Source organism: Oncorhynchus tshawytscha, linkage group LG14, assembly GCF_018296145.1.
Source record: "Oncorhynchus tshawytscha isolate Ot180627B linkage group LG14, Otsh_v2.0, whole genome shotgun sequence".
NCBI lineage: Eukaryota > Metazoa > Chordata > Actinopteri > Salmoniformes > Salmonidae > Oncorhynchus > Oncorhynchus tshawytscha.
Window position 1 is genome coordinate 52881089 of NC_056442.1, and position 144179 is coordinate 53025267.

General features: G+C 43.7%; 6 protein-coding genes across 17 annotated transcripts in view; 3 read left to right on the top strand and 3 right to left on the bottom strand.

Annotated features, from left to right (window-relative positions):
• Window positions 1–16131, bottom strand: part of LOC121839169 (phytanoyl-CoA hydroxylase-interacting protein-like) — a 48645-nt gene extending 32514 nt beyond the window's left edge. Inside the window, exons 1-2 of the mRNA XM_042296574.1 lie at window positions 15936–16131; window positions 8897–9093 (exon numbers count right to left, since the gene is read on the bottom strand). Of these exons, the coding sequence (XP_042152508.1) occupies window positions 8897–9093; window positions 15936–16041 (303 nt within the window). The 5' untranslated portion in view covers window positions 16042–16131. The remainder of the gene's footprint in view (window positions 1–8896; window positions 9094–15935) is intronic.
• Window positions 16132–34307: 18176 nt separating this feature from the next.
• Window positions 34308–61053, top strand: zgc:171971 (uncharacterized protein LOC569690 homolog). 2 transcript variants are annotated; one of them, XM_042297657.1, is made up of 8 exons: window positions 34308–34705; window positions 37072–37118; window positions 37224–37369; window positions 37486–37610; window positions 53532–53634; window positions 59571–59902; window positions 60242–60391; window positions 60680–61053. In XM_042297657.1, the coding sequence occupies exons 1-8, from the start codon at window positions 34535–34537 to the stop codon at window positions 60818–60820; spliced, it is 1215 nt and encodes a 404-aa protein (XP_042153591.1). In that variant the 5' UTR covers window positions 34308–34534; the 3' UTR covers window positions 60821–61053. The 2 variants fall into 2 exon arrangements, with proteins under 2 accessions (XP_042153591.1, XP_042153592.1); XM_042297658.1 differs by lacking the exon at window positions 60242–60391.
• Window positions 37040–80263, bottom strand: tfam (transcription factor A, mitochondrial). 3 transcript variants are annotated; one of them, XM_042297660.1, is made up of 9 exons: window positions 80003–80262; window positions 79624–79674; window positions 71992–72119; window positions 71830–71900; window positions 70551–70700; window positions 68960–69055; window positions 67691–67747; window positions 61395–61644; window positions 37040–37345 (listed from the first exon to the last, which is right to left on the bottom strand). In XM_042297660.1, exons 1-8 carry the CDS (start codon window positions 80086–80088, stop codon window positions 61423–61425), a joined length of 861 nt encoding a protein of 286 aa, XP_042153594.1. In that variant the 5' UTR covers window positions 80089–80262; the 3' UTR covers window positions 37040–37345; window positions 61395–61422. The 3 variants fall into 3 exon arrangements, with proteins under 3 accessions (XP_042153594.1, XP_042153593.1, XP_042153595.1); XM_042297659.1 differs by lacking the exon at window positions 37040–37345 and having other exon boundaries at window positions 60848–61644; window positions 80003–80263; XM_042297661.1 differs by lacking the exons at window positions 37040–37345; window positions 79624–79674 and having other exon boundaries at window positions 60848–61644.
• Window positions 80264–82589: 2326 nt separating this feature from the next.
• Window positions 82590–96745, bottom strand: ube2d1b (ubiquitin-conjugating enzyme E2D 1b). Of its 3 annotated transcripts, none has more exons than XM_042297662.1 (7): window positions 96494–96745; window positions 85708–85771; window positions 84755–84786; window positions 84524–84601; window positions 84315–84420; window positions 83568–83661; window positions 82590–83359 (listed from the first exon to the last, which is right to left on the bottom strand). In XM_042297662.1, the coding sequence occupies exons 1-7, from the start codon at window positions 96590–96592 to the stop codon at window positions 83314–83316; spliced, it is 519 nt and encodes a 172-aa protein (XP_042153596.1). In that variant the 5' UTR covers window positions 96593–96745; the 3' UTR covers window positions 82590–83313. The 3 variants fall into 3 exon arrangements, with proteins under 3 accessions (XP_042153596.1, XP_042153597.1, XP_042153598.1); XM_042297663.1 differs by lacking the exon at window positions 96494–96745 and adding an exon at window positions 86734–86930; XM_042297664.1 differs by lacking the exon at window positions 96494–96745 and having other exon boundaries at window positions 85688–85771.
• On the top strand, window positions 90111–98010 carry chac2 (ChaC, cation transport regulator homolog 2 (E. coli)). Its single transcript, XM_024408725.2, has 4 exons — window positions 90111–90484; window positions 90698–90733; window positions 96880–97375; window positions 97804–98010. The coding sequence occupies exons 1-3, from the start codon at window positions 90350–90352 to the stop codon at window positions 97357–97359; spliced, it is 651 nt and encodes a 216-aa protein (XP_024264493.2). The 5' UTR covers window positions 90111–90349; the 3' UTR covers window positions 97360–97375; window positions 97804–98010.
• Window positions 98011–115664: 17654 nt separating this feature from the next.
• LOC112239481 (thrombospondin-2-like) overlaps window positions 115665–144179 on the top strand; it is a 52094-nt gene continuing 23579 nt past the window's right edge. For 2 of the 7 annotated variants that reach the window (XR_006078876.1, XR_006078877.1), the window contains exons 1-10: window positions 115999–116935; window positions 127156–127209; window positions 129763–129881; window positions 131339–131509; window positions 131607–131700; window positions 134326–134496; window positions 134892–135068; window positions 135148–135321; window positions 142313–142440; window positions 143080–143214. Coding sequence is in view for 5 of the 7 variants with exons in the window: in XM_042297666.1 (XP_042153600.1) it covers window positions 127158–127209; window positions 129763–129881; window positions 131339–131509; window positions 131607–131700; window positions 134326–134496; window positions 134892–135068; window positions 135148–135321; window positions 142313–142440; window positions 143080–143214 (1221 nt within the window). In the remaining 2 variants the exon portion in view is untranslated. Of the gene's footprint in view, window positions 115898–115998; window positions 116936–127155; window positions 127210–129762; window positions 129882–131338; window positions 131510–131606; window positions 131701–134309; window positions 134497–134891; window positions 135069–135147; window positions 135322–142312; window positions 142441–143079; window positions 143215–144179 lie in introns of those variants that run through there. The other 5 variants (XM_042297665.1, XM_042297667.1, XM_042297666.1 and 2 more) reach the window with 4 other exon arrangements.

Consider the following 144179-nt stretch of genomic DNA (forward strand, 5'->3'; position numbering starts at 1 on the left):
GAACTAACAACAAGCTTAGTGAGGACATCCTGAAACGAATGGACAGACATCTAGCTTAGAGGAGACATCCAGAAAAATGGAGACCAACAACCAGCTTCGTGGGAACATCCTTAAACACAGGGACAGAAAACCAATGTAATTGGGACGTCCTGAAACACAGAGACAGACAACCAGCTTAGTGGGGACATCCTGAAACACAGAGACAGACAACCAGCTTAGTGGGGACATCCTGAAACACAGAGACAGACAACCAGTGTAGTGGGGACATCCTGAAACACAGAGACAAACAACCAGTGTAGTGGGGACATCCTGAAACACAGAGACAGACAACCAGTGTAGTGGGGACATCCTGAAACACAGAAACAGACAACCAGTGTAGTGGGGACATCCTGAAACACAGAGACAAACAACCAGTTTAGTGGGGACATCCTGCAGTCCATCTTATAATCTCCACCCGGCACAGCCAGAAGAGGACTGGCCACCCCACATAGCCTGGTTCCTCTCTAGGTTTCTTCCCTGGTTTTGGCCTTTCTAGGGAGTTTTTCCTAGCCACCGTGCTTCTACACCTGCATTGCTTGCTGTTTGGGGTTTTAGGCTGGGTTTCTGTACAGCACTTTGAGATATCAGCTGATGTACGAAGGGCTTTATAAATAAATTTGATTTGATTTTTGATTTGATTTGATCCTGAAACACAGAGACAGACAACCAGCTTAGTGGGGACATCCTGAAACACAGAGACAGACAACCAGCTTAGTGGGGACATCCTGAAACACAGAGACAAACAACCAGCTTAGTGGGGACATCCTGAAACACAGAGACAGACAACCAGCTTAGTGGGGACATCCTGAAACACAGAGACAAACAACCAGCTTAGTGGGGACATCCTGAAACACAGAGACAGACAACCAGCTTAGTGGGGACATCCTGAAACACAGAGACAGACAACCAGCTTAGTGGGGACATCCTGAAACACAGAGACAGACAACCAGCTTAGTGGGGACATCCTGAAACACAGAGACAGACAACCAGCTTAGTGGGGACATCCTGAAACACAGAGACAGATAACCAGCTTAGTGGGGACATCCTGAAACACAGAGACAGACAACCAGCTTAGTGGGGACATCCTGAAACAGAAGCATACAACCAGCTTAGTGGGGACATCCTGAAACACAGGGAAAGACAACCAGCCAGCTAATTAGGAACATCCTGAAAAATTGATAGAGACACTCAGTTTAGTGGAGACATCTGGAAATACAGAGACAGACAACCAGCTTAGTGGAGACATCCTGAAACGCCAGAACCAGTCATCCACCGCAGGAGCCTCGTTCTGACTCTGATGCCAAGGAGCCAGAACCGGCTGATACCCCAATACACACTGGAAAGGAGAGAAGTTAGTGGAGGAGTGGCGAAGTGAGTTCTGGGCCATCTCTGCCCAGGGCACAAACGCTGCCCAGTTCCCCAGGCCGGTCCTGGCAATAAGACCTCAGAAACCTACCCACATCCTGGTTAACTCTCTCCACCTGCCCGTTTCTCTTGGGGTGAAAACCTGAGGTAAGGCTGACCGAGACCCCCAGACGTTCCATGAACGTCCTCCAGACTCTCAAAGTGAACTGGGGACCCTGATCAGACACTATATCCTCAGGCACCCCATAGTGCCGGAAGACGTGTGTAAACAGGGCCTCCGCAGTCTGTAGGGCCGTCAAAGGGAGGAGATGACAGTACTTAGAAAAATGATCCACAACGACCAGGATCGTGGTGTTACCCTGTGAAGGTGGAAGATCGGTTATGAAATCCACCGACAGGTGCGACCACGGCCGTTGTGGAATGGGTAAGGGTTGTAAACTTACCTCTGGGCAGGTGCCTAGGAGCCTTACGCTGGGCGCACACCGAGCAGGAGGAAACATAAACCCTCACATCTTTAGCCAAAGTGGGCCACCTGTACTTCCCACTAAGACAGCGCACCGTCCGACCAATCCCAGGTTGACCAGAGGAGGGTGACGTGTGGCCCCAATAGATCAGCCGGTCGCGGACAGCAGACACTCGACAGTACCAAGCAGATGGTCGACACTTCCGGCGCCGACAGAGATGGCCCCCTCGCTTCACGTTCCTAGGAAACTATGCAGTTTTTTGTTTTTTTACGTTTTATTTCTTACATTAGTACCCCAGGTCATCTTAGGTTTCATTACATACAGTCGAGAAGAACTACTGAACATAAGATCAGCGTCAACTCACCATCAGTACGACCAAGAATATGATTTTCACGAAGCGGATCCTGTGTTCTGCCTTTCAACCAGGACAACGGAATGGATCCTATGCGGCGACCCAAAAAAACGACTCCGTAAAAGAGGGAAACGAGGCGGTCTTCTGGTCAGACTCCGTAGACGGGCACATCGTGCACCACTCCCTAGCATTCTTCTCGCCAATGTCCAGTCTCTTGACAACAAGGTTGATGAAATCCGAGCAAGGGTAGCATTCCAGAGGGACATCAGAGACTGTAACGTTCTTTGCTTCACGGAAACATGGCTCACTGGAGAGACGCTATCGGAGCCGGTGCAGCCAGTGGGTTTCTCCACGCATCGCGCCGACAGAAGCAAACATCTTTCTGGTAAGAAGAGGGGCGGGGGTGTATGACTTATGGCTAACGAGACATGGTGTGATGAAAGAAACATACAGGGACTCAAATCCTTCTGTTCACCTGATTTAGAATTCCTCACAATCAAATGTCGACCACATTATCTACCAAGAGAATTCTCTTCGATTATAATCACAGCCGTATATATCCCCCCCCAAGCAGACACATCTATGGCTCTGAACGAACTTTATTTGACTCTTTGCAAACTGGAATCCATTTATCCGGAGGCTGCATTCATTGTAGCTGGGGATTTTAACAAGGCTAATCTGAAAACAAGACTCCCTAAATTTTATCAGCATATCGATTGCGCAACCAGGGGTGGAAAAACCTTGGATCATTGTTACTCTAATTTCCGCGACGCATATAAGGCCCTGCCCCGCCCTCCTTTCGGAAAAGCTGACCACGACTCCATTTTGTTGATCCCTGCCTACAGACAGAAACTAAAAAAAGAAGCTCCCACGCTGAGGTCTGTTCAACGCTGGTCTGACCAAGCTGACTCCACACTCCAAGACTGCTTCCATCACGTGGACTGGGAGATGTTTCGTATTGCGTCAGATAACAACATTGACAAATACGCTGATTCGGTGTGCGAGTTCATTAGAACGTGCGTTGAAGATGTCGTTCCCATAGCAACGATTAAAACATTCTCTAACCAGAAACCGTGGATTGATGGCCGGTGTGTTTACGGACGTATTCAATCAATCCCTATACCAGTCTGCTGTTCCCACATGCTTCAAGAGGGCCACCATTGTTCCTGTTCCCAAGAAAGCTAAGGTAACTGAGCTAAACGACTACCGCCCCGTAGCACTCACTTCCGTTATCATGAAGTTCTTTGAGAGACTAGTCAAGGACCATATCACCTCCACCCTACCTGACACCCTAGACCCACTCCAATTTGCTTACTGCCCAAATAGGTCCACAGACGATGCAATCTCAACCACACTGCACACTGCCCTAACCCATCTGGACAAGAGGAATACCTATGTGAGAATGCTGTTCATCGACTACAGCTCGGCATTCAACACCATAGTACCCTCCAAGCTCGTCATCAAGCTCGAGACCCTGGGTCTCGACCCCGCCCTGTGCAACTGGGTACTGGACTTCCTGATGGGCCGCCCCCAGGTGGTGAGGGTAGGCAACAACATCTCCACCCCGCTGATCCTCAACACTGGGGCCCCACAAGGGTGCGTTCTGAGCCCTCTCCTGTACTCCCTGTTCACCTACGACTGCGTGGCCACGCACGCCTCCAACTCAATCATCAAGTTTGACACAACAGTGGTAGGCTTGATTACCAACAACGACGAGACGGCCTACAGGGAGGAGGTGAGGGCCCTCGGAGTGTGGTGTCAGGAAAATAACCTCACACTCAACGTCAACAAAAATAAGGAGATGATTGTGGACTTCAGGAAACAGCAGAGGGAACACCCCCCTATCCACATCGATGGAACAGTAGTGGAGAGGGTAGCAAGTTTAAGTTCCTCGGCGTACACATCACAGACAAACTGAATTGGTCCACTCACACAGACAGCATCGTGAGCTCTTCAACCTCAGGAGGCTGAAGAAATTCGGCTTGTCACCAAAAGCACTCACAAACTTCTACAGATGCATAATCGAGAGCATCCTGGCGGGCTGCATCACCGCCTGGTACGGCAACTGCTCCGCCCACAACCGCTCGTGTAGTGGAGTATATCAGAATGTCATCGATATACACCACTACACCCTGCCCGTGCAGGTCCCTGAAAATCTTGTCTACAAAGGAAGACTGATGGCGCATTTATCAAATCATACGGCATGACGAGGTACTCAAAATGCCCTGAGGTGGTACTAAACACCATCTTCCACTCGTCTCCTTCCCGGGTGCGCACCAGGTGGTACGCGCTCCTGAGATCCAGTTTTGTGAAGAAGTGCGCCCCGTGAATTGACTCAATCGCAGTGACAATAAGAGATAGCGGGTAACTGAGCCTCACCGTGATATGTTTGAGACCACGGGCACAGACCTCCATCCTTCTTCTTCACAAAAAATAAACTTGAGGAGACGGGTGAAGTGGAGGACCAACTGTACCCCTGACGCAGGGATTTGGAGACATATGTCTCCATAGCCACCGTCACCGCTTGCGACAGGGGATACATGTGACTCCTGGGAAGTGCAGCGTCTACCAGGAGATTTATCGCACAATCCCCCCATCGATGGGGTGGTAATTGAGTCGCCTTCTTTTTACAGAAGGCGAGAGCCAAATCGGCATATTCGGGAAGGATGTCCACAGTGGAGACCTGGTCTGGACTTTCCACCGTAGTAGCATCATCGGAAACCCCTACACACCTCCATGAGCACTCTTGCGACCACCCTGTGAGAGCCCTCTGTTGCCATGAAATGGTGGGGTCATGATGAGCCAACCAGGGAAGGCCCAGTACCACGGGAAACGCAGGAGAGTCAATGAGAAAGACACTGATTCTCTCCTCATGACTCCCCTGCGTCACCATGGCCAGGGAGATAGTGGCTTCCCTGATTAGCCCGGACCGCAGTGGTCGACTATTGAGAGTGTGAACTGGGAAAGGTCTAACCACAGGAATAATGGGGATCGCTAAACTAAGAGCGAGCGCTCTGTCAATAAAATTCCCAGCTGCGCCTGAACCGACAAGCGCCTTATGCTGGGAATGCGGGGGGAAATCAGGTAAACAAACAGGTACAAACAGTTGGACAACAGAGGACTCTGGGTGAGAGTGGTGCAGACTCACCTGGGGTGACGCCAGAGTGCCCTGCCTGCTGCCTCGACCCCCAGAGGGACCAACCCGGCACCGACCGGCAGTGTGCCCTCTGCGGCCACAGATGTTGCACAAACTGGAACCCCCTCCGGTCTCCCTATGCACTGCCCCTCCCAGCTCCAAAGGTTCAGGAGAGGGGGTGTGAGGGGATGGAACCACCAGACCCCTATCTGAACGTCCGCGGGTAGCCAGCAGGTTGTCCAGCTGGATGGAAAGGTCCACCAGCTGATCCAATGTGAGGGTGGTGTCTCTGCAGGCCAACTCCTGACGGACGTCCTCGCGCAGACTGCAACGGTAGTGGTCGATCAGGGCCATATCGTTCCATCCCACACCGACAGCCAGGGTCCTAAACTCCAGAGCAAACTCCTGGGTGCTCCTCGTCTCCTGCCTCAGCTGGAAGAGGCGCTCACCCACCACTCTACCCTTGGGCTGGTGGTTGAAGACCGCCGGAAACGGCGGGTGAACTCTGTGAAGTCCTCCAACGCCGCTTCTCCTTCTCCCCACATGCCGTTGGCCCACTCCAGAGATCTCCCTGAGAGGCACGAGATGAGGGCGGACACCATCTCCCTTCCCGAGGGAGCCGGGTAAACGGTGCCCAGGTATAGGTCCAGCTGTAACAGGAAACCCTGGCACCGTGCCGCCGTCCCATCATACTCCCCGGGAAGGGCAAGACGCATCGCACTGGGACTAGTTGCAGGACTGAGTAGTAGAGGTTCGGATTGCGTTGTTGAAGGCGCTGGAGGACCTCCCTTTCTCTCCCAACGGTCCAGGGTCTGGATAACTTGATCCATGATGGCGCCGAGATGGTGGATTACTTTCGCTTGATCCTGGATGCGCTCCTCGACCCCTATACCAGGGGCACCTGTTCCTGCTGATTCCATAGTAGGTCGGGAATTCTGTAAGGGGTGCGTAACTGGTGGCAAGGAAGTCAAACGCAGGAGAGCAGAACTTGTTGAATAGCCGGAGCAGTTTAATATATAAAACTAACGGCATACAAAACAACAAACACATGGGTACAAAACCCGTAGCGCACCCGTCACATATAGCACAAGAACTTACAATAAACAATTCCTGACAAGGACATGGGGGAAACAGAGGGAACATAAACAACATGTAATTAGGGAATTGAAACCAGGTGTGTGTGAAAACAAGACAAAACAAATGGAACATGAAAAATGGATTGGCGATGGCTAGAAGACCGGTGACGTCGACAGACGAACACCACAAAAAACAAGGAGAGGAACCGACTTCGGTAGAAGTCGTGACAAGTCTTAGCTATTACCCACTATGCACTATCCACTAGCCACTACAGTCTTAGCTGTTACCCACTACGCACTATCCACTAGCCTCTACAGTCTTAGCTATTACCCACTGCGCACTATCCACTAGCCACTACAGTGTTAGCTATTACCCACTGCGCACTATCCACTAGCCACTACAGTGTTAGCTATTACCCACTACGCACTATCCACTAGCCTCTACAATCTTAGCTATTTCCCACTATCCACTAGCATCTACAGTCTTAGCGATTTCCCACTACACACTATCCACTAGCCTCTACCCTGTAGTCAGGCTCAGAAATGCCACTGGAGGCTTAAGGGATTAACAGATGATCTACCCCATCAAATCATTGAGAGCAGAACCCAAAGGTCAGAGTTCTATTAGGGATATATCAAATCAGTGAGAGCAGAACCCAAAGGTCAGAGTTCTATTAGGGATATATCAAATCAGTGATGGCAGAACCCAAAGGTCAGTGTTCTATTAGGGATAGTGTTACATACACATACAGCTGAAGACAGAAGTTTACATACACTTAGGTTGGAGTCATTAAAACTCGTTTTTCAACCACTCCACACGTTTCTTGTTAACAAACTATATTTTTGGCAAGTCGGTTAGGACATCTACTTTGTGCATGACACAAGCAATTTTTCCAACAATTGTTTACAGACAGATTATTTAACTTATAATTGATTGTATCACAATTCCAGTGAGTCAGAAGTTTACATACACTAAGTTGAATGTGCCTTTAAACAGCTTGGGAAATTCCAGAAAATTATGTCATGGCTTTAGAAGCTTCTGATAGGCTAATTGACATAATTTGAGTCAATTGGAGGTGTATTTGTGGATGTATTTCAAGGCCTACCTTCAAACTCAGTGCCTCTGCTTGACATCATGGGAAAATGTAAAGAAATCAGTCAAGACCACAGAAAAATAATTGTAGACCTCCACAAGTCTGGTTCATCCTTGGGAGTAATTTCCAAACGTCTGAAGGTACCATGTTCAACTGTACAAACGATAGTACGGAAGTATAAACAACATGGGACCACGCAGCCGTCATACCGCTCAGGGAGGAGACGCGTTCTGTCTCCTAGAGATGAGCGTACTTTGGTGCGAAAAGTGCAAATCAATCCCAGAACAACAGCAAAGGACCTTGTGAAGATGCTGGAGGAAACAGGTACAAAAGTATCTATATCTACAGTAAAATGAGTCCTATATCGACATAACCTGAAAGGACACTCAGCAAGGAAGAAGCCACTGCTCCAAAACCACCATAAAAAAGCCAGACTACGGTTTGCAACTGCACATGGGGACAAAGGTTGCACTTTTTGGAGAAATGTCCTCTCGTCTGATGAAACAAAAATATAACTGTTTGGCCATAATGACCATTGTAATGTTTGGAGGAAAAAGGGGGAGGCTTGCAAGCCGAAGAACACCATCCCAGCTGTGAAGCACGGGGGTGGCAGCATCATGTTGTGGGGGTACTTTGCTGCAGGAGGGACTGGTGCACTTCACAAAAATAGATGGCATCATGAGGTAGGAAAATTATGTGGATATATTGAAGCAACATCTCAAGACATCAGTCAGGAAGTTATAAAGCTTGGTCACAAATGGGTCTTCCAAATGGACAATGACCCCAAGCATACTTCCAAAATGGCCTAAGGACAACAAAGTCAAGGTATTGGAGTGGCCATCACAAAGCCCTGACCTCAATCCCATAGACAATTTGTGGGCAGAACTGAAAAAGCGTTTGCGAGCATGGAGGCCTACAAACCTGACTTGGTTACACCAGCTCTGTCAGGAGGAATGGGCCAAAATTCACACAACTTATTGTGGGAAGCTTGTGGAAGGCTACCTGAACCGTTTGACCCAAGTTAAACAATTTAAAGGAAATGCTACCAAATACTAATTGGGTGTATGTAAACCTATGACCCACTGGGAATGTGATGAAAGAAATAAAAGCTGAAATAAATCATTCTCTCTACTATCTGACATTTCACATTCTTAAAATAAAGTGGTGATCCTAACTGACCTAAGACAGGGAATGTTTTACTAGGATTCAATTGTGAAAAACTGAGTTTAAATGTATTTGGCTAAGGTGTTTGTAAACTTCCGACTTCAACTGTACATTACCGTACAGCCCTGAAGGATGTCTGAACAATGTACTGTATAATGTACTGTATCTAACCTTGTGTTTGAACTATATGATGGACTGTATCTAACCTTGTGTTTGAACTTGTTGGAGTTATTGTGCTCCTTCTTGTTGAGGTCTATGAAGTAGTTAGTGATGTGGTCCTTGGCTCTACAGTCCATGTCCCAGTTGATCTTGAAGGAGTCGCAGGTGATGTTGGTGATCTTGACGTTCTGAGGAACAGGAAGATCCTCCTTTTCCGCGATGCTGCTGTCCTGAGAGTTGTCTCCTGCCAACACAGGAAGTAGACAACACAGGCAACAAATAGTAAATAAATCAATAAAGGCATTAGAGAGAGTGAGAGGAGATCAACATGCTTACAGGTTGCAGCTGTTGGGGATCTGCTCTGCCTCCAGCACACCTGTCTCCACTGAGAGAGAGAGAGAGAGAGAGAGAGAGAGAGAGAGAGAGAGAGAGAGAGAGAGAGAGAGAGAGAGAGAGAGAGAGAGAGAGAGAGAGAGAGAGAGAGAGAGAGAGAGAGAGAGAGAGAGAGAGAGAGAGAGAGAGAGAGAGAGAGAGAGAGAGAGAGAGAGAGAGAGAGAGAGAGAGAGAGAGAGAGAGAGAGGAGAGAGAGAGAGAGAGAGAGAGAATGGTAGAGAGAGAGAGAGAGAGAGCCCTGGGGGAGTGGCGGCAGGATAGGGAAACACAGGATGAGAAGTAGAGGGCGTGGCAGGGGCAGATGTAACAATAGTAACAGAATGGTATGGGGTATAGCTCACTGTAAGTGGTATGTAGTAACAGAATGGTATGGGGTATAGCTCACTGTAAGTGGTATGTAGTAACAGAATGGTATAATATAGCAATTAAACACTGGAATGGTAGATGTGCAGAAGATGAATGTGCAAGTAGAGATACTGGGGTGTAAAGGAGTGTTTGCTATTCCCATGTGTAACTCTGTGTTGTCTGTTCACACTGCTTTAATTTATCTTGGCCAGGTCGCAGTTGTAAATGAGAACTTGTTCTCAACTAGCCTACCTGGTTAAATAAAGGTGAAATAAAAAATATAAAAAATAAACATTATCAAGCATTTCACACATGTTGTCCAGATACTGACTGTTAGCACTTGGTGGTCTATAGCAGTTTCCCACCAGAATGGTCTTTAGGTGAGGCAGATGAACCTGTAGCCATATTACTTCAACAGTATTTTACATGAGATCCTCTCTAAGCTTTACAGGTATGTGGTTCTGAATATAAATGACCACACCTCCACCTTTGGCATTTCTGTCTTTACTGTAGATCTTATAACCATGTATTGCTATCACTTTAACATCTACGTGAGTTTCAGAGATGGTCAGAATATGAATGTCATCTGTTACTAGCAAATTATTGATTTCATGAACCTTGTTTCTTAACTGGTTGCCTCACATCCAGATGTGATTAGGAGTCCCATCTGGCGGCGGGCAATTGGCCCTGCGTCGTCCGGGTTTGGCCGGAGTAGGCCGTCATTGTAAATAATCATTTGTTCTTAACTGACTTACCTAGTTAAATAAAAAATGTAAAAATGAAGCTACATATGTTAATGTGGGCTATGTTCAACACTTTTCTGGGATGCCTGATTGTTTTTATTGCTTTACTGGGAAGCTTAGCAGAGGTAGACATGCTCAGGTTATTTATGTTAGTGCAGGGTAAGCTGCACACAGTGGATTTCCTGCTAAAGCAAACCGCCTCAGTGCTAACAGTATAACTCTCGTCAAAGACGCATGATTACTTCATACAATAGTTGTAGGATCAGCAGAGGCATTCAGGGTAGTTAGACATAAATTAGGTTACTTACATTGTGTCTTCCAACGCCCCTGGGATAATGTACATTTACTGAAGCATTATGACAACTCAGCGACACAATGGTAGGGATTCAATGAGCTGGGCTTGGGTCATTGATAAGTCATTGTCTCAACGCATCCTTATAATGCTGTGAAAGGAACCCAAATGATTTGGGTGGATCCCATCCTCCTCATAATACAAGCTTTGTTTCCAGAAGGTATCAAAATTGTCAATAAATGTTCCACCCACAGAGCTGTAATAGTCTGGTAGCCAGTTATGGAAGTCTGCTGAACCGTTCAATGCCACCATTTAGGGAGGGCAGAGGACAGATATTATGGGGCGTTTGTTGGTGTCAAGTAGAGACCCAATCAGTTCTTTAAAATACATCTTCAGCTGTTCTGAACTGCCCTTCATAATCTCATTGAATCCCACATGAACTATGATAGACTCAATTTCCTGATGAGACACCTTGACTACCACTACTACTACTAAAGACGGCGCCAGAGAAGATGGCAGATGTTTTATATCCTAACTGATTGTGTTTTAAAAAAACGTATTTTGTACATAATGTTGCTACTGCCGCTTATGACCGAAAATAACTTCTGGACATCAGAACAGTGATTTCACGAGTCCGACAAGCCCGACGTGAACGACATACTTCTTTCCCGGGAACAGGCCCAAATCCCCGTCATTTGTGTGAAGAGACGAGGGAGAAAAAGAGGATGGAGGGCAGGCTGTCTTCTGAGGATTCGTAGGCGATCGAATAAACCCCCCTGCCATCCGTTCTACTAGCTAACGTGCAATCATTGGAAAATAAAATCGACGACTTACAAGGAAGATTAAACTACCAAGGGGACATTAAAAACTGTAATAATCTTATGCTTCATGGATTCATGGCTGAACGACGACATTATCAACATACAGCTGGCTGGTTATACGCTGTATGGGCAGGGTAGAACAGCGGCGTCTGGTAAGACAAGGGGTAGAGCACAATGCATATATGTAAACAACAGCTGGTGCACGATATCTAAGGAAGTCTTGAGGTTTTGCGCACCTGAGGTAGAGTATCTCATGATAAGCTGTAGATCACACTATCTACTGTACATAGATAGTTTTCATCTGTATTTTTCGTCTACATACCACAACAGACCAATGCTGGCACTAAGACTGGACTCAATGAGATGTATTGCGCCATAAGCAAACAGGAAAAATCTTATCCAGATGCCTCGGACTTTAATGCAGGGAAACTTAAATCTGTTTTACCAAATTTCTATCATGATGTTAAATGTGCAACCAGAGGGAAAAAACCTCAAGACTACCATTACTCCACACAGAGATGGGTACAAGCTCTCTCTCATCCTCCATTTGGCAAATCTGACCATAATTCTATCCTCCTGGTTCCTGTTTACAAGCAGAAATTCAAGCAGGAAGTACCAGTGACTCGGTCAATAAAAAAGTTGTCAGATGAAGCAGATGCTAAGCTACAGGAATTTTTGCTAGCACACTGGAATATGTTCCGGGATTCTTCCGATGGCATTGAGGAGTATACCAACTCAGTCATTGCCTTCATCTATAAGTGCATCGATGACGTTGTCCCCACAGTGACTGTACGTACATACCCCAACCAGAAGCCATGGATTACAGGCAACAATCGTACTGAGCAAAAGGCTAGAGCTGCCGTTATCAACGAGCGGGACTCTAATAAGGAAGCTTATAAGAAATCCCGCTATGCCCTCTGACAAACCATCAAACAGGCAAAGTGTGTTACGACTTCCGCCGAAGTTGGCTCCCCTGCCTGTTCGGGCGGTGCTCGTCGGTCGCCGTCACCGTGCTACTAGCCGCTACCGATCCCTTTTTCGTTTGTCTGTTGGTTTTGTCTTATTAGTTTCACCTGTGTGTATTTTAGTTGAATTAGCTTCCCTATATGTAGTAGGTTGTCCCGCCCTTGTTTTGTGCGGGATTGTTTTTGTTACTCTGTTGGACTGTTTGGTTCTGTGTTTGGGCTGGTCTGTTCTATGCGCCCTGTATGTTGGCGTGACCGTTTTTGGGCCGGAGAATAAATCACTATATACTGAACCCTGCTCTCTGCGCCTGATTCCAACCCACCACTCCTAGTATCCCGTGACAAAGTGTCAATACAGGACTAAGATCAAATTGTACTAAACCGGCTCCAACGCTCGTCGGATGTGGCAGGGCTTGCAAACCATTACAGACTACAAAGCGAAGCACAGCCGTGAGCTGCCCAATGACACGAGCCTACCAGGCGAGCTAAACTACTTCTATGCTCGCTTCGAGGCAAATAACACTGAAACATGCATGAGAGAACCAGCATCCTGACGGGATGCATCTCAGCCTGGTATGGAAACTACTCGGCCTCCAACCACAAGGCACTACAGAGGGTAGTGCATACGGCCCAGTACATCACCGGGGCTAAGCTTCCTGCCATCCTGGACCTCTATACCAGGCATTGTCAGAGGAAGGCCCTAAAAATTGTCAAAGACTCCAAGCCACCCTAGTCATAGACTGCTCTCTCTGCTACCGCACTGCAAGCGGTACCGGAGCACCAAGTCTAGGTAAAAGAGGCTTCTAAACAGCTTCTACCCCCAAGCCATAAGACTCATGAACAGCTAATCAAAATGGCTACCCAGACTAATGGCTACCCAACTATATACCCACGGTATATAGCCACGCTATTGTTATTTACTACTGCTCTTTAATTATTTGTTACTCTTATCTCTTACTTTTTGGGGGGTATTTTCTTAAAACTGCATTGTTGGTTAAGGGCTTGTAAGTAAGCATTTCACTGTACAATACCTATTGTATTCGGCGCATGTGACAAATACAATTTGATTTGATTTGTTCCGGACGACCATGTGACCACGCTCTCCGTAGCTGACGTGAATAAGACCTAGACTTATTACAGGTCAACATTTACAAGGCCACAGGGCCAGACGGATTACCAGGACGTGTACTCCGAGCATGCGCTGACCAACTGGCAAGTGTCTTCACTGACATTTTCAACCTCTCCCTGACCGAGTCTGTAATACCAACATGTTTCAAGCACACCACCATAGTCCCTGTGCCCAAGAACACAAAGGCAACCTGCCTAAATGACTACAGACACGTAGCACTCACGTCTGTAGCTTGAAGTGCTTTGAAAGGCTGGTCATGGCTCACATCAACACCATTATCCCAGAAACCCTAGACCCACTCTAATTTGCATACCGCCCTAAAATATCCACAGATGATGCAATCTCTATTGCACTCCACACTGCCCTTTCCCACCTGAACAAAAGGAACACCTACGTGAGAATGCTGTTCATTGACTACAGCTCAGCATTCAACACCATAGCGTCCTCAAAGCTCATCAATAAGCTAAGGACCCTGGGACTTAACACCTCCCTCTGCAACTGGATCCTAGACTTCCTGACAGGCCATCCCCAGGTGGTAAGGGTAGGTAACAACACATCTGCCACGCTGATCCTCAACACAGGGGCTCCTCATGGGTGCGTGCTCAGTCCCCTCCTGTACTCCCTGTTCACTCATGACTGCACGGCCAAGCACGACTCCAACACCATCATTAAGTTTGACGATGACACAACAGTGGTAGGTCTGATCACCGACAACGATGAGACAGCCTATAGGGAGATGGTCAGAGACCTGGCATGTGGTGCCAGGACAACAAACTCTTCCTCAACATGATCAAGACAAAGGAGATGATTGTGGACTACAGGAAAAGGAGGACCGAGCACGCCCCCATTCTCATCGAGGGGGCTGTAGTGGAGCAGGTTGAGAGTTTCAAGTTCCTTGGTGTCCACATCAACAACAAAGTAGAATGGTCCAAACTCACCAAGACAGTTGTGAAGAGGGCACAACAAAACCTAATCCCCCTCAGGAAACTGAAAAGATTTGACATTGGTCAAGGCTTCTAAACAGCTTCTACCCCCCCCCCCTCCCATTTATGCTACTCTCTCTCATTATCTGTGTATAGTCACTTTAATAACTCTACCTACATGTACATATTACCTCGACTAACCGGTGCCCCCGCACATTGACTCTGTACCAGTACCCCCTGTATATAGTCTCTCTATTTTTATTTTACTGCTGCTCTTTAAGTACTTGTTACTTTTATTTCTTATTCTTATTCGTATTTTTTAAACTGCATTGTTGGTTAGGGACTAGTAAGTAAGCATTACTCTGTACCGGTACCCCCTGTATATAGCCTCCACATTGACTCAGTACCGGTACCCCTTGTATATAGCCTCCACATTGACTCTGTACCGGTACCCCCCTGTATATAGCCTCAACATTGACTCTGTACCGGTACCCCCCCGTATATAGCCTCCAGATTGACTCAGTACCGGTGCACCCCGTATATAGCCTCCAGATTGACTCAGTACCGGTGCACCCTGTATATAGCCTCCACATTGACTCAGTACCGGTACCCCCATGTATATAGCCTCCAGATTGACTCAGTACCGGTGCACCCTGTATATAGCCTCCACATTGACTCAGTACCGGTACCCCCATGTATATAGCCTCCACATTGACTCTGTACCGGTACCCCCCGTATATAGTCTCCAGATTGACTCAGTACCGGTGCACCCTAGTATATAGCCTCCAGATTGACTCAGTACCGGTGCACCTGTATATAGCTGCCACATTGACTCAGTACCGGTACCCCCATGTATATAGCCTCCAGATTGACTCAGTACCGGTGCACCCTGTATATAGCCTCCACATTGACTCAGTACCGGTACCCCCATGTATATAGCCTCCACATTGACTCTGTACCGGTACCCCCCGTATATAGTCTCCAGATTGACTCAGTACCGGTGCACCCTAGTATATAGCCTCCAGATTGACTCAGTACCGGTGCACCCTGTATATAGCTGCCACATTGACTCAGTACCGGTACCCCCTATAGTATATAGCCTCCAGATTGACTCAGTACCGGTGCACCCTGTATATAGCCTCCACATTGACTCAGTACCGGTACCCCCTGTATATAGCCTCCACATTGACTCAGTACCGGTACCCCCAGTGTATATAGCCTCCACATTGACTCAGCCTCTCTAAGAGCCTCTAGCCTCTTATTGTTATGTTATTGTGTTATTTTTTTATTTAGTTTATTTGGTAAATATTTTCTTACCTCTTCTTGAACTGCACTGTTGGTTAAGGGCTTGTAAGTCAGCATTTCACGGTAAGGGCGGCAGGATCAAGTGACAAATAAAGTTTGATTTGACCAATGCAGGCTACACAGCGCTCCTTCAGCCGTGGCCCTGCTGCCCTCCGGGGTCCGGTACTTACCTTCCCTGTCACTCGGCTGTATCAAGTCCAGGTTCAGGTTCTTCATCATGTCGTCACAACGGCTGACAGGGCTGCTGGTGCTGTCGTCCACACGCGGAACCTCCATGGCCTTTACAACGTCTCCTACTGTTGTCTCTTCGTGGTGCTGATCTTCACCTTCAATACACAGTCCAGTCACTCGCTGTGCTCAGTGCTCCCCGCCCCTCCTCCCCTCCCTTCCTCCTCTGATCCCCTCCCCTGCTCCTCTCGGGTCCCCTTCCAGTGCTCAAGCAGCTTCAGCACAGCAGCATGGCACGGCACTACATGGACAAACGGTCCCCGCTGAGACGCAGTGGATAAACGGAAAGAAATGGAGAAAAAGGAGGGAACATGACATTATCTATTAGACACGTTATTTAATTATTAATGCGTTACTGATGTAACAGGCCAGCCACGTGTGTTTATTCAGCCTCAGGGCAGAGAACATAGAGCAGGGATTAGCAGAAAAAAATGAATTAAATGACGGTTGATGTAACCAGATTACTCTGCTGCGCCCTGTGTCGCAGCTCCTATGAAACCTATGTCGCCTTTTCATCACGTTCATCTCTATTTTCATCACAAATAAAGGACAAGGCCAGTAAATGCTTCATTTGAAATGTGACAATATGCTGCAGGCACCTACTTTCACCTCTGGTGGTAAACCATCAGATCTAATCAAATCAAATGTTATTTGTCACATGCTTCATAATCAACAGGTGTAGTAGACCTTAAACAGGTGTAGTAGACCTTTTCCAACGATGCAGATTCAAAGATATAGATAGATAGATAGATAGATAGATAGATAGATAGATAGATAGATAGATAGATAGATAGATAGATAGATAGATAGATAGATAGATAAAAAATTGAAATAGTCACGAGGAATAAATACACAGTGAATAACGAATAATGAGTAAAGATAGCATGGCTATATACAGGAAATACCAGTACTGAGTGGAGGTACCCCTGCACATCCACTCAGTTGTGGTACTCCCTGTATATAGCCATGTTATTACCTGGTACTTCCTGTATATAGCCATGTTATTACCTGGTACTCCCTGTATATAGCCATGTTATTACCTGGTACTTCCTGTATATAGCCATGTTATTACCTGGTACTTCCTGTACATAACCATGGTATTACCAGGTACTCCCTGTATATAACCATGGTATTACCTGGTACTCCCTGTATATAGCCATGTAATTACCTGGTACTTCCTGTATATAACCATGTTATTACCTGGTACTCCCTGTATATAGCCATGTTATTACCTGGTACTCCCTGTATATAACCATGGTATTACCTGGTACCCCTGCACATTGACTCAGTACTGGTACTCCCTGTATATAGCCATGGTATTACCTGGTACTTCCTGTATATAGCCATGTTATTACCTGGTACTTCCTGTATATAGTCATGGTATTACCTGGTACTTCCTGTATATAGTCATGTTATTACCTGGTACTCCCTGTATTTGGCCATGGTATTACCTGGTACTCCCTGTATATAACCATGTTATTACCTGGTACTCCCTGTATATAGCCATGTTATTACCTGGTACTCCCTGTATATAACCATGGTATTACATGGTACCCCTGCACATTGACTCAGTACTGGTACTCCCTGTATATAGCCATGGTATTACCTGGTACTTCCTGTATATAACCATGGTATTACCTGGTACTTCCTATATATAGCCATGTTATTACCTGGTACTCCTGTTTATAACCATGTTATTACCTGGTACTCCCTGTATATAACCATGGTATTACCTGGTACCCCTGCACATGGACTCAGTACTGGTACTCCCTGTATATAGCCATGATATTACCTGGTACTTCCTGTGTATAACCATGTTATTACCTGGTACTCCCTGTATATAACCATGGTATTACCTGGTACCCCTGCACATTGACTCAGTACTGGTACTCCCTGTATATAGCCATGGTATTACCTGGTACTCCCTGTATATAACCATGGTATTACCTGGTACTCCCTGTATATAGCCATGTTATTACCTGGTACTCCCTGTATATAACCATGGTATTACCTGGTACTCCCTGTATATAGCCATGTTATTACCTGGTACTCCCTGTATATAACCATGGTATTACCTGGTACTCCCTGTATATAGCCATGTTATTACCTGGTACTCCCTGTATATAGCCATGTTATTACCTGGTACTCCCTGTATATAACCATGGTATTACCTGGTACTCCCTGTATAAAGCCATGGTATTACCTGGTACTCCCTGTATATAGCCATGTTATTACCTGGTACTCCCTGTATATAGCCATGTTATTACTTGGTACTCCCTGTATATAACCATGGTATTACCTGGTACCCCTGCACATTGACTCAGTACTGGTACTCCCTGTATATAGCCATGGTATTACCTGGTACTTCCTGTATATAGCCATGTTATTACCAGGTACTTCCTGTAATTAGCCATGGTATTACCTGGTACTCCCTGTATATAACCATGTTATTACCTGGTACCTCCTGTATATAGCCATGTTGTTACCTGGTACTTCCTGTATATAGCCATGTTGTTACCTGGTACTTCCTGTATATAGCCATGTTGTTACCTGGTACTTCCTCTATATAGCCATGTTATTACCTGGTACTCCCTCTATATAGCCATGTTATTACCTGGTACTCCCTGTATATAGCCATGTTATTACCTGGTACTCCCTGTATATAGCCATGGTATTACCTGGTACTCCCTGTATATAGCCATGTTATTACCTGGTACTTCCTGTATATAACCATGTTATTACCTGGTACTCCCTGTATATAGCCATGTTATAAAAGTACTGGAAGTGCTGGACAGCTTTGTGACATCAAATGGACTTTGGTGGTCAAGATGTGTTGGCATCTCTACTGATGGCGCAAAAGCCATGACAGGGAGACATAGTGGAGTGGTAACGTGTGTGCAAGCAGCTGCTCCTGCCACCACTTGGGTACACTGCAACATCCACCGAGAGGCTCTTCCTGCCAAGGGAATGCCTGACAGTTTGAAATAGGTTTTGGACAATGCATTGAAAATGGTTAACTTTGTTAAAGCAAGGCCCCTGAACTCTTGTGTATTTTCTGCACTATGCAATGATATGGGCAGCGACCATGTAACGCTTTTACAGGGGCAAAATATTGACACATTTTCTTTTATTCACTTGTCTGACCAAATGCATGATGACGAGTTTCTCACACAACTGGCCTATCTGGGTGATGTTTTTTCTCGCCTGAATGATCTGAATCTAGGATTACTATATTCAATGTGCGGGACAAAATTGAGGCTATGATTAAGAAGTTGTAGCTCTTTTCTGTCTGTGTTGACAAGGACAATACACAGGTCTTTCCATCGTTGTATGATTTTTTTGTGTGCAAATTAACTCAAGCTTACGGACAATGTCAAATGTGATATAGCGAAGCACCTGAGTGAGCTGGGTGCGCAATTACGCAGGTACTTTCCCGAATTGGACGGCACAAATACCTGGATTCATTATCCCTATCATGCCCTACCTCCAGTCCACTTATCGATATCTGAACAAGAGAGCCTCATCGAAATTGAAACAAGTGGTTCTGTGAAAATTGAATTAAATCAGAAGCCACTGCCAGATTTCAGGATAGGGCTGCGCTCAGAGTTTCTTGCCTTAGCAAATCGCACTGTTAAGACACTGATGCCCTTTGCAACCACGTACCTATGTGAGAGTGAATTCTCGGCCCTTACTAGCATGAAAACTAAATACAAGCACAGACTGTGTGTGGAAAATGATTTAAGACTGACTCTCTCCAATACAACCCAACATTGCAGAGTTATGTTTATCCTTTCAAGCACACCCTTCTCATTAACTTGTGGTGAGTTATTCACCATTTTTGATGAACAAATAAGGTTTTATATGTAAGATGGCTAAATAAAGAGCAAAATTATTGATTATTATTATTTGTGCCTGTAGCGGTTCTCTTTAGTTGAAGGAGAGGCGGACCAAAATGCGGCGTGATGATGATTCATGTTTGTTTAATAAAGGAAAACTATACATGAATAAACTACAAAAACAATGAAATGTGAAAACTCAAAACAGCCCTATCTGGTGCAAAACACAGAGACAGGAACAATCACCCACAAACACACAGTGAAACCCAGGCTACCTAAGTATGATTCTCAATCAGAGACAACTAATGACACCTGCCTCTGATTGAGAACCATACTAGGCCGAAACATAGAAATACCCAAAACCTAGAAAAACAAACATAGACTGCCCACCCAACTCACGCCCTGACCATACTAAATAAATACAAAACAAAATAAATAAAGGTCAGAACGTGACAGTGCCCTGGTCCTATAAGAGCTCTTTGTCACTTCCTACGAGCCGGGTTGTGACAAACTCATTCTTCTGTTTAATAAATGTATTGTACAGTGTGTGTGTTCTAGTATTATATTTGATCAGATTGACAGACATAGTAGTAGTAGATGTAGTAATTAAAAAGGCACATTTAGGGAGCCTCCATAGAGGGAGAAAAATGTTCATCTCTACAGATAATTTACAGAACACCTGGAGATTATTATTCCCAACTACAAAATACTCATCCTTTTTTCACTAAGTAAGAAAAGTTATTCAAGAATTGACTACATTTTTATTTCCAAAAACACACAACAATTGACTGGAGACATTTATTTTTAAATAGTATCACTCAACAGTAGAAATAGAAAATACACTTAGCGAGTTTTGAGAATGAACAGAGTGGATTTTCTGGACCCAAAATGTATTAAATACGTAAACTAAAAATTAAAACCTTAGAGGATAGAGAAAAGCCAACCCCGATATAATTTGGGATGCTTTTAGGCGTACATTAGGGGGATGATAATCTCATACTCAGCTAAATGTAATGCGATTTAGAAATAAAAATGTAATTAAAATAAATCACCCACAAAAAATCTTTACAAGGTAAAGAAGAAAATTACATTTAGGAATTTAAGCAGGGATACTATCTTTTACTTCTGAAGAGTGCCAAAAACTACAGGTTAAACTCAAATAAAGGATACTACTTAATGGCAAATAAACCTGGTAAATATATTGCAGCTCTCACAAAACAAATACATGCTAAACCAGTTAGAATTTTAAAAAATAAACACAAAGTGTTAATTAGAAACAACAAGTTGATTAATTACAATTTTAAAAGCTTCTATGAAAATGTATATAAATCAGAATTAAACAACAGTTGAATGGACCCTATAGCCTTCTTAGACTCAACAACTCTGAAAGAATCACTAAAAACAGAGATCACCCAAGGAAAAATATTAGATACTGTTAAAAGTTTAGCAAGGAGAAAAGCCTCAGGAATGGATGGCTTTCCCATAGAATTTCATTCAACATTAAAGTAGCCCCCTTATCTACACAAATGACAACACAAATCACTCAATTCAGCACTTCCTAGTTTCATGTATCAAACGGTTATTTCAGTTATATTAAAACCAGGAAAATCTGGAGCATCCCCTGCTGATTATAGACCCATAAGTTTAATAAATTGTGACAAAAAAAGAATAACAAAGCTTATAAGCAATAGAATGGAAATCGTCTTACCAGACTTGATACATATCAATCAAACAGGGTTTACTAAAAATAGACACTTACAAACAAATACAAGAACATGTTTCCATTTAATAAAATACGTAAAAAAAACAAGATATAGATTCATCAATAATGGCTGTTGATGCTGAAAAGGCTTTTCACCATCTTGAATGGCCTTTTCTATAAGAAAATGTAGAAGCTTTTCATTTTCCAGATGAAATAATAAATGGAATACAAATATTGCTTAAATGTCCTATAGCAAAAATATACTCAAATAATACATTATCTGATGAAATTGCTTTAGAAAGGGGCACAAGACAAGGATGTCCTTTTCCACCCTCCTGTTTCCACTGGCAATTGTACCGCTTGCAGAAAGAATTAGACGGGACACAAATGTAAGAGGTATCAGTATTTGTAAACATGAATATAAACAAAATTTTATTTACAGATTATCTCCCGATATACTGGACCAAAATTGAAAACTCAATACCCCTTTGCTAAAAGTATTTTCAGAATACTCAAAAATCTGAGGTTATAAAATGTACTTGGAAAAAAACTAAATAATGGCAATAGGGGAAACAAAATCATGATCTAGAGCAATGCTTTTAGTGGACCACAAAAAAAAAATTAAATACTTAAGATGCTTAATAAATGACAACAAATATATAAAAATAACTATTCCATTACTCAACAATATGAAAGAAGATTTAACGTTTTACAGATAAGACTGAGGGTGGTTTTAACCTTCCAGAATTGTATCAACTCGCTACCCAAGGCTTTTACTTGCATCATATAGTTAAATGTCCTAAAGAGGAACATGCTCATCCTCAGATTCTTTTTACATGTCTATTTTCAAAGGATAAAGCTAAGAACATGAACAACTTCATAGTTAAGAACACTATAATAATATGGAAGAAAATGAAACATTCTACAAGAACCAATATCACTACCTAAAAACACAATCCTTGGATAGCTTTCCAGAATTCACCCAGAAATTGGTCCACATGGAAAACTAAAGTCATAGAAACTGTAAATTACTCGGTAACAGGAAATACATTTATTTCCATGACAGAATTAAAAAGTAATTTTGGACTGACCAATGTAGATAGTTTCAAATATATGTAACTTAAAAGTTACATATCACAAAATTTCAATTGGAAATATTTTGGACATCAGAGCAACCTTGAGGGAACATTATTTGAATGTGATAGATAAGATATACAAAACCTTCGCGAGAGCATATCCAACTGACAATCTCTTATAAATAAATATAAACCATTGGAGCCAAGACTTAAAAAGAACTGATGTTGGCATAAGATGGAGGGAAAGTTTCTCTGCTAGAGCATGAATTATAGTTAACAAAAATGTATGTTGAATCCAGTATTAACAAATGTATAGAATGTATGATACAAGATACGAAATTTATACATTCTACAACACAATGGCAGAGTCATGTCTTAAGTGTAAAACTAACAATGACTCAATAATCCATGCTTTCTGGGAATGTTATGATGTCATAAAGTATTACAATGTAAACTGACTTTTAATCCGTCTGTCTGCATATTTCAAGGCATATGGGGGTGTAGTGAGACAGCCAATGTGTTGGACGATTCTCTTCTCATCGCTCATCTTGAAAAAAAACTACATAAAAAACAAACTTGGAAATCAATTAATCTGCCATCATAAACACAATGGAAAAATATAATGAATTATTATTGAAATATTGACTTGTTATTTCACCTTTATTTAACCAGGTAGGCAAGTTGAGAACAAGTTCTCATTTACAACTGTGACCTGGCCAAGATAAAGCAAAGCAGTGCGACAGAAACAACAACACAGAGTTACACATGGGACAAACAAACGTACAGTCAATAATACAATAGAAAAAAAAAGATAAAAAAGATCTGTATACAGTGTGTGCAAATGAAGTAAGGAGGTAAGGCAATGAATATGCCAATAGTGGCGAAGTAATTACAATTTAGCCATTTACACTGGAGTGATATACAGTATATCACTAAAGTGAGTACACCCCTCACATTTTGTAAATATTTGAGTAATCTTTTCATGTGACAACACTGAAGAAATGACACTTTGCTACAATGTAAATTAGTGAGTGTACAGCTTGTATAACAGTGTAAATTTGCTGTCCCCTCAAAATAACTCAAGACACAGCATACAGGTCGCAGTGGTGGGTAGTATATTTGGTGACAAAAAGGATGGCACTGTGATAGACTGCATCCAATTTGCTAGAGTGTTGGAGGCTATTTTGTAAATGACATCGCCAAAGTCAAGGATCGGTGGGTTAGTCAGTTTTACGAGGGTATGTTTGGCAGCATGAGTGAAGGAGGCTTTGTTGTGAAATAGGAAGCCGATTCTAGATTTAAATTTGGATTGGAGATGCTTAATGTGAGTCTGGAAGGAGAGTATACAGTCTAGCCAGACACCTAAGTATTCATAGTTGTCCACATATTCTAAGTCATAACTGTCCAGAGTAGTGATGCTAGTCAGGTGGGTGGGTGCGGGCAGCGATCGGTTGAAGAGCATGCATTTAGTTTTACTAGCATTTAAGAGCAGTTGGAGGCCACAGAAGGAGTTTTGTATGGCATTGAAGCTCGTCTGGGGGTCTGTTAACACAGTGTCCAAAGACCAAATGTATACAGAATGGTGTCGTCTGCGTAGAGGTGGATCAAAGAATCACCAGCTGCAAGAGCGACATCATTGATATATACAGAGAAAGAGAAAAGAGCCGGCCTGAGAATTTAACCCTGTGGTACCCCCATAGCGACAAATAAAATTTGATTTGACAAATAAAATTTGATTTGATTTGATTTGATTTGCCAGAGGTCCGGCCAACAGGCTCTCCGATTTGATACACTGAACTTTATCTGAGATGTAGTTAGTGAACCAGGCGAGGCACTCATTAGAGAAACCAAGGGAAACCACTTCCTGGGTGATATTCTGGGGATCCTGGAACCTGCCGGGCGTTTCTTTCTCAGTGTTCCCTCATTTTTGAGCTGCAGCCATTTTTGTTCCCTTCGGATCGGTGGAAGATAGTGTATCTGATTATGCTAATGTCTGGAAGGGCGCTCTCCTAGGCGACGGCAGTTAGGGAGCAACAATCCGCTATTTGTCATCTGGAAGATTTCATGGCAGAGGTGAGGAAGGTGTTAGATTCTCCGGTATCCGGGAGAGAGGCGGGCCCGAAAACTACTTGAATTACGTCGTGTGACAGACTACGAAGTAGATTTTCGCCAGTTGGCCGCCGAGAGTGCCTACTAGAAAATATTCATATTCATGAAATCACAAGTGAAATATAGCGAAACACAGCTTAGCCTTTTGTTAATCACACTGTCGTCTCAGATTTCGAAATTATGCTTTACAGCGAAAGCAATACAAGCGTTTGTGTAAGTTTATTGATAGCCTAGCATAGCATTATGTACACTTAGCATCAGGAAGCTTGGTCACGAAAATCAGAAAAGCAATCAAATTAACCGTTAACCTTTGATGATCTTCGGATGTTTTCACTCACGAGACTCGCAGTTAGACAGCAAATGTTCCTTTTGTTCCATAAAGATATTATTTACATCCAAATACCTCCGTTAGTTTGGTGCGTTATGCCCAGGAATCCACCGGAAATAGCAGTCACGACAACGCAGACAAAAATTCAAAATTATAATGTCGACAGAAACATGGCAAACGTTTTTTATAATGAATCCTCAAGGTGTTTTTCAAATATCTATTCGATAATATATCAACCGGGACAGTTGGCTTTTCACTAGGACCGGGAGGAACAATGGAACAACTCCATCTTTTGCGCAAAAATCACTCTGAGAGCCCCCACCTGACCACTTACGTAATGTGGTCGTTCACGATCATTCTTCAAAATAAAGGCCTGAATCTGGTTGATATCCCTTTCAAATGGTCAATAGGGATGCATAGGAACACAGAACTTTCAAAATAAGAGTCACTTCCTGATTGGATTTTTCTCAGGCTTTCTCCTGCAATATCAGTTCTGTTATACTCACAGACAATATTTGTACAGTTTTGGAAACTTTAGAGTGTTTTATATCCTAAGAAATTACATGCATATTCTAGCATCTGGTCCTGAGAAATAGGCCGTTTACTTTGGGAACGTTATTTTTCCAAAAATAAAAATAGTGCCCCCTAGCTTCAAGAGGTTAAGATTGATGGGCGTCTACTGGAACGCAGGAGTGAGAAGAGGTCGGGTCTCGATCACACTTGTTCCTCTTCTGCTGCCTGCTCACCTCCGAAGAAGTCCGGAAGACCCCGACGTCTGCATTATCGAGAGGAGCCGAAGCCACCCGAGTTCCCTCGGGAATCATTAGTGACGGGTGACTCGTTTACTCTGGAGCCGATGCAACTGGGCAGAGCTAGATTATCACCTAAGGAACGTTCACGAAGGCTGAGCTCCAACTGTTGTCTGTATTGTGGTGCTCCAGGGCATTACATAGCCACCTGCCCTTTCAAAAGACCAGGCTCATCAGTGGGAACGAGTACGCTGGTGGGCCAGCCTTGGAGTTTTCTAACTCCCATTGCTCGTACTCCCTTTTTTGTTATCCTGCTGTGGGGTGACCGGTCTAAGTCTCTCCGGGTCGACTCTGGGGCAGATTGGTTTTATGGACGCTATCCTGGTATCTGAGCAAGATATCCCCACACAACTCATCTCCATTCCCATGGATGCCAGAGCACTGGACAGCCGCTCCATTGGCAGGGTCACGCACAGCACAGTTCCCATTAACCTGTGGGTATCAGGCAATCACAGTGAGTCAATACAGCTTCTCCTCATCGAATCTCCCTGACGGGCCGCCCCCAGGTGATAAGGGTAGGCAACAACACGTCACCCTGATCCTCAACACTGGGGCCCCTCAGGGGTGTGTAATTAGTCCCCTCCTGTACTCCCTGTTTAACCACGACTCCAACACCATCAAGTTTGCTGACGACACAACAGTGGTAGGCCTGATCACCAACAACAATGAGACAGCCTATAAGGGGGAGGTCAGAGAACTAGCAGTGTGGTGCCAGGACAACAACCTCTCCCTCAATGTGAGCAAGATAAAGGAGCTGATCATAGACTACAGGAAAAGGCGGGACGAGCAGGCCGCCATTAACATCGAAGGGGCTGTAGTGGAGCGGGTCGAGAGCTTCAAGTTCCTTGGTGTCCACATTACCAACACACTATCATGGTCCAAACACACCAAGACAGTCACGAAGAGGGCACGACAACACCTTTTCCCCCTCAGAGGAGACTGAAAAGATTTGGCATGGGTCCCCAGATCCTCAAAAAGTTCTACAGCTGCACCATCGAGAGCATCCTGAACGGTTGCATCACTGCCTAGTATGGAAACTGCTTGGCATCTGACCGTCTATATAATAGGCGGTGTCAGAGGAAAGCCCATAAAACTGTCAGAGACTCCAGTCACCCAAGTCATTGACTGTTTTCTCTGCTACCGCACGGTAAGCGGTACCGGAGCACCAAGTCTGGAACCAAAAGGCTCCTTAACAGCTTCTAACCTGCTGAACAATTCATCAAATGGCCACCAGACTATTTACACTGCTGTTCTGTACACACTGACCACTATCCCCTGTATATAGCCTCCACACTGACTCTGTACCGGTACCCCTGTATATAGCCTCCACACTGACTCTGTATCAGTACCCCTGTATATAGCCTCCACACTGACTCGGTACCAGTACCCCCTGTATATAGCCTCCACACTGACTCTGTATGGGTACCCCCTGTATATAGCCTCCACACTGACTCGATACCAGTACTCCCTGTATATAGCCTCCACACTGACTCTGTACCAGTACCCCCTGTATATAGCCTCCACACTGACTCTGTACCGGTACCCCCTGTAAATAGCCTCTACATTGACTCTGTACCAGTATCCCCTGTATATATCCTCCACACTGACTCTGGGACCAGTACCCCCTGTATATAGCCTCTACATTGACTCGGTACCAGTACCCCCTGTATATAGCCTCCACACTGACTTGGTACCAGTACCCCTGTATATAGCCTCCACACTGACTCGGTACCAGTATCCCCTGTATATAGCCTCCACACTGACTCGGTACCAGTATCCCCTGTATATAGCCTCCACACTGACTCGGTACCGGTACCCTCCACACTGACTCTGTACCGGTACCCCTGTATATAGCCTCCACACTGACTCTGTACCGGTACCCCTGTATATAGCCTCCACACTGACTCTGTACCAGTACCCCTGTATATAGCCTCCACACTGACTCTGTACAGTACCCCTGTATATATCCTCCACACTGACTCGGTACCAGTACCCCTGTATATATCCTCCACACTGACTCTGTATACCCCTGTATATAGCCTCCACACTGACTCAGGACCAGAACCCCTGTATATAGCCTCCACACTGACTCTGTACCAGTACCCCTGTATATAGCCTCCACACTGACTCTGTACCAGTACCCCCTGTAAATAGCCTCCACATGACTCTGTACCAGTACCCCTGTATATATCCTCCACACTGACTCTGGACCGGTACCCCTGTATATATCCTCCACACTGACTCTGTACCAGTACCCCTGTATATATCCTCCACACTGACTCGGTACCAGTACCCCCTGTTTATAGCCTCCACACTGACTCTGTACCAGTACCCCTGTATATATCCTCCACACTGACTCTGTACCAGTACCCCTGTATATAGCCTCCACACTGACTCTGTACCGGTACCCCTGTATATATCCTCCACACTGACTCTGTACCGGTACCCCTGTATATAGTCTCCACACTGACTCTGTACCAGTACCCCTGTATATATCCTCCACACTGACTCTGTACCAGTACCCCCTGTATATAGCCTCCACACACTGACTCTGTACCAGTACCCCTGTATATATCCTCCACACTGACTCGGTACCAGTACCCCTGTATATATCCTCCACACTGACTCTGTACCAGTACCCCTGTATATATCCTCCACACTGACTCTGTACCGGTACCCCTGTATATATCCTCCACACTGACTCTGTACCGGTACCCCCTGTATATATCCTCCACACTGACTCTGTACCGGTACCCCCTGTATATATCCTCCACACTGACTCTGTACCGGTACCCCTTGTATATAGCCTCCACATTGACTCTGTACCGGTACCCCTGTATATATCCTCCACACTGACTCTGTACCGGTACCCCCTGTATATAGTCTCCACATTGACTCTGTACCAGTACCCCCTGTATATATCCTCCACACTGACTCTGTACCAGTACCCCTGTATATATCCTCCACACTGACTCTGTACCAGTACCCCCTGTATATATCCTCCACACTGACTCTGTACCAGTACCCCCTGTATATATCCTCCACACTGACTCGGTACCGGTACCCCCTGTATATATCCTCCACACTGACTCTGTACCAGTACCCCCTGTATATATCCTCCACACTGACTCGGTACCGGTACCCCCTGTATATATCCTCGTTATTGTTATGTTGTGTTCCTTTTATATTGTTTTTTACTTAAGTTTGTGGTAAATATTTTCTTATCTCTTCTTGAACTGCACTGTTGGTTAAGGGCTTGTAAGTCATCATTTCACAGTAAAGTCTACACTTGTTGTATTCGGCGCATGTGACAAATAAAGTTTGATTTGGAATACGTATGTAAATGTGGTATTTCAGTTTTTTTTTTAATCAATTTGCAGAAATGTCTAAAAACCTGTTTTTGCTTTTTATTTATGGGGTATTATGTGTAGATTGATGAGGGGGGAAAAAACTTTTTCATCATTTTTAGAAATAGGTTGTAATGTAAAATGTTTTGTTTTCAACAGACCCGAAATTCCAAGATCTGACCTGGGACCCGAGCAGGCCCCGGTCCTAATCTCAGATCTGGGTCGGGTCTGATATAATACCCCAAAAACTTTGCAACATTAAAAGGTCACGGTTTCAGTGGCTGGGAGACTAGATAGCATGGAGGGAAAGATGAACGGAGCAAAGTGCAGAGAGATCCTTGATAAAAACCTGCTCCAGAGCACTCAGGACCTCAGACTGGGGTGAAGGTTCACCTTCCAACAGGACAACCACCCTAAGCACACAGCCAAGACAATGGAGGAGTGGCTTTGGGACAAGTCTCTTAATGTACTTGACAAATATCTGAATGTCCAGAGCTCGGACTTGAACCCGATTGAACATCTCTGGATAGACCTTAAAGTATCTGTGCAGCGACGCTCCCCACCAAACTGACAGAGCTTGAGAGGATCTGCAGAGAAGAATTGGAGAAACTCCCCAAATACAGGTGTGCCAAGCTTGTAGCGTCACACCCAAGAAAACCAAAGGTGGTTCAACAAAGTACTGAGTAAAGGGTCTGAATACTTATGTAAATGGGATATTTCAGTATTTTATTTTTAATCAATTTGCTAAAATGTCTAAACCTGACAACAAGAGAGACAACAGAACACCACATAAAGAGAGATCAAAGACGATAACATAGCATGGCTGTAACACATGACCACACAGCATGGTAGCAAAACAGCATGGCAGCAACATATGACCACACAGCATGGTAGCAACACATGACCACACAGCATGGTAGCAACACATGACCACATAGCATGGCTGCAACACATGACCACACAGCATGGTAGCAACACATGACCACATAGCATGGCTGCAACACATGACCACACAGCATGGTAGCAACACATGACCACACAGCATGGTAGCAACACATGACCACATAGCATGGCTGCAACACATGACCACACAGCATGGCAGCAACACAACACAGCATGGTAGCAATGGCAGCAACACATGACCACACAGCATGGCAACACATGCACACAGCAACACAACATGGTAGCAACACATGACCACACAGCATGGTAGCAACACATGACCACACAGCATGGTAGCAACACATGACCACACAGCATGGCAGCAACACATGACCACACAGCATGGCAGCAACACAACATGGTAGCAACACATGACCACACAGCATGGCAGCAACACAACATGGTAGCAACACATGACCACACAGCATGGTAGCAACATAACATGACAACAACATGGTAGCAACACAACATGGTAGCAACACATGACCACACAGCATGGCAGCAACACATGACCACACAGCGTGGTAGACAACAGCATGACCACATGAACACACAGCATGGCAGCAACACATGAACACACAGCAACACATGACCACACAGTAGCAACACAACATGACAACAACATGGTAGCAAAACAGCATGGCAGCAACACATGACCACACAGCATGGTAGCAACACTACATGGTAGCAACACAGCATGGCAGCAACACAACATGACAACAACACAACATGGCAGCAGCACAAAACATAGTACAAACATTATTGGGCCCAGACAACAGCACAAAGGGCAAGAAGGTAGAGACCATGATTGAGTCTTTGAATGAAAAGATGGAGATAAACTGTCCGGTTTGAGTGTTTGTTGCAGCTCGCTCCAGTTGCTAGATGTTGCAAACTGAAAAGAGGAGCGACCCAGGGATGTGTATGCTTTGGGGATCTTTAACCGAATGTGACTGGCAGAACGGGTGTTGTATGTGGAGGATGAGGGCTGCAAATCAAAATCAAATCAAATCAAATTTGATTTGTTACATACACATGGTTAGCAGATGTTAATGCGAGTGTAGCGAAATGCTTGTGCTTCTAGTTCCGACAATGCAGTAATAACCAACAAGTAATCTAACTAACAATTCCAAAACTACTGTCTTATACACAGTGTAAGGGGATAAAGAATATGTACATAAGGATATATGAATGAGTGATGGTACAGAGCAGCATAGGCAAGATACAGTAGCTGATAGAGTACAGTATATACATATGAGATGAGTATGTAAACAAAGTGGCATAGTTAAAGTGGCTAGTGATACATGTATTACATAAGGATGCAGTCGATGATATAGAGTACAGTATATACGTATGCATATGAGATGAATAATGTAGGGTAAGTAACATTATATAAGGTAGCATTGTTTATATATTTACATCATTTCCCATCAATTCCCATTATTAAAGTGGCTGGAGTTGAGTCAGTGTCATTGTCAGTGTGTTGGCAGCAGCCACTCAATGTTAGTGGTGGCTGTTTAACAGTCTGATGGCCTTGAGATAGAAGCTGTTTTTCAGTCTCTCGGTCCCAGCTTTGATGCACCTGTACTGACCTCGCCTTCTGGATGATAGCGGGGTGAACAGGCAGTGGCTCGGGTGGTTGATGTCCTTGATGATCTTTATGGCCTTCCTGTAACATCGGGTGGTGTAGGTGTCCTGGAGGGCAGGTAGTTTGCCCCCGGTGATGCGTTGTGCAGACCTCACTACCCTCTGGAGAGCCTTACGGTTGAGGGCGGAGCAGTTGCCGTACCAGGCGGTGATACAGCCCGCCAGGATGCTCTCGATTGTGCATCTGTAGAAGTTTGTGAGTGCTTTTGGTGACAAGCCGAATTTCTTCAGCCACCTGAGGTTGAAGAGGCGCTGCTGCGCCTTCTTCACGATGCTGTCTGTGTGAGTGGACCAATTCAGTTTGTCTGTGATGTGTATGCCGAGGAACTTAAAACTTGCTACCCTCTCCACTACTGTTCCATCGATGTGGATAGGGGGGTGTTCCCTCTGCTGTTTCCTGAAGTCCACAATCATCTCCTTAGTTTTGTTGACGTTGAGTGTGAGGTTATTTTCCTGACACCACACTCCGAGGGCCCTCACCTCCTCCCTGTAGGCCGTCTCGTCGTTGTTGGTAATCAAGCCTACCACTGTTGTGTCGTCCGCAAACTTGATGATTGAGTTGGAGGCGTGCGTGGCCACGCAGTCGTGGGTGAACAGGGAGTACAGGAGAGGGCTCAGAATGCACTCTTGTGGGGCCCCAGTGTTGAGGATCAGCGGGGTGTGGTAGGTGTCTCAGATAAGGGGGAGTGAGGCCTAAGATGATTTTGTAAATAAGCATCACATCTGTTGGTGCATTGTTGGTTCCATAGTTCCATCATCAGGACAAACTGGACCCATTCCAGTTGGATGAATACATTTGTACTTTATACCGTGCTTGCCAAATATCAGAACTCAGCATCAAACAGATCATACAAAATGCCCATTTTGGACCTTTTCTTAATTACTTTAAAATTCTACTTCACCAAAACCGTTGGACTGATCAACACCCAATTTGGTATGTAGCAGCTATCCACGGACATCTTTAAACACAGTATTTTCCAAGACTCTACATCAAACAACATGGCGCTACAAGCCAATGAACTTGCATGACATTCTTTCCTGTAAAACAGCACCACCATGTGCCGAACTGAACCATACTGTACAACTTAGCTGGACTGACATCCCTGCTGGTTAGAGCGCCACCGTGTGGTCAATATAAATGTGCTTACATATGTTGAGTTTTGACAGTGTACCAATTTGTCACAATACGAATATCCTCGTCTGATTTGTATGCATTTATGTGTGAGACCACGCCCACATGAATATTCATTGGGAAATAGCGGCCATGTTTTTGTTACTAGTATGGAAATGATTGTGTTGATAAACATTGGTCCACACATGCCACATGTCAAGTTTTGTGCAGATCTGTCAATCGGTGCGAGAGGAGTAGAGTTTCAAGTGAGTTTCACAAAATTCTAAATGGTGGAAAATCCATCATGGCAGACTCTATGGGTTCCTGAGGGAAATGTGTTCCTTGTGAGGACAGGGACCAATGGACCAAATTTCATGACTCTAGTTCACACGGGGTGCGGTCGCTGACCTTTCAAAGTGAGCAAATCCTATTGATTGTTGTAGCGCCACCATGTGGCCAATTGGCATAGTATTGCATGAGAGCGTGTGGCCTTTACCACGTTGCACAGTCCTGGGCCTTATCATCTCACAGGAATTTGTATATTTTTCCACCAAAATGTCAGAAAAAGAAACATAACAATAATGAATTGGAACAAATACAATTGGGGTTCTATTCTACTATTTCATCAGGTTACAACACCCATACAGGTTCAGTGATTAATTGCTATATTGTAATTACTTCGCCACCATGGCCTATTTATTACCTTACCTCTCTTATCCTACCTCATTTGCACATCCTGTATATATTTTTTTTCCTACTGTATTATTTGACTGTATGTTTGATTATTCTATGTGTAACTCTTTGATGTTGTTTGTGCCGAACTGCTATGCTTTATCTTGGCCAGGTCGCAGTTGTAAATGAGAACTTGTTCTCAACTGGCCTCCCTGGTAGGTGAAGGTGAAATAAACAAACAAAAACACAATACAGCTATTCTTCTGAGACCGAATAAACACTGCCACCTTGTGTTCAGATAATGGAATCCCGTGAAGACATAACAAAGCAGAATAAACGGTGCTGATGTGATTAACTCGGGGAACCGAATGAGCGATTACCGTCTATTGTGAAGTATCCTGTATTAGTAAGAACAAGCGCGTGGAATGTAGGTTGTGTTTACTGAAGAGTCGCTCAAGTGATCAGGTAGTAAGTTACTTTGTATCAAGGATGTAGCCAACTGCTTTTTACCAAGGCCTTGTACGCAACACCTACAATATTCTTTCCAGGACAGACCGTTGGATTTGGATTGTATAAGGCTGCTGTTCAGTCGCTGTTGTTGCTCAGATGTGCCCAGACATTACGGACAAGATGGACGCTACAGTTTCTGGAGGCTTACAGTACAATAACAGTGTTGTTTGAACACCGATATCCGTGTTTACGGAGGGGATACCTGCATTCTCTGACTTCACAGTAAGAAGGCCTATTGTTAATTCACATATCATATCTGTTTATTAGGCTATTGGACAGCGCGACGAAGAAGAAATAGGAATTCGGTTCAAATATTGTTTATTCCAAATCGGAGTTATGCTGCCATTTCATTTGTAGGCTTCCCCATCGAATAAAGGGTGTAGGTTTAGTATAGCCTTCAACCCCTTAATACTGTATTGTCACAAAGCCGTCCGTTCCAGCCAGTGATTAGCAGAATGACTGATCCAAGCAGCAACACGGACTCTATGGCTGGCTACTCCGGTATCACCAGACCAAATGTAGCTGGCAGTGTGTTACCTCATCGGACGGTGCTGAACTCTCCCCCTCCTCCAGGCAGACTGACGTCCCTGCGGTCCCGAGACCTGACTCTGGGCGGGTTCAAAAAGGTGATACCCAATGGAAACGCTCATACTGTATATCACAGACTACGTAGTCAACCCATAGAGATAGATAGAGGACTCATCTTTGTATCTGTGCCATTAGGGCCCTGCTCCAGGCACACGTAAAATAAGCGGTCTCAATTAGCCATGTGAGAAGAAAATACATTGAAATGATAAATTGTCTGGCTAGACTATCTAAACTAATCGTAGCCATTTTTTTTAAAGTCAGTGAAGAACAACATTTTATTTTCAATGACAGCCTTGTTCAGGGGAAGAATGACAGGTTTTTACCTTGTCAGCTGGGGATTTGATCTTGCAACCTTTCAGGTTACTAGTCCAACACCCTAACCACTAGGATACCAGCCGCCCCAGGTATACCGACCAGGCACGCAGGGCATATGCAGAACTACAGGAAATTAGCTGTAAAACTGCAACAACTAAAAATTACTCTGCCCCATGCAAAATGTGTAGAATTGCATGAAATGTGTTATAAAATTGAAAAAATGTATCTGCCCCATGCCAAAATGTGTAGAACTGCAGAAAACTTGCTTTAAAACTGCAACATTATCTTCACCCCATGGCAAAAGGTGTAGAATGCCAGGAAATGTACTTTAAAACATAAATATATTATCTCCACCATAAAGTGGGGGGCCACTAAAATGTAAATAACCTTTATTTAATTAGGCAAGTCAGCTAAGAACACATTCTTATTTACAATGACGGCCAACCAAAAGGCCTCCTGCAGGGATGGAGGCTGTGATTGAAAAAATAAATAAATAAATATATATATATATAAATATAACAAAAAACACACATCGTGACAAGAGAGACAACACTACATAAAGAGAGACCTAAGACAACATAGCAAGGCAGTAACACATAACACAGCATGGTAGCAACAGAACATGGTAGCAGCACAAAAAAAATGGTACAAACATTGGGCACAGAAAACAGCACAAAGGGAAAAAAGGTTGATCTTCTTTACGATTGGCTGAACCCTCCTGGACATGACTCCAATAGGATCAGCAGGAGGGATGAGCCAATGAAGTTGGAAGTCCCACCCAGTTGACCACATTAAAATGGTGGAAGCCCTCAATGGTTCTGCCCATGCTAATCCCATAGATAGAACGAGACAGATATTTCACCTGATGTGTAAATGTGAAGCATTCGCTTGGCGTTTCCACTTACTACCAAATATGGTAGTGAGAGGAGGCCCAGTGGCCGGCAGTGGGAAAAGATGGATTTTCGCTGACATTCTGCTAATTTTCTCATCGATGAAACATTTGATCTCAATACAATTTTCTGTTTCCAAAACAAGAATTAACATGTTTTGAACAGAGTGGACTAAGTTTTGAAGACGTTACCATTTTTCAACATGAACCATTTTTCAAAAATCAAGCTATGCGGGGAGAGGCTGCAGGGTGTCCCAGTTCCAAGACCAGTCAAGCGTCCAGCTAACCCTACGCCAATGACGTTGGTGGACCGCAAAAGGGAACTTGGATCCAGGTTAAGCAGCAATGATATAGCAGCAATGATATCATCCTTCGCCACCATTATCTTACGGACTAGTAACCGGAAGGTTGCAAGTTCAAACCCCTGAGCTGACAAGGTACAAATCTGTTGTTCTGCCCCTGAACAGGCAGTTAACCCACTGTTCCTAGGCCGTCATTGAAAATAAGAATTTGTTCTTAACAGACTTGCCTAGTTAAATAAAGGTTATTATTATTTTTTTTTTAAATAACTCAAACCAGTCATGACTGTTCAACAAAACAATACATAATTTAAGTTTCTTTCCAGCGAATTTCTTAGTTACATAATTGTATAACTAACTAGCAAATTGGTTTTGAATTTGAGGGTGCAGTATTTATGTTTGACAATGACGAACACGGCTAGTTTAGCCAGGGAAAACAAGCTAGAGACATGATATAGCTGGGCGCACATGCACACTAGGCTATTTCAGAACAGATTGTAGTTTTCATACCCTGATATCAGGAGCTGTCGGGGAAAAGTTTGATTAAACAATTCAGAGACAAAGGAATAACAGATGAGAAATATTTAAGGAGAGCGAATCGATATACTATGCCAAAATCAGCTGTAAATGTCAATCGTAAAAGCTTAAAACGATGTCTGCGTGAATCTGAATCTAGAAAATGAATGGTGAAGTCTCTTCTGGACACGGTAGACACATCGTCCTCACCACTCTATTGTAAGTACTACTAAATAACCAGCCTACAGTGTAAACGGAAACAGTGGGTGATGAACAAAAGCAAATATACAGCTGCCCAGTGTCCTGTCACAAGCATTAAACAAAACAGTCATGATATTCAGATGACAAAATAGTAGAAATTAATAAATTGATATTTTTATTACAGAAAACCTTCGTACCCAATGTCCATTCTCTGAGGAAGAGTAAAGATGAGTGAGTGTCGACTGTATTGCTTGAAGACACATTCCATTAGACTACCAAGGATCCAGTTTAGAAGAATACATGTTAACATTGAACTCCATTGAACTCCTTCCCCAGGTTAAAGGAAGAGGCCCATGTTGCACCAAAGACGGACAGAAGAGTGAGGGAGGAGAGGCACAGGGAGAGAAGAGAGCGCCCCCCTCAGATCATTCAGTCCCACTCCATCTTTGAACAGGGTCCTGCAGACACAGTAAAGAAACCAGGTGAATTGGACCTTCTCTGCCAGAAGCTGCCTTTACTGTGTGTTAAAGAAACAGGTTATTATTAAGATCATTAGAAACACTGGATTCCAGTGTGTCCTGTCCTCTGTTCTGTGCAGGGGGGTGGAGAGGGACCGACCTTACAGACAGCAGATCCTCTCCTGTAGCTAAGTGTTTTAAGAAGGAGAGACGTGCCTCAGAGGAAAACGATAATGATATGTTACACAAGCTTCAACGGGATGATGTAAGTACAACAGCCTTAATGACTAGTCATCCTAAAGTAACAGCCTTAATGACTAGTCATCCTAAAGTAACAGCCTTAATGACTAGTCATCCTAAAGTAACAGCCTTAATGACTAGTCATCCTAAAGTAACAGCCTTAATGACTAGTCATCCTAAAGTAACAGCCTTAATGACTAGTCATCCTAAAGTAACACACACAGCCTTAATGACTAGTCATCCTAAAGTAACACACAGCCTTAATGACTAGTCATCCTAAAGTAACACACAGCCTTAATGACTAGTCATCCTAAAGTAAAACACACAGCCTTAATGACTAGTCATCCTAAAGTAACACACAGCCTTAATGACTAGTCATCCTAAAGTAAAACACACAGCCTTAATGACTAGTCATCCTAAAGTAACACACAGCCTTAATGACTAGTCATCCTAAAGTAAAACACACAGCCTTAATGACTAGTCATCCTAAAGTAACACACACAGCCTTAATGACTAGTCATCCTAAAGTAACAGCCTTAATGACTAGTCATCCGAAAGTAAAACACACAGCCTTAATGACTAGTCATCCTAAAGTAACAGCCTTAATGACTAGTCATCCTAAAGTAAAACACACAGCCTTAATGACTAGTCATCCTAAAGTAACAGCCTTAATGACTAGTCATCCTAAAGTAAAACACACAGCCTTAATGACTAGTCATCCTAAAGTAACACACAGCCTTAATGACTAGTCATCCTAAAGTAAAACACACAGCCTTAATGACTAGTCATCCTAAAGTAAAACACACAGCCTTAATGACTAGTCATCCTAAAGTAAAACACACAGCCTTAATGACTAGTCATCCTAAAGTAACACACACAGCCTTAATGACTAGTCAACCTAAAGTAACACACAGCCTTAATGACTAGTCATCCTAAAGTAACACACACAGCCTTAATGACTAGTCATCCTAAAGTAAAACACACAGCCTTAATGACTAGTCATCCTAAAGTAAAACACACAGCCTTAATGACTAGTCATCCTAAAGTAAAACACACAGCCTTAATGACTAGTCATCCTAAAGTAAAACACACAGCCTTAATGACTAGTCATCCTAAAGTAAAACACACAGCCTTAATGACTAGTCATCCTAAAGTAAAACACACAGCCTTAATGACTAGTCATCCTAAAGTAAAACACACAGCCTTAATGACTAGTCAACCTAAAGTAACAGCCTTAATGACTAGTCAACCTAAAGTAAAACACACAGCCTTAATGACTAGTCATCCTAAAGTAAAACACACAGCCTTAATGACTAGTCATCCTAAAGTAAAACACACAGCCTTAATGACTAGTCATCCTAAAGTAAAACACACAGCCTTAATGACTAGTCAACCTAAAGTAACAGCCTTAATGACTAGTCAACCTAAAGTAACAGCCTTAATGACTAGTCATCCTAAAGTAAAACACACAGCCTTAATGACTAGTCATCCTAAAGTAAAACACACAGCCTTAATGACTAGTCATCCTAAAGTAAAACACACAGCCTTAATGACTAGTCATCCTAAAGTAAAACACACAGCCTTAATGACTAGTCATCCTAAAGTAAAACACACAGCCTTAATGACTAGTCATCCTAAAGTAAAACACACAGCCTTAATGACTAGTCATCCTAAAGTAAAACAGCAGCCTTAATGACTAGTCATCCTAAAGTAAAACACAGCCTTAATGACTAGTCATCCTAAAGTAACACACAGCCTTAATGACTAGTCATCCTAAAGTAAAACACAGCCTTAATGACTAGTCATCCTAAAGTAAAACACACAGCCTTAATGACTAGTCATCCTAAAGTAACAGCCTTAATGACTAGTCAACCTAAAGTAACAGCCTTAATGACTAGTCATCCTAAAGTAAAACACACAGCCTTAATGACTAGTCATCCTAAAGTAAAACACACAGCCTTAATGACTAGTCATCCTAAAGTAAAACACACAGCCTTAATGACTAGTCAACCTAAAGTAAAACACAGCCTTAATGACTAGTCATCCTAAAGTAACAGCCTTAATGACTAGTCATCCTAAAGTAACACACACAGCCTTAATGACTAGTCATCCTAAAGTAACAGCCTTAATGACTGGTCATCCTAAAGTAACACACACAGCCTTAATGACTAGTCAACCTAAAGTAACAGCCTTAATGACTAGTCAACCTAAAGTAACAGCCTTAATGACTAGTCATCCTAAAGTAACAGCCTTAATGACTAGTCATCCTAAAGTAACAGCCTTAATGACTAGTCATCCTAAAGTAACACACACAGCCTTAATGACTAGTCAACCTAAAGTAACAGCCTTAATGACTAGTCAATGACTAATGACTAGTCATCCTAAAGTAAAACACAGCCTTAATGACTAGTCAACCTAAAGTAACAGCCTTAATGACTAACCTAAAGTAACACACAGCCTTAATGACTAGTCAACCTAAAGTAAAACAGCCTTAATGACTAGTCATCCTAAAGTAAAACACACAGCCTTAATGACTAGTCAACCTAAAGTAACAGCCTTAATGACTAGTCATCCTAAAGTAACACACAGCCTTAATGACTAGTCAACCTAAAGTAACACACAGCCTTAATGACTAGTCAACCTAAAGTAACAGCCTTAATGACTAGTCAAAAGTAACACACAGCCTTAATGACTAGTCATCCTAAAGTAAAACACAGCCTTAATGACTAGTCAACCTAAAGTAACAGCCTTAATGACTAGTCATCCTAAAGTAAAACACACAGCCTTAATGACTAGTCAACCTAAAGTAACACAGCCTTAATGACTAGTCAACCTAAAGTAACAGCTTAATGACTAGTCATCCTAAAGTAACACACAGCCTTAATGACTAGTCAACCTAAAGTAACAGCCTTAATGACTAGTCAACCTAAAGTAAAACACACAGCCTTAATGACTAGTCATCCTAAAGTAACAGCCTTAATGACTAGTCATCCTAAAGTAACAGCCTTAATTACTAGTCAACCTAAAGTAACAGCCTTAATTACTAGTCAACCTAAAGTAACAGCCTTAATTACTAGTCAACCTAAAGTAACAGCCTTAATTACTAGTCAACCTAAAGTAAAACAGCCTTAATGACTAGTCAACCTAAAGTAAAACAGCCTTAATGACTAGTCAACCTAAACTAGTAAAACAAACAGCCTTAATGACTAGTCATCCTAAAGTAAAACACACAGCCTTAATGACTAGTCAACCTAAAGTAAAACACACAGCCTTAATGACTAGTCAACCTAAAGTAAAACAGCCTTAATGACTAGTCAACCTAAAGTAAAACACACAGCCTTAATGACTAGTCAACCTAAAGTAACACACAGCCTTAATGACTAGTCAACCTAAAGTAACAGCCTTAATGACTAGTCAACCTAAAGTAAAACACAGCCTTAATGACTAGTCATCCTAGTAACAGCCTTAATGACTAGTCATCCTAAAGTAAAACACACAGCCTTAATGACTAGTCATCCTAAAGTAAAACACACAGCCTTAATGACTAGTCAACCTAAAGTAACAGCCTTAATGACTAGTCAACCTAAAGTAACAGCCTTAATGACTAGTCAACCTAAAGTAAAACACACAGCCTTAATGACTAGTCAACCTAAAACAGTAACAGCCTTAATGACTAGTCAACCTAAAGTAACAGCCTTAATGACTAGTCATCCTAAAGTAAAACACACAGCCTTAATGACTAGTCATCCTAAAGTAAAACACACAGCCTTAATGACTAGTCATCCTAAAGTAAAACACACAGCCTTAATGACTAGTCATCCTAAAGTAAAACACACAGCCTTAATGACTAGTCATCCTAAAGTAAAACACACAGCCTTAATGACTAGTCATCCTAAAGTAAAACACACAGCCTTAATGACTAGTCAACCTAAAGTAACAGCCTTAATGACTAGTCAACCTAAAAAAAACACAGCCTTAATGACTAGTCAACCTAAAGTAACAGCCTTAATGACTAGTCATCCTAAAGTAACAGCCTTAATGACTAGTCATCCTAAAGTAACACACACAGCCTTAATGACTAGTCAACCTAAAGTAACAGCCTTAATGACTAGTCAACCTAAAGTAACAGCCTTAATGACTAGTCATCCTAAAGTAAAACACACAGCCTTAATGACTAGTCATCCTAAAGTAAAACACACAGCCTTAATGACTAGTCATCCTAAAGTAAAACACACAGCCTTAATGACTAGTCATCCTAAAGTAAAACAGTAAATGACTAGTCATCCTAAAGTAACAGCTTAATGACTAGTCATCCTAAAGTAAAACACACAGCCTTAATGACTAGTCAACCTAAAGTAACAGCCTTAATGACTAGTCAACCTAAAGTAACAACACACAGCCTTAATGACTAGTCAACCTAAAGTAACACACACAGCCTTAATGACTAGTCAACCTAAAGTAACAGCCTTAATGACTAGTCAACCTAAAGCCCTTAATGACTAGTCAACCTAAAGTAACAGCCTTAATGACTAGTCATCCTAAAGTAAAACACAGCCTTAATGACTAGTCAACCTAAAGTAACAGCCTTAATGACTAGTCAACCTAAAGTAAAACAGCCTTAATGACTAGTCAACCTAAAGTAAAACACAGCCTTAATGACTAGTCAACCTAAAGTAACAGCCTTAATGACTAGTCAACCTAAAGTAAAACACACAGCCTTAATGACTAGTCAACCTAAAGTAAAACAGCCTTAATGACTAGTCAACCTAAAGTAAAACACAGCCTTAATGACTAGTCAACCTAAAGTAAAAAAACACAGCCTTAATGACTAGTCATCCTAAAGTAACACACACAGCCTTAATGACTAGTCAACCTAAAGTAACACACAGCCTTAATGACTAGTCAACCTAAAGTAACAGCCTTAATGACTAGTCATCCTAAAGTAACACACAGCCTTAATGACTAGTCATCCTAAAGTAACAGCCTTAATGACTAGTCAACCTAAAGTAACAGCCTTAATGACTAGTCATCCTAAAGTAAAACACACAGCCTTAATGACTAGTCATCCTAAAGTAAAACACACAGCCTTAATGACTAGTCATCCTAAAGTAACAGCCTTAATGACTAGTCATCCTAAAGTAACACACAGCCTTAATGACTAGTCAACCTAAAGTAAAACACACAGCCTTAATGACTAGTCATCCTAAAGTAAAACACACAGCCTTAATGACTAGTCATCCTAAAGTAACAGCCTTAATGACTAGTCATCCTAAAGTAACAGCCTTAATGACTAGTCATCCTAAAGTAAAACACACAGCCTAAATGACTAGTCAACCTAAAGTAAAACAGCCTTAATGACTAGTCAACCTAAAGTAAAACAGCCTTAATGACTAGTCAACCTAAAGTAAAACACACAGCCTTAATGACTAGTCAACCTAAAGTAACAGCCTTAATGACTAGCATCTAAAGTAAAACAAACAGCCTTAATGACTAGTCATCCTAAAGTAAAACACACAGCCTTAATGACTAGTCATCCTAAAGTAAAACACACAGCCTTAATGACTAGTCAACCTAAAGTAACAGCCTTAATGACTAGTCATCCTAAAGTAAAACACACAGCCTTAATGACTAGTCAACCTAAAGTAACAGCCTTAATGACTAGTCAACCTAAAGTAACAGCCTTAATGACTAGTCAACCTAAAGTAAAACACAGCCTTAATGACTAGTCATCCTAAAGTAACAGCCTTAATGACTAGTCATCCTAAAGTAACAGCCTTAATGACTAGTCATCCTAAAGTAACACACACAGCCTTAATGACTAGTCATCCTAAAGTAAAAATGACTACAGCCTTAATGACTAGTCAACCTAAAGTAACAGCCTTAATGACTAGTCATCCTAAAGTAAAACACACAGCCTTAATGACTAGTCATCCTAAAGTAAAACACACAGCCTTAATGACTAGTCATCCTAAAGTAAAACACACAGCCTTAATGACTAGTCATCCTAAAGTAAAACACACAGCCTTAATGACTAGTCATCCTAAAGTAAAACACACAGCCTTAATGACTAGTCAACCTAAAGTAAAACAAATGACTAGTCAACCTAAAGTAACAGCCTTAATGACTAGTCAACCTAAAGTAAAACACAGCCTTAATGACTAGTCAACCTAAAGTAACAGCCTACTAGTCAACCTAAAGTAAAACACAGCCTTAATGACTAGTCAACCTAAAGTAAAACACACAGCCTTAATGACTAGTCAACCTAAAGTAACAGCCTTAATGACTAGTAACAGCCTTAATGACTAGTCATCCTAAAGTAAAACACACAGCCTTAATGACTAGTCATCCTAAAGTAAAACACACAGCCTTAATGACTAGTCATCCTAAAGTAAAACACACAGCCTTAATGACTAGTCATCCTAAAGTAAAACACACAGCCTTAATGACTAGTCAACCTAAAGTAACAGCCTTAATGACTAGTCAACCTAAAGTAAAACACAGCCTTAATGACTAGTCAACCTAAAGTAACAGCCTTAATGACTAGTCAACCTAAAGTAACAGCCTTAATGACTAGTCAACCTAAAGTAAAACACACAGCCTTAATGACTAGTCAACCTAAAGTAACAGCCTTAATGACTAGTCAACCTAAAGTAACCCTTAATGACTAGTCAACCTAAAGTAACAGCCTTAATGACTAGTCATCCTAAAGTAACACACAGCTTAATGACTAGTCAACCTAAAGTAACAGCCTTAATGACTAGTCAACCTAAAGTAACAGCCTTAATGACTAGTCAACCTAAAGTAAAACAGCCTTAATGACTAGTCAACCTAAAGTAACAGCCTTAATGACTAGTCAACCTAAAGTAACACACAGCCTTAATGACTAGTCAACCTAAAGTAAAACAGCCTTAATGACTAGTCATCCTAAAGTAAAACACAGCCTTAATGACTAGTCAACCTAAAGTAACAGCCTTAATGACTAGTCATCCTAAAGTAACACACAGCCTTAATGACTAGTCATCCTAAAGTAACACACAGCCTTAATGACTAGTCAACCTAAAGTAACAGCCTTAATGACTAGTCATCCGAAAGTAACACACAGCCTTAATGACTAGTCATCCTAAAGTAAAACACAGCCTTAATGACTAGTCAACCTAAAGTAACAGCCTTAATTACTAGTCATCCTAAAGTAAAACACACAGCCTTAATGACTAGTCATCCTAAAGTAACACACACAGCCTTAATGACTAGTCAACCTAAAGTAACAGCCTTAATGACTAGTCATCCTAAAGTAAAACACACAGCCTTAATGACTAGTCAACCTAAAGTAACAGCCTTAATGACTAGTCATCCTAAAGTAAAACACACAGCCTTAATGACTAGTCAACCTAAAGTAACAGCCTTAATGACTAGTCAACCTAAAGTAACAGCCTTAATGACTAGTCATCCTAAAGTAAAACACACAGCCTTAATGACTAGTCAACCTAAAGTAACAGCCTTAATGACTAGTCAACCTAAAGTAACAGCCTTAATGACTAGTCAACCTAAAGTAAAACACACAGCCTTAATGACTAGTCAACCTAAAGTAACAGCCTTAATGACTAGTCATCCTAAAGTAAAACACACAGCCTTAATGACTAGTCAACCTAAAGTAACAGCCTTAATGACTAGTCAACCTAAAGTAAAACACACAGCCTTAATGACTAGTCAACCTAAAGTAACAGCCTTAATGACTAGTCAACCTAAAGTAAAACACACAGCCTTAATGACTAGTCAACCTAAAGTAACACACAGCCTTAATGACTAGTCAACCTAAAGTAACAGCCTTAATGACTAGTCAACCTAAAGTAACAGCCTTAATGACTAGTCAACCTAAAGTAACACACAGCCTTAATGACTAGTCAACCTAAAGTAACAGCCTTAATGACTAGTCAACCTAAAGTAAAACACAGCCTTAATGACTAGTCAACCTAAAGTAAAACACACAGCCTTAATGACTAGTCAACCTAAAGTAACAGCCTTAATGACTAGTCAACCTAAAGTAAAACACACAGCCTTAATGACAGTCAACCTAAAGTAACAGCCTTAATGACTAGTCAACCTAAAGTAACAGCCTTAATGACTAGTCAACCTAAAGTAAAACACACAGCCTTAATGACTAGTCAACCTAAAGTAACAGCCTTAATGACTAGTCAACCTAAAGTAACAGCCTTAATGACTAGTCAACCTAAAGTAAAACACACAGCCTTAATGACTAGTCAACCTAAAGTAAAACACACAGCCTTAATGACTAGTCAACCTAAAGTAACAGCCTTAATGACTAGTCAACCTAAAGTAACAGCCTTAATGACTAGTCAACCTAAAGTAACAGCCTTAATGACTAGTCAACCTAAAGTAAAACAGCCTTAATGACTAGTCAACCTAAAGTAAAAGCCTTAATGACTAGTCAACCTAAAGTAAAACAGCCTTAATGACTAGTCAACCTAAAGTAACAGCCTTAATGACTAGTCAACCTAAAGTAAAACACACAGCCTTAATGACTAGTCAACCTAAAGTAACAGCCTTAATGACTAGTCAACCTAAAGTAACAGCCTTAATGACTAGTCAACCTAAAGTAAAACAAACAGCCTTAATGACTAGTCAACCTAAAGTAACAGCCTTAATGACTAGTCAACCTAAAGTAAAACACACAGCCTTAATGACTAGTCAACCTAAAGTAACAGCCTTAATGACTAGTCAACCTAAAGTAACAGCCTTAATGACTAGTCAACCTAAAGTAACAGCCTTAATGACTAGTCAACCTAAAGTAAAACACACAGCCTTAATGACTAGTCAACCTAAAGTAACAGCCTTAATGACTAGTCAACCTAAAGTAAAACAAACAGCCTTAATGACTAGTCAACCTAAAGTAAAACAGCCTTAATGACTAGTCATCCTAAAGTAAAACACACAGCCTTAATGACTAGTCAACCTAAAGTAACAGCCTTAATGACTAGTCAACCTAAAGTAACCTTTAATGACTAGTCAACCTAAAGTAAACACAGCCTTAATGACTAGTCAACCTAAAGTAACAGCCTTAATGACTAGTCAACCTAAAGTAAAACACAGCCTTAATGACTAGTCAACCTAAAGTAATTAATGACTAGTCAACCTAAAGTAACAGCCTTAATGACTAGTCAACCTAAAGTAACACACAACAGCCTTAATGACTAGTCAACCTAAAGTAACAGCCTTAATGACTAGTCAACCTAAAGTAACAGCCTTAATGACTAGTCAACCTAAAGTAACACACAGCCTTAATGACTAGTCAACCTAAAGTAAAACACACAGCCTTAATGACTAGTCAACCTAAAGTAAAACACACAGCCTTAATGACTAGTCAACCTAAAGTAACAGCCTTAATGACTAGTCAACCTAAAGTAACAGCCTTAATGACTAGTCAACCTAAAGTAACAGCCTTAATGACTAGTCAACCTAAAGTAACAGCCTTAATGACTAGTCAACCTAAAGTAAAACAGCCTTAATGACTAGTCAACCTAAAGTAAAACAGCCTTAATGACTAGTCAACCTAAAGTAAAACACACAGCCTTAATGACTAGTCAACCTAAAGTAACAGCCTTAATGACTAGTCAACCTAAAGTAAAACACACAGCCTTAATGACTAGTCAACCTAAAGTAAAACACACAGCCTTAATGACTAGTCAACCTAAAGTAACAGCCTTAATGACTAGTCAACCTAAAGTAACAGTCAACAGCCTTAATGACTAGTCAACCTAAAGTAACACACAGCCTTAATGACTAGTCAACCTAAAGTAACAGCCTTAATGACTAGTCAACCTAAAGTAACACACAGCCTTAATGACTAGTCAACCTAAAGTAAAACACACAGCCTTAATGACTAGTCAACCTAAAGTAACAGCCTTAATGACTAGTCAACCTAAAGTAACAGCCTTAATGACTAGTCAACCTAAAGTAAAACACACAGCCTTAATGACTAGTCAACCTAAAGTAACAGCCTTAATGACTAGTCAACCTAAAGTAACAGCCTTAATGACTAGTCAACCTAAAGTAACAGCCTTAATGACTAGTCAACCTAAAGTAAAACACACAGCCTTAATGACTAGTCAACCTAAAGTAACAGCCTTAATGACAGTCAACCTAAAGTAACAGCCTTAATGACTAGTCAACCTAAAGTAAAACACACAGCCTTAATGACTAGTCAACCTAAAGTAAAACACACAGCCTTAATGACTAGTCAACCTAAAGTAAAACAGCCTTAATGACTAGTCAACCTAAAGTAAAACTAGTCAGCCTTAATGACTAGTCAACCTAAAGTAACAGCCTTAATGACTAGTCAACCTAAAGTAACAGCCTTAATGACTAGTCAACCTAGTAAAAATGACACAGCCTTAATGACTAGTCAACCTAAAGTAACAGCCTTAATGACTAGTCAACCTAAAGTAACAGCCTTAATGACTAGTCAACCTAAAGTAAAACAGCCTTAATGACTAGTCAACCTAAAGTAACAGCCTTAATGACTAGTCAACCTAAAGTAAAACACACAGCCTTAATGACTAGTCAACCTAAAGTAACAGCCTTAATGACTAGTCAACCTAAAGTAAAACACACAGCCTTAATGACTAGTCAACCTAAAGTAACAGCCTTAATGACTAGTCAACCTAAAGTAACAGCCTTAATGACTAGTCAACCTAAAGTAACAGCCTTAATGACTAGTCAACCTAAAGTAACAGCCTTAATGACTAGTCAACCTAAAGTAACAGCCTTAATTACTAGTCAACCTAAAGTAACAGCCTTAATGACTAGTCAACCTAAAGTAAAACACAGCCTTAATGACTAGTCATCCTAAAGTAAAACACACAGCCTTAATGACTAGTCAACCTAAAGTAACAGCCTTAATGACTAGTCAAACCTAAAGTAACAGCCTTAATGACTAGTCAACCTAAAGTAACAGCCTTAATGACTAGTCAACCTAAAGTAAAACACAGCCTTAATGACTAGTCAACCTAAAGTAAAACACACAGCCTTAATGACTAGTCAACCTAAAGTAACAGCCTTAATGACTAGTCAACCTAAAGTAAAACAAACAGCCTTAATGACTAGTCAACCTAAAGTAACAGCCTTAATGACTAGTCAACCTAAAGTAACACACACAGCCTTAATGACTAGTCAACCTAAAGTAACAGCCTTAATGACTAGTCAACCTAAAGTACACCTTAATGACTAGTCAACCTAAAGTAACAGCCTTAATGACTAGTCAACCTAAAGTAACACAAAGCCTTAATGACTAGTCAACCTAAAGTAACAGCCTTAATGAATAGTCAACCTAAAGTAACACAAAGCCTTAATGACTAGTCAACCTAAAGTAACACAAAGCCTTAATGACTAGTCAACCTAAAGTAACAGCCTTAATGACTAGTCAACCTAAAGTAACAGCCTTAATGACTAGTCAACCTAAAGTAACAGCCTTAATGACTAGTCAACCTAAAGTAACAGCCTTAATGACTAGTCAACCTAAAGTAAAACACACAGCCTTAATGACTAGTCAACCTAAAGTAACACAAAGCCTTAATGACTAGTCAACCTAAAGTAACAGCCTTAATGACTAGTCAACCTAAAGTAACACACAGCCTTAATGACTAGTCAACCTAAAGTAACAGCCTTAATGACTAGTCAACCTAAAGTAAAACACAGCCTTAATGACTAGTCAACCTAAAGTAAAACAGCCTTAATGACTAGTCAACCTAAAGTAACAGCCTTAATGACTAGTCAACCTAAAGTAACAGCCTTAATGACTAGTCAACCTAAAGTAAAACACACAGCCTTAATGACTAGTCAACCTAAAGTAACAGCCTTAATGACTAGTCATCCTAAAGTAAAACACACAGCCTTAATGACTAGTCAACCTAAAGTAAAACACACAGCCTTAATGACTAGTCAACCTAAAGTAACAGCCTTAATGACTAGTCAACCTAAAGTAAAACAGCCTTAATGACTAGTCAACCTAAAGTAACAGCCTTAATGACTAGTCAACCTAAAGTAACAGCCTTAATGACTAGTCAACCTAAAGTAAAACAGCCTTAATGACTAGTCAACCTAAAGTAAAACAGCCTTAATGACTAGTCAACCTAAAGTAAAACACAGCCTTAATGACTAGTCAACCTAAAGTAAAACACACAGCCTTAATGACTAGTCAACCTAAAGTAAAACACACAGCCTTAATGACTAGTCAACCTAAAGTAACAGCCTTAATGACTAGTCAACCTAAAGTAAAACACACAGCCTTAATGACTAGTCAACCTAAAGTAACAGCCTTAATGACTAGTCAACCTAAAGTAAAAGCAGCCTTAATGACTAGTCAACCTAAAGAAACAGCCTTAACAGCCTTAATGACTAGTCAACCTAAAGTAAAACACACAGCCTTAATGACTAGTCAACCTAAAGTAACAGCCTTAATGACTAGTCAACCTAAAGTAACAGCCTTAATGACTAGTCAACCTAAAGTAACACAAAGCCTTAATGACTAGTCAACCTAAAGTAACAGCCTTAATGACTAGTCAACCTAAAGTAACAAACTAGCCTTAATGACTAGTCAACCTAAAGTAACAGCCTTAATGACTAGTCAACCTAAAGTAACAGCCTTAATGACTAGTCAACCTAAAGTAAAACAGACAGCCTTAATGACTAGTCAACCTAAAGTAAAACACACAGCCTTAATGACTAGTCAACCTAAATTAACACAAAGCCTTAATGACTAGTCAACCTAAAGTAACAGCCTTAATGACTAGTCAACCTAAAGTAAAACACACAGCCTTAATGACTAGTCAACCTAAAGTAACAGCCTTAATGACTAGTCAACCTAAAGTAACAGCCTTAATGACTAGTCAACCTAAAGTAAAACACACAGCCTTAATGACTAGTCAACCTAAAGTAACAGCCTTAATGACTAGTCAACCTAAAGTAACAGCCTTAATGACTAGTCAACCTAAAGTAAAACACAGCCTTAATGACTAGTCAACCTAAAGTAACAGCCTTAATGACTAGTCAACCTAAAGTAAAACACACAGCCTTAATGACTAGTCAACCTAAAGTAAAACACACAGCCTTAATGACTAGTCAACCTAAAGTAACAGCCTTAATGACTAGTCAACCTAAAGTAAAACACACAGCCTTAATGACTAGTCAACCTAAAGTAAAACACACAGCCTTAATGACTAGTCAACCTAAAGTAACAGCCTTAATGACTAGTCAACCTAAAGTAACAGCCTTAATGACTAGTCAACCTAAAGTAAAACACACAGCCTTAATGACTAGTCAACCTAAAGTAAAACACACAGCCTTAATGACTAGTCAACCTAAAGTAAAACACAGCCTTAATGACTAGTCAACCTAAAGTAAAACACAGCCTTAATGACTAGTCAACCTAAAGTAAAACACACAGCCTTAATGACTAGTCAACCTAAAGTAACAGCCTTAATGACTAGTCAACCTAAAGTAACACACAGCCTTAATGACTAGTCAACCTAAAGTAACAGCCTTAATGACTAGTCAACCTAAAGTAAAACAGCCTTAATGACTAGTCAACCTAAAGTAAAACACACAGCCTTAATGACTAGTCAACCTAAACTAACAGCCTTAATGACTAGTCAACCTAAAGTAAAACAGCCTTAATGACTAGTCAACCTAAAGTAAAACACAGCCTTAATGACTAGTCAACCTAAAGTAAAACACAGCCTTAATGACTAGTCATCCTAAAGTAAAACAGCCTTAATGACTAGTCAACCTAAAGTAAAACAGCCTTAATGACTAGTCATCCTAAAGTAAAACACAGCCTTAATGACTAGTCATCCTAAAGTAAAACACAGCCTTAATGACTAGTCAACCTAAAGTAAAACACAGCCTTAATGACTAGTCAACCTAAAGTAAAACAGCCTTAATGACTAGTCAACCTAAAGTAAAACAGCCTTAATGACTAGTCAACCTAAAGTAAAACACACAGCCTTAATGACTAGTCAACCTAAAGTAAAACACACAGCCTTAATGACTAGTCAACCTAAAGTAACAGCCTTAATGACTAGTCAACCTAAAGTAACAGCCTTAATGACTAGTCAACCTAAAGTAACACACACAGCCTTAATGACTAGTCAACCTAAACTAACAGCCTTAATGACTAGTCAACCTAAAGTAAAACAGCCTTAATGACTAGTTAACCTAAAGTAAAACAGCCTTAATTACTAGTCAACCTAAAGTAAAACACACAGCCTTAATGACTAGTCAACCTAAAGTAAAACACACAGCCTTAATGACTAGTCATCCTAAAGTAACAGCCTTAATGACTAGTCATCCTAAAGTAACAGCCTTAATTACTAGTCATCCTAAAGTAACAGCCTTAATTACTAGTCAACCTAAAGTAACAGCCTTAATTACTAGTCAACCTAAAGTAACAGCCTTAATTACTAGTCAACCTAAAGTAAAACAGCCTTAATGACTAGTCAACCTAAAGTAAAACAGCCTTAATGACTAGTCAACCTAAAGTAAAACACAGCCTTAATGACTAGTCAACCTAAAGTAAAACACAGCCTTAATGACTAGTCAACCTAAAGTAAAACACACAGCCTTAATGACTAGTCAACCTAAAGTAAAACACAGCCTTAATGACTAGTCAACCTAAAGTAAAACACACAGCCTTAATGACTAGTCAACCTAAAGTAACAGCCTTAATTACTAGTCAACCTAAAGTAAAACACACAGCCTTAATGACTAGTCAACCTAAAGTAAAACACACAGCCTTAATGACTAGTCAACCTAAAGTAACAGCCTTAATGACTAGTCAACCTAAAGTAACAGCCTTAATGACTAGTCAACCTACTAAGTAAAACACACAGCCTTAATGTAAAACAAACACAGCCTTAATGACTAGTCAACCTAAAGTAATGACTAGTCAGCCTTAATGACTAGTCAACCTAAAGTAAAACAGCCTTAATGACTAGTCAACCTAAAGTAAAACAGCCTTAATGACTAGTCAACCTAAAGTAACAGCCTTAATGACTAGTCAACCTAAAGTAACAGCCTTAATGACTAGTCAACCTAAAGTAAAACAGCCTTAATGACTAGTCAACCTAAAGTAAAACAGCCTTAATGACCAGCCCCGTTCTTTTCTGTTCCAACCAGCAAAATAAAAGTTCTGGTTTGAACAAAAGAAAAGTACCGGTTTATATCGTTCCTTTTTAAACCTACTTCACCAATCATGCAGTGCAGGTAGAGCAGCTTGTTATGGAGTTGGAAAGCTATAGCTCAGTGAGTTGTTTACATGTGTGATAGACTAGTCAGGCGTGAGATGCAACTGAAATGTTGAATTAGGGCCACAGCATTATACCTACAGACGAGCGGCTTCTGGAGGAACTTTGAATGTCTTTGATCTTCAGAGTTGGTTTAACATTCAACCAGAGAAGCTAGCTAGTTAACAAGCTTGTGTGTGCAGAGCGGCACCAGAATGCAAATCACGTCTTACCTTTCTGTAGTTAAAAAATACAATGTGAAATGTGATAACTATAGTATCCTTAACTAGCATTGAAAAAGTGAATCCATTATTTTCTAATTAAAAATCTCTCCCCGCATCTTCATGCTTGTAACGTCAGTAATGCTTTGAGGGCGAGGGGCAGGTAGCCTACACACACACACAATGGCAACGATTTTTAGCTGGCAGGCAGACACTGGAAGAAGTTTCTGATTAACAGAGGGATAACGTTATTAACTGGTTCCCATGTGTTTAACGTAACAGTTCTGTTCTGGAACAGTATAGATCACTTTCGTTCCCGGTTCTGATTCTGTTTGTCGAAACATTTCATTATTTCCATGAACCGGTTCCAACCCCTGGTTGAAATACATATATTTATTTAAACCGCACACTTTTTCCCCCGCCATGTAGTTTTTGGATGATCCTGGTTTGAAAAATGATGCCAAGAACAAGCCAATTCAACTGCCACTGTATCAATCTAGCAACTTCCTGACAACAGAGGCAACAACTCCATGTAAGTATATACAGTGCTTTCAGAAAGTATTCATACCCCTTGACTTATTCCACATTGTGTTACAGCCTGTATTCAAAATGTATCAAATTAAATAGAAATATCAAATTTACATAAGTATTCACACCCATGAGTCAATACATGTTAGAATCACCTTTGGCAGTGGGTAAATGTCTAAGAGCTTTGCACAATATTTTCACATTGTGGAGTAACTACAATGTTGTTGATCCATCCTCAGGTCAGCCATTAAACTCTAACAGTTTTAAAGCCACCATTAGCCTTGTGAAATCCGAGTGGTTTACTTCTACCCCAGCAACTAAGTTAGAAAGGACGCCTATATCTGAGTAGTGACTGGGTGTATTGATACACCATCCAAAGTGTAATTAATAACTTCACCATGCTCAGATATTCAATGTCTGTTTTTTACCCATCTACCAATAGGTGCCTTTTGAGGCATTGGAAGACCTCATTGGTCATTGTGGTTGAAATTCCCTGCTCGATTGAGGGAGCTTCCAGATAATTGTATGTGTGGGGTACAGAGATGAGGTAGTCATTAAAAAATCATGTTAAACAATATTCGACTATTACACTGAGTCCAATCAACTTTATTTAAAAACCCTTTTTGCATCAGCAGATGTCACAGAGTGCTTATACAGAAACCCAGCCCAAAACCCCAAACAGCAAGCAATGCAGATGTAGAAGCACGGTGGCTAGGAAAAACTCCCTAGAAAGGCAGGAGCCTAGGAAGAAACGGGATCCTATTCTGGCTGTGCAGGTAGAGATGAGTACATGGCCATTAAGGCTAGATTGTTATTCAGGATGATCATAGATGACCAGCAGGGTCAAATAAGTGGTTGTAGAGTGTGCAACAGGTCAGCGCCTCAGGAGTAAATGTCAGTTGATTTTCCATAGCCGAGGTCGACCGATTAATCAGAATGGCTGATTAATTAGGGCCAATTTCAAGTTTTCATAACAATCGGTGATGAGCATTTTTGGACACCGATCATGGCCGATTACATTGCACTCCACGAGGAGACTGCATGGCAGGCTGACTACCTGTTATGCGAGTGCAGCAAGGAACCAAGGTAAGGTGCTAGCTAGCATTAAACGTATCTTATAAAAAACAATCTTAACAATCACTAGTTAACTACACATGGTTGATGATATTACTAGTTTAACTAGCTTGTCCTGCGTTGCATATAATCAATGCGGTGCCTGTTAATTTATCATTGAATCATAGTCTACTTCACCAAACGGGTGATTTAACAAGCGCATTCCCGAAAAAAAGCACTGTTGTTGCACCAATGTGTACCTAACCAAAAACATCAACGCCTTTCTTAAAATCAATACACAAGTATATATTTTTAAACCTGCATATTTAGTTAATATTACCTGCTAACACACATTTCTTTTAACTAGGGAAATTGTGTCACTTCTCTTGTGTTCTGTGCAACAGTCAGGGTATATGCAGCAGTTTGGGCCACCTGGCTCGTTGCGAACTGTGTGAAGACTATTTCTTCCTAACAAAGACAGCCAACTTCGCCAAACGGGGGATGATTTAACAAAAGCGCATTTGTTAAAAAAGCACAATCGTTGCACGAATACCTAACCATAAACATCAACGCCTTTCTTAAAATCAATACACAGAAGTATATTTTTTCAAACCTGCATATTTAGTTAAAAGAAATCCAGGTTAGCAGGCAATATTAAACTAGGGAAATTGTGTCACTTCGCTTGCGTTCATTTCACGCAGAGTCAAGGTATATGCAACAGTTTGGGCTGCCTGGCTCATTGCAAACTAATTTGCCAGAATATTACTTAATTATGACATAACATTGAAGGTTGTGCAATGTAACAGGAATATTTAGACTTAGGGATGCCACCTGTTAGATAAAATACGGAACGGTTCCGTATTTCACTGAAAGAATAAACATTTTGTTTTCGAAATGATAGTTTCCGGATTTAACCAAATTAATGACCTAAGGCTCATATTTCTGTGTGTTATTATATTATAATTAAGTCTATGATTTGATAGAGCAGTCTGACTGAGCGGTGGTAGGCAGCAGCAGGCTCATAAGCATTCATTCAAACAGCACTTTACTGCGTTTGCCAGCAGCTCTTCGCTGTGCTTCAAGCATTGCGCTGTTTATGACTTCATGCCTAAGGGTTCCATAGCCGCAGGCAGAACAGCGGAAACTGGATCAGCAGCATGACCTGGAGGAGTGGGGACAGCCAGGAGTTGTCAGGCATGGTCCTGGGGCAGAGAGCGATGGCTGAATTAGAGGGAGCATACTTAAGATCACACCAGAGAAGACAGGATAGGACAGACTGACACTAGCCCCCCCGACACTGGGGACTGAGGGGGGGGGGGCGACCAGGCAGGATATAACCCCACCCACTTTGCCAAAGCCCCCCCCCAACATCAGAGGGACATCAACAGACCACCAACGTACTACCCTGAGACAAGGTGGAGCCCACAAAGATGTCACCCAAGACCGGAGAGGAAGATCATGTCAGTGACTCAACCCACTCATGTCAAGTATAGTATAAAAAGCTTGGCAAGACACGATGCTGCCCTACTAGGGACAACATGGGAGAGCACTAGCAAGCCAGTGACTCAGTCCCCGTAATAGGGTCAGAGGCAGAGAATCCCAGTGGAGAGAGGGGAGACGGACAGGCAGAGACATTGCACGCAGAGGGCGGTTCATCGCTCCAGTGCCTTGCCGTTCACATTCGCACCCCTGGGCCATACTACACTTAATCATAGGACCTATTGAAGAGCTGAGTCTTCAATAAAAGACTTAAAGGTTGAGACCCGAGTCTGCGTCTCTCACATGGATAGGCAGACCATTCCATAAAAAGGAGAAAGCCCTGCCTCCAGCTGTTTGCTTAGAAATTCTAGGGACAGTAAGAAGCCCTGCGTCTTGTGACCGTAGTGTACGTGTAGGTACGGCAGGACCAGAGAGATGGGTAGGAGCAAGTCTATGTATTGCTTTGTGGGTTAACAGTAAAACCTTGAAAATCAGCCTTGACAGGAAGCCAGTGTAGAGGCACTGGAGTAATGATCAAATTTGACGTTTTGAGTCAAGAGTCTAGCAGCTGTATTTAGTGCTTTATGCAGGTAGCCGGCGAATCGCAGTCTAATCTACAAGTGACAAAAGCCTGGATTAGCTTTTCTGCATCATTTTATTTTTTACAGAAAGTTTCAGATTGTCTGCCTGGACCAATTTTTAGGTTTCTAATCTCCAAAAGAATGTGGTGTCAAAAGTTGCACTAAAGCCTAGGAGCACAAGGACAGGCAGAAAAGCCTTGGTCTGATGCTATTAAAAAGGTAATTTACCACCTACACAAGTGTGGTCTCAGTACTATGACGGGGTTTAAAAAGAGACTGGAGCGTTTCATATACATTGTCTTCAGGAAGGAACATTCCCCCTTTTTTTTTTTTTAAATGAATGGGAGATTCGATATACAGTGGGGCAAAAAAGTATTTAGCCACCAACCAACAAAGGGTATATAACAAAGTATTGAGATCAACTTTTGTTATTGACCAAGTACTTATAATATATAAAATTTGCAAATAAATTAATTAAAAATCCTACAATGTGATTTTCTGGATTTTTTCTCTCTTATTTTGTGTCATAGTTGAAGTGTACCTATGATGAAAATTACTGGCCTCTCATCTTTCTAAGTGGGAGAACTTGCACAATTGGTGGCTGACTAAATACGTTTTTGCCCCACTGTAGGCCGATAGTTTACATTTTTCTGGGTCAAGGTTTTATTACTGCCACTTTTAGTGAGTTTGATACACATCCGGATAGGGAGCCATTTATGATGTTCAACATAGGAGGGCCAAGCACAGGAAGCAGCTCTTTCAGTAGTTTAGTTGGAATATGGTCCAGTAGACTTAGGTTTAGAGGCCATGACTATTTTTGTGAATGTGTTGAGAGATACAGGATTAAAATAACTTGAGTATCTCCATTGATCCGAGGTCCTGGCAGTTCTGTGCAGACTCAGGACAACTGAGTTTGGGAGAAATAATCACATTCAAAAGAGTTCGTAAAGCGCGAACCACTGCTTTTAATCAGGGCAAGGTGTCTGTTGACACGGTCACCAGGTGCACGGTGTTTCCTCCGAAACACATTGGTGCGGCTGGCTTCCGGGTTAAGTGGGCATTGTGTCAAGAAGCAGTGTGGCTTGGTTGGGTTTCAGCGGGCGCATGGCTCTCGACCTTCGGCTCTCCCATGTCCGTGTGGGAGTTGCAGCGACGAGACAAGACTAACTACCAATTGGATAACATGAAATTGGGGAGAAAAAGGGGTAAAAAAATAAAAACCTAGATTGTTCACGGTCTCAATGGGGATAGCTGAGCTGACTCCACTAAGCTGGCCTGCACCCTCTCTCATTGTGGAGTTAGAGCCCTGTCTATATTCATCGATAAGATGAAAGCACACCTCTAGCTAGGATGGAGTCCGTCACTCCTCAGCAGGCCAGGCTTGGTCCGGTTTGTGGATGAATCCCAGAAAGAGGGCCAATTATCTACAAATTCTATCTTTTGCAAGGGGAAGAAAACAGTTTTCAACAAGTTATTGAGTTGTGAGACTCTGCTGTAGAGCTCATCACTCCCCCTAACTGGGAGGGGGCCAGAGACAATTACTCGATGCCGACATCTTTCTAGCTGATTTACACGCTGAAGCCATGTTGCGCTTGGTGACCTCAATGTTTCATCCTAACATCGTTGGTGCCGACGTGGATAACAATATCCCTATACTCGCCAGTTGTCAAAGCCAGCACCCTCTTCAGATTAGCCTTAACATCGGTAGCCCTGCCCCCTGGTAAACAGTGTATGATCGCTGGACGATTTTTTAAAAGTCTAATACTGCGGGTAATGGAGTCTCCAATGACTAGGTCAATTTGTCAGAGCTAATGGTGGGGAGGCTTCGGCGGCTCAGACCCCGTAACAGTGGAGGAGACACCTGGGAAGCCTCAGGCTCTGACTGACTCATTGCTTAGTGGGGAAAACTGGTTGAATGTTTCTAATCGGCTGCATGAGCGACACCATGTGGACAGCATTTCTTTCCAGAATCCATGTTGTTGACTGTGCTGGGGGGCTGGGGGACTGTGCTGGGGGACTGTGCTGGGGGACTGTGCTGGGGGACTGTGCTGGGGGGGGGACTGTGCTGGGGGACTGTGCTGGGGGACTGTGCTGGGGGACTGTGCTGGGGGACTGTGCTGGGGGGATTAACACTACTACCTGTATTTACTGGTGGCCCTTGGCCTAACTATTGCATCTGAAGCAGGGTTCACAACCCAGCGATCCTCCTGTATATTCCGAGGACAGCGACTGCAGTGAGAAGGCATCATGTTACTCAGCTTTTCCATCTGGACGAGCTCCTGCAGATCCATGCCAGATGGAACGTTTCCATCCCGGACGCTTTTGGAAGGAAGTAGAGGGAGGACAAAACTAGGACGTTGGTAAACTTGTTAACGCCAGAGTTTGATTAAACTGTTAACACTAAAAGAGAGAAAGGAGCAACAAACAGCACATCAGCAGAGACAACGGGGAAGTCCATTGTTAAGCACATTTGTACTCCTGAACTTATTTAGGCTTGCCATAACAAAGGGGTTGAAAACTTATTCACTCAAGACATTTCAGCTTTTCTACAAACATAATTCCATTTTGACATTATGGGGTGTTGCGTGTAGGCCAGTGACACAATCTCAATGTAATCCATTTTAAATTCAGGCTGTAACACAATGAGGAATAAGTCAAAGGGGTGTTTCCTGAAGGCCCTGGATGCACAGGATGTAGACAATTAGACATGCAAATACATGGGGGATATACAGAGGTGCACAGACTCAATACATTAACACGTGTTCCAGTCTTGTCAATCCAAACTGGTTCCCAGGTAGTTTATGGTCCTGTGTTTGTTGCCCTACAGCATTCAGAGCCCCTGCTACTACTAATCCAAACCTGCCCCTTCAGTATGGAGCAGGACATCAGTACGGACCAGGCCAGATCCCTCAGTATAGACCGGGCCAGGGGGTAAGGAGCCCTGACCAGCCCTCTGTAGCAGAGCTCTTCCACCAGCTCATGGTTTCAGAGACAGAAGAGTTGCTGTTCATCCAGCTACCTGATACTATCCCTGGCCAGCCAACCACAGCCTCCGTCCCAAGCCAGCCAGCCACAGGCCAGCCAATCACGGCCCCAGAAAGAAATTGTAAAAAAGACTCCAAGTCCGACGGCAAGCGCACCTCTCACATTAAAGCACCAGTGAGTAACGACCACATTCTATCCTTATTTTCTACCCTCCACTTCATTCTAACAGGGAATCATTTCCCGCCAAGGTCTACATTTGCTGTATTCAATCTTCTTCCTCAGGACCCTGCTAGAGACAGTGTTTCCATCCGGTCAGAGTTCTCCTAACCCCTGACCCTAAAGGCCATGTTCTTCCTCAGGACCCTGCTAGAGACAGCGTTCCCATCCGGTCAGAGTTCTCCTAACCCCTGACCCTAAAGGCCATGTTCTTCCTCAGGACCCTGCTAGAGACAGCGTTCCCATCCGGTCAGAGTTCTCCTAACCTCTGACCCTAAAGGCCATGTTCTTCCTCAGGACGCTGCTGGTAAAGACGTTCCTGTCCTGTCAGAGTTCACAGAGGGGTTTCTGGGTAAACTACAGATCAGGAAGTCTGGCAAGGTGCAGCTGGTGCTGGGAGACATCACTATGGACGTCTCAGAGGGAGCTGCCTTCTCTTTCCTACAGGTCTGTTAATATAATAGACATTACAGGGTTAGATGGTGTTGAGACACATCACTATGGACGTCTCAGAGGGAGCTGCCTTCCCCTTTAGAACAGGTACCTAACAGTCTAGTTCTCCTGTTTAGTCCTAAAGAACCACAGTCCTGTTTCACTGTGATCCAGGATGTGTTTAGTCCTGATTCACTGTGATCCAGGATGTGTTTAGTCCTGATTCACTGTGATCCAGGATGTGCAGACAATGGCTCAGGGTCAAACAATAAGGGGCTAAATCATCTGTTATTTCTCCCACAGCAACTGGTGTCTGTGCGTCTCTCTGAGGGCCTGACTGGAGATATGAGTATCCTGGGGAACGTCAAGCACAAGCTGGTCTGCTCTCCAGACTTCCAGGCTCTGCTACAGGAGCCATCACCTGACCACTCAGCACATCTCTAACTTATATTCAGTTCACCTTTTTCAGCATTAACTGTGTAGACATTGTACAGTTTTATTACACGATGTGAGGATTAACTGTGTAGACATTGTACATAGTTTACTTTCATCATACAGCGTTTATGTACCTTGTCGATTTCCTCCCAATTTGTTTTCACTGTATAAACATTGTGTATAATATGAAGTTTTTTTTTATGCATGTAAATGTTTATTTAATAAAAATGAGATACAAAACATGAGCGAAAACTAAGTCTACAAACAAAGTAACTGGTCAACACGTCTCTTAACAAAGACTACATCTACTATAGACTAGCCTGTACACTGTGTATAGAGACAGTATATACAGAACGTGGCCCTGGTGACAGGAACTTAACTTCAACATAATTCATCTTTTCATACTAGAAAGAACACTGCTTTATGACAGTTTACAGTGAATTCTCATTCTGATAACTTTCAGTTGAGAATGTTATGTTTCATGATCTTTCCCAGACTGGTGAAGGTTCATTCACAGTTTGAGGCGCTAGGAGCATTGATATGACTATAAACAAAATGTATTTTATTTGGGACGGTAACTTGCCTTCATCACCCTTCCTCTCCAGAACAACTCAGGCCTTTTTCCCACTCCTCACTGTCGTAGCTCCTGCAGATTTAGTTTTCACCACTTTCACTTTGGATTTCTGTTTGCCTCCTTTAGTAGCAGTTTTGTTCTTGTGGGTCTCTTTCCGTCTGATCAGGTCCTCCCGTCCAATATCCATCATGTGTTCCTCCCAGGACTTCATCTCATTCTTATAGCGCACTTTATCATCCTCCGCCAGCTGCATGTAGACCTGCAGAGCACACAGAGTCAGTTCGTCATGTAGACCTGCAGAGCACACAGAGTCAGTTAGCCTAGTAATTAAAAATTAATGTCCTCCAAATCAAGGTTTCACAATTATTTAAGTATTAAGGAACTTAATTGAGCCATTACATCACTTCCTGTTTCACTAGGGTATCAAAATGAGGTAACACGCATGCAATATCCCTTTGTCATCCAACACCATGAAGAAAACAAAAGAACTGGCAGTTCAAAAGAGACAGATGGTCGTAGACCTTCATAAATCTGGTAGTGGCTACAAGAAGATCCACAAACGATTGAATATACCACTGAGCCCTGTCAGGGCAATTATTAAAAATGATGAAAGATATGGAACAGTTGAAAACCTCACGGGTAGAAGACCCCCCCAGGAATGGGAGGAGGATGGTGAGAGAAGCAACAAAATCCCCAAGAATCACTGTGAAAGAATTGCAGGCCTTGGTGGCATCTTGGGGTCACCAGGTATCAAAAAGCTCCAACAGACGCCACCTCCACAACCACAGGCTCTTTGGAAGGGTTGCCAGAAGAAAGCCCTTTCTGACCCCAAGACACAGACGCAAGCGCTTGGAGCCAAACGTCAATTAAATTATGACTGGAAGAAGGTGCTCTGGTCCGATGGGACCAAAATTGAAAGTTTGGTCAGATACAGCATTGGCATGTTTGGCGTCGAAACAGAGATGCATAAAAGGAGAGGCACCTCATACCCACGGTGAAATATGGTGATGGGTCAGTGATGTTTTGGGGCCGTTTTAATTCCAGAGGTCCAGGGGCACTGGTTCAGATTGATGGCGTAACGAATTCCACCAAGTATCAGGCAATTTTGGCTGACAATCCGGTTGCCTCTGCCAGAAGGCTGGAACTTGGCAGTAGGTGGACTCCAACAAGAAAATGACCCAAAACCATACTTCAAGATCCGCACAGAAATGGTTTTGTGGCAACAAAATCAATGTGCTGCCATGGCCATCTCAGTCGCCGGACCTCAATCCAATGGAAAACCTGTGGGCTGAGTGGAAGAGGGCAATTGACGAGCGTAAACCCAAGAATGTGAAGGATCTTGAAAGGATCTGCATAGAGGAATGGTCCAAAATCCCTCCAAATGTGTTCCTTAACCTTGTCAAACATCACAGGAAAAGACTCCACGCTGTTATCCTTGCCAGAGGTGGTTGCACTAAGTACTAAATGAGGAGTGCCAATAATTATGAAACCTTGATTTTAGTTACAATTATTTAATACAAAATAAATGTATGATTGGTGGGTTCCATTGAAACATTAATAAAGTACAGTATCTCACATGTTGGTATTTAATTATATTGCTTATATTTTCTTGAAGAAATGTTTGTGCACTGCAAGTCAGGGGTGCCAGTAATTTGGGAGCCCACTGTACACCTGAAACACAGCTAGGGCTGTGACGGTAATTGGATAACCGTGACATTGACGGTTTTGGATGAAGTAAAATAACTGTCAAAATAACAAATTTTTATCAGATGTTTTATCAACTTTATTTTAATGCAGATATACTTTACCCAGAGCGGGAGTGGGTTAGGGTGGCTAACCCTAACCCTAATCCTTTACCCAGAGCGGGAGTGGGTTAGGGTGGCTAACCCTAACCCTAATCCTTTACCCAGAGCGGGAGTGGGTTAGGGTGGCTAACCCTAACCCTAATCCTTTACCCAGAGCGGGAGTGTTAGCTAGAGATTATATGACTTTGTTTTGCTAACTTAGTCCATCTATTATACTGGATACATCCATCTCCTCTTTCCAACTATCTTTTGATGTTCTGATGTGGTGCAAATAGGAGAGAATCTTTGAAGGTCAATTCAGTTCATTGAAGAGGGGAGGGGTGAAAGGCATCACTAATTTTACCATAATATTTATATAACTACACCATCATATGTATATAACTACATCTATACCATCACCATCATATGTATATAACTACATCTATACCACCACCATGTGTATATATCTACATCTACCATCACCATGTGTATATATCTACATCTATACCATCATATGTATATAACTACATCTATACCACCACCACCATATGTATATAACTACATCTATACCACCACCATCATATGTATATAACTACATCTATACCACCACCATCATATGTATATAACTACATCTATACTACATCATATGTATATAACTACATCTATACCATCATATGTATATAACTACATCTATACCACCACCATATGTATATAACTACATCTATACCACCATCACCATCATATGTATATAACTACATCTATACCACCACCATATGTATATAACTACATCTATACCATCATATGTATATAACTACATCTATACCACCACCACCATATGTATATAACTACATCTATACCACCACCACCATATGTATATAACTACATCTATACCACCACCACCATATGTATATAACTACATCTATACCACCACCACCACCATCATATGTATATAACTACATCTATACCACCACCACCATGTATGTATATAACTACATCTATACATCATATGTATATTTTATTTTTATTTTATTTATCCATCACAGTGGAGAGGAGGGGGATTAATGAGCCAATTGTAAACTGGGGATTATTAGGTGACCATGATGGTTTGAGGGCCAGATTGGGAATTTAGCCAGGACACCGGGGTTAACACCCCTACTCTTACGATAAGTGCCATGGGATCTTTAATGACCTCAGAGAGTCAGGACACCCGTTTAACGTCCCATCCCTGGGGCATTGGGATATTTTTTTTTTTAGACCAGAGGAAAGAGTGCCTCCTACAACCACTTCCCGCAGCATCTGGTCTCCCATCCAGGAACTGACCAGGATATATAATCTACATCTATACCACCACCACCACATCTATATGTATATAACTACATCTATACCATCATATGTATATACTACATCTATACCACCATCACCATCATATGTATATAACTACATCTATACCACCACCATGTGTATATATCTACATCTACCATCACCATGTGTATATATCCATCCATCATATGTATATAACTACATCTATACCATATATAACCATGTATATATATACTACATCTATACCACCACCATCATATGTATGTAACTACATCTATACCACCACCATCATACACATCTATACTACATCATATGTATATAACATGGGGCTACATCTACATCTACCACCATCATATGTATATATCTACCACCACCATCATATGTATATAACTACATCTATACCACCACCACCATATGTATATATCTCATACATCTATACCACCACCACCACCATATGTATATAACTACATCTATACCACCACCACCACCACCATATGTATATAACTACATCTATACCACCACCACCATCATATATAACTACATCTATACCACCACCACCATATGTATATATCTACATCTATACATACCACCATATATATAACTACTACATCTATACCACCACATGTATATAACTACATCTATACCACCACCACCATATGTATATAACTACATCTATACCACCACCACCATATATATATAACTACATCTATACCACCACCATCATATGTATATAACTACATCTATACCACCACATGTATATAACTACATCTATACCACCACCATCATATGTATATAACTACATCTATACCACCACCATCATATGTATATAACTACATCTATACCACCACCACCATATGTATATAACTACATCTATACCACCACCATCATATGTATATTTTATTTTTATTTTATTTATCCGTTATTTTACCAGGTAAGTTGACTGAGAACACGTTCTCATTTGCAGCAACGACCTGGGGAATAGTTACAGTGGAGAGGAGGGGGATTAATGAGCCAATTGTAAACTGGGGATTATTAGGTGACCATGATGGTTTGAGGGCCAGATTGGGAATTTAGCCAGGACACCGGGGTTAACACCCCTACTCTTACGATAAGTGCCATGGGATCTTTAATGACCTCAGAGAGTCAGGACACCCGTTTAACGTCCCATCCGAAAGACGGCACCCTACACAGGGCACTGCCCTGGGGCATTGGGATATTTTTTTTTTTAGACCAGAGGAAAGAGTGCCTCCTACTGGCCCCCCAACACCACTTCCCGCAGCATCTGGTCTCCCATCCAGGAACTGACCAGGATATAACTACATCTACACCACCACAGGTATATAACTACATCTATACCACCACCACATGTATATAACTACATCTATACCACCACCACCACAGGTATATAACTACATCTATACCACCACCACAAGTATATAACTACATCTATACCACCACCACATGTATATAACTACATCTATACCACCACCACATGTATATAACTACATCTATACCACCACCACATGTATATAACTACATCTATACCACCACCACATGTATATAACTACATCTATACCACCACCACATGTATATAACTACATCTATACCACCACCACATGTATATAACTACATCTATACCACCACCACCACCACAGGTATATAACTACATCTATACCACCACCACAGGTATATAACTACATCTATACCACCACCACAGGTATATAACTACATCTATACCACCACCACCACCACAGGTATATAACTACATCTACAGTGCATTCGGAAAGTGTTCAGACTCCTTGACTTTTTCCACATTTTGTTAAGTTACAGCTTTATTCTAAGATGGATTAGATATTTGTTTTCCTCAATCTATACACAATACCCCATAATGAAAGTGAAAACAGGTTTACATTTTTGCTAATGTACTACAAATAAAAAACAGAAATACCAAATATGAGACTCAAAATTGAGCTCAGGTGCCTCCTGTTTCCATCCATTGTTAGTGTCTACCTGTGGTAAATTAAATTGATTGGACGTGATTTGGAAAGGGACACCTGTCTATATATGCCACAGTTGACACTGCATGTCAATGCAAAAACCAAGCCATGAGGTGGAAGGAATTGTCCGTAGAGCTCAGAGACAGGATTGTGTCGAGGCACAGATCTGGGGAAAGGTATCAAAACAATTCTGCAGCATTGAAGGTCCCAAGAACACAGTGGCCTCCATCATTCTTAAATGGAAGAAGCTTGGAACCACCAAGACTCTTCCTAGAGCTGGCCGCCCGGCCAAACTGAGCAATCGGGGGAGAATGGCCTTGGTCAGGGAGGTGACAAAGAACCTGATGGTCTCTCTGACAGAGCTCCAGAGTTCCTCTGTGGAGATGGGAGAACCTTCCAGAAGGACAACCATATCTGCAGCACTCCACCAATCAGGCATTTATGGTAGAGTGGCCAGACGGAAGCCACTCCTCAGTAAAAGGAACGTGACAGCCCGCTTGGAGCTTGCAAAAAGGAACCTAAATGACTCTCAGACCATGAGAAACAAACATGTCTCCAGTCTGATGAAACCAAGATTGAACTCTTTGGCCCCAATGCCAAGAATCACATCTGGAGGGAACCTGGCACCATCACTACGGTGAAGCATGGTGGTGGCAGCATCACGTCTGGAGGAAACCTCGCACCATCACTACGGTGAAGCATGGTGGTGGCAGCATCACGTCTGGAGGAAACCTGGCACCATCACAACGGTGAAGCATGGTGGTGGCAGCATCACGTCTGGAAGAAACCTGGCACCATCACTACGGTGAAGCATGGTGGTGGTGCAGCATCACGTCTGGAGGAAACCTGGCACCATCACTACGGTGAAGCATGGTGGTGGCAGCATCACGTCTGGAGGAAACCTGGCACCATCACTACGGTGAAGCATGGTGGTGGCAGCATCACGTCTGGAGGAAACCTGGCACCATCACAACGGTGAAGCATGGTGGTGGCAGCATCACGTCTGGAAGAAACCTGGCACCATCACTACGGTGAAGCATGGTGGTGGCAGCATCACGTCTGGAGGAAACCTGGCACCATCACTACGGTGAAGCATGGTGGTGGCAGCAGTCATGATCAAGGCAAAGATGAACGGAGGAAAGTACAGAGAGATCCTTAATGAAACGTAACGAATACACTGTATCAAACACTTCATTCCACCTACTTGTTTCTGTGAGGTTGACAGTTTGGTCCAGTCCTCCCGCAGCATCTTCATCTTGCCCTGAGGGGAAAAAGGTGACAGCATTATAACAGGTGCGTGTTATACCATTACATTTAGATTACATATCAACCATCTCTTTAATGCTGGTATAATGTAATGTGTTAAAGAATATTATATTTTCATCCCATTGACTCAGAACTCATGAAGAAGTATTTGATTACTGGACACTGATACCAACCTGATACACCCCCCCCTCTGGACTCCTCAGTACAAACCTGCATGGTCCCCCTCCCCCTCTGGACTCCTCAGTACCAACCTGAGTGCCCCCCCCTCTGGACTCTTCAGTACCAACCTGAGTGCCCCCCTCTTCAGTACCAACCTGCGTGGTTCCCCCCTCTGGACTCCTCAGTACCAACCTGCGTGGTTCCCCCTCTGGACTCCTCAGTACCAACCTGAGTGCCCCCCCCTGGACTCCTCAGTACCAACCTGAGTGCCCCCCCCCCCTGGACTCCTCAGTACCAACCTGAGTGCCCCCCCCGGACTCCTCAGTACCAACCTGCGAGGTTCCCCCCCCTCTGGACTCCTCAGTACCAACCTGCGAGGTTCCCCCTCCCTCTGGACTCCTCAGTACCAACCTGCGAGGTTCCCCCTCCCTCTGGACTCCTCAGTACCAACCTGCGAGGTTCCCCCTCCCTCTGGACTCCTCAGTACCAACCTGCGAGGTTCCCCCTCCCTCTGGACTCCTCAGTACCAACCTGCGAGGTTCCCCCTCCCCCCTGGACTCCTCAGTACCAACCTGCGAGGTTCCCCCTCCCTCTGGACTCCTCAGTACCAACCTGCGAGGTTCCCCCCCCTCTGGACTCCTCAGTACCAACCTGCGAGGTTCCCCCTCCCTCTGGACTCCTCAGTACCAACCTGCGAGGTTCCCCCTCCCTCTGGACTCCTCAGTACCAACCTGCGAGGTTCCCCCTCCCTCTGGACTCCTCAGTACCAACCTGCGAGGTTCCCCCTCCCTCTGGACTCCTCAGTACCAACCTGCGAGGTTCCCCCTCCCTCTGGACTCCTCAGTACCAACCTGCGAGGTTCCCCCTCCCTCTGGACTCCTCAGTACCAACCTGCGAGGTTCCCCCTCCCTCTGGACTCCTCAGTACCAACCTGCGAGGTTCCCCCTCCCTCTGGACTCCTCAGTACCAACCTGCGAGGTTCCCCCTCCCTCTGGACTCCTCAGTACCAACCTGTGTGCCACCCCCCTCTGGACTCCTCAGTACCAACCTGTGTGGTCGTCCCCCTGGACTCCTCAAAGTGTTCTGCCATGAAGATGTTAAAGGACGACCGGGGACGTTTGGGTTTGCCAAGACTGTTCAACTCCTAAAAGTGGAAGATGGTGGTCAAGTCAGACGAGTCACCAGGAACATTTCAGTGGCACAACATCAGAACACACCACTACTAATACTATCACAAGGCCTTAGTAGTATGCCATTACATTCACTAGGAGGGGTCTGTCATGCCAAATAGTGTCCACGGCCCACAGCACATCACTATCAAGTAGAGGTCGACCGATTATGATTTTTCAATGCCGATACCGATTATTGGAGGACCAAAAAAGTCGATAATAATAACAATTACAACAATACTGAATGAACACTTATTTGAACTTAATATAATACATCAATAAAATCAATTTAGCCTCAAATAAATAATGAAACATGTTCAATTTGGCTTAAATAATGCAAAAACAAAGTGTTGGAGAAGAAAGTAAAAGTGCAATATGTGCCATGTAAGAAAGCTAACGTTTAAGTTCCTTGCTCAGAACATGAAAACATATGAAAGCTGGTGGTTCCTTTTAACATGAGTCCTCAATATTCCTAGGTAAGAAGTTTTAGGCTGTAGTTATTATAGGACTATTTCCCTCTATACCATTTGTATTTCATTAACCTTTGACTATTGGATGTTCTTATAGGCACTTCAGTATTGCCAGTGTAACAGTATAGCTTCCGTCCCTCTCCTCGCTCCTCCCTGGGCTCGAACCAGCAACACAACGACAACAGCCACCCTCGAAGCAGCGTTACCCATGCAGAGCAAGGGGAACAACCACTCCAAGGCTCAGAGCGAGTGACGTTTGAAACACTATTAGCACGCACTAACTAGCTAGCCATTTCACTCTGGTTACACCAGCCTCATCTCGGGAGTTGATAGGCTTGAAGTCATAAACAGAGCAATGCTTGATGCACAACGAAGAGCTGCTGGCAAAACGCAAAGAAAGTGCTGTTTGAATGAATGTTTATGCACCTGCTTCTGCCTACCACCGCTCAGTCGGATACTTAGATACTTGTATGCTCAGTCAGATTATATGCAACGCAGGACACGCTAGATAATATCTAGTAATATCATCAACCATGTGTAGTTAACTAGTGATTATGATTGATTGATTTTATAAGTTTAATGCTAGCTAGCAACTTACCTTGGCTTACTGCATTCGCGTAACAGGCAGACTCCTTGTGGAGTGCAACGAGAGGCAGGTGGTTATAGCGTTGGACTAGTTAACTGTAAGGTTGAAAGATTGGATCCCCCGACCTGACAAGGTGAAAATCTGTCGTTCTGCCCCTGAACGAGGCAGTTAACCCACCATTCCTAGGCCGTCATTGAAAATAAGAATGTGTTCTTAACTGACTTGCCTAGTTAAATAAATATTAAATAAAGGTGTAAAAAATAAATTAAAATAAAATTTAAAATATTCGGCCAAATCGGTGTCAAAAAATACCGATTTCCGATTGTTATGAAAACTTGAAATCGGCCCGAATTAATCTGCCATTCTGATTAAATCGGTCAACCTCTACTATGAAAATCAATGAGCTACACTCACCCTCTTCCTCCTGATGGCTTTCCTCTTGGCCAGCCTCCGTCTCCTCTCCTGTTTCAGAGCAGCAGCCTGTGCAGGTGTGAGCTGGGACTGGTACCTCTGCATGTCCACCTTAAACTGTTCCCTTGCAACCACTGACGCCTGTTGAAAAGGCTGTGGGGGAACGTCAACATGTATTTAGCTAATTAACCACACAAGTCTGTCCACAGTACAACAACACTGATATGTCAATTTCAGGTAGGGTATAAGTCAAACAGCCTTTTTTCAGTTATTTAAATACTGTCCAGTACATCCATGTTGGTAGAAAGTAGACGCATGACAGTCTGTGTCGTCTTCTCTGATGGAAGGTGCAAACATGGACTACAGAAGTAGTGTATTCTCCGTCACACACGGAGAAAGAAGATATCTGGGTGCCCTGCTGTCCAAGGTGTCAGGGTCTGGGGGGCCCTGCTGTCAGGGTCTGGGGGGCCCTGCTGTCCAAGGTGTCAGGGTCTGGGAGGGGGGGCATGCTGTCCACGGTGTCAGGTTCTGGGGTGCCCTGCTGTCCAAGGTGTCAGGGTCTGGGGTCCCTGCTGTCCAAGGTGCCAGGGTCTGGGGGGGGCATGCTGTCCACTGGGGGGGTCTGGGCGGGGGCATGCTGTCCACTGTGTCAGGGTATGGGGGTCCACGGTGTCAGGGTCTGTCCCTGCTGTCCAAGGTGTCAGGGTCTGGGGGCCCTGCTGTCCAAGGTGTCCAGGGTCTGGGGGCCCTGGGGGGGGTCATGCTGTCCACACTGGGGTGCCCTGCAGGGTCTGGGGGTCCCTGCTGTCCAAGGTGCCAGGGTCTGGGCGGGGGCATGCTGTCCACTGTGTCAGGGTATGGGGGTCCCTGCTGTCCACGGTGTCAGGGGGGTCTGGGGTGCCAGGGTCTGGGCCATGCTGTCCACGGTGTCAGGGTCTGGGGGCTGTCCACGGTGTCAGGGTCTGGGGGTCCTTGCTGTCCACGGTGTCAGGGTCTGGGGGTCCTTGCTGTCCACGGTGTCAGGGTCTGGGGGCCTTGCTGTCCACGGTGTCAGGGTCTGGGGGGGGCCTTGCTGTCCACGGTGTCAGGGTCTGGGGGGGCCTTGCTGTCCACGGTGTCAGGGTCTGGAGGGGGGCCTTGCTGTCCACGGTGTCAGGGTCTGGAGGGGGGCCTTGCTGTCCACGGTGTCAGGGTCTGGGGGGCCTTGCTGTCCACGGTGTCAGGGTATGGGGGGGCCTTGCTGTCTACTGAAGTGTCCCTACTGAATCAAGACACAACCTACCTGTTTCTGGTCTGCTGTCAGAGTTCTCCACTGCTGTGCAATCTTCCTTATCACATCGACAGCTTTGACATCTGAAACTCACATCAACATTAACTCAGTGATGTGTGAAGACAAAGGAATGAGTGAAGCTGTAGAGATACTGTCCATTCTAACACCAGTCACCTGGATACTCCCTGACAACGAGAGGTTGTTGCTGTTTCACAAATCTCATGTATCCGTTCAGGGGCCTCTTAGGGGGAGCGCCTGCAATGGTGGTCAAACTCTTTACAGCTGGGATCACATTGACGAACCTACAACACACACCACAACACATTATCCCTACAACACACACCACATTATCCCTACAACACATTATCCCTACAACACACACCACATTATCCCTACAACACATTATCCCTACAACACATTATCCCTACAACACATTATCCCTACAACACACACCACAACACATTATCCCTACAACACATTATCCCTTGTAATGGAAAAATTGCAAGATTATGTTATAATGCTTTTATTGCATCATGGTTGTGTTATGCAACAGAATAGAGTATTTTGTTAACTATTGTGTGTGTTCTACTGAGGATGGGCTTCTGGGAGACAACACTGACAGGAGATTTACGATGTCTTTGGGTGATAAAACCTAAATGTTTCTGTTCTATACCGTAGCAGGGAGAGTAGCTGCCGCCTTGGCAGGAACTAATGGGGATCCATAATAAACCCCAGGAAGAGTAGCTGCTGCCTTGACAGGAACTAATGGGGATCCATAATAAACCCCAGGAAGAGTAGCTGCTGCTGAGCATTCCAGAGAATGAGGTAATGTTTCTGTTCTATACCGTAGCAGGGAGAGTAGCTGCCGCCTTGGCAGGAACTAATGGGGATCCATAATAAACCCCAGGAAGAGTAGCTGCTGCTGAGCATTCCAGAGAATGAGGTAATGTTTCTGTTCTATACCGTAGCAGGGAGAGTAGCTGCTGCCTTACTAAACCCATATAATGTTTCTGTTCTATACCGTAGCAGGGTGAGATGGTTCCAGTTTGGAGTCAGAGGACCAGACACTGGTCTATACAATAAAAACTGTTGACACAGCAGATGCTGTCTGCTATGTATTAGAGATACCTTTCATACAAATCTTAACCTTGTGACCCATTCTATGTATCTGTTGTTCATCATGTAGGTTGAAAGGGGTGTATTAGAAATGGTGCATCATTGAAAGTCAAATGCTATTGCAAAGCTCTCATTGTTAAAGATTTAGTTTAAGTATAACTCTGACTTGTGTGATAAGTTTGTCTCTCCTCATTGGAAATGGAAGACATACAAGACCACTGATAATCTCCCTCGATCTGGGGCTCCACGTAAGATCTCACCCGTGGGGTCAAAATGACCACAAGAACGGTGAGCAAAAATCCCAGAACCACACAGGGGGACCTAGTGAATGACCTGCAGAGAGCTGGGACAAAAGTAACAAAGCCTACCATCAGTAACACACTACACCGCCAGGGACTCAAATCCTGCAGTGCCAGACGTGTCCCCCTGCTTAAGCCAGTACATGGTCCAGGCCCATCTGAAGTTTGCTAGAGAGCATTTGGATGATCCAGAAGAAGATTGGGAGAACGTCATATGGTCAGATGAAACCAAAATATAACTTTTTGGTAAAAACTCAACTCGTCGTGTTTGGAGGACAAAGAATGCTGAGTTGCATCCAAAGAACACCATACCTACTGTGAAGCATGGGAGTGGAAACATCAAGCTTTGGGGCTGTTTTTCTGCAAAGGGACCAGGACGACTGATCCATGTAAAGGAAAGAATGAATGGGGCCATGTATCGTGAGATTGAGTGAAAACCTCCTTCCATCAGCAAGGGCATTGAAGATGAAACGTGGCTGGGTCTTTCAGCATGACAATGATCCCAAACACACCGCCCGTGTAACGAAGGAGTGGCTTCGTAATAAGCATTTCAAGGTCCTGGAGTGGCCTAGCCAGTCTCCAGATCTCAACCCCATAGAAAATCTTTGGGGGGAGTACAAAGTCCGTGTTGCCCAGCAACAGCCCCAAAACATCACTGCTCTAGAGGAGATCTGCATGGAGGAATGGGCCAAAATACCAGCAACAGTGTGTGAAAATCTTGTGAAGACTTACAGAAAACGTTTGACCTCTGTCATTGCCAACAAAGGATATAACAAAGTATTGAGATAAACTTGTTATTGACCAAATACTTATTTTCCACCATCATTTGCAAATAAATTCATTAAAAATCCTACAATGTGATTTTCTGGATTTTTTCCCCCTCATTTTGTCTGTCATAGTTGAAGTGTACCTATGATGAAAATTACAGGCCTCTCTCATCTTTCTAAGTGGGAGAACTTGCACAATTGGTGGCTGACTAAATACTTTTTTGCCCCACTGTATATATAAAAAAAGAAGAAATCGACGCCCAAAAATACCGATTTCCGATTGTTATGAAAACTTGAAATCGGCCCGAATTAAATCGGCCATTCCTATTAATCCGTCGACCTCTAATCGAGAGCATCCTGACAGGTTGCATCACTGCCTCAGACCGCGAGACACTACAGAGGGTAGTGCGTAAGGCCCAGTCCATCACTGGGGCAAAGCTGCCTGCCATCCAGGACCTCTACACCAGGCGGTGTCAGAAGAAGGCGCTAAAAATTGTCAATGACCCCAGCCATAGACTGTTCTCTCTACTACAAATCAAATCAAATGTTATTTGTCACATACACATGGTTAGCAGATGTTAATGCGAGTGTAGCGAAATGCTTGTGCTTCTAGTTCTGACAATGCAGTAATAACCAACAAGTAATCTAGCTAACAATTCCAAAACTACTACCTTATAGACACAAGTGTAAGGGGATAAAGAATATGTACATAAAGATATATGAGTGAGTGATGGTACAGAGCGGCATAGGCAAGATACAGTAGATGGTATTGAGTGCAGTATATACATGTGAGATGAGTATGTAAACAAAGTGGCATAGTTAAAGTGGCTAGTGATACATGTATTACATAAGGATGCAGTAGATGATATAGAGTACAGTATATACATATACAATGAATAATGTAGGGTATGTAAACATTATATTAGGTAGCATTGTTTGAAGTGGCTAGTGATATATTTTACATCATTTCCCATCAATTCCCATTATTAAAGTGGCTGGAGTTGAGTCAGTGTGTTGGCAGCAGCCACTCGATGTTAGTGGTGGCTGTTTTTCAGTCTCTCGGTCCCAGCTTTGATGCACCTGTACTGACCTCGCCTTCTGGATGATAGCGGGGAGAACAGGCAGTGGCTCGGGTGGTTGTTGTCCTTGATGATCTTTATGGCCTTCCTGTGACATCGGGTGGTGTAGGTGTCCTGGAGGGCAGGTAGTTTGCCCCCGGTGATGCGTTGTGCAGACCTCACTACCCTCTGGAGAGCCTTACGATTGTGGGCGGAGCAGTTGCCGTACCAGGCGGTGGTACAGTCCGACAGGATGCTCTCGATTGTGCATCTGTAGAAGTTTGTGAGTGCTTTTGGTGACAAGCCGAATTTCTTCAGCCTCCTGAGGTTGAAGAGGCGCTGCTGCGCCTTCTTCACGATGCTGTCTGTGTGGGTGGACCAATTCAGTTTGTCTGTGATGTGTACGCTGAGGAACTTAAAACTTAATACCCTCTCCACTACTGTCCCATCAATGTGGATAGAGGGGTGTTCCCTCTGCTGTTTCCTGAAGTCCACAATCATCTCCTTAGTTTTGTTGACGTTGAGTGTGAGGTTATTTTCCAGACACCACACTCCGAGGGCCCTCACCTCCACCCTGTAGGCCCTCTCGTCGTTGTTGGTAATCAAGCCTACCACTGTTGTGTCGTCCGCAAACTTGATGATTGAGTTGGAGGCGTGCGTGGCCACGCAGTCGTGGGTGAACAGGGAGTACAGGAGAGGGCTCAGAACGCACCCTTGTGGGGCCCCAGTGTTGAGGATCAGCGGGGTGGAAATGTTGTTGCCTACCCTCACCACCTGGGGGCGGCCCGTCAGGCAGTCCAGTACCCAGTTGCACAGGGCGGGGTCGAGACCCAGGGTCTCGAGCTTGATGACGAGCTTGGAGGGCACTATGGTGTTAAATGCCGAGCTGTAGTCGATGAACAGCATTCTCACATAGGTATTCCTCCTGTCCAGATGGGTTAGGGCAGTGTGGTTGAGATTGCATCGTCTGTGGACCTATTTGGGCGGTAAGCAAATTGGAGTGGGTCTATGGTGTCAGGTAGGGTGGAGGTGATATGGTCCTTGAATAGTCTCTCAAAGCACTTCATGATGACGGAAGTGAGTGCTATGGGGCGGTAGTCGTTTAGCTCAGTTACCTTAGCTTTCTTGGGAACAGGAACAATGGTGGCCCTCTTGAAGCATGTGGGAACAACAGACTGGGATAGGGATTGATTGAATATATCCGTAAACACACCAGCCAGCTGGTCTGCGCATGCTCTGAGGGCGCGGCTGGGGATGCCGCCTGGGCCTGCAGCCTTGCGAGGGTTGACACGTTTAAATGTTTTCCTCACGTCGGCTGCTGTGAAGGAGAGTCCGCATGTTTTAGTTGCGGGCCGTGTCAGTGGCACTGTATTGTCCTCAAAGCGGGCAAAAAAGTTATTTAGTCTGCCTGGGAGCAAGACATCCTGGTCCGTGACTGGGCTGGTTTTCTTTTTGTAATCCGTGATTGACTGTAGACCCTGCCACATACCTCGTGTCTGAGCCGTTGAATTGAGATTCTACTTTGTCTCTATACTGACGCTTAGCTTGCTTGATTGCCTTGCGGAGGGAATAGTTACACTGTTTGTATTCGGTCATGTTTCCGGTCACCTTGCCCTGATTAAAAGCAGTGGTTCGCGCTTTCAGTTTCACGCAAATGATGCCATCAATCCACGGTTTCTGGTTTGGGAATGTTTTAATCGTTGCTATGGGAACGACATCTTCAACCATTCTAATGAACTCACTCACCGAATCAGCGTATTCGTCAATGTTGTTGTCTGACGCAATACGAAACATATCCCAGTCCACGTGATGGAAGCAGTCTTGGAGTGTGGAATCAGATTGGTCGGACCAGTGTTGAACAGACCTCAGCGCGGGAGCTTCTTGTTTTAGTTTCTGTCTGTAGGCAGGGATCAACAAAATAGTCGTGGTCAGCTTTTCCAAAAGGAGGGTGGGGCAGGGCCTTATATGTGTCGCGGAAGTTAGAATAGCAGTGATCCAAGGTTTTTCCAGCCCTGGTTGCGCAATCGATATGCTGATAGAATTTAGGGAGTCTTGGCAAGTGGTTACCGGAGTGCCAAGTCCAGGACAAAAAGGCTTCAACCATTTTTACCCCCAAGCCATAAGAAGCCTGAACAGGTAATCAAATGGCTACCTGGACTATTTGCATTGTGAGCCCCCTCAACCCCTCTTTTACGTTGCTGTTACTCTCGGTTTATCATATATGCATAGTCACTTTAACTATACATTCATGTACATACTACCTCAATTGGCCGACCAACCAGTGCTCCCACACATTGGCTAACCGGGCTATCTGCATTGTGTCCAGCCACCCGCCAACCCCTCCTTTACGCTACTGCTACTCTCTGTTCATCATATATGCAGTCATTTTAACAATATCTACATACTACCTCAATCAACCTGACTAACCGGTGTCTGTAGAAGCCTCGCTACTGTATATAGCCTTTCTTTACTTACCTATTGCTCCCCTAACACCTTTTTTGCACTATTGGTTAGAGCCTGTATGTAAGCATTTTACTGTAAGGTCTACACCTGTTGTATTCGGCACACGTGACACCCAATAATGTTTTACCATGTTTTGTGCTGCTGCCGCGTTGTTGTCTTAGGTCTCTCTTTATGTAGTGTTATGGTATCTCTTGTTGTGATGGGTTTTGTCGTAGATTTTTAATTTTACAAAGATTTCACCTTTATTTAACCAGGTAAGCTAGTTGAGAACAAGTTTTCATTTACAACTGCGACCTGGCCAAGATAAAGCATAGCAGTGCGACAGAAACAACAACACAGAGTTACACATGGAATAAACAAGTGTAGTCAATAACACAATAGAAAAAAAAAGAGAGTCTATATTTTTTATTTTACCTTTATTTAACTAGGCAAGTCAGTTAAGAACAAATTCTTATTTTCAATGACGGCCTAGGAACAGTGCCTTTTCAGGGGCAGAACTACAGATTTTGTACCTTGTCAGCTCGGGGATATGAACTTGAAACCTTTCGGTTAATAGTCCAACGCTCTAACCACTAGGCTACCCTGCCGCCCCTATATACAGTGTGTGCAAATGGCATGAGGAAGTAAGGCTTTAAATATGCCATAGTAACAAAGTAATTCAAATTTAGCAGATTAACACTGGAGTGATAGATGTGCAGATGATGATGAGCAGATGCTGGTGTGTAAGTAGTGATACAGGTGTGCAAAAGAGCAGCAAAGTAAATAAAAACAATATGGGGATGAGGTAGGTAGATTGGATGGACTATTTACAGCTGCAGCGATCGGGTTAGCTGGTCAAATAGCAGATGTTTAAAGTTATTGAGGGAAATGTAAGTCTCCAGCTTCAGCGACTTTTGCAATTCATTTCAGTCACTGGCAGCAGAGAACTGGAAGGAAAGGCGGCCAAAGAGGTGCTGGCTTTGGGGATGACCAGTGAGAAATACCTGCTGGAGCGAGGGCTACGGGTGGGTGTTGTTATCGTGACCAGTGAGCTGCGATAAGGCGGAGCTTTACCTAGCACAGACTTATAGATGACCTGGAGCCAGTGGGTCTGGCAAAGAATATGTAGCTAGGGCCAGCCGACTAGAGCATACAGGTCACAGTGGTGGGTGGTGTAAGGTGCTTTGGTAACAAAACAGATGGCATTGTGACAGACTACATCCAATTTGCTGAGTAGAGTATTCAAAGTTATTTTGTAGAGGACTTCGCCGAAGTCGAGGATCGGTAGGATTGTCCGTTTTACTAGGGTAAGTTTGGCGGCGTGAGTGAAGGAGGCTTTGTTGCGACATAGAAAGACGATTCTAGATTTGATTTTTTATTGAAGATGTTTGATAGGAGTCTGGAAGGAGAGTTTACAGTCTAGCCAGACACCTAGGTATTTGTAGTTGTCCACGTATTCTAGGGCAGAACCGTCCACCGTAGTGATGCTAGTCGGGTGGGCAGGTGCGGGCAGCGAACGGTTGAAAAGCATGCATTTGGTTTTGCAGGCGTTTAAGTGCAGTAGGAAGCCACAGAAGGAGTGTTGTATGGCATTGAAGCTCGTTTGGAGGTTAGTTAACACAGTGTCCAAACAAGGGCCAGAAAGGAGCAGATTTCTGGGTGTGGTAGAATAGATTCAGGGCATAATGTGCAGACAGGGGTATGGTGTGGTGCGGGTACAGTGGAGGTAAGCCCAGGCACTGAGTGATGATAAGAGAGGTTGCATCTCTGGTCAAGCTGGTTATACTAGGTGAGGTCACCGCATGTGTGAGAGATGGGACAAAGGAGGTATCTAAGGCATGTAGTGGGACTAGGGGCTCCGCAGTAAACTAAAACAATGATAATTATCCTAAACAACAGTATACAAGACATATTAACATTTGAGAGAGGCATAAAGCAATCACAGGTGTTGATTGGGAGAGCTAGCTAAGTCAACAACTGGTAAGACAACAACAGCTAATCAGCTAAGACAACAACAACAGGTAAAATTGAGATGAATGGGCAGAGAGGGTCGGTTAACTAGACACAGGGCCTGAGTTCGGGGCTAGGGAAGACAGATAAACAAAGGTAAACAAAGTGGAGTACCTTGATGAATTTACAGTCCAGCAGGCACCAGCCCCCATCCAAACAGGAGGCCTTTTGCAGTCATTGGAAATAATAAGAATTTGTTCTTAACTGACTTGTCCATTTTTAAAGGTTAAAAACATGACAAAATAAAACATGTCCTTGGATACCAGTCAGTGCCAGTCAAGCTAACCTTGGCTAACCTTAACTAGCTAACTAACTAGGCTCTAATTAGACTAATACTGGCGTGATAGCTTGAAATAAAGCAATTCCTTTGCATAATTGGTTTTATGAATGTCCAAAAATCTAAAATACCAATTATAAATTGAACAGGGTGGCTTACTAACTACCTACCTAACATATCTATCTTGACAACGGGAAGTTTTGCTCCTTATGTTACCTTGTAAGACTGGATGCGTGGGAGAAGAGACTGAATGACTTTTTCAAAAGGCAAACCCCAGAAAACATCAGACCGAAAGGTGCCATGTCTGGTTGACTAGACGGTCGGGATACAGCTTTGACAGAGACAACAATGGTACTGTCCCGGACTGTTGGCTCACAAGTTCCTCGTTGTTTATTAGCTACCTAATTCAATAATGTCCGTTTGCCCCTGCCATGCACGGATAACCCGCGTTCACCGCTCCGCTGCATTGTGGGAAAAGGTCATGGCAGTGTTTACGTAGTTTAAGATTCACTGCAGCACATTCACGAAAAATGGGAACGTCAACCAATTATTTATGTGACTAATAAATAATCAAGTGACTTTTGAATTACTCCAATAAATTGCTGTGTTCTTGACCCACGGGTTTCATTTATATAAATTATATTTTTTTGCGTTCTTGACCCATGGGTTTCATTTATATAAATTATATTTTTTGCGTTCTTGAGGGTTTCATTTATATAAATTATATTTTTTGCGTTCTTGACCCACGGGTTTCATTTATATATATTATATTTCTTGTGTTCTTGACCCATGGGTTTCATTTATATAAATGATATTTTTTGCGTTCTTGAGGGTTTCATTTATATAAATTAGATTTTTTGCGTTCTTGACCCATGGGTTTCATTTATATAAATGATATTTTTTGCGTTCTTGACCCATGGGTTTCATTTGTATAAATTATATTTTTTGCGTTCTTGACCCATGGGTTTTAATTTGTATAAATTATATTTTTTGCGTTCTTGACCCATGGGTTTAATTTATATAAATGATAAATGCTGTGATATTTTTTCATTTTTTTCACCTTTATTTAACCAGGTAGGCAAGTTGAGAACAAGTTCTCATTTACAATTGCGACCTGGCCAAGATAAAGCAAAGCAGTTCGACACATACAGCAACACGGAGTTACACATGGAGTAAAACAAACATACAGTCAATAATACAGTAGAAAAATAAGTCTATATACAATGTGAGCAAATGAGGTGAGATAAGGGAGGTAAAGGCAAAAAAAAGGCCATGGTGACAAAGTAAATACAATATAGCAAGTAAAACACAGGAATGGTAGATTTGCAGTGGAAAAATGTGCAAAGTAGAGATAGAAATAATGGGGTGCAAAGGAGCTAAATAAATACAATAGGGGGAGAGGTAGTTGTTTGGGCTAAATAATAGATGGGCTATGTACAGGTGCAGTAATCTGTGAGCTGCTCTGACAGCTGGTGCTTAAAGCTAGTGAGGGAGCTAAGTGTTTCCAGTTTCAGAGAATTTTGTAGTTCGTTCCAGTCATTGGCAGCAGAGAATTGGAAAGAGGAGGCCAAAGGAAGAATTGGTTTTGGGGGTGACCAGAGAGATATACCTGCTGGAGTGCGTGCTACAGGTGGGTGCTGCTATGGCGACCAGCAAGCTGAGATAAGGGGGGGGACTTTACCTAGCAGGGTCTTGTAGATGACCTGGAGCCAGTGGGTTTGGCGATGAGTATGAAGCGAGGGCCAGCCAACGAGAGCATACAGGTCGCAGTGGTGGGTAGAAAATGGGGCTTTGGTGACAAAACGGATGGCACTGTGATAGACTGCATCCAATTTGCTGAGTAGAGTATTGGAGGCTATTTTGTAAATGACATCGCCGAAGTCAAGGATCGGTAGGATGGTCAGTTTTACAAGGGTATGTTTGGCAGCATGAGTGAAGGATGCTTTGTTGCGAAATAGGAAGCCGATTGTCAATTTAACTTTGGATTGGAGATTTTTGATGTGAGTCAAAAGCTCGTTTGGAGGCTTGTTAACACAGTGTCCAAAGAAGGGCCAGATGTGTACAGAATGGTGTCGTCTACGTAGAGGTGGATCAAAGAATCACCAGCAGCAGGAGCGACATCGTTGATATATACAGAGAAAAGAGTCGGCCCGAGAATTGAACCCTGTGGCACCCCCATAGAGACTGCCAGAGGTCCGGACAACAGGCCCTCCGATTTAACACACTGAACTCTATCTGAGACGTAGTTGGTGAACCAGGCGAGGCAGTCATTAGAGAAACCAAGGCTGTTGAATACGGTGATTGACAAGAGTCGAAAGCTTTGGCCAGGTCGATGAAGACAGCGGTGTAAACAATCAGCTACTGGTGTAAGACAGCCTGATGCCCCTTGGCCATACCCAGTAACAGGGGCAGACAAGCCCCCATCACACTTTCTGTAAGACAGACTGATGCCCCTTGGCCATACCCAGTAACGGGCAGACATGCCCCCATCACACTTTCTGTAAGACAGCCTGATGCCCCTTGGCCATACCCAGTAACAGGGGCAGACCCATCACACTTTGTTTGATCAGTTGAGTAACCCTCTGAATCTCCACCCAGTGGTCTGCACTCATTTCCCAGGGAGTGTCTTTCAGGAGTCAGCAGTTACAACAACTCAACTCACTGTGAGAATCATTCACTCTACTGAACATGTTGAGCCTTTAAACCAGTGTAATATTTAACTCATAATAAAACTAACTCATGCTTACCTCAGGACAAGTTTCCATGCTTTCAACAGCAGTGAATTAGAACACATGAGCATTAATAAAGTACCATTCTTTAATTATACAAAAGTGCTAAACAGTATAAGCCATAGCCATAACTGAAGCCCCTAAATCACTTTTAATGGCAGAGAATGTATTTCAATGTTTTAATGAAGTTCTGACTTAATGCTAAAACAACTAAAGTAGGTCCAGAATAGTTTGATACAATAAAATTAAAAAAACTGTAAAATTGGTTTGATTCCTCAATTTCCCTCTTTATGGGTGACAGTCAGCAGAGCCATGAGTATGTTGTACTGCAGCAGTAGGCCACAGTACTCTGATGACTAACAGCAGGCCACAGTATTCTGATGACTAACAGCAGGCTACAGTATTCTGATGACTGGAACAGCAGGCTACAGTATTCTGATGACTAACAGCAGGCTACAGTATTCTGATGACTGGAACAGCAGGCTACAGTATTCTGAATGTAACCGTGGGCTACAGTATTCTAATGACTTCCTCTTCCATTCATGAGACGAGAAACAAAAGTTCCCAAAACCAGGAAGTAGGGATAACAACAATGTACAGTTGTTGTCCCCCATATCTATCACCCTTAATGTACATATGTGCAGTGTATACCCCCTGTAAACACAAAATCATCTATAGTTCATGGGTTCACATGATAAATGTTGACAGTACAATGTGTTCCATATCACCTAAGTTTACTTTCTATTACCAGAATGTACAGTGTTTTGTGACTTTAAAAAAAAATCTTCAGGAGGGCCTTTACATTGCATACTTCTGAGTCCAATCTCTTGCTAGTCTGTTGTATCTGGAAACAAAATAAATATGGTTATCTCACAATAACAATGGCAGAAATAATATGAAACAAAGTTTAAATGTCATCTCTGTTGATTTGCTATAGAATGTTCAAATATACTGCAGCGATCTAAATAGGTACCCCATTATTCAAAGAATTTGGTTCCAGCAGCTCATTGGAGAAATAGGCCTAACACTTTACACAGTTACAATATACTCACTTCTCTTTGTCTAGTTTGTAGATCTGTGCTATGTCTGGAACTAAGGGGTCGTCCGGGTTCGGGTCACAAAGCAACGAACATATGGACAACAGAACTGGAAAACAGATGAAGCGACAGATGATGAAGTTGTGTCTTAAATGGTCATCGGCATTTCACATTCTATTCACAATCAGTGAGATTGTTCATTTGGATTTAATGATCAGGTTAAAGTTATAGGAGGGTTGTAATATTGTGATTTAATGATCAGGTTAAAGTTATAGGAGGGTTGTAATATTGTGATTTAATGATCAGGTTAAAGTTATAGGAGGGTTGTAATATTGTGATTTAATGATCAGGTTAAAGTTATAGGAGGGTTGTAATATTGTGATTTAATGATCAGGTTAAAGTTATAGGAGGGTTGTAATATTGTGATTTAATGATCAGGTTAAAGTTATAGGAGGGTTGTAATATTGTGATTTAATGATCAGGTTAAAGTTATAGGAGGGTTGTAATATTGTGATTTAATGATCAGGTTAAAGTTATAGAAGGGTTGTAATATTGTGATTTAATGATCAGGTTAAAGTTATAGGAGGGTTGTAATATTGTGATTTAATGATCAGGTTAAAGTTATAGGAGGGTTGTAATAGAACATTCTACAAGTGTTGGATGGAACAATGTTTTAACATGGAACCAGGTGTGTCATTTCTACCAGTTAGCCAGCTACATTGTGGCAGCATGTGTAGTAAAGTACCAGCCCAGTTAACTCACCTTTTGATACAGTTAATGCTGGAGACCACTGGGATCGCAAGATGTCCAAGCAGATGCTCCCGTTACTGTTGATGTTTGGATGATAGATCTTTGTTGTGAATGCTACCTGTAGAAAGATGGACATGTGTTTATGTTCAATTTATCCACGAGGACCATTCTTTAGCAACAGTTTAATGATGTAATGACTTGCATAACAAATCAATTCTTACCTTTGGTGGCTTGAAGGGATAGTCGGTGGGGAAGTGGATTGTGAGAAAGAAGACCCCACTTTGGTATGGACTATCACCCTAGGAATAACAGGAACAGATATACATTGTTATAAATTATGAAAATGTACAATAAAATTATTTCAACATCCATTCTTTCCATTCAAACCTATTGTTCAGATGATCCATGTTCCAATCAATAAACCACACACATCCTTTTGAAGTCATACTTACTGGCCCCATTATTGTTGCTTGCCAATGGAACACTGGAATATAGAAAGAGAACATGTATTAGGCCTATTTTATTTTTTATATATATATATATTTTTTACCTTTATTTAACTAGGCAAGTCAGTTAAGAACAAATTATTATTTTCAATGACGGCCTAGGAACAGTGGGTTAACTGCCTGTTCAGGGGCTATAGAACCGGCCCCTCTAGGTAGGGCCTATAGAACCGGCCCATCCAGGTAGGGCCTATAGAACCGGCCCCTCCAGGTAGGGCCTATAGAACCGGCCCCTCCAGGTAGGGCCTATAGAACCGGCCCATCCAGGTAGGGCCTATAGAACCGGCCCATCCAGGTAGGGCCTAGGCCCCTCTAGGTAGGGCCTGTACAACCGGCCCCTCTAGGTAGGGCCTGTACAACCGGCCCCTCTAGGTAGGGCCTGTACAACCGGCCCCTCTAGGTAGGGCCTGTACAACCGGCCCCTCTAGGTAGGGCCTATACTACCGGCCCCTCTAGGTAGGGCCTATACCACCGGCCCCTCTAGGTAGGGCCTATACCACCGGTCCCTCTAGGTAGGGCCTATACCACCAGCCAGCCCAGGTCCCTCTAGGTAGGGCCTATACCACCAGCCCAGGTCCCTCTAGGTAGGGCCTTTACCACCAGCCCAGGTCCCTCTAGGTAGGGCCTATACCACCAGCCCAGGTCCCTCTAGGTAGGGCCTATACCACCAGCCCAGGTCCCTCTAGGTAGGGCCTATACCACCAGCCCAGGTCCCTCTAGGTAGGGCCTATACCACCAGCCCAGGTCCCTCTAGGTAGGGCCTATACCACCAGCCCAGGTCCCTCTAGGTAGGGCCTATACCACCAGCCCAGGTCCCTCTAGGTAGGGCCTATACAACCAGCCTTAGTCCCTCTCCCCTTCACCGGATATAGACTACTTTACCCTCAGAGTCCTAAACTTACAGTCCTCTCCCACGGGTCCAGCAGAGCACTGTGCTGGCGGATCCCTCTGCAGGTCATGAAGCTCCTAGGGGACAAAACAAGTCAGACAAGTAGTGCTAAGGGTTACACATGGAACTGAAAGCTGTCCTTGAGGACGAGGTCAGATACATTTTACATCCACGAAATAGCTGGGTTTCTTAACATGTCCCTAGTCATAGCTTTATTCGTAGATATATTTGACTGTAATAATGATAGGCCTACATCATAATGCCCTGCCTTAGCTCCAACCTCAAGTCAAATTAGACTAGTTATCATTACAACATGAACAGGTGCTGCACCTAAATAAGTGTATTTAGCATGAATAGCTGTGTCCTGGAGAGGGGTTGAATGGCTGACAAAGAAAATTACAATCTAGTTTAGACGTGGTACATACCATGATATCATGTAATGCTAAACATTAAGATTGTGGGCCGTGTTAATTCATTGTTAACTAGCCTCCTCGTATGTGTGCAGTCTAGCTCGATAGCTGGCTATGTGGTTAGGATTAGAAATGAACCAATTATCTAGCTAGCGTAACATTAATAAACAATAACTTCCGATAGATGAGGTTCGGTTCGGTTAACGTTAGTTATCCAGCCACCCCGGCACAGCTAGCCACCCTGGCACAGCCATCCGGTCACCCTGGCACAGCTAGCCACCCTGGCACAGCCAGCCGGTCACCCCGGCACAGCTAGCCACCCTGGCACAGCCTTCCGGTCACCTCGGCACAGCCATCCGGTCACCCCGGCACAGCTAGCCACCCTGGCACAGCCAGCCGGTCACCCCGGCACAGCTAGCCACCCTGGCACAGCCTTCCGGTCACCCTGGCACAGCTAGCCACCCTGGCACAGCCTTCCGGTCACCTCGGCACAGCCGGCCGGTCACCCCGGCACAGCCTTCCGGTCACCTCGGCACAGCCGGCCGGTCACCCCGGCACAGCTAGCCACCTTGGCACAGCCGGCCGGTCACCCCGGCACAGCTAGCCACAATGCTAGCTAACCATCTTACCTTCTGTATTCTTTTCAGTGCCATGATGACCGACTTAGTCAAATGCAAGTACTCGTCGACTTCGTATTTTCTTTAGATGTATATTTAATAGTATTGCTTAAAAGGTAAAGGTATTTTATTTCCCTGAGTAGATCGCCAAGACAAGGGTGTGTGTATGTGGTTCTCTATTGTTTCCGCTTTCTGTTTACGGTCGGCTTTAAACAAGGGGGTTTGGGGGATTGTAGTTCCTCTTCGGAAAATGTAGTAGTGTTCCAGCTCCCAGTAGCATTATGCACAATGCATTTCTACCTTTCAACAATGATTGATTATTGAAATAACATATTTATTTCCCACTATCAATTAATTGATTATTGTATTTTTAAATAGTTAGCTCAACTGAGTGCGTGTGTGTTTATTACTTTTAAATAAGAATAAACCAACTTGACAAAGCACATTTTATAATTTTATACTCTATATCCTAATGTGTTGAGAGCTTCAAGTTCATTGGTGTCCACATCACCAACTAACATGGTCCAAGCACACAAAGACAGTCGTGAAGAGAGCACGACAAAACCAATTCCCCCTCAGGAGACTAAAAATATTTGGCATGGGTCCTCAGATCCTCAAAAGGTTCTACAGCTGCACCTTCGAGAGAATCCTGACTGGTTGCATCACTGCCTGGTACAGAGGGTAGTGTGTACATCACTGGGGCCAAGCTTCCTGCCATCCAGGACCTCTATACCTGGTGGGGTCAGAGGAAGGACCAAAAAATTGTCAAAGACTCCAGCCACCCTAGTCATGAACTGTACTCTCTGCTACCGCACGGCAAGCGGTACCGGAGCGCCAAGTCTAGATCCAAGAGGTTTCTAAACAGCTTCTACCCCCAAGCCATAAGACTCCTGAACATCTAATGAAATTGCTACCCAGACTATTTGCATTGCCCCACCCCCTCTTTTACGCTGATGCTACTCTCTGTAATTATCTATGCACAGTCACTTTAATAACTCTACCTACATGTACATACAGTTGAAGTCGGAAGTTTACATACACTTAGGTTGGAGTCATTAAAACTCATTTTTCAACTACTCCACACATTTGTTGTTAACAAACTATAGTTTTGGCAAGTCGGTTAGGACAAATACTTAATTTTTCCAACAATTGTTTACAGACAGATTATTTCACTTACAATTCACTCTATCACAATTCCAGTGGGTCAGAAGTTTACAGATGCTAAATTGACTGTGCCTTTAAACAGCTTGTAAATTCAAGAAAATTATGTCATGGCTTTAGAAGCTTCTGATAGGCTAATTGACATTTTTTGATTCAATTGGAGGTGTACCTGTGGATGTATTTCAAGGCCTACCTTTAAACTCGGTGCCTCTTTGCTTGACATCATGGGAAAATCTAAAGAAATCAGCCAAGACCTCAGAAAAAAAATTGTAGGCCTTCACAAGTCTGGTTCATCATTGGAAGCAATTTCCAAATGCCTGACGGTACCAGGTTCATCTGTACAAACAATAGTACGCAAGTATAAACACCATGGGCCCACGCAGCCGTCATACCGCTCAGGAAGATGACGCATTTTGTCTCCTAGATAGAGATGAACGTACTTTGGTGCGAAAAGTGCAAATCAATCCCAGAACAACAGCAAAGGACCTTGTGAAGAGGATGGAGGAAACGGGTACAAAAGTATCTATTTCCACAGTAAAAAGAGTCCTATTTCGACAACCTGAAAGTCTGCTCAGCAAGGAAGAAGCCACTGCTCCAAAACCGAAAGTAAAAATCCCAAACTTCGTTTTGCAACTGCACATGGGGACAATGATCGTACTTTTTGGAGAAATGTCCTCTGGTCCGGTGAAGCAAAAATATAACTTTTTGGCCATAATGACCATCGTTATGTTTGGAGGAAAAAGGGGGAGGCTTGCAAGCCACAGAACACTATCTCAACCGTGAAGCACGGGGTGGCAGCATGTTGTGGGGGTGCTTTGCTGCATGAGGGATTGGTGCACTTCACAAAATAGATGGCATCATGAGGGAGGACAATTATATGGATATATTGAAGCAACATCTCAAGACATCAGTCAGGAAGTTAAAGCTTGGTTGCAAATGGGTCTTCCAAATGGACAATGACCCCAAGCATACTTCCAAAGTTGTGGAAAACTGGCTTAAGGACAACAAAGTCAAGGTATTGGAGTGGCCATCACAAAGCCCTGACCTCAATCCCATAGAACATTTGTGGGCAGAATTGAAAAAGCATGTGCGAGCAAGGAGGCCTACAAACCTGACTGTTACACCAGCTGTGTCAGAAAAAATGGGCCACAATTCACCCAACTTATTGTGGGAAGCTTGTGGAACACCACCCAAAACGTTTGACCCATGTTAAACAATTTTAAAGGCAATGCTACCAAATACTAATTGAGTGTATGTAAACTTCTGACCCACTTGGAATGTGATGAAAGAAATAAAACCTAAAATAAATTATTCTCTCTGCTATTATTCTGACATTTCACATTCTTAAAATAAAGTGGTGATCCTAACTGACCTAAAACAGGGAATTTCGGATTAAATGTCAGGAGATGTGAAAAACTGAGTTTAAATGTATTTGGCTAAGGTGTATGTAAATTTATGACAGATTATTAGGACATGTAAACACCTTAATTGGCGTCCCATCAGTGTATTTAAGGTGTTTACATGTCCTAATCATTTGAAAGATTGCTCAGAAAACCAGGTGTTTTAACCAGTGTATGCTTCGATTTTGTCCTTATGGCAATTAAGACAAGCAGAGTAAGGTGCTAACATGACTATTGTATAATCTGCCTTCTGCCATAATCAATTTAATATCAAATTATTCCTGGTCATATAAACAAACTCATTGAGGCTAACTCCATTTTAAAGTAGTCCATGTTCTTCAGTAGAGCAAGCTTCCCTCTAGCGCGAGTAAAGTGAGTTCGGGAACAACTGAAAGTATGTGTCTTAGAAATAGTTATCATATACACACGTTATATGTCCGAACTGAGAATCAAATATACTTCCCAAAAATAACGTTGTCGCTATGGTAGAACATTTATTTTGATTGGCGATTTTCTGTATTTATCAGAGTACCATTATGTAGCCTGATTTCAGATGTGTCCATGTAAACAGGATTATTAGGCAAGTCGTTCTTGCAAAGCATGTGTACGTTTTAATCAACTATTATATTAATCCGACTATCCACAATAATCGCATTATTATATGCATGTAACCTTTCTCATTGGCGCTGCCCATGTCACAGATACAGAAACGTTTTGCAACAGAATCGGCATAATGATTACACCCCTACTGTATCCTGTGCACGTGACGATTAAACTTTGACTTGATTTTGAGTGCAGATTGAATTTGATGATGATTGATTACTAATGCCTGGCAAGTAAAGTCTGTCCTTGCAAGTTCTGTCTGACTATCACGTGACGAGTTGCTGGTTGCTTGAGATAGAAGTAGCTGGTCGCGACATTGAGCTCCGTTGTGAATGCAGTACAGTATTAGCTGCCACTAACAGAAAAGATGGTGGTGTATAGTGCTAAAAACTAAATGTTTGACAGTACACGCTACGTGAGGTGTGACAGTTATCCAGCCAGGTGGAGGAGCAGGTACAGTAGCTATGTGGGTGTTCGGTTATGGCTCTCTGATCTGGAAGGTGGATTTTCCCTATGAGGAGAAGCGGATCGGCTACATTATAGGCTTCAGCCGGCGCTTCTGGCAAGGCAGCACCGACCACAGGGGAGTGCCAGGCAAGGTGACGTATCTATCTGTATGGTTGACTAGTGAAGGGAGTGTAAGTTTATTATTAAGTAACAGTCTATGTTGACTATTGGTGATATCCAGCTAGCTACATAACTGCTCTACAGCATCTGAACTGTAATGCGGTAACTGGAGGATCAATGCTGTTGACCTCTAAAGGTTGTATTTATTAAAGCTCAATCAGCTCCTCCCTGTCTTCTCTTTTCAGCCTGGCCGAGTCGTGACTCTGGTGGAGGACCCAGAGGTGAGCTGCCACATAGTCACTTACACCTGTGTGTGTGTGGTAATGTAACCGGTGTGACATGGCAACTAGTCCAACACTCTAACCACTAGGCTACCTGCCACCCCATGTGCCGAATACAACAGCTGTAGTAGACCTTACCGTGAAATGCTGAATACAACAGGTGTAGTAGACCTTACCGTGAAATGCCGAATGCAACAGGTGTAGTAGACCACTGAATACCTGAATACAACAGGTGTGACCTTACCGAATGTAGTAGACCTTACCGTGAAATGCAAGGTGTAGTAGACCTTACCGTGAAATGCTGCAACAGGTGTAGTAGACCTTACCGTGAAATGCTGAATACAACAGGTGTAGTAGACCTTACCGTGAAATGCTGAATACCAGGTGTAGTAGACCTGTGAAATCCAATGCAAACAGGTGTAAGACCTTCAACAGGTGTAGTAGACCTTACCGTGAAATGCTTACATTACATGTAGTAACCTTTATGAAATGGCGCTGCAACAATGTAGTTCAGACCTTTTGAAACAGAATCGGCATAATGATTAGACCTTACTGTATCCTGAATGCAACAGGTGTAAGACCTTGACTTGAAATGCAATACAACAGGTGTAGTAGACCTTACCGTGAAATGCCTGAATACAACAGGTGTAGTAGACCTTACCGTGAAATGCCGAATGCAACAGGTGTAGTAGACCTTACCGTGAAATGCTGCTGAATACAACAGGTGTAGTAGACCTTACCGTGAAATGCTGCAACAGGTGTAGTAGACCTTAAAATGCTGAATACAACAGGTATTACCGTGAAATGCTGAAAACAAAGGTGGTGTAAGACCTAAAAACTGAAATGTAAGTACAAAATTAGGTGTAACCTTACCGTGAAATGCCAGCAACAGGTGGTAGACCTTACCGTGAAATGCTATTGTAGTAGACCTTACCGTGAAATGCTGAATGCAACAGGTGTTCCTTACAGTGAAATGGAATACAACAGGTGTAGTAGACCTTACCGTGAAATGCCAACAGGTGTAGTGCCGTGAAATGCTGACAACAGGTGTAGTAGACCTTACCGTGAAATGCAACAGGTTTATTATGAAACAGGTGTAGTAGACCTACCGTGAAATGCTGAATACAACAGGTGTAGTAGACCTTACCGTGAAATGCTGAATACAACAGGTGTAGTAGACCTTAAAATGCCGAATGCAACAGGTGTAGTAGACCTTACCGTGAAATGCTGAATACAACAGGTGTAGTAGACCTTACCGTGAAATGCCGAATGCAACACCTGTGTGTGAAATGTGGACAAGACCGTGAAATGCTGAATAGTCCAACAGGTGTAACCACTAGACCTACCGTGAAATGCTGAATGCAACAGGTGTAGTAGACCTTACCGTGAAATGCTGAATACAACAGGTGTAGTAGACCTTACCGTGAAATGCCGAATGCAACAGGTGTAGTAGACCTTACCGTGAAATGCTTACTTACAAGCCTTTATTAACCAACAATACAGTTCAAGAAAGAAAGTTAAGAAAATATTTACTAAATAAAGTAAAGTACAAAAATAAAATCAAAAAGTAATACAAGAAAATTACATAACAATAACGAGGCTATATTACAGGGGGCACCGGTACCAAGTCAATGTGCGGGGGTACAGGTTAGTCGAGGTAATTTGTGAAGTGACTATGCATAGATAATAAACAGCGAGTAGCAGCAGTGTAAAAACAAAGGGAAGGGGGGGACAATGTAAATAGTCCGGGTAACCATTTGATTAATTGTGTAGCAGTATTATGGCTTGGGGGTAGAAGCTGTTAAGGAGCCATTTGGTCCGAGACTTGGCGCTCTGGTACCGCTTGCCGTGCGGTAGCAGAGAGAACAGTCTATGACTTGGCGCTCTGGTACCGCTTGCCGTGCGGTAGCAGAGAGAACAGTCTATGACTTGGCGCTCTGGTACCGCTTGCCGTGCGGTAGCAGAGAGAACAGTCTATGACTTGGGTGACTGGAGTCTTTCACCATTTTTTAGGCCTCCCTCTGACACCGCCTAGTATATAGGTCCCGGGTGTCAGGAAGCTTGGCCCAAGTGATGTACTGGGCCGTGAGGTTCTGGGGACCCATGCCAAATCTTTTCAGTTTCCTCTGAGGGGGAAAAGGTGTTGTCGTGCCCTCTCCACGACTGTCTTGGTGTGTTTGGACCATGATAGTTCGTTAGTGACATGGACACCAAGGAACTTGAAACTCTCGACCCGTTCTACTCCAGTCCTGTCGATGTTAATGGGGGCCTGTTGGGCCATCCTTTTCCTGTAGTCCACAATCAGCTCCTTTGTCTTTTTCACATTGAGGTTGAGGTCTCTGACCTCCTCCCTATAGGCTGTCTCATCATTGTCTGTGATCAAGCCTACTACTGTTGTATCGTCAGCAAACTTAATGATGGAGTTGTGCTTGGCCACGCAGTCATGGGTGAACAGGGAGTACAGGAGGGGACTAAGCATGCACCAGTGTTGAGGATCAGCGTGTGTTGTTGCCTACCCTTGCCACTTGGGTGCGGCCCGTCAGGAAGTCCAGGTTCCAGTTGCAGAGGGAGGTGTTTAGTCCCAGGGTCCTTAACTTAGTGATGAGCTTTGTGGGCACTATGGTGTTGAATGCTGAGCTGTCGCCAATGAACAGCATTCTCACATAGGTGTTCCTGTTGTCCAGGTGGGAAAGGGCAGTGTGGAGTGCGATTGAGATTGCGTGATCTGTTGGGGCGGCATGCGAATTGGAGTGGGTTTAGGGTTTCCGGCATGGTGGCGTTGATGTGAGCCATGACCAGCCTTTCAAAGCGGAAGCTCTAGCCTTTAGCTCGGTGCAGATGTTGCCTGTAATCCATGGCTTCTGGTTGGGAAATGTACGTACGGTCACTGTGGGGACGGCATTGTCGATGCACTTATTGATGAAGCCGGTGACTGAGGTGGTTTACTCCTCAATGCCATTGGATGAATCCCGGAACATATTCCAGTCTGTGCTACCAAAACAGTCCTGTAGCGTAGCATCTGAGTCATCTGACCACTTCCGTATTGAGCGAGTCACTGGTACTTCCTGCTTTAGTTTTTGCTTGTAAGCAGGAATCAGGAGGATAGAATTATAGTCAGATTGGCCAAATGGAGAGCGAGAGAGAGCTTTGTATGCGTCTGTGTATGGAGTAAGGGTGGTCTAGAGTTGTTTGCTTATGGCCTTATACAGCTTGTTAAATGCGGTCTTAGTTTCAGCATCGGTTTGTGGTGGTAAGTAGACGGTTACGAATACTATAGATGAGAACTCTCTTGGTAGATAGTGTGGTCTACAGTTTATCATGAGGTACACAAGGTGAGCAATACCTCGAGACTTCTTTAATACTAGACATCGCTCACCAGCAGTTATTGACAAATACACACACCCCCGCCCCTCGTCTTACCTGACGTAGCTGCTCTGTCCTGCCAATGCATGGAAAATCCCTCTATATTATCCGTGTTGTCGTTCAGCCACGTCTTGGTGAAACATAAGATATTACAGTTTTTTTATTTGACCTTTATTTAACTAGGCAAATCAGTTAAGAACAAATTCTTATTTTCAATGACGGCCTAGGAATAGTGGGTTAACTGCCTGTTCAGGGGCAGAACGACAGATTTGTACCTGGTCAGCTCGGGGATTTGAACTTGCAACCTTTCAGTTACTAGTCCAACACTCTAACCACTAGGCTACCCTGCCGCCCCTTTTAATGCACTGTTGGTAGGATAGTCTTAATCGTAGATCTTCCAGTTTGTTTTCCAATGACTGCACGTTGGCCAGTAATACGGAGGGAAGTGGTGGTTTACCTACTCGTGGGCAAATTCTTACAAGGCACCCCGCCCTCCTCCCCCTTTTCCTCTGTCTTTTCTTCACGTTGATGATGGAGATTTGGTCTAGTTAGAGGTGGGTAATCGCTATTCTGATGTCCAGAAGCTCTTTTTGGTCATAAGAGACAGAAGCAGCAACATTATGTACAAAATGAGTTACAAAACAATGTAAAAAATAGCACAGTTGGTTAGGAGCCCGTAAAACATCAGTCATCTCCTCCGGCGGCATTATGAAGTAGTTGTTTCACTTGCTCTGCAAGGACGGCGTCTTTTGTGGAGTGGAAGGTAAGAGGGATAGAAGCAACACTGTTCCAGTAACAGTCTAGGTCCAAGGTTCGAAGCAGCTTCTACCCCCAAGCCATATGACTCCTGAACATCTAATCAAATGGCTACCCAGACTATTTGCATTGCCCCCCCCACCCCTTCTTTTACGCCACTGCTACTCTCTGTTATTATCTATGTATAGTCACTTTAATAACCAACATGTACAGTTGAAGTCTAAAGTTTACATACACTTAGGTTGTAGTCATTAAAACTAGTTTTTCAACCACTCCACAAATTTCTTGTTAACAAACTATAGTTTTGGCAAGTCGGTTAGGACATCTACTTTGTGCATGACACAAGTAATTTTTCCAACAATTGTTTACAGACAGATTATTTAACTTATAATTCACTGTATCAAAATGCCAGTGGGTCAGAAGTTTACATACACTAAGTTGACTGTGTCTTTAAACAGCTTGGAAAATTCCAGAAAATTATGTCATGGCTTTAGAACCTTCTGATAGGCTAATTGACATAATTTGAGTCAATTGGAGGTGTACCTGTGGATGTATTTCAGGGCCTACCTTCAAACTCAGTGCCTCTGCTTGACATCATGAGAAAATGTAAAGAAATCAGGCAAGACCTCAGAAAAATATTTGTAGAACTCCACAAGTCTGGTTCATCCTTGGGAGCAATTTCCAAACGCCTGAAGGTACCACGTTCATCTGTACAAACAATAGTACGCAAGTATAGCAACATGGGACCAAATCAATCCCAGAACAACAGCAAAGGACCTTGTGAAGATGTTGGAGGAAACAGGTACAAAAGTATCTATATCCGCAGTGAAACGAGTCCTATATCGACATAACCTGAAAGGCCACTCAGCAAGGAATAAGCCACTGCTCCAAAAACTTGGTCGCAAATGGGTCTTCCAAATGGACAATGACCCCAAGCATACTTCCAAAGTTTGTGGCAAAATGGCTTAAGGACAACAAAGTCAAGGTATTGGAGTGGACATCACTGAAAAAGTGTATGCGAGCAAGGAGGCCTACAAACCTGACTCAGTTACACCAGCTCTGTCAGGAGGAATGGAACAAAATTCACCCAACTTATTGTGGGAAGCTTGTGGAAGTCTACCCGAAACGTTTGACCCAAGTTAAACAATTTAAAGGCAATACTACCAAATACTAATTGAGTGTATGTAAACTTCTGACCCACTGGGAATGTGATGAAAGAAATACAAGCTGAAATAAATCATTCTCTCTACTATTATTCTGACATTTCACATTCTTAAAATGAAGTGGGGATCCGAACTCACCTAAAGACAGGGAATTTTTACTAGGATTAAATGTCAGGAATTGTGAAACAGAGTTTAAATGTATTTGGCTAAGGTGTATGTAAACTTCTGACTTCAACTGTACATTTTACCTCGACTAACCGGTGCCCCCGCACATTGACTCTGTTCCGGTACCCCCTGTATATAGCCTCGCTATTGTTAGTTTACTTCTGCTCTTTAATTACTTGTTCCCTTTTATTTCTTATTTGTATTTTTTAAACTGAATTGTTGGTTAGGGGCTTGTAAGAAGGATTTCACTGTAAGGTCTGTTGTATTCAGCGCATGTGACTATTAAAATAATTTTTGATTCCAGACTACAGACCTCTAATATAGATGTCCTCATTTGTCTTCTGCCCTTGTCTCTGCTGGCCAGTTCTCCCTTTGTCAGTGTAGCTTCCAAACAGCATGCACAGCGTCTCATTGGCTGTCAGCATATCCAGCACAGCGTCTCTTTGGCTGTTAGCTAATCCAGCACAGCTAGCTAACAAGACCCTCCTTCCTCTGATTTAGTTATTGCACAGTTGTGTCACTGCTAATTTCCATAAACCTGGGACTTTCTGAGCTCTGGTCACCCGAGCTCTTCGCCGCCAACAGTCACTGAATGTCTTCCTGTGTCTCCTTCTGCTATTGGCAGTGACTGGTCTCTGGTAGTTTTATTGGTAAAGGTCGTGCCTGGTATAACTGGGCTTCTCTCTCTCACTCTCTCAGGGTTGTGTCTGGGGCGTGGCATATAAGCTGCCGTCTGGCCGAGAGCAGGAAGTGAAGTGTTACCTTGACTACCGGGAGAAGGGCGGTTACCGCGTCATCGCAGTGAACTTTCACCCCAGACCCTCCGTGACCCCCACACGACAAACTGACACTACCCCTGAACCCAGCCAGGCTCTGCTCTACATCGGTTCTAATGACAGCCCTGACTACCTGGGTCCCGCCCCCCTGGAGCAGATAGCCAATCAGATTGTAGATGCTGTCGGACCGAGTGGACGGAACACTGAATACCTGTTTTCATTGGCTGAGGCGCTGAGGACCCTCCTCCCTGAAGACTCAGACACACACCTCTTCTCTCTCGAAGACCTGGTTAGAGAGAGACTAGCACACACACTTACTACATGTGTGTCAGTAAACCATCGCAGGGATGCTGTAGATTGTCAGTCATGTGATTGTCTCCAGGACTGTTCAGAGCTGGGTTAGGACTGTTCAGAGCTGGGTTAGGACTGTTCAGAGCTGGGTTAGGACTGTTCAGAGCTGGGTTAGGACTGTTCAGAGCTGGGTTAGGACGGTTCAGAGCTGGGTTAGGACTGTTCAGAGCTGGGTTAGGGTTAGGACTGTTCAGAGCTGGGTTAGGACTGTTCAGAGCTGGGTTAGGACTGTTCAGAGCTGGGTAAGGGTTGGGACTATTCAGAGCTGGGTTAGGACTGTTCAGAGCTGGGTTTGGGACTGTTCAGAGCTGGGTTGGGACTGTTCAGAGCTGGGTTAGTTAGGACGGTTCAGAGCTGAGTTAGGACTGTTCAGAGCTGGGTTAGGACGGTTCAGAGCTGGGTTAGGACTGTTCAGAGCTGGGTTAGGGTTAGGACTGTTCAGAGCTGGGTTAGGACTGTTCAGAGCTGGGTAAGGGTTGGGACTATTCAGAGCTGGGTAAGGGTTGGGACTGTTCAGAGCTGGGTTAGGACTGTTCAGAGCTGGGTTAGGACTGTTCAGAGCTGGGTTAGGACTGTTCAGAGCTGGGTTAGGACTGTTCAGAGCTGGGTTAGGACTGTTCAGAGCTGGGTTAGGGTTAGGACTGTTCAGAGCTGGGTTAGGGTTGGGACTGTTCAGAGCTGGGTTAGGACTGTTCAGAGCTGGGTTAGGACTGTTCAGAGCTGGGTTAGGGTTGGGACTGTACAGAGCTGGGTTAGGGTTAGGACTGTTCAGAGCTGGGTTAGGACTGTTCAGAGCTGGGTTAGGGTTGGGACTGTTCAGAGCTGGGTTAGGACTGTTCAGAGCTGGGTTAGGACTGTTCAGAGCTGGGTTAGGGTTAGGGAGTGTTCAGAGCTGGGTCAGGGTTGGGACTGTTCAGAGCTGGGTTAGGACTGTTCAGAGCTGGGTAAGGGTTGGGACTGTTCAGAGCTGGGTTAGGACTGTTCAGAGCTGGGTTAGGACTGTTCAGAGCTGGGTAAGGGTTGGGACTGTTCAGAGCTGGGTTAGGACTGTTCAGAGCTGGGTTAGGACTGTTCAGAGCTGGGTCAGGGTTGGGACTGTTCAGAGCTGGGTTAGGACTGTTCAGAGCTGGGTTAGGGTTGGACTGTTCAGAGCTGGGTCAGGGTTGGGACTGTTCAGAGCTGGGTTAGGGACTGTTCAGAGCTGGGTTAGGGTTGGGACTGTTCAGAGCTGGGTTGGGACTGTTCAGAGCTGGGTTGGGACTGTTCAGAGCTGGGTTAGGGTTGGGACTGTTCAGAGCTGGGTTGGGACTGTTCAGAGCTGGGTTAGGACTGTTCAGAGCTGGGTTAGGACTGTTCAGAGCTGGGTTAGGACTGTTCAGAGCTGGGTTGGGACTGTTCAGAGCTGGGTTAGGACTGTTCAGAGCTGGGTCAGGGTTGGGACTGTTCAGAGCTGGGTTGGGACTGTTCAGAGCTGGGTTGGGACTGTTCAGAGCTGGGTTGGGACTGTTCAGAGCTGGGTTAGGGTTGGGACTGTTCAGAGCTGGGTAAGGGTTGGGACTGTTCAGAGCTGGGTTAGGACTGTTCAGAGCTGGGTTGGGACTGTTCAGATCTGGGTCAGGGTTAGTAGAATATGTACCAAACCTGCCAGGTCAGTGTTACTTTTTGCTGCGTTCAAAACAACTGAGAATTCGATAAAAAAACAAGCTCTGACTGGGGAGAAATCGATTTGAACGGTCATCCAACTCGGGAACTCGGGCCTCTTTCTAGAGCTCACTGACGTCATTATTTGACCTTATATTTTTACAAATTCCCAGTAGTTTTGAACGCGGCATTAGCCCTATCTCTAAGGACTGGTTTACTGTTCGAGATCTCTCACTTTCCAGTGATGTCATTTAAACCTGTCTCACGCTCCAGTGATGTCATTTAAACCTGTCTCACGCTCCAGTGATGTCATTTAAACCTGTCTCACGCTCCAGTGATGTCATTTAACCCTGTCTCACGCTCCAGTGATGTCATTTAAACCTGTCTCACGCTCCAGTGATGTCATTTTAAACCTGTCTCACGTTCCAGTGATGTCATTTTAAACACGTCTCACGCTCCAGTGATGTCATTTTAAATACTTGTCTCAGTCTCCAGTGATGTCATATTAAATAGCTGTCTCACTCTTCAGTCCATGTAGACGGGTTGGTTATTTAGCAACAAAACTGACGCATTGAGGTAGTATGTACAGTTGAAGTCGGAAGTTTACATACACTTAGGTTGTAGTCATTAAAACTCGTTTTTCAACCACTCCACACATTTCTTGTTAACAAACTACAAACTATAATTTTGGCAAGGAGGTTAGGACATCTACTTTGTGCATGACACAAGTAACTTTTCCAACAATTCTTTACAGACAGATTATTTCACTTAGAATTCATTGTATCACAATTCCTGTGGGTCAGAAGTTTACATACATGAAATTAACTGCGCCTTTAAACAGCTTGGAAAATTCCAGAAAATTATGTCATGGCTTTAGAAGCTTCTGATAGGCTAACTGACGTCATTTGAGTCAATTGGAGGTGTACCTGTGGATGTATTTCAAGGCCTACCTTCAAACTCAGTGCCTCTTCACTTGACATCATGCGAAAATCTAAAGAAATCAGCCAAGACCTCTGAATTTTTTTTTTGACCTCCACAAGTCTGGTTCATCCTTGGGAGCCATTTCCAAACGCCTGAAGGTATCACGTTCATCTGTACAAACAATAGTACGTAAGTATAAACACCATGGGACCACGCGGCCATCATACCGCTCAGGAAGGAGATGCGTTCTGTCTCCTCGAGATGAACGTACTTTGGTGCGAAATGTGCAAATCAATCCCAGAACAACAGCAAAGGACCTTGTGAAGAGGATGGAGGAAACGGGTACAAAAGTATCTATTTCCACAGTAAAACGAGACCGATATAGACATAACCTGAAAGGCAGCTCAGCAAGGAAGAAGCCACTGCTCCAAAACCGCCATAAAAAGCCAGACTACGGTTTGCATCTGCACATGGGGACTTTTTGGAGAAATGTCCTCTGGTCTGATGAAACCAAAATAGAACTGTTTGGCCATAATGACCATCGTTATGTTTGGAGGAAAAAGGGGGAGGCTTGCAGGCCGAAGAATGCCATCCCAACCATGAAGCACGGGTGGCAGCATCATGTTGTGGGGGTACTTTGCTGCAGGAGGGACTGGTGAACTTCACAAAATAGATGGCATCATGAGGGAGGAAAATTACGTGGATATGAAGCAACATCTCAAGACATCAGTCAGGAAGTTAAAGCTTGGTCACAAATGGGTCTTCCAAATGGACAATGACCCCAAGCATACTTCCAAAGTTGTGGCAAAATGGCTTAAGGACAACAAAGTCAAGGTATTGGAGTGGCCATCACAAAGCCCTGACCTCAATCCCATAGAACATTTGTGGGCAGAACTGAAAAAGCGTGTGTGAGTAAGGAGGCCTACAGACCTGACTCAGTTACACCAGCTCTGTCAGGAGGAATGAGCCAAAATTCACCCAACTTATTATGGAAAGCTTGTGGAAGGCTACCCGAAACGTTTGACCCAAGTTAAACAATTTAAAGGCAATGCTACCAAATACTAATTGAGTGTATGTACATTTCTGACCCACTGGGAATGTGATGAAAGAAATACAAGCTGAAATAAATTATTCTCTCTACTATTATTCTGACATTTCACATTCTTAAAATAAAGTGGTGATCTCAACTGACCTCAAATTGAATTTTTTACGAGGATTAAATGTCAGGAATTGTGAAACAGAGTTTAAATGTATTTGGCTATGGTGTATGTAAACTTACTATATATATATATATATGACACACACACAGTGTTTTCAAAAAGTATTCAGGCCCCTTCCGCATTTTGTAAAGTTACGGCCTTATTCTAAAATGGATTAAATTATAAAAATGTCAATCAATCGACACAATTCCCCATAATGACAGCGAAGACAGGTTTTTACATTTCTTGGGTACATTTTTTAAATTATTCAGACCCTTTGCTCTGAGACTCAATTTTGCTCAGGTGCATCCTGTTTCCATTGATAACCCTTGATGTTTCTACAACTTGATTGGAGTCCACCTGTGGTAAATTCAATTGATTTGACATGATTTTAAAGGAACACACCTGTCTATATAAGGTCCCACAGTTGACAGTGCATGTCAGAGCAAAAACCAAGCCATGAGGTTGAAGGAATTGTCTGTAGAGCCCCGAGACAGGATTGTGTCGAGGCACAGATCTGGGGAAGTGTACTAAAAAAATCTGCAGCATTGAACATCCCCAAGAACACAGTGGCCTCCATCATTCTTAAATGGAAGAAGTTTGGAACCACCAAGACTCTTCCTAGAGCTGGTCGCCTGAGCCAAACTGAGCAGTCGGGGAAGGGCCTTGGTCAGGGAGGTGACCAAGAACCCGATGGTCACTCTGACAGAGCTCCAGAGTTCCTCAGTGGAGATGGGAGAACCTTCCAGAAGGACAACCATCTCTGCAACACTCCACCAATTAGGCCGTTATGGTAGAGTGGTCAGACAGAAGCCACTCCTCAGTAAAAGGCACATGACAGCCCGCTTGGAGTTTGCCAAAAGGCACCTGAAGAATTTCAGACCTTGAGAAGCAAGATTCTCAGGCCAAAGATTGAACTCTTTGGCCTGAATGCCAAGCAGAGGAAACCTGGCACCATCCCTGCGGTGAAGCATGATGGTGGCAGCATCATGCTGTGGGAATGTTTTTCAGTCGTAGGGACTTGGAGACTAGTCAGGATCAAGTGAAAGATGAACGGATCAAAGTACAGAGAGATCCTTGATGAAAACCTGCTCCCGAGCTCTCAGGACCTCATCCAAACCGGCCAGAACTTGAGAGGATCTGCAGAGAAGAATGGGAGAAACTCTCCAAATACAGGTGTGCCAAGCTTGTAGCGTCATACCCAAGAAGACTTGAGGCTGTAATCACTGCCAAAGGTGCTTTAACAAAGTACTGAGTAAAGGGTCTGAATACTTATGTAAATGTAATATTTTGGGGGTTTTTGCCAACTTTTCTAAAAACTTGTTTTTGCTTTGTCGATATGGGGTATTGTGATGTCATTGGGGCGGCAGGGTAGCCTAGTGGTTAGAGCGTTGGACTAGTAACCGGAAGGTTCTGAGCCCTCTCCTGTACTCCCTGTTCACCCACGACTGCGTGGCCACGCACGCCTCCAACTCAATCATCAAGTTTGCGGACGACACAACAGTGGTAGGCTTGATTACCAACAACGACGAAACGGCCTACAGGGAGGATGTGAGGGCCCTCGGAGTGTGGTGTCAGGAAAATAACCTCATACTCAACGTCATCAAAACTAAGGAGATGATTGTGGACTTCAGGAAACAGCAGAGGGAACACCCCCCTATCCACATCGATGGAACAGTAGTGGAGAGGGTAGCAAATTTTAAGTTCCTCGGCATACACATCGTGCATCGTGAAGAAGGCGCAGCAGCGCCTCTTCAACCTCAGGAGGCTGAAGAAATTCGGCTTGTCACCAAAAGCACTCACAAACTTCTACAGATGCACAATCGAGAGCATCCTGGCAGGCTGTATCACCGCCTGGTACGGCAACTGCTCCGCCCACAACCGTAAGGCTCTCCAGAGGGTAGTGAGGTCTGCACAACGCATCACCGGGGGCAAACTACCTGCCCTCCAGGACACCTACACCACCCGATGTTACAGGAAGGCCATAAAGATCATCAAGGACAACAACCACCCGAGCTACTGCCTGTTCACCCCGCTATCATCCAGAAGGCGAGGTCAGTACAGGTGCATCAAAGCTGGGACCGAGAGACTGAAAAACAGCTTCTATCTCAAGGCCATCAGACTGTTAAACAGCCACCACTAACATTGAGTGGCTGCTGCCAACACACTGACTCAACTCCAGCCACTTTAATGATGGGAAATTATGTCAAATGTATCACTAGCCACTTTAAACAATGCTACCTAATATAATGTTTACATACCCTACATTATTCATCTCATATGAATACGTATATACTGTACTCTATATCATCTACTGCATCTTTATGTAATACATGTATCACTAGCCACTTTAACTATGCCACTTTGTTTACATACTCATCTCATATGTATATACTGTACTCGATACCATCTACTGTATCTTGCCTATGCCGCTCTGTACCATCACTCATTCATATCTTTATGTACATATTCTTTATCCCCTTACACTTGTGTGTATAAGACAGTAGTTTTGGAATTGTTAGTTAGATTACTCGTTGGTTATTACTGCATTGTCGGAACTAGAAGCACAAGCATTTCGCTACACTCGCATTAACATCTGCTAACCATGTGTATGTGACAAATAAAATTTGATTTGATTTGTCAAATCCCCGAGCTGACAAGGTACAAATCTGTCGTTCTGCCCCTGAACAGGCAGTTAACCCACTGTTCCTAGGCCGTCATTGAAAATAAGAATTTGTTCTTAACTGACTTGCCTGGTTAAATAAAGGTAAAATTGAAAAAAAAATTGTATTGTAGCTTGATGAGGGGGGAAAACCATAACACTTTGCGAAGGCACTGTAGATGGATATACAGAACCATATCTATCATTTGGCTGTATGTATTTTTTAATATAGGCCTATTGTAAATGTGTATTATTGTTGCTCTACCATCTTTATTGCAAAAAGAAATACAAGTACAAACAACTTCAAGCTACATGTTATTTTGACGGAGGTAATAAACTGTCCATTGATCAACACAGCAATTGATAAAATAAGACCTAGTTTGAAACACAAGTGGTTCTGAGCTTACGTCTCATATTGTACAGGTAAGCTAATCAATCAAAATGTATTCCAATCACTCACGTTTATTTGTAAAGCTCTTTTTACATCAGCAGATCTCACAAAGTGCAATACAGATACCCAGCCTAAAGCCTCCTTGGTTAGCAGGGAGAAATGCAGATGTAGAAGCATGGTGGCTAGGAAAAACTCTCTAGAAAGGCAGGAACCTAGGAAGACACCTAGAGAGGAACCAGGCTCTGAGGGGTGATCAGACCTCTTCTGGCTGTACCGGTTGGAGATTATAACTGTGCATAAGGCTAGATTCTTCTTCAAGATGTTCAAACGTCCATAGATGACCAGCAGTGTCAAATAATATTCACAGTGGTTGTAGAGGGTTCAAAAGGTCAGTACCTCAGGAGTAAATGTCAGTTGGCTTTTCATAGCCAAGCATTCAGAGGTCGAGACAGCAGGTGCGGTAGAGAGAGAGAGTCAAAAACAGCAGGTCCAGGACAAGGTAGCACTTCCGGTGAACAGGTCAGGGTTCCATAGCCGCAGGCAGAACAGTTGAAACTGGAACAGCAGCATGACCAGGTGGACTGGGGTCAGCCAGGAGTCATCAGGCTAGGTAGTCCTGAGGCATGGTCCTAGGGCTCAGGGAGGGAGAGAGAATTAGAGGGATCATACTTAAATTCACACATGACACCTGATAAGACAGGAGAATTACATCAGATATAACAGACTGACCCCAGCACATGAACTATTGCACCATAGATACGGGAGGCTGAGAAGGGGGGATCGGGGGACACTGTGACCCCGTCCGACAATACCCCTGGACAGGGCCAACCAGGCTGGAGATAACCCCACCCACTATGCCAAAGCACAGCCCCCACTCTACTAGATGGATATAAACAGACCACCAACTTACTACCCTGAGACCAGGCTGAGTATAGCCCCCACACCACTAGAGGGATATCTATCACCCTACTACCCTGAGACCAGGCTGAGTATAGCCCCCACACCATTAGAGGGATATCTACCAACCACCACCCTACTACCCTGAGACAAGGCTGAGTATAGCCCCCACACCACTAGAGGGATATCTACCAACCTACTACCCTGAGACCAGGCTGAGTATAGCCCCCACACCACTAGAGGGATATCTACCAACCTACTACCCTGAGACCAGGCTGAGACCAGGCTGAGTATAGCCCCCACACCACTAGAGGGATATCTACCACCCTACTACCCTGAGACCAGGCTGAGTATAGCCCCCACACCACTAGAGGGATATCTACCACCCTACTACCCTGAGGCAAGGCTGAGTATAGCCCACAAAGATCTTCACCACACGGGCCCGAGGGGGCGCAAAACCGGACAGGAAGATCACGTCTATGACTACATGGAAGAGCACTAGTAAGCCAGTGACTCAGCCCCTGTAATAGGGTCAGAGGCAGAGAATCCCAGTGGAGAGAGGGGAGACAGCCAGTCAGAGACAGCAAGGGCGGTTCCTTGCTCCAGTGCCTTTCCGTTCACCTTCACACTCCTGGGCCAGACTACACTCAATCATATGACCCACTGAAGAGATGAGTCTTCAGTACAGACTTAAAAGTTGAGACCGAGTCTGCTTCTCTCACATGGATAGGCAGACCTTTCCATAATAATTGAGCTCCATAGAAGAAAGCCCTGCCTCCAGCTGTTTGCTTACAAATTCTAGGGACAATTAGGAGGTCTGCATCTTGTGACCATAGCGTACGTGTAGGTATGTACGGCAGGACCAAATCAGAAAGATAGTTAGGAGCAAGCTCATGTAATGCTTTGTAGGTTAGCAGTTAAACCTTGAAATCAGCCCTTGCCTTAACAGGAAGCCAGTGTAGAGAGGTTAGCACTGGAGGAATATGATCACATTGTTTGGTTCTAGTCAAGATTCTAGCAGCAGTGTTTAGCACTAACTGAAGTTTATTTAGTGCTTTATCCGCGTAGCCGGAAAGTAGAGCTTTGCAGTTGTCTAATCTAGAAGTGGCAAAAGCAATGATACATTTTTCTGCAATATGTTTGGACAGAAAGTTTCAGATTTTTGCAATGTTACGTGGATGGAATAAAGCTGTCTTGATATGTTCGTCAAAAGAGAGATCAGGGTCCAGAGTAATGCCGAGGTCCTTCAGTTTTATTTGAGACGACTGTACAACCATCAAGATTAATTGTCAGATTCAACAGAATATCTCTTTGTTTCTTGGGACCTAGAACAAGCATCTCTGTTTTGTCTGAGTTTAAAAGTAGAACATTTGCCACCATCCACTTCCTTATGTCTGAAACACAGGCTTCCAGGGAAGGTAATTTTGGGGCTTCACCATGTTTCATCGAAATGTACAGCTGTGTGTTGTCCGCTTAGCAGCGAAAGTTAACATTATGTTCCAGAATGACATCACCAAGAGGTAAAATATATAGTGAAAACAACAGTGGTCCTAAAACGGAGTCTTGAACACCGAAATTTACAGTTGATTTGTCAGAGGAGAAACTATCTTGTCTCATCGCTACGACTCCCTTACGGGCTCAGGAGAGACGAAGGTCGAAAGTCATGCGTCCTCCACTACAAAACCCAACCAAGCCGCACTGCTTCTTAACACAGCGCGCATCCAACCCAGAAGCCAGCCACACCAATGTGTCGGAGGAAACACCGTGCACCTGGCGACCTTGGTTAGCATGCACTGCGCCCAGCCCGCCACGGGAGTCAATGGTGTGTGATGAGACAAGGATATCCAATCCGGCCAAACCCTCCCTAACCCGGACGACGCTAGGCCAATTGTGAATCGTCCCCACGGACCTCCCGGTCGCGGCCGGTTACGACAGAGCTTGGACGCGAACCCAGAGTCACTGGTGGCACAGCCCTTAACCACTGCGCCACCCGGGAGGCCCCATTCTCCTGTATATTTTTACACCTTTATTTAACCAGGTAGGCCAGTTGAGAACAAGTTCTCATTTACAGCTGCGTCCTGGCCAAGATAAAGCAAAGCAGTGCGACACAAACAACAACACAGAGTTACACATGGAATAAACAATCGTACAGTCAATAACACAATAGAAAACAAGAAAGTCTGTATACAGTGTGTGCAAATGGCGTGAGGAGGTAAGGTAATAAATAGGCCATAGTGGCGAAGTAATTACAGTTTAGCAAATTAACACTGGCATGATAGATGAGCAGATGATGATGTGCAAGTAGAGATACTGGTCTGCAAAAGACCAGAAAGGTAAATAAAAACAATATGGGGATGAGGTAGGTAGTTGGATGGGCTATTTACAGATGGACTATGTACAGCTGCAGTAATCGGTTAGCTGCTCAGATAGCTGCTGCTTAAAGTTGGTGAGGGAAATGTAAGTCTCCAGCTTCAGCTATTTTTGCTATTCGTTCCAGTCACTGGCAGCAGAGAACTGGAAGGAAAGGCAGCCAAAGGGGGTGTTGGCTTTGGGGATGACCAGTGAGATATACCTGCTGGAGCACGTGCTATGGAGGGGTGTTGTTATCGTGACCAGTGCGCTGAGATAAGGCGGAGCTTTACCTAGCAAAGACTTATAGATGACCTGGAGCCAGTGGGTTTGGCGACGAATATGTAGCGAGGGCCAGCCGACGAGAGCATACAGGTCGCAGTGGTGGGTGGTATATGGGGCTTTGGTGACAAAACGGATGGTACTGTGATAGACTGCATCCAGTTTGCTGAGTAGAGTGTTGGAGGCTATTTTGTAAAGGACATCGCCAAAGTCGAGGATCGGTAGGACGGTCAGTTTTACGATGGTATGTTTGGCAGCGTGAGTGAAGGAGGCTTTGTTGCAAAATAGGAAGCCGATTCTAGATTTTATTTTGTATTGGAGATGTTTAATATGAGTCTGGAAGGAGAGTTTACAGTCTAGCCAGACACCTAGGTATTTGTAGTTGTCCACATATTCTAAGTTAGAACCGTCCAGAGAGTGATGCTAGTCGGGTGGGCGGGTGTGGGCAGCGATCGGTTGAAGAGCATGCATTTAGTTTTACTTGTATTTAAGAGCAGTTGGAGGCCACGGAAGGAGAGTTGTATGTCATTGAAGCTCGTCTGGAGGTTAGTTAACACAGTGTCCAAAGAAGGGCCAGATGTATACAGAATGGTGTCGTCTGCGTAGAGGTGGATCACCAGTAGCAAGAGCGACATTATTGATGTATACAGAGAGTCGGCCCGAGAATTGAACCCTGTGGTACCTCCATAGAGACTGCCAGCGGTCCGGACAACACGCCCTCCGATTTGACACAAATCAAATCAAATCAAATTTATTTATATAGCCCTTCGTACATCAGCTGATATCTCAAAGTGCTGTACAGAAACCCAGCCTAAAACCCCAAACAGCAAGCAATGCAGGTGTAGAAGCACGGTGGCTAGGAAAAACTCCCTAGAAAGGCCAAAACCTAGGAAGAAACCTAGAGAGGAACCAGGCTATGTGGGGTGGCCAGTCCTCTTCTGGCTGTGCCGGGTGGAGATTATAACAGAACATGGCCAAGATGTTCAAATGTTCATAAATGACCAGCATGGTCGAATAATAATAAGGCAGAACAGTTGAAACTGGAGCAGCAGCACAGTCAGGTGGAAGTTGAAACTGGAGCAGCAGCATGGCCAGGTGGACTGGGGACAGCAAGGAGTCATCATGTCAGGTAGTCCTGGGGCATGGTCCTAGGGCTCAGGTCAGTTGAAACTGGAACAGCAGCATGGCCAGGTGGACTGGGGACAGCAAGGAGTCATCATGTCAGGTAGTCCTGGGGCATGGTCCTAGGGCTCAGGTCCTCCGAGAGAGAGAAGAAAGAGAGAAGGAGAGAATTAGAGAACGCACACTTAGATTCACACAGGACACCGAATAGGACAGGAGAAGTACTCCAGATATAACAAACTGACCCCAGCCCCCCGACACATAAACTACTGCAGCATAAATACAGGAGGCTGAGACTCTATCTGACAAGTAGTTGGTGAACCAGGCAAGGCAATCATTTGAGAAACCAAGGCTGTTCAGTCTGCTGATAAGAATGCTTTTTTTACCTTTATTTAACTAGGCAAGTCAGTTAAGAACAAATTCTTATTTTCAATGACGGCCTAGGAACAGTGGGTTAACTCCCTGTTCAGGGGCAGAACGACAGTTTTGTACCTTGTCAGCTCAGGGATTTGAACTTGCAACCTTTCGGTTACTAGTCCAACGCTCTAACCACTAGGCTACCCTGAGTCGAAAGCCTTGGTCAGGTCGATGAAGACGGCTGCACAGTATTGTCTTTTATCAATGGCGGTTATGATATCGTTTAGTACCTTGAGCGTGGCTGAGGCGCACCCCTGACCAGCTCGGAAACCGGATTGCACAGCGGAGAAGGCACGGTGGGAATCGAAATGGTCAGTGATCTGTTTGTTAACTTGGCTTTCAAAGACTTTAGAAAGGCAGGGCGGGATGGATATAGGTCTGGGATGGATATAGGTCTGTAACAGTTTGGCCACGGCAGCTTTCCAATCTTTAGGGATCTCGGACGATACGAAAGAGAGGTTGAACAGACTGGTAATAGGGGTTGCAACAATGGCGGCGGTTTAGAAAGAGAGGGTCCAGATATTATGAGTACAGTGACTGCAATTCAAAGGCATCATGTTAATGTTACTACTTAGCTTCGGCCGGTGGAGGTCCTGATGAACCACGTCCAGATAAAGCATCATGTTAATGTTACTACTTAGCTTCGGCCGGTGGAAGTCCTGATGAACCACGTCCAGATAAAGCATCATGTTAATGTTACTACTTAGCTTCGGCCGGTGGAGGTCCTGATGAACCAAGTCCAGATGAAGCATCATGTTAATGTTACTACTTAGCTTCGGCCGGTGGAGCTCCTGATGAACCACGTCCAGATAAAGCATCATGCTAATGTTACTACTATTTAGCTTCGGCTGGTGGAGGTCCTGATGAACCACGTCCAGATAAAGCGTCCGAGGGGAAAAAATTGAATGAAAAAAGTCGAGCGAGGGTAAAAAATTTAAATATAAACAGTAATTAAAAAGTAACAACCGTAAAGTTGGCAGGTAGCAAAGTAAGATTAGCAACAAACCGCACAGCAGCACGTAAACAAGTCTACAAGTTGTGACCGGAAATGACTACAACACTAGAACTACAACACTAGAACTAGAACCGTAACGCTAGAACTACAACAATTGAACTAAACTATTATAATTATTAGAACAGTAGATCTAGAACAGTAGAACTAGAATCAAATCAAATCAAATCCAATTTTATTTGTCACATACACATGGTTAGCAGATGTTAATGCGAGCGTAGCGAAATGCTTGTGCTTCTAGTTCCGACAATGCAGTAATAACGAACAAGTAATCTAACTAACAATTCCAAAAAAACTACTGTCTTATACACAGTGTAAGGGGATAAAGAATATGTACATAAGGATATATGAATGAGTGATGGTACAGAGCAGCATAGGCAAGATACAGTAGATGATATCGAGTACAGTATATACATATGAGATGAGTATGTAAACCAAGTGGCATAGTTAAAGTGGCTAGTGATACATGTATTACATAAGGATACAGTCGATGATATAGAGTACAGTATCTACGTATGCATATGAGATGAATAATGTAGGGTAAGTAACATTATATAAGGTAGCATTGTTTAAAGTGGCTAGTGATATATTTACATCATTTCCCATCAATTCCCATGATTAAAGTGGCTGGAGTAGAGTCAGTGTCATTGACAGTGTGTTGGCAGTAGCCACTCAATGTTAGTGGTGGCTGTTTAACAGTCTGATGGCCTTGAGATAGAAGCTGTTTTTCAGTCTCTCGGTCCCAGCTTTGATGCACCTGTACTGACCTCGCCTTCTGGATGACAGCGGGGTGAACAGGCAGTGGCTCGGGTGGTTGATGTCCTTGATGATCTTTATGGCCTTCCTGTAGCATCGGGTGGTGTAGGTGTCATGGAGGGCAGGTAGTTTGCCCCCGGTGATGCGTTGTGCAGACCTCACTACCCTCTGGAGAGCCTTACGGTTGAGGGCGGTGCAGTTGCCATACCAGGCGGTGATACAGCCCGCCAGGATGCTCTCGATTGTGCATCTGTAGAAGTTTGTGAGTGCTTTTGGTGACAAGCCGAATTTCTTCAGCCTCCTGAGGTTGAAGAGGCGCTGCTGCGCCTTCCTCACGATGCTGTCTGTGTGAGTGGACCAATTCAGTTTGTCTGTGATGTGTATGCAGAGGAACTTAAAACTTGCTACCCTCTCCACTACTGTTCCATCGATGTGGATGGGGGGGTGTTCCCTCTGCTGTTTCCTGAAGTCCACAATCATCTCCTTAGTTTTGTTGACGTTGAGTGTGAGGTTATTTTCCTGACACCACACTCCGAGGGCCCTCACCTCCTCCCTGTAGGCCGTCTCGTCGTTGTTGGTAATCAAGCCTACCACTGTTGGTGGTAGGCAGAACAAGAGCTAGAAACAGTATAACTAGAACAGTAGAACTATAATTAGAGCAGTAAATATAGAACAGTACATCTAGAACAGTAGAACTACAACAATTGAACTAAAATATTATAATTATTAGAACAGTAGATCTAGAACAGTACATCTAGAACAGTGGAACTAGAACAATGGAACTAGAACAGTAGAACTAGAACAGTAGAACTACAATTAGAACAGTATATCTGGAACCGTAGAACTACAACTGTAGGACTACAACAGTAGAGCTACAATTAGAACAGTAAATATAGAACAGTACATCTAGAACAGTGGAACTAGAACAATGGAACTAGAACAGTAGAACTACAATCAGAACAGCATATCTGGAACCGTAGAACTTCAACTGTAGGACTACAACAGTAGAGCTACAATTAGAACAGTAAATATAGAACAGTACATCTAGAACAGTGGAACTAGAACAGTAGAACTACAATTAGAACAGTACATATGGAACTGTAGAACTAGAACAGTAGAATTAGAACACTAGAACTCCCTGGTCAAGTCATCATGATGATACAGCTATAAGGACAGACTAGACAGTGCTTCCTCTAGCTGCCTTTGACAGCAATACTGTAAATTTACAGCACCAGTCAAAGTTTGTACATATTCATTCCAGGGTTCATTAATATTCTACAATGTAGAAAATAGTCAAAATAAAGAAAAACCCTGGAATGAGTAGATGTGTCCGAACTTTTGACTGGTACTGTATGTGTTCATGTTTGACTGTGCTTTGGAACCCTGGAATGAGTAGATATGTCCAAACTGTTTGAATGTGTGTTGGTGCAAGCATCAACATATGTAGGACTCATTACCTCTCACAGTGGAACCAGCAGATGGAAAGGAGATTGGAGAGATTAATCTGTGACTCAGCAGGACAGAACCACACAAACACACGCACGCACACACACATATACTTATAACTAATAATAATACAACTGGGTTACTGGATGGTAATAATTAGCAAACACGTTGGGCCCCAGCTATGGAAACACGTCAATACCCCAAACACTGTGGAGAGATGAGAGGGGGAAGAGAGAGAGGGGGTGGGGAGAGAGAGAGAGAGTGAGAGACAGAGAGAGGGAGAGAGAGAGGGGGAAGAGAGAGAGAGAGGGGGAGCGGAGAGAGGGAGGGGAGAGAGAGAGGGGGGGGGAGAGAGAGAGAGAGAGGGGGGAGAGAGAGAGAGAGGGGGGGAGAGGGAGAGAGAGAGAGTGTGAGAGAGAGAGAACACGTAGAACAGAGCAGGGCCATCTGGCCTCTGCTATGGAAACATGTCTATACCCCAAACACTGTGGAGAGATGAGAGGGGAGAGAGAGAGGGGGAGAGAGAGAATGGGGGGAAGAGAGAGGGGGGAGCGGAGAGAGGAGAGAGAGAGGGGGGAGAGAGGAGAGAGAGAGAGAGGGGGGGGAGAGGGAGAGAGAGAATGAGAGACAGAGCGAGGGAGAGAGAGAGAGAGAGAGAGAGAGAGGGGGGAAGAGAACACGTAGAACAGAGTAGGGCCATCTGGCCTCTGCTATGGCAACATGTCTATACCCCAAACAGTGTGGAGAGATGAGAGGGGGAGAGAGAGAGGGGGAGAGTGAAACAGAGGGGGAGGGGAGAGTGAAACAGAGGGGGAGAGAGAGAGGGGGAGTGAAACAGAGGGGGAGGGGAGAGTGAAACAGAGGGGAGAGAGAAAGAGAGGGGAGAGAGATAGAGGAGGGAGAGAGAGGGGGGGGTTCATTTTGATAAACTCCCATTGGGTGAAATACCACAGTGTGGAATCACAACAGCAAGATTTGTGACCTGTTGCCACAAGAAAAGGGCAACCTGTGAAGAACAAACACCATTGTAAATACAACCCATATTTAAGTTTATTAACTATTTGCACATTTGAAATGTATATTCCTTTGAAACGTTTTTGATTGAATATTTCACTTTTGTTTATTATCTATTTCACTTGCTTTAGCAATGTTAACATATGTTTCCCATGCCAATAAAGCCCTTTTCATTTCATTTAATTGAACTGAGAGACAGAGAGAATTGGTACAAAATTTATAGAGTACTGTACACACTACAATTACTTACAGTGCATTCGAAAAGTATTCAGAGCCCTTGACTTTTTCCATATTTTGTACGTTACAGCCTTATTCTAAAATGTATTAAATATGTTTTTCCCCTCATCAATCTACACACAATACCCCATAATGACATCACAATACCCCATAATGACATCACAGTACCCCATAATGACATCACAATACCCCATAATGACATCACAAAAACCCATAATGACAAAGTAAAAACAGGTTTTTAGACAAATTTATGAGATTTTTTTTGTTGAGGGATAACAGTTTGTTTTCATGAGCTTGGCCTTATTTATATTACAACATGTTGGGTGACTGTCATTCATATTCCATTCAGCCAGCTCAATGTAACAGTGATAGGTTTAGGTTACTGTCATTCATATTCCATTCAGCCAGCTCAATGTAACAGTGATAGGTTTAGGTTACTGTCATTCATATTCCATTCAGGCAGTTCAATGTAACATCCATAGGTTTAGGTGACTGTCATTGATATTCACCCAGTTCAATGTAACATCCATAGGTTTAGGTTACTATCATTCATATTCCATTCAGGCAGTTCAATGTAACAGTGACAGGTTTAGGTTACTGTCATTCATATTCACCCAGTTCAATGTAACAGTGATAGGTTTAGGTTACTGTCATTCATATTCACCCAGTTCAATGTAACAGTGATAGGTTTAGGTTACTGTCATTCATATTCCATTCACCCAGCTCAATGTAACAGTGATAGGTTTAGGTTACTGTCATTCATATTCACCCAGTTCAATGTAACAGTGAAAGGTTTAGGTTACTGTCATTCATATTCCATTCACCCAGCTCAATGTAACAGTGATAGGTTTAGGTTACTGTCATTCATATTCCATTCAGGCAGTTCAATGTAACAGTGATAGGTTTAGGTGACTGTCATTCATATTCACCCAGTTCAATGTAACAGTGATAGGTTTAGGTTACTGTCATTCATATTCACCCAGTTCAATGTAACAGTGATAGGTTTAGGTTACTGTCATTCATATTCCATTCACCCAGCTCAATGTAACAGTGATAGGTTTAGGTTACTGTCATTCATATTCACCCAGTTCAATGTAACAGTGATAGGTTTAGGTTACTGTCATTCATATTCCATTCACCCAGCTCAATGTAACAGTGATAGGTTTAGGCTACTGTCATTCATATTCCATTCAGGCAGTAACAGTCAATGTAACAGTGAACAGTGAGGTTTAGGTTACTGTCATTCATATTCACCCAGTTCAATGTAACAGTTCAGGTTACTGTCATTCATATTCACCCAGTTCAATGTAACAGTGACAGGTTTAGGTTTAGGTTACTGTCATTCATATTCCATTCAGGCAGTTCAATGTAACAGTGATAGGTTTAGGTTACTGTCATTCATATTCACCCAGTTCAATGTAACAGTGATAGGTTTAGGTTACTGTCATTCATATTCACCCAGTTCAATGTAACAGTGATAGGTTTAGGTTACTGTCATTCATATTCACCCAGTTCAATGTAACAGTGATAGGTTTAGGTTACTGTCATTCATATTCACCCAGTTCAATGTAACAGTGATAGGTTTAGGTTACTGTCATTCATATTCCATTCACCCAGCTCAATGTAACAGTGATAGGTTTAGGTTACTGTCATTCATATTCACCCAGTTCAATGTAACAGTGAAAGGTTTAGGTTACTGTCATTCATATTCCATTCACCCAGTTCAATGTAACAGTGAAAGGTTTAGGTTACTGTCATTCATATTCCATTCACCCAGTTCAATGTAACAGTGAAAGGTTTAGGTTACTGTCATTCATATTCCATTCACCCAGCTCAATGTAACAGTGATAGGTTTAGGTTACTGTCATTGATATTCACCCAGTTCAATGTAACAGTGATAGGTTTAGGTTACTGTCATTCATATTCACCCAGTTCAATGTAACAGTGATAGGTTTAGGTTACTGTCATTCATATTCACCCAGTTCAATGTAACAGTGACAGATTCAGGCTATGACATGATACTCAAATGTTCCCTATACCCATCATGAAGTTGCTACAACCTAGTGAGAGAGAGAGAGAGACGAGCCCCAGTGTGTTCTGGGAGATGAGATGTTGTTTTACCCAGGAGTCTCCTCCATAATAATCTGAGCATGAAGGGTCTCACATACACACACACTTTTTCCATATCCCCAGTAGGGTTTCTCTCTGGGAGATATGCAGCTCTACTTAACGCCAGACAGACAGGTAAAATATGGTTCCTGTCTCACACACACACACACACACACACACACACACACACACACACACACACACACACACACACACACACACACACACACACACACACACACACACACACACACACACACACACACACACACACACACACACACACTCTCTCTCTCTCTCTCTCTTGCATTGTAACGCTTAACTGATGTGGGATGTTACTGTGGATCTATCTGACAAGGATTCTGAGGAGAAGTTGGGACGTTAAAACAGGACACTGAGGAGGAGTTGGGACATTAAAACGACACTGAGGAGGAGTTGGGACATCAGGACACTGAGGAGGAGTTGGGACATTAAAACAGGACACAGGAGGAGTTGGGACATTAAAACAGGACACTGAGGAGGAGTTGGGACATTAAAACAGGACACAGGAGGAGTTGGGACGTCAGGACACTGAGGAGGAGTTGGGACATTAAAACAGGACACAGGAGGAGTTGGGACATTAAAACAGGACACTGAGGAGGAGTTGGGACATTAAAACAGGACACTGAGGAGGAGTTGGGACATTAAAACAGGACACTGAGGAGCAGTTGGGACATTAAAACAGGACACTGAGGAGGAGTTGGGACATTAAAACAGGACACTGAGGAGGAGTTGGGACATTAAAACAGGACACTGAGGAGGAGTTGGGACATTAAAACAGGACACTGAGGAGGAGTTGGGACATTAAAACAGGACACTGAGGAGCAGTTGGGACATTAAAACAGGACACTGAGGAGGAGTTGGGACATTAAAACAGGACACTGAGGAGCAGTTGGGACATTAAAACAGGACACTGAGGAGGAGTTGGGACATTAAAACAGGACACTGAGGAGCAGTTGGGACATTAAAACAGCACACTGAGGAGGAGTTGGGACATTAAAACAGGACACTGAGGAGCAGTTGGGACATTAAAACAGCACACTGAGGAGGAGTTGGGACATTAAAACAGGACACTGAGGAGGAGTTGGGACATTAAAACAGGACACTGAGGAGGAGTTGGGACATTTCATGCAGGTAGGTCCAATGTTAGTTTGTAACATTTCTCTGCTGTTCATGTCACTGTTTCTATAAGCAACAGAGACCATTAAAAATGTTATTTATCAGTCTACAGTGCATTCGGAAAGTATTCAGACCCCTTGACCTTTTTCATATTTTGTACGTTACAGCCTTATTCGAAAATGTATTCAATCATTTCCCCCCTCATCAATCTACACACAATACCCCATAATGACAAAGCAAAACCAGGTTTTTAGACATTTTTGCAAATGTATACAATAAAAAAGATGCAATATCACATTTATCACATTTACATAAATATTTAGACCCTTTGTTAAAGCACCTTTGGCAGCGCTTACAGCCTCGAGTCTTCTTGGGTATGACGCTACAAGCTTGGCAGCGCTTACAGCCTCGAGTCTTCTTGGGTATGACGCTACAAGCTTGGCAGCGATTACAGCCTCGAGTCTTCTTGGGTATGACGCTACAAGCTTGGCAGCGCTTACAGCCTCGAGTCTTCTTGGGTATGACGCTACAAGCTTGGCAGTGATTACAGCCTCGAGTCTTCTTGGGTATGACCTCAAGCTTGGCAGCGATTACAGCCTCGAGTCTTCTTGGGTATGACGCTACAAGCTTGGCAGCGCTTACAGCCTCGAGTCTTCTTGGGTATGATGCTACAAGCTTGGCAGCGATTACAGCCTCGAGTCTTCTTGGGTATGACGCTACAAGCTTGGCAGCGATTACAGCCTCGAGTCTTCTTGGGTATGACGCTACAAGCTTGGCAGCGATTACAGCCTCGAGTCTTCTTGGGTATGACGCTACAAGCTTGGCAGCGATTACAGCCTCGAGTCTTCTTGGGTATGACGCTACAAACTTGGCAGCGATTACAGCCTCGAGTCTTCTTGGGTATGACGCTACAAGCTTGGCAGCGCTTACAGCCTCGAGTCTTCTTGGGTATGACGGTACAAGCTTGGCAGCGATTACAGCCTCGAGTCTTCTTGGGTATGACGGTACAAGCTTGGCAGCGATTACAGCCTCGAGTCTTCTTGGGTATGACGGTACAAGCTTGGCAGCGATTACAGCCTCGAGTCTTCTTGGGTATGACGGTACAAACTTGGCAGCGATTACAGCCTCGAGTCTTCTTGGGTATGACGCTACAAGCTTGGCAGCGATTACAGCCTCGAGTCTTCTTGGGTATGACGCTACAAGCTTGGCAGCGCTTGCCTCGAGTCTTCTTGGGTATGATGCTACAAGCTTGGCAGTGATTACAGCCTCGAGTCTTCTTGGGTATGACGCTACAAGCTTGGCAGCGCTTACAGCCTCGAGTCTTCTTGGGTATGACGCTACAAGCTTGGCAGCGATTACAGCCTCGAGTCTTCTTGGGTATGACGGTACAAGCTTGGCAGCGATTACAGCCTCGAGTCTTCTTGGGTATGATGCTAAAACTTGGCAGCGATTACAGCCTCGAGTCTTCTTGGGTATGACGGTACAAGCTTGGCAGCGATTACAGCCTCGAGTCTTCTTGGGTATGACGGTACAAGCTTGGCAGCGATTACAGCCTCGAGTCTTCTTGGGTATGACGGTACAAGCTTGGCAGTGATTACAGCCTCGAGTCTTCTTGGGTATGACGCTACAAGCTTGGCAGCGATTACAGCCTCGAGTCTTCTTGGGTATGACGCTACAAGCTTGGCACATGTATTTGGGGAGTTTCTCCCATTCTTCTCTGTAGATCAGTGTCGTTTAAGATGAGGGAGGACAATTATTTTTTTCATTAGCATGGGCTTATTTCAGTTGCAGTATATTGGGGGACTGTCATTCATAATCCATCTCAATGTAACAGTGATTGGTTTAGGCTACGACATGATACTCAAATGTCCCCTAAACCATCATGAGGTTTCTACGACCTGACCTATTTATGTATTTATTTCACCTTTATTTAACCAGGTATTTATATATATAACCCTAACCCTTTATTTAACCAGGTATTTATATATATAACCCTAACCCTTTATTTAACCAGGTATTTATATATATATATATATATATATATATATAACCCTAACCCTTTATTTAACCAGGTATTTATATATATATATATATATATATATATATATATATATATATATATATTATATATAACCCTAACCCTTTATTTAACCAGGTATTTATATATATATATATATATATATATATATATAAAAACCCTAACCCTTTATTTAACCAGGTATTTATATATATAACCCTAACCCTTTATTTAACCAGGTATTTATATATATAACCCTATCCCTTTATTTAACCAGTGTCGTGTCTTTGGCTATGCCGGATTAAGTGATATGACATGCTATTCTATAAAATAATTTCTCCGTAATTAATATTACCTGATTGAGCTAATCATGTAAATGTAATTAACTAGAGAGTCTGGCACCACAAAATAATATTTATAGAGTTATCTTCCAAATAAATTCTTAAAAGACCTAGTAATATTTTACATCAATAGCAGTCAAAATCAATCGTCATCTTAATTCAGTCTCATCTGAAAGTTGTAAATTCTTGGTTATTTGCACGGACCCTGGCTAACAATTTGAATCAGCAATACAAAATTGGGTTTAATTATTTATTTACTAAATACCTAACTAATCACACAGAATTACACATACACATAATTAAAACATAACTTGATTACAAATGATGTCATAAAGGAAAACATCCCTAGCGGGCGGAACAGATATGACAGCTTGTTACACAAAAGAAAAGGGGCTGGGTTTGAGTGAAAGAGCGGGAAGATGGGAACAAAGGCGAAGCTGTGCTATCGTAAATACAGTATCGTATGCATTCTAAATTACCGCCCATTTGGAAAAGGAAAATGCAATAAATATTTAGTCTGAGCTGCGCTTCGGTAGGTTGGTGGTAGATGGAAGGCCGTGTTGCCAAACCGAGTCCTTTGAAGAATGTCTCTGGTTGTCAATTGGATACATTGTAGTAACGTCGTTGGGTGATAGATGGGATACTCTGTCTGTTCCCTCCTAACCCTTGTTGCATCTGCTGTTGCTAACTCAACGGCTAGGAGGTATCACTTCTGTACTGAATAAGAGTTCAAAGTTCATACAATTCGCAACTTAAGCTCACGCTGATGTTGGCTTCATTCTGTAGTTATTATCTGAACCATTCTGACATAGGACCGTCGTCCTACATCCTCGGAAAAAGAAGTTATATTGTCGTCAAGGGCTTATATAGGAAGGGAGAGGAGGGCGTGTTTGAAAAGTCCCTTCACAGGGGCAGGCCACTGATTGAGCAGAGCCCTGTCTTATGAAAACCCAAATCTCACATTTTAGAAGCTAAAATGACATTTCATCCCATCACAAATAATTTCATATTCAAACATTTAAATTGAACAACAATTCCATGTGAATCCGATATCTCTGATGTGTAGACTTTCAACTGTAGAGTTTTTATCATCTTATCATTGATGAGAACGTCTCAGATGACAACCGAACTGACATCATATTCATTAAGTACAACCGCATATGTTCCATCGTTCGGATTACCAGAATATAGTTAATTTCATTCCCTAACCGCAACCCACCTACTGATGTTCCCAGAATCTCTATGTTAAGGTAAGGCAATAAATAGGCCATAGTAGCAAAGTAATTACAATTTAGCAGATTAACCATGGAGTGATAGATGAGCAGATGATGATGTGCAAGTAGTGATACTGGTGTGCAAAAGAGCAGAAAGGTAAGTAAAAACAATGTATATATGTATATTTTTGTAATTTTATTTTACCTTTATTTAACCAGGTAGGCAAGTCGAGAACAAGTTTGCATTTACAGCTGCGACCTGGCCAAGATAAAGCAAAGCAGTTTGACACACACAACAACACAGAGTTACACATGGAGTAAAACAAACATACAGTCAATAATACAGTAGAGAAATAAGTCTATATACAACGTGAGCAAATGAGGTGAAATAAGGGAGGTAAAGGCAAAAAAAAAGGCCATGGTGACAAAGTAAATACAATATAGCAAGTAAAACACTGGAATGGTAGATTTGCAGTGGAAGAATGTGCAAAGTAGAGCTATAAATAATGGGTTGCAAAGGAGCAAAATAAATAAATACAGTAGTGGAAGAGGTAGTTGTTTGGGATAAATAATAGATGGGCTATGTACAGATGCAGTAATCTGTGAGCTGCTCTGACAGCTGGTGGTTAAAGCTAGTGAGGGAGATAAGTGTTTCCAGTTTAAGAGATTTTTGTAGTTCGTTCCAGTCATTGGCAGCAGAGAACTGGAAGGAGAGGCGGCCAAAGGAAGAATTGGTTTTGGGGGTGACCAGAGAGATATACCTGCTGGAGCGCGTGCTACAGGTGGGTGCTGCTATGGTGACCAGTGGGCTGAGATAAGGGGGGGACTTTACTTAGCAGGGTCTTGTAGATGACCTGGAGCCATTGGGTTTGGCGACGAGTATGAAGCGAGGACCAGCTAACGAGAGCGTACAGGTCGCAGTGGTCGGTAGTATATGGGGCTTTGGTGACAAAACGGATGGCACTGTGATAGACTGCATCCAATTTATTTTGTAAATGACATCGCCGAAGTCGAGAATCGGTAGGATGGTCAGTTTTACGATGGTATGTTTGGCAGCATGAGTGAAGGATGCTTTGTTACAAAATAGGAAGCCATTTCTAGATTTAACTTTGGATTGGAGAAGTTTGATGTGAGTCTGGAAGGAGAGTTTACAGTCTAACCAGACACCTAGGTATTTGTAGTTGTCCACATATTCTAAGTCAGAACCGTCCAGAATTATGATGTTGGACGGGCAGGCAGGTGCAGGCAGCGATCGGTTGAAGAGCATGCATTTAGTTTTACTTGTATTTAAGAGCAGTTGGAGGCCACGGAAGGAGAGTTGTATGGCATTGAAGCTCGTCTGGAGGGTTGTTAACACAGTGTCCAAAGAAGGGCTAGAAGTATACAGAATGGTGTCGTCTGCGTAGAGGTGGATCAGAGAATCACTAGCAGCAAGAGCGACATCATTGATGTATACAGAGAAGAGAGTCGGCCCAAGAATTTAACCCTGTTGCACCCCCATAGAGACTGCCAGAGGTCCGGACAACAGGCCCTCCGATTTGTCACACTGAACTCTATCAGAGAAGTAGTTGGTGAACCAGGTGAGGCAATCATTTGTGAAACCAAGGCTATCAAGTCTGCCGATGAGGATGTGGTGATAGACAGTCGAAAGCCTTGGCCAGGTCAAAGAATACGGCTGCACAGTATTGTTTCTTATTGATGGCGGTTAAGATATCGCTTAGGACCTTGAGCGTGACTGAGGTGCATCCGTAACCAGCTCGGAAACCGGAATGCACATCGGAGAAGGTTAGGTGGAATTCAAAATAGTCAGTTATATGTTTATTAACTTGGCATTCGAAGACTAGAAAGGCAGGGCAGGATAGATATATAGTGGGGAGAAGAAGTATTTGAAACACTGCCGATTTTGCAGGTTTTCCTACTTACAAAGCACGTAGAGGTCTGTAATTTTTATCATATGTACACTTCAACTGTGAGAGACGGAATCTAAAACAAAAATCCAGAAAACACATTGTATGATTTTTAAGTAATTAATTTGGATTTTATTGCATGACATAAGTATTTGATACATCAGAAAAGCAGAACTTAATATTTGGTACAGAAACCTTTGTTTGCAATTACAGAGATCATACGTTTCCTGTAGTTCTTTGCACACAGGTTTGCATACACTGCTGCAGGGATTTAGGCCCACTCCTCCATACAGACCTTCTCCAGATCCTTCAGGTTTCGGGGCTGTCGCTGGGCAATACGGATTTTCAGCTCCCTCCAAAGATTTTCTATTGGGTTCAGGTATGGAGACTGGCTAGGCCACTCCAGGACCTTGAGATGCTTCTTACGGAGCCACTCCTTAGTTGCCCTGGCTGTGTGTTTCGGGTCGTTGTCATGCTGGAAGACCCAGCCACGACCCATCTTCAATGCTCTTACTGAGGGAAGGAGGTTGTTGGCCAAGATCTCGTGTTACATGGCTCCATCCATCCTCCCCTCAATATGGTGCAGTCGTCCTGTCCCCTTTGCAGAAAAACATCCCCAAAGAATAATGATTCCACCTCCATGCTTCACGGTTGGGATGGTGTTCTTGGGATTGTACTCATCTTTCTTTCTCCAAACACGGCAAGTGGAGTTTAAAGAAAAACTAACAGGTCTGCGAGAGCCGGAATTCTTACTGGTTGGTAGGTGATCAAAGGTGATCAAATACTTATGTCATGCAATAAAATGCAAATTAATTACTTAAAAATCATACAATGTGATTTTCTGGATTTTGTTTTAGATTCCGTCTCTCACAGTTGAAGTGTACCTATGCTAAAAATTACAGACCTCTACATGCTTTCTAAGTAGGAAAACCTGCAAAATCTGATAATTTTAGAAAGAGAGGGTCTATGAATGAAGGTTTACAGCGTAGGAACACACAGGTCGAGAGATCTGTATCTAGCTGACCTAGGGTTTTATCATTTGTCCAACAGTTGCAAGCAAGAGTTTCTATTGGACAAATTCAGGTATGTTTATCCCCGTTTCGTTCCATTTGCTTCTGTTTAATAAGAAACATTTTTCAACAGAATCGGCAGAATGAATACACCCCTGATCACGCGTAAACACAGTTCACTTTCATAGCAGCCACGTTTTATTCCTTCTCACATCTATGTGCTCTCCTTCTCTCACCTTTTCCCTTCGCTTATGGACTTCAATGCACAACACATCAGCTGTATGTGACCAGGCGAAAAAACCTTTCTAGGCCAAACAATCTCATAGCCGCTACACACAGCATTGTCACAGCATTGTCATCATATTCAACATAAAGTTGTCATAATTACTGCCTGCGGTCCAAACACTTAAAAGACACAACCTGTCCACTCAGCCCTCAAATAAGTGGACACTTCTGATGGCGTATCATGATGTGTGACGAGTATACACTTGCAGGGCGAGGGGCGAAGGAGGCAGGAATGATTTTAAATGGACCACCATTGGCCGGAAATTCGTTACTCGTTCATCCCGCGATGATTGTGTTTTCAGCCACCAGTAACTTGTGGGTGCTTTATATGTGCTACAGTCAATTATGATTGCAAGTCTACATATATTAAATTTATAATTATTAATTTACGCCTACTGTATGATAGCTAGCAAATGAATTAGCTAACGTTAGCCTGCCAAGCTGGAACTTCTGAAGAAGGAAAATGTTTTATTTCTACAATTTCCAAAAGATAACCAAACAAAACCGTGTTTGTGCCATCATGTGCGTTAGTAGCACAATTTCTAACTTATTTGCATTCATTTTTACTTACACGTGTATGTTGACTTCTCCATTGATATTATTTTTACGTTTTGGCACTTTTCTTCAATCGTCACAAATTGAATTATGGGGAGTTTCAGGCCCCGGAGTGAACATAATTATACACTCGCAAAGCCGACTAAAAACGAGGGCTGAGGGCCTCACGTGCAAACTTCCTTGCTTGGCTAATTATTTGGACCACCCTCCAAGATGGTGACGGGGATACCCCAAGGGAATAAAGCATGTGTAAGTGGACAAGGGAGTGTCTTTTCAGTGTTTGGACCACAGCCACTGTGTAAGGCTATGGAAGGGGTTGAGAACCATGAGCCTCCTAGGTTTTGTATTGAATCAATGTACACAGAGGAGGAAGGAAGCTAGCTTGTCCAGAAGCCACTCCTGCGTTGTCTTGGCTGTGTGCTTAGGGTCGTTGTCCTGTTGGAAGGTGATCCTTCACCCCAGTCTGACGTCCTGAGCGCTCTGGAGCAGGTTTTCATCAAGGTTCTCTCTGTACTTTGCTCTGTTCGTCTTTCCCTTCACGCTGACTAGTCTCCCAGTCCCTGCCGCTGAAAACATCCCCACAGCATGATGCTGCCACCACCATGCTTCACCGTAGGGATGTTGTCATGTTTCCTCCAGATGTGACGCTTGGCATTCAGGCCAAATAGTTATTGAGAATCTTGATTCTCATGGTCTGAGTCCATTAGGTTCCTTTTGGCAAACTCCCAGCGGGCTGTCATGTGCCTTTTACTGAGGAGTGGCTTCGTCTGGCCACTCTACCATAAAGGGTTAGGGTTAACTCCCAGCGGGCTGTCATGTGCCTTTTACTGAGGAGTGGCTTCGTCTGGCCACTCTACCATAAAGGGTTAGGGTTAACTCCCAGCGGGTTGTCATGTGCCTTTTACTGAGGAGTGGCTTTGTCTGGCCACTCTACCATAAAGGGCTTTAGGGTTAGGGTTAGGGTTAACTCCAAGCGGGCTTCATGTGCCTTTTACTGAGGAGTGGCTTCGTCTGGCCACTCTACCATAAAGGGTTAGGGTTAACTCCCAGCGGGTTGTCATGTGCCTTTTACTGAGGAGTGGCTTCGTCTGGCCACTCTACCATAAAGGGTTAGGGTTAACTCCCAGCAGGTTGTCATGTGCCTTTTAATGAGGAGTGGCTTCGTCTGGCCACTCTACCATAAAGGGTTAGGGTTAACTCCCAGCCTTTTTTACTGAGGAGTGGCTTCGTCTGGCCACTCTACCATAAAGGGTTAGGGTTAACTCCCAGCGGGTTGTCATGTGCCTTTTACTGAGGAGTGGCTTCGTCTGGCCACTCTACCATAAAGGGTTAGGGTTAACTCCAAGCGGGCTTCATGTGCCTTTTACTGAGGAGTGGCTTCGTCTGGCCACTCTACCATAAAGGGTTAGGGTTAACTCCCAGCGGGTTGTCATGTGCCTTTTACTGAGGAGTGGCTTCGTCTGGCCACTCTACCATAAAGGGTTAGGGTTAACTCCCAGCAGGTTGTCATGTGCCTTTTAATGAGGAGTGGCTTCGTCTGGCCACTCTACCATAAAGGGTTAGGGTTAACTCCAAGTGGGCTTCATGTGCCTTTTACTGAGGAGTGGCTTCGTCTGGCCACTCTACCATAAAGGGTTAGGGTTAGGGTTAGGGTTAACTCCCAGCGGGCTGTCATGTGCCTTTTACTGAGGAGTGGCTTCGTCTGGCCACTCTACCATAAAGGTTTAGGGTTAACTCCAAGTGGGCTTCATGTGCCTTTTACTGAGGAGTGGCTTCGTCTGGCCACTCTACCATAAAGGGTTAGGGTTAGGGTTAACTCCAAGCGGGCTTCATGTGCCTTTTACTGAGGAGTGGCTTCGTCTGGCCACTCTACCATAAAGGGTTAGGGTTAGGGTTAACTCCCAGCGGGCTGTCATGTGCCTTTTACTGAGGAGTGGCTTCGTCTGGCCACTCTACCATAAAGGGTTAGGGTTAACTCCCAGCGGGCTGTCATGTGCCTTTTACTGAGGAGTGGCTTCGTCTGGCCACTCTACCATAAAGGGTTAGGGTTAGGGTTAACTCCCAGCGGGCTGTCATGTGCCTTTTACTGAGGAGTGGCTTCGTCTGGCCACTCTACCATAAAGGGTTAGGGTTAGGGTTAGGGTTAACTCCCAGCGGGTTGTCATGTGCCTTTTACTGAGGAGTGGCTTCGTCTGGCCACTCTACCATAAAGGGTTATTAGGGTTAGGGTTAACTCCCAGCGGGCTGTCATGTGCCTTTTACTGAGGAGTGGCTTCGTCTGGCCACTCTACCATAAAGGGTTAGGGTTAACTCCCAGCGGGTTGTCATGTGCCTTTTACTGACGAGTGGCTTCGTCTGGCCACTCTACCATAAAGGGTTAGCTCTACCATAAAGGCACATGACAACCCGCTGGGAGTTAACCCTGAGGGTTAACTCCCAGCGGGCTGTCATGTGCCTTTTATTGAGGAGTGGCTTCGTCTGGCCACTCTACCATAAAGGGTTAGGGTTAGGGTTAACTCCAAGCGGGCTTCATGTGCCTTTTACTGAGGAGTGGCTTCGTCTGGCCACTCTACCATAAAGGGTTAGGGTTAACTCCCAGCGCCTGAGCTCAATTTCCAGTCTCATAGCAAAGGGTCTGAATACTTATGTAAATAAGGTATAACATTTTTAATAAAATTTCTGAAATGTCTAAATACCTGTTTTCGCTTTGTCTATATGGGGTAGGGTGTGTATAGTTTGATGAGGATTTTTTATTTATTTAATCCATTTAGAATAAAGCTGTAATTTAACAAAATGTTTAAAAAATCACGGAGTCTGAATACTTTCCAAATGCACTGTATAATTGTGTGTGTGTGTGTGTGTGTGTGTGTGTATGTGTGTGTGTGTGTGTGTATGTGTGTGTGTAGGGATGACACCACTGATTGCCTGGCTGATGGTGTTTCTCTGTGATCTGACAGCAGGTAATGTAATTCTGCACCCTATTTTATTTTTACCTTTATTTTACTAGGCAAGTCAGTTTAGAACACATTATTCTTATTCTTATTTATTTAACCATTATTTAACCAGGAAGGGCTCATTGAGATTAAAATCTCTTTTTCAAGAGCGCCCTGGCCAAGATAGGCAGCACTAAGTCATTTTAAAAAAATTACAGACAGACAACATGAAAAACTACAAGTAATCTAGTAAACACCATTGAATTCGCAAGAGTATAAAACAGCAAATTAAAAACATTGACAGGTCAGGGAATCAGCCTCAAAATCCTTCATCAGTGATTTAAAAATACCAATCAGGACAAGTTCTTCCAGTTTAAAAGTATTTTGTAAGGTGTTCCAAGACAATGGCGCAGAGCACATAAAAGCCCTTTTACCAAATTCAGTTCGGACATTTGGAACAGTTAGCAGGACAAAGTCCAGCGAACGAATAGAGTACCCACCACATTTCTGAACAATAAAAATGCACAAATAAAAAGGTAGTAAACCCAAAATGGCTTTGTAAATAAAAGTATACCAGTGACTGAGCCTACGAGTGACTAGAGAAGGCCAGCCAACCCTGGTATACAAAGTGCAGTGGTGCGTAAGGGTTTTGCAGTTTAAAATAAATCTCAAAGTGCCACGATAAAGAGTGTCAATTGATCTTAAACACTGAGCGGAAGCATTCATATATAAAATATCGCCATAGTCTAGTAAAGGCATAAATGTAGCTGATACTAGCATCCTTCTGGCTTCAAAAGAAAAACAGGCCTTATTCCTAAAATAAAATCCCAATTTCAGCTTCAATTTTTTTGTAAATTGTTGAATATGCAATTTAAAAGAGAGGCCATCATCAATTAAAAATCCAAGATATTTATATGAGGTTACAACCTCTATCTCCTTGCCCTGACAGGTAGTAATAGGTGAAAGGTTCAGAGGTCTATTTCTTGCATTAGAAAACACCATTAGTTTAGTTTTGTCAGTATTGAGGAGAAGCTTCAATTCACACAAGGTATGTTGAACAGTATAAAAAGCAGTTTGCATGTTCTGGAAAGATTTTGTAAGAGACGAGGCACAACAGTAAAAAACAGTATCATCAGCATAAAAATTAAGTTGTGCATTTGGACATTTTTGTCTAAATAATTTATATAAATAGTGAATAAGAGAGGACCAAGTACAGAGCCTTGGGGCACACCATTCAAGACATGCAATTTAACAGACATAAGCCCATCAAATTGAGTGCACTGCATTCTATCAGACAGATAGTTAGCAAACCATGCAACTGCATGCTCCGAAAGACCTACACTCGACAATCTCTGCCTTAGTATAGCATGATCAACTGTATCAAAAGCCTTAGAGAGATCAATAAAAAGTGAGACACAGTGCTGTTTTTTGTCAAGGGCTTCAGTGATATCATTTAAAACCTTCATGGCTGCTGTAATTGTGCTATGCTTCTTCCTGAAGCCCGATTGGTACATTGATAAAATAGAGTTAGTAAATAAAAACTCTTTTAGCTGTTCACTTACAAGGGTTTCAAGTATTTTCTATGACGGCCTAGGAACAGTGGGTTAACTGCCTTGTTCAGGGGCAGAACAACAGATTTGTTCCTTGATCTCAGTGATTCGATCTTGCAACCTTTCAGTTACTAGTCCAACGCTCTAACCACTAGGCTACGCAGCCTATACAGCAATCTGTGTGCTGTGGCATAGCGCCGGTCCCGTAGCGCCGGTCCCATAGCTCCGGTCCCATAGCTCCGGTCGCATAGCTCCGGTCCCGTAGCGCCTGTCCCATAGCGCCTGTCCCGTAGCTCCGGTCCCGTAGTGACCGGAGAAACACGGCTGGCGCTGTGCATGCACACAATAATGTGAGTATTGTGAAAAGTTATATTCTGTCACGCCCTGACCTTAGAGATCCTTATTATTCTCTATGTTTGGTTAGGTCAGGGTGTGACTCGGGTGGGAAAGTCTATGTTTTCTATTTCTTTGCTTTTTACAGAGTGTGGTTCCCAATCAGCTGTCTATAGTTGTCTCTGATTGGGGATCATATATAAGTTGTCATTTTCCTTTTGGGTTTTGTGTTGTTTTCTGTTTAGTGTCTGTGCCTGAGAACTGTTCGCTTTCGCTTTGGTATTTTGTTTGAGTGTTTTTTGCTAATAAAAATCATGAACACTTTCCACGCTGCACTTTGGTCCACTCCTTTCGACGAGAGCAGATTCATATAATAGTTTGATTTAAATGTTTACAAGAAGAACGATTGAATTAATAATCTTGTTTACATGACAAGTCTGAAATCAGGCTAATTTACAGGATTTTGAAAGAGGGAGGAGCACAGATACGCTGATAGGTAAGAGGGAGGAGCACAGATATGCTGATAGATAAAAGGGAGGACACCTTCACTATCCATAACACCTTCACTATCCATAACACCTTTATCAAAAACAATGTTAAGAAAACTCTGTCTGAACACACAGATAAAGACAGCAGAAGGCTTGTGGATCTGGTTTGGGTTAGCTCTGATTCTGTGTGTGTGTGTGTGTGTGTGTAGGGGTGGAGCGTCCTGAGGTGATGTGTCGTCGGTCCTGTGAGGAGCTGAATGATCTGTTATCAGAGCTGCATGGCCTCCACATCGTTACCACTAGTCTGCTGCACGACCTTCAGAGAGCTGTAAGACACACAGACACATACAGACAGGGTTGGCTAGGTTACTTCCTAAATGGAATTCGTTACAGTTACTGGTTACCTGTCCTAACTAGTAATCAGTAATGTAACTTTTGGATTACTCAAACTCAGTAACGTAATCTGATTACATTCAGTTACTTTTAGATTACTTTCCCCTTAAGAGGCATTAGAAGAAGACAACAATGTATGTGACCAATTGAACCACATCTATTGCAGGATAAATTAATGTTAATGTTTACATAGCTGGCCATATATGGATGTTAAATTTTACTTTATGGATTGGTTAAGTAGGCTTCTTCTAACCCATCGCTTTCTACTACATATAATAAGACGATTAAATTATATCTTTACATTAAAAACCAAAGTCTATTAGAATTCTACTCATTCCAATAAATGTTATACCCCTTGATCTTCAAGAACAGGACTTGGAAATATGGAAGTATTGATTAGCCTAATAGTTTTACCTGAGCATGACCCACCTGAGCATAGCCAGCCCTACTCTGTTGTTTATGATTTAGTTGTCATGGAGAACTGAATGGGCTCATTGATTAAAGTTGAAAAATAAATGCCTCACTCATGGAATGGCTTTGAGCACTACTGAAAAGTGCTATTTACATGTGAATAATGAATGCAATACGCTTCATTTGCTACAGGCCTATTGTTGAACTTTGTGTTGGTGACACTTTGATATGGTGATAATATGCAGCTGTTTAAAGGGCAAGTCCACAGATGAAACAATAACAAAACGGGCTCCCCGCCTCTGTTTTGGTAAAAAGCTGAGGGACGGGCCTGGAGAAATGTAACCACTCTCAGATTAATAGATAGAGCTGAGGGATGGGCCTGGAGAAATGTAACCACTCTAATAGACAGAGCTGAGGGATGGGCCTGGAGAAATGTAACCACTCTCAGATTAATAGACAGAGCTGAGGGACGGGCCTGGAGAAATGTAACCACTCTAATAGACAGAGCTGAGGGATGGGTCAGGAGAAATGTAACCACTCTCAGATTAATAGACAGAGCTGAGGGACGGGCCTGGAGAAATGTAACCACTCTAATAGACAGAGCTGAGGGATGGGCCTGGAGAAATGTAACCACTCTCAGATTAATAGACAGAGCTGTGGAAGCAAGGACTGACCATCCAGGATATCAACACTATTGTTTTAACCATGTTTTGAGGCTGTACAGTGTTTGATTATATTTAATGTTTACAAACATTGGAGGGAAAAAATATATATCTTGGGTTCTCATGGAGTGTGACGCACACACACACACACACACACACACACACACACACACACACACACACACACACACACACACACACACACACACACACACACACACACACACACACACACACACACACACACACACACACAGCATCAGTGCTAACCATAACCAGATCCACAAGCCTCCTGCCGTCTTCATCTGTGTGTGTTCAGACAGAGGAGAATGAGGCATTGCGTGAAGCTCTCTCTGAGCTGGGCAGCAGTTTGGACAGAGAGGGAGGAGGAGAAGATGATGAAGAGGAGAGAGTGTGTGTGCAGGACGGACGTGTGTATCAGCGGGAGGAGGACTGGGTTTCAGACAGCTGCACATTCTGTACCTGCCAGGTAAACACACACACACACACACGCTCAACTCTTGAGTCAAGATATCTCTAGGCCCTTTTGCTTTACTACTGTGTGTGTGTGTGTTGTGTGTGTGTAGGAGGGGAAGGCAGTGTGTCGGCAGGTCACCTGTCCTCCAGTAATATGTTCCAGTCCTTCCTTCACTGAAGGGGAATGCTGCCCTGTGTGTCTGGGTGAGATATCTAAACACATTCACTTAGTCTAGTCTATTTCAAATGATTATTTCAGAAGTCATATTTAGTCAAATCAAATTGTATTCGTCACAAGCCCTGAATACAACAGGTGTAGACCTTACAGTGAAATGCTTACTTACAAGCCCTTAACCAACAATGCAGTTTAAAAAATACGAATAAGAATAAGAAATAAAAGGAACAAGTAGTTAAAGAGCTGCAGTAAAATAACAATAGCGAGACTATATACAGGGGGTACTGGTACAGAGTCAACGTGCGGGGGCACCGGTTAGTTGTGGTAATTGAGGTAATATGTACATGTAGGTAGAGTTATTAAAACCTCTCTGGGATATTCGGGACAGTAGCGTCCCACCCCGCCAACAGCCAGTGAAAGTGCAGGGCGCCAATTCAAAACAACAAAAATCTCATAATTAAAACTCCTCAAACATACAAGTATTTTACACCATTTTAAAGATAACATTCTCATTAATCCAGCCACAGTGTCTGATTTCAAAAAGGCTTTACAGCAAAAGCACCACAAACGATTATGTTAGGTCACCACCAAGTCACGGACTGGAGAAAGACTGGAGTCATAAAAAGCAAATTAATCACTAACCTTTGATGATCTTCATCAGATGACACTCATGGGACTTCATGTTACACAATACATGTATGTTTTGTTCGATGAAGTGCATATTTATATCCAAAAATCTCATAGTACATTGGCGTGTTATGTTCAGTAGTTCCAAAACATGCAGTGATTTTGTAGAGAGCCACATCAATTCACAGAAATACTCATAATAAACATTGATAATAGATACAACTATTATACATGGAACTTTAGATAAACTTCTCCTTAATGCAACCGCTGTGTCAGATTTAAAAAAACATTATGGAAAAAGCACACCATGCAATAATCTGAGTACGGCGCTCAGAGCCCATACCAGCTGAAAAATATCCGCCATGTTGTGTAGTCAACATTAGTCAGAAATAGCATTATAAATATTCACTTACCTTTGATGACCTTCATCAGAATCCACTCACAGGAATCCCAGTTCCACAATACATTTTTGATTTCTTCGATAATGTCCATCATTTATGTCCAAATAGCTACTTTTGTTAGCGCGTTTTGTAAACAAATCCAAAGTCATGAAGCGCGTTCACTAGGAGCAGACAAAATGTCAAAAAAAAATTGTTACAGTCCGTAGCAACATGTCAAACGATGTATAGAATCAATCTTTAGGATGTTTTTAACATAAATCTTCAATGATGTTCCAACCGGAGAATTCCTTTGTCTGTAGAAAAGCAATGAAACAAGAGCTAACTCTCTCATGACCGCGCATCACGAGCCCGTGGCACTCTGCCAGACACCTGACTCATTCCCCTCTCATTCAGCCCCCCTTCACAGTAGAAGCCTGAAACAACGTTCTAAAGACGGTTGATATCTAGTGGAAGCCTTAGGAAGTGCAACATGACCAATATCCCACTGTGTCTTCAATAGGGGCTGAGTTGAAAACCTACAAGCCTCAGATTTCCCACTTCCTTGTTGGATTTTTTTCTCAGGTTTTTGCCTGCCATATGAGTTCTGTTATACACACAGACATCATTCAAACAGTTTTAGAAACTTCAGAGTGTTTTCTATCCAATACTACTAATAATATGCATATATTAGCATCTGGGACTGAGTAGCAGGCGGTTTACTCTGGGCACCTTATTCATCCAAGCTACTCAATACTGCCCCCCAGTCACTAAGAAGTTAAAGTGACTATGCATAGATAATAACAGAGAGTAGCAGCGGTGTAAGGGGGGGCAATGCAAATAGTCTGGATAGCCATTTGATTAGATGTGTAGGAGTCTTATGGCTTGGGGGTAGAAGCTGTTTAGAAGCCTCTTGGACCTAGCCTTGGCACTCCGGTACCGCTTGCCGTGCGGTAGCAGAGAGAACAGTCTATGACTAGGGTGGCTGGAGTCTTTGACAATTTTTAGGGCCTTCTTCTGACACCGCCTGGTATAGAGGTCCTGGATGGCAGGAAGCTTGGCCCCAGTGATGTACTGGGCTGTACGCACTCCCCTCTGTAGTGCTTGCGGTCGGAGGCCGAGCAATTGCCATACCAGGCAGTGATGCAACCAGTCAGGATTCTCTCGATGGTGCAGCAGTAGAACCTTTTGAAGATCTCAGGACCCATTCCAAATCTTTTCAGTCTCCTGAGGGGAAATAGGTTTTGTCGTGCCCTCTTCACGACTGTCTTGGTGTGCTTGGACCATGTTAGTTTGTTGGTGATGTGGACACCAAGGAACTTGAAGCTCTCAACCTGCTCCACTACAGCCCCGTCAATGAGAATGGGGGCGTGCTCGGTCCTCCTTTGCCTGTAGTCCACAATCATCTCATTTGTCTTGATCACATCGAGGGAGAGGTTGTTGTCCTTGCACCACACTGCCAGATCTCTGACCTCCTCCCTATAGGCTGTCTCATCGTTGTCGGTGATCAGGCCTACCACTGTTGTGTCATCGGCAAACTTAATGATGGTGTTAGAGTCATAGAGTCGTAGAGTTTGTATACATATGTGTGCATATGTATATGTATTTGTTTGTGTGTGTGTGTGTTTGTGTGCATGTGTGTGTGTTTAGGGTTGGGAAGTGAAGATGGATGGTCCCCATGGTCGGAGTGGACGGAATGTTCGGTCACCTGTGGGCGTGGCTTCCAGCGGAGAGGGCGATCTTGTGATGATGTCTCCACGTCCTGTTCTGACTCCTCCCTCCAAACCCGCAGGTGCACCCTGGGAAGTTGTGAAAGCCGAGGTGAGTTCACCAATAACTCCTGTAGTACAGCTAGCTCCTGTAATACATATTATGGTTAGCTACGTCGTTGTATTTATTTATGATACTCTTTGAAGATGTACGGTTTCAGACATGTTAGGAAGGTGGGGTTGGGACTCTGCTGACGTTAGGATGAAGCTCATTCCACCGTTGAGGTGTCAGGACAGAGAAGATCTTTGACTGGTCTGGGGGGGAGAGCTGACCCTCATATGGGTGGGAGGGCCAAGAGACCAGAGGTGGCAGAATGGAACGCTCAGGTTTGGGTGTTGGGTTTGAGCAATCATTTCCCTTTTATAAAAATGTGTGTGTGTGTGTGTGTGTGTGTGTGTGTGTGTGTGTGTGTGTGTGTGTGTGTGTGTGTGTGTGTGTGTGTGTAGTCCATGGGAACAGCGGCTGGGGCCTGTGGTCTCCGTGGTCTGCATGTTCTGTGTCGTGTGGTTCAGGTCTCGTTGTGCGTGTTCGACTCTGCAACTTCCCCCTCGCTCAGCGCGGGGGCAGCGGCTGCCGTGGCAACACTACAGAGACACATCCCTGTGACGCTACACCCTGTCCAAGTGAGAACACAAACAAACATTCCAGATGACTGCTATTGTTGATGTTGGATTGACTGATACACTGTCTGTGTGATTATAGTTGTCGGGGTCTGGGGACCGTGGTCTTCCTGGTTACCATGCAGTGTGTCGTGTGGCAGTGGGCTGATGATTCGTCAGCGGGAGTGTTCTAACCCCGCCCCCCGGCATGGAGGCAGGAACTGTGTGGGAGAGACGGCCGACTACGCAGCCTGCAATACACAACCCTGTCCAATAGGTAGCATACATAGGATGACAGAGAGGGCCAAGAACCATTATTCCACTGACAACATAGTTGCGAACAGGAACAATCCAAGCAAACTATGGAAGTTTTTGAAACAGTTAGGATACAGTACAGATAATTTATCCATAACAGTCTAAACGAACATATGGAATTGTTTTAAGATTGTCATACCAAGGATAATTTAGCTATTTGATTTGGAATTTTAGGACCCCTTTAGTATAAAAAAAACATGTAAAAAATGATTTGATGAAACATTGATTTTGGCCTTTCTGCTAAAATCAAATCAAATGTTATCGGTCACTTACACATATTTAGCAGATGTTATTGCGGGTGCAGCTAAATGCTTGTGTTCCTAGTGTAACGGTTTTCTTCCTGGGAAGGAGAGGAGGACCAAAATGCAGCGTGGTTATTGTTAAGCATCTTTAATAAAGACGAAAACGTAAACACTATACAAATACAAAATACGAAAACGTGGCAAAACCGAAACAGTCCTAACTGGTGCAGAGAACACAGAGACAGGAAACAACCACACACAAAATACACAAAGAATATGGCTGCCTAAATATGGTTCCCAATCAGAGACAACGATAAACACCTGCCTCTGATTGAGAACCACTCTAGGCAACCATAGACCTACCTAGACAACTACATTGAACACAACCCCGTAAATCTGATAAACCCCTAGATAAGACGACACACAATAAATCACCCATGTCACACCATGGCCTAACGAAAAAAATAAAGAAAACACAGATAACTAAGGCCAGGGTGTGAAAACTAGTTCCAACAGAGCAGTAATATCTAACTAAATGCTTGTGTCTCTAGCTCCAACAGAGCAGTAGTATCTAACTAAATGCTTGTGCTTCTAGCTCCAACAGAGCAGTAATATCTAACTAAATGCTTGTGTTTCTAGTTCCAACAGAGCAGTAATATCTAACTAAATGCTTGTGTTTCTAGTTCCAACAGAGCAGTAATATCTAACTAAATGCTTGTGTTCCTAGCTCCAACAGAGCAGTAATATCTAACTAAATGCTTGTGTTTCTAGCTCCAACAGTGAAATGCTTGTTTCTAGCTCCAACAGAGCAGTAGTATCTAACTAAATGCTTGTGTAACCAGCTCCAACAGTGCAGTAATATCTAAGTAAATGCTTGTGTTCCTAGCTCCAACAGAGCAGTAATATCTAACTAAATGCTTGTGTTTCTAGCTCCAACAGTGCAGTAATATATAACTAAATGCTTGTGTTCCTAGCTCCAACAGAGCAGTAATATCTAACTAAATGCTTGTGTTTCTAGCTCCAACAGAGCAGTAATATCTAACTAAATGCTTGTGTTCCTAGCTCCAACAGTGCAGTAATATCTAACAATTCACAGCAATACACACAAATCCAAAGGTAAAAGAATAGAGTTAAGAAATATTGAAATATTAGGACGAGCAATGTCGGAGTGGCATTGACTAAAATACAGTAGAATAGAATACAGTACATACGTATAAGATGTAAAGCTGTATGTAAGATGTAAGAAGGGTTTTATAAATACATTTGATTGATTGATTGGATGTAAACATTATTGAAACATAATTGAAGTGACTTGTGTTCCATTATTAAAGTGATTCCAAGTCTATGTATATATGCAGCAGCCTCGAATGTGCTAGTGATGGCTATTGAACAGTCTGATGGCCTTGAGATAGAAGCTGTTTTTCAGTCTCTGCACCTGTACTGACCTCGCCTTATGGATCATAGCAGGGTGAACAGGCAGTGGCTCGGGTGGTTGATGTCCTTGATGATATTTTTGGCCTTCCTGTGACATCGGGTGGTGTAGGTGTCCTGGAGGGCAGGTAGTTTGCCCCCGGTGATGCGTTGGGCAGACCACACCCCCCTCTGGAGAGCCCTGCGGTTGCGGGCGGTGCAGTTGCCGTACCAGGCGGTGATACAGCCCAACAGGATGCTCTCAATTGTACATGTGTAGAAGTTTACGAGGGTTTTAGTGGCCAAGGCAAATTTCTTCAGCCTCCTGAGGTTTAAGAGGCGCTTTTGCGCCTACTTCACCACACTGTCTGTGTGGGTGGACCATTTCAGTTTGTCAGTGATGTGTACGTCGAGGAACTTAAAACGTTCCACCTTGTCCACTGCAGTCCTGTCGATGTGGATAGGGGGCTGCTCCCTCTGCTGTTTCCTGAAGTCCACAATCAGCTGCTTTGTTTTGTGGATGTTTGGTGGGAGGTTGTTTTCCTGACACCACACTCCGAGTGCCCTCACCTCCTCTCTGTAGGCTGTCTCGTCATTCTGGGTAATCAAGCCCACTACTGTTGTGTCATCAGCAAACTTGATGATTGGGTTGGAGGCGTGTGTGGCCACGCAGCCATGGGTGAACAGAGAGTACAGGAAGGGGCTGAGCACGCACTCTTGCGAGGTCCCTGTGTTTAGGATCAGCAAAGTGGAGTTGTTGTTCCCTACCTTCCCCACCTGGGGCGGACAGTCAGAAGTCCAGGACCAACTGGGCAGGGTTCAGACCTAGGACCATGAGCTTAATGATGAGCTTGGAGGGTACTATGGTGTTGAATGCTGAGCTATAGTCATTGAACAGCATTATACATAGGTATTCCTCTTGTTCATCTTGTCCAGATGGGATAGGTCAGTGTGCAGTGCGATGGCGATTGCATCGTCTGTGGATCTAAGCAAATTGAAGTGGGTCTAGGGTGTCAGGTAAGGTAGAGGTGATATGATCCTTAACTGGCCTCTCAAAGCACTTCATGATGACAAAAGTGAGTGCTACGGGGCAATAGACATTTAGTTCAGTTACCTTTGCTTTCTTGGGTACAGGAACAATGGTGGACATCTTGAAGCAAGTAGGGACAGCAGACACGGATAGGGATTGATTGAATATGCCCGTAAACACTCCAGCCAGCTGGTCTGCGCATGCTTTGAGGACGCGGCTATGGATCCCGTCTGGGCCGGCAGCCATGCGAGTGTTAACACGCTTAAACGTCTTACTCACATCGGCCACGGAGAAGGAGAGCCCACAGTACTTGGTAGCGGTCGGTGGCACTGTGTTATCCTCAAATCGGGCGAAGAAGTTGTTTATCTTGTCCGGAAGCAAGACGTCGGTGTCCGACGTGGCAGGTTTTCCCATTGTAGTCTGTGATTGTCTGTAGACCCTGCCACATACATCTTGTGTCTGAGCCGTTGAATTGCAATTCCACTTTGTCTCTGAACTGACATTATGTTTTATTTTCTTACGTAGGGAATAACTACACTGTTTGTATTCTGCCATATTCCCAGGCACCTTTCCATGGTTTAAATGTGGTGGTTCGTGCTTTCAGTTTTGCGAGAATGCCGCCGTCTATCCACGGTTTCTGGTTTGGGTAGGTTTTAATAGTCAGTCACTGTATTCGTTATTATTCGTTACTCAGTCACCGTATTCGGTATTCTCAGAGGCTGAACGACAATAAAAACTGAACGACTAAAAAGCACCCTGAGGAAAAGCAAAGTGAAAAATGTGTATTTTAAGATCTCCACAGTTTCGGTCCCGGTCAGGTTCTCTGGCAGGCTATTCCAGAGGGTGGGGGCATAGTAACTAAAGGCTGCCTCTCCATGCCTCTTGGTCCCCCTCAGGTTCTCTGGCAGGCTATTCCAGAGGGTGGGGGCATAGTAACTAAAGGCTGCCTCTCCATGCCTCTTGGTCCCTCTCAGGTTCTCTGGCAGGCTATTCCAGAGGGTGGGGGCATAGTAACTAAAGGCTGCCTCTCCATGCCTCTTGGTCCCCCTCAGGTTCTCTGGCAGGCTGTTCCAGAGGGTGGGGGCATAGTAACTAAAGGCTGCCTCTCCATGCCTCTTGGTCCCCCTCAGGTTCTCTGGCAGGCTATTCCAGAGGGTGGGGGCATAGTAACTAAAGGCTGCCTCTCCATGCCTCTTGGTCCCCCTCAGGTTCTCTGGCAGGCTGTTCCAGAGGGTGGGGGCATAGTAACTAAAGGCTGCCTCTCCATGCCTCTTGGTCCCCCTCAGGTTCTCTGGCAGGCTATTCCAGAGGGTGGGGGCATAGTAACTAAAGGCTGCCTCTCCATGCCTCTTGGTCCCCCTCAGGTTCTCTGGCAGGCTGTTCCAGAGGGTGGGGGCATAGTAACTAAAGGCTGCCTCTCCATGCCTCTTGGTCCCCCTCAGGTTCTCAGGCTAGGGTGGGGGCATAGTAACTAAAGGCTGCCTCTCCATGCCTCTTGGTCCCTCTCAGGTTCTCTGGCAGGCTATTCCAGAGGGTGGGGGCATAGTAACTAAAGGCTGCCTCTCCATGCCTCTTGGTCCCCCTCAGGTTCTCTGGCAGGCTATTCCAGAGGGTGGGGGCATAGTAACTAAAGGCTGCCTCTCCATGCCTCTTGGTCCCTCTCAGGTTCTCTGGCAGGCTATTCCAGAGGGTGGGGGCATAGTAACTAAAGGCTGCCTCTCCATGCCTCTTGGTCCCCCTCAGGTTCTCTGGCAGGCTGTTCCAGAGGGTGGGGGCATAGTAACTAAAGGCTGCCTCTCCATGCCTCTTGGTCCCCCTCAGGTTCTCTGGCAGGCTGTTCCAGAGGGTGGAGGCATAGTAACTAAAGGCTGCCTCTCCATGCCTCTTGGTCCTAGGCTTTGGGATAGTTAATAGGCCAGTGCCAGAGGACCTGAGGGACCTACTAATACATAACTTAGAAGCATGTCTGTATTGGGGTGCACAGTCGTGGTTTGATTTTAAACCAATAGTGGAATATTACAATGATTTCTAAAACTCACAGGCAGCCAGTGCAGAGACCTAACCGGTGTAATGTGTGCTCTCCGTCTGGTCTTGGTCAGTACCCGTGCTGCAGCATTCTGTATGTTTTGCAGTTGACCAATGGCTTCCTGGGCAGACAAGACAGAAGAGCATTACAGTAGTCAAGCCTGCTGTAATAAAAGCATGGATGAGTGTCCTTGTATCAGTCTGAGAGAGAAATGGCCGCACCTTGGCAATGTGGTAAAAAAGCTATGTTGGTCACATTCCTAATGTGTGATTGGAAATGTAGTTCAGAATGTAAAATAACAGCTAGGTTTTTACCTGGTGTTTTATCTTTATTGCCCGTGATTTAAATGTGCGTCCAGATTCTCTCTCTGTGCTTTGGCTCCAACAATAAGGACCTTGGTCTTGATTTAGCTGGAGGCTAAATGTGAGCCATCCAAGTAGTTAAATCACTAATCCAGTGTAATAATTTATTCATAGAGCTAAAACAAACAATACAGATACATCTCAATGATGGCATTGGCAGGGGCTCTTGTTCAGTGCCACTTTATGCATGCTCTTCCTGGTACAATAGTGCCCCCAAGATCATTAAAAACAAACTGCAGACATCTCAGAACTAATTAGTTAGTATTGTTCTTAGACTTCCAGTACATACTCATCTTGACCATTTGCACTTTGAAAGCCTCCTCCTCAAAGTGGAGGCGTCTCTGTCAGTCTCTCTCCTCCTCAAAGTGGAGTAGTCTCTGTCCGTCTCTCTCCTCCTCAAAGTGGAGGAGTCTCTGTCAGTCTCTCCTCCTCAAAGTGGAGGAGTCTCAGTCAGTCTCTCTCCTCCTCAAAGTGGAGGAGTCTCAGTCAGTCTCTCTCCTCCTCAAAGTGGAGGCGTCTCTGTCAGTCTCTCTCCTCCTCAAAGTGGATGAGTCTCTGTCAGTCTCTCTCCTCCTCAAAGTGGATGAGTCTCTGTCAGTCTCTCTCCTCCTCAAAGTGGAGGAGTCTCTGTCCGTCTCTCTCCTCCTCAAAGTGGATGAGTCTCTGTCAGTCTCTCTCCTCCTCAAAGTGGATGAGTCTCTGTCAGTCTCTCTCCTCCTCAAAGTGGAGGCGTCTCTGTCAGTCTCTCTCCTCCTCAAAGTGGAGGAGTCTCTGTCAGTCTCTCCTCCTCAAAGTGGAGGAGTCTCTGTCAGTCTCTCTCCTCCTCAAAGTGGAGGAGTCTCTGTCAGTCTTTCCTCCTCAAAGTGGAGGAGTCTCTGTCAGTCTCTCTCCTCCTCAAAGTGGAGGAGTCTCTGTCAGTCTCTCTCCTCCTCAAAGTGGATGAGTCTCTGTCAGTCTCTCTCCTCCTCAAAGTGGATGAGTCTCTGTCAGTCTCTCTCCTCCTCAAAGTGGATGAGTCTCTGTCAGTCTCTCTCCTCCTCAAAGTGGAGGAGTCTCTGTCAGTCTCTCTCCTCCTCAAAGTGGAGGCGTCTCTGTCAGTCTCTCTCCTCCTCAAAGTGGAGGCGTCTCTGTCAGTCTCTCTCCTCCTCAAAGTGGAGGAGTCTCTGTCAGTCTCTCTCCTCCTCAAAGTGGAGGAGTCTTTGTCAGTCTCTCTCCTCCTCAAAGTGGAGGAGTCTCTGTCAGTCTCTCTCCTCCTCAAAGTGGAGGAGTCTCTGTCAGTCTCTCCTCCTCAAAGTGGAGGCGTCTCTGTCAGTCTCTCTCCTCCTCAAAGTGGAGGAGTCTCTGCCAGTCTCTCTCCTCCTCAAAGTGGAGGCGTCTCTGTCAGTCTCTCTCCTCCTCAAAGTGGATGAGTCTCTGTCAGTCTCTCTCCTCCTCAAAGTGGATGAGTCTCTGTCAGTCCCTCTCCTCCTCAAAGTGGAGGAGTCTCTGTCAGTCTCTCTCCTCCTCAAAGTGGAGGAGTCTCTGTCAGTCTCTCTCCTCCTCAAAGTGGAGGAGTCTCTGTCAGTCTCTCTCCTCCTCAAAGTGGAGGCGTCTCTGTCAGTCTCTCTCCTCCTCAAAGTGGAGGAGTCTCTGTCAGTCTCTCCTTCTCAAAGTGGAGGAGTCGTTATCAGTCTCTCTCCTCCTCTTAGGGATTGATTGTTGAATATATTAGGGCTGAATAAGACAAGGGTGACGTACCTGTCCAGAGTTGGTTATTATGGAATTCAATTATATTTCTGTCATTGTTTGTGTCCACTACCACTGGAGCGCTCTTGTCTGTTTTAACATTTTATAGTCAATTCTACCAATCATACTCTTTGGCCTTCCTCTCTCTCTCTGTGTAGACAGCTGTCTTTCTAGGCCCTGCTTCCCTGGGGTCTCCTGCCACTCTGAGACTGATGGCTCATGGGAATGTGGGACCTGTCCACTGGGTTACCATGGAAATGGCTCTGTCTGTGAAGACCAGGATGAAGTAAACACACACACACACACACACACACACACACACACACACACACACACACACACACACACACACACACACACACACACACAACCACTATCTCTGTGTGTGTAGTGTGTGTTGCCGGGTGTGTGTAACCTCTCTCCTGTCCTCTAGTGTGTGTGTGTGTAACAGGTGTGTGTGTGTAACCTCTCTCCTACAATGTGTGTTGCAGGGTGTGTGTGTAACCTCTCTCCTACAATGTGTGTTGCAGGGTGTGTGTGTAACCTCTCTCCTACAATGTGTGTTGCAGGGTGTGTGTGTAACCTCTCTCCTACAATGTGTGTTGCAGGGTGTGTGTAACCTCTCTCCTGTAATGTGTGTGTTGCAGGGTGTGTGTGTAACCTCTCTCCTGTCCTGCAGGGTGTGTGTTGCAGGGTGTGTGTGTAACCTCTCTCCTACAATGTGTGTTGCAGGGTGTGTGTGTAACCTCTCTCCTACAATGTGTTTTGCAGGGTGTGTGTGTAACATCCCTCCTCCCTCCTACAGTGTGTGTTGCAGGGTGTGTGTGTAACCTCTCTCCTGTCCTGTAGTGTGTGTTGCAGGGTGTGTGTGTAACCTGTCTCCTGCAGTGTGTGTTGCAGGGTGTGTGTAACCTCTCTCCTGTAGTGTGTGTTGCAGGGTGTGTGTGTGACCGAGTGTGTGAACACAGACCCAGGGTTCCACTGTCACCCCTGCCCCCCCCGATATCACGGCAACCAACCCTACGGTCTCGGACTGGAAGATGCCAACAACACCAAACAGGCCAGTGGTGGTGTGTGGTGTGGGATGTGGTGTGGTGTGGGGTGTGGTGTGTGTGGTGTGGTGTGTGGTGTGGTGTGTGCTGTGGTGTGGTGTGGAGTGTGTGTGATGTGGGGTGTGGTATGGTGTGGTGTGGTGGTGTGGAGTGTGGTGTGGTGTGTGTGGTGGTGTGGAGTGTGGTGGTGTGTGTGGTGTGGGGTGGTGTGGTATGTGGTTTGGTGTGGAGTGTGGTGTGTGGTGTGGTGTGTGTGGTGTGTGCTGTGGTGTGGTGTGGAGTGTGTGTGATGTGGGGTGTGATATGGTGTGGTGTGGTGGTGTGGAGTGTGGTGTGGTGTGTGTGGGTGGTGTGGTGGTGTGGAATGTGGTGGTGTGTGTGGTGTGGGGTGGTGTGGTATGTGGTGTGGTGGTTTGGTGTAGAGTGTGGTGTGTGGTGTGGAGTGTGGTGTGGTGTGGTGCTGCTTTTGATACCATCGATCACCACATTCTTTTGGAGAGATTGGAAACCCAAATTGGTCTACACGGACAAGTTCTGGCCTGGTTTAGATCTTATCTGTCGGAAAGATATCAGTTTGTCTCTGTGAATGGTTTGTCCTCTGACAAATCAACTGTAAATTTCGGTGTTCCTCAAGGTTCCGTTTTGGGACCACTATTGTTTTCACTATATATTTTACCTCTTGGGGATGTTATTCGAAAACATAATGTAAACTTTCACTGCTATGCGGATGACACACAGCTGTACATTTCAATGAAACATGGTGAAGCCCCAAAATTGCCCTTGCTAGAAGCATGTGTTTCAGTCATAAGGAAGTGGTTGGCTGCAAACTTTCTACTTTTAAAATCGGACAAAACAGAGATGCTTGTTCTAGGTCCTAAGAAACAAAGAGATCTTCTGTTGAATCTGACAATTAATCTTAATGGTTGTACAGTCATCGTGGGGTGTGGTGGTGTGGAGTATGGTGGTGTGGAAT

Excerpts from the sequence above, each read along its gene's own strand:
- zgc:171971 (XM_042297657.1), top strand. The coding sequence starts at position 34,535 with ATGACTGATCCAAGCAGCAACACGGACTCTATGGCTGGCTACTCCGGT. Across the intron at positions 34,706-37,071 it reads CTCTGGGCGGGTTCAAAAAG|AAAACCTTCGTACCCAATGT; the intron begins GTGATACCCAAT and ends TTTTTATTACAG. Across the intron at positions 37,119-37,223 it reads CTGAGGAAGAGTAAAGATGA|GTTAAAGGAAGAGGCCCATG; the intron begins GTGAGTGTCGAC and ends CTCCTTCCCCAG.
- tfam (XM_042297660.1), bottom strand. The coding sequence starts at position 80,088 with ATGGCACCTTTCGGTCTGATGTTTTCTGGGGTTTGCCTTTTGAAAAAG. Across the intron at positions 79,675-80,002 it reads CACGCATCCAGTCTTACAAG|GCCTCCTGTTTGGATGGGGG; the intron begins GTAACATAAGGA and ends TGACTGCAAAAG. Across the intron at positions 70,701-71,829 it reads TGACAGCAGACCAGAAACAG|CCTTTTCAACAGGCGTCAGT; the intron begins GTAGGTTGTGTC and ends GTTCCCCCACAG.
- chac2 (XM_024408725.2), top strand. The coding sequence starts at position 90,350 with ATGTGGGTGTTCGGTTATGGCTCTCTGATCTGGAAGGTGGATTTTCCC. Across the intron at positions 90,485-90,697 it reads ACAGGGGAGTGCCAGGCAAG|CCTGGCCGAGTCGTGACTCT; the intron begins GTGACGTATCTA and ends TTCTCTTTTCAG. Across the intron at positions 90,734-96,879 it reads CTCTGGTGGAGGACCCAGAG|GGTTGTGTCTGGGGCGTGGC; the intron begins GTGAGCTGCCAC and ends TCACTCTCTCAG.
- ube2d1b (XM_042297662.1), bottom strand. The coding sequence starts at position 96,592 with ATGAGACGCTGTGCATGCTGTTTGGAAGCTACACTGACAAAGGGAGAA. Across the intron at positions 84,602-84,754 it reads AAGCAACAATAATGGGGCCA|GGTGATAGTCCATACCAAAG; the intron begins GTAAGTATGACT and ends TGTTATTCCTAG. Across the intron at positions 83,360-83,567 it reads TACAAACTAGACAAAGAGAA|ATACAACAGACTAGCAAGAG; the intron begins GTGAGTATATTG and ends TTTTGTTTCCAG.